Source organism: Microchirus variegatus (assembly GCF_963457635.1).
Source record: "Microchirus variegatus genome assembly, chromosome: 22".
NCBI classification, from domain to species: Eukaryota; Metazoa; Chordata; class Actinopteri; order Pleuronectiformes; family Soleidae; genus Microchirus; species Microchirus variegatus.
The window spans coordinates 2,925,890-3,059,084 of NC_139823.1; the positions used below are offsets into that span (position 1 = coordinate 2,925,890).

At 40.1% G+C, this 133,195-nt stretch overlaps 5 protein-coding genes across 5 annotated transcripts; 1 reads left to right on the top strand and 4 right to left on the bottom strand.

Moving 5' to 3' along the window:
• Positions 1–4,809: 4,809 nt before the first annotated feature.
• LOC310943422 (leucine-rich repeat-containing protein 58-like) lies at positions 4,810–16,333 on the bottom strand. Its single transcript, XM_083908984.1, has 4 exons — positions 15,753–16,333; positions 10,085–10,213; positions 9,675–9,952; positions 4,810–7,892 (listed from the first exon to the last, which is right to left on the bottom strand). Exons 1-4 carry the CDS (start codon positions 16,217–16,219, stop codon positions 7,699–7,701), a joined length of 1,068 nt encoding a protein of 355 aa, XP_083765110.1. The 5' UTR covers positions 16,220–16,333; the 3' UTR covers positions 4,810–7,698.
• Positions 16,334–17,813: 1,480 nt separating this feature from the next.
• On the bottom strand, positions 17,814–46,642 carry LOC310943411 (follistatin-related protein 1-like). Its single transcript, XM_083908971.1, has 11 exons — positions 46,485–46,642; positions 46,282–46,338; positions 28,140–28,241; positions 27,247–27,376; positions 26,488–26,520; positions 26,050–26,180; positions 24,464–24,582; positions 24,083–24,195; positions 22,681–22,791; positions 22,492–22,586; positions 17,814–19,318 (listed from the first exon to the last, which is right to left on the bottom strand). The coding sequence occupies exons 2-11, from the start codon at positions 46,336–46,338 to the stop codon at positions 19,277–19,279; spliced, it is 933 nt and encodes a 310-aa protein (XP_083765097.1). The 5' UTR covers positions 46,485–46,642; the 3' UTR covers positions 17,814–19,276.
• A 17,532-nt stretch (positions 46,643–64,174) lies between these two features.
• On the bottom strand, positions 64,175–70,833 carry LOC310942938 (nectin-4-like; the record flags this gene model as incomplete). The annotated part of the gene is made up of 6 exons (XM_083908409.1): positions 64,175–64,277; positions 64,351–64,450; positions 65,761–65,915; positions 66,431–66,524; positions 67,774–68,076; positions 70,674–70,833. 6 exons carry the CDS (start codon positions 70,831–70,833, stop codon positions 64,175–64,177), a joined length of 915 nt encoding a protein of 304 aa, XP_083764535.1.
• Positions 70,834–88,920: 18,087 nt separating this feature from the next.
• Positions 88,921–97,040, top strand: LOC310942864 (nectin-4-like). Its single transcript, XM_083908308.1, has 7 exons — positions 88,921–89,143; positions 90,927–91,271; positions 91,392–91,694; positions 93,660–93,753; positions 94,246–94,400; positions 95,397–95,496; positions 95,570–97,040. Exons 1-7 carry the CDS (start codon positions 89,011–89,013, stop codon positions 95,670–95,672), a joined length of 1,233 nt encoding a protein of 410 aa, XP_083764434.1. The 5' UTR covers positions 88,921–89,010; the 3' UTR covers positions 95,673–97,040.
• A 10,924-nt stretch (positions 97,041–107,964) lies between these two features.
• On the bottom strand, positions 107,965–109,231 carry LOC310942871 (gap junction alpha-8 protein-like; the record flags this gene model as incomplete). Its single annotated transcript, XM_083908317.1, has 1 exon — positions 107,965–109,231. Exon 1 carries the CDS (start codon positions 109,216–109,218, stop codon positions 107,965–107,967), a length of 1,254 nt encoding a protein of 417 aa, XP_083764443.1. The 5' UTR covers positions 109,219–109,231.
• Positions 109,232–133,195: the final 23,964 nt, after the last annotated feature.

Genomic DNA, 133,195 nt, shown 5'->3' on the forward strand with positions numbered 1-133,195 from the left:
AAACACTGGAGACTAAAATACTGATGGGTGATATGAACAAGAGGTAAAAGAAGGTAAAATAGAAAATTAAAACATAACCAATGACAGATCAAATGTAATGAAATAGATCAGTGAATCAGTAGTTAAAACAAGTCGGTAAATAAATGAGGTAAGAATGTTAAAGAGTAGAATATAATCATCTGTGTCACACCCTACAATTAAAATGAGAGTGTATAAGTTATTTGGCATGTCCTCATAGGAGAACCCTTTTTGGTTCCAGGTAGAACCTCTTTATAAAGGTTCCACCTGGAACCCTTTTGAAACATGGTTTCTATCCCATTGCATGTGTCCATAATTACCAAAAGTTTCAAATTCAATTTCTGCTATGAATAAAGGCAACCTGTACTAATTCTTATTCAACATAGATAAATGATGTGTATTTAAAAACTAACACTTTATAGGGTTAGGGGTTACAATTAAAAACAGACTTTTAAAACCATACTAGAATGCCAGAGGCAGTAACCACAGAGGATTTATGATCTGTCATCATAAAGATGATTAAACACAAAGGTCTGTGGCACCGAAAAGGAACAGAGATCAAATGACACAGTGTTAGCGCCCGACTGAAGCACTGCTTCACTGTTGCCAGCTCTGTTACACCCAAAGCGTGGCAATCACGCTCAGGTTTCTCTCAAGATCAGGTTCAAGACTTTGAGTCAGCAGCAGCAGCAGCAGCAGCAGGTGGACTGCAGCTGAGCTTAAATTACAAGGAGCACTAAATATTTGATCTGTGACTCAAAAAGCAGGAGTCAAAGAGGAGGAGCTGGCACAAACTAGACACATGTCGTTCTACTGAGGTTACCAGGGCTCTGATATACAAATACAGGTGTTTGGACAAGTGTGTTATGCACATAAAGGCATTTACACCTGTGACTCTGAATATCTGTCACACCCTGTCATTGGTATGTCACCTTCTGTGTCATTTACTCAGACTGTAAAACCTTCATAAGACTCTTGTTTACCATAAATTCACTTATTCACAGCTCTTAAAAATGGTGTGTGTGGAATTGCATGTGCAGGTTTGTACCACTAACAAACCCAGAGACAATTCCCACTCAGCTCATCCTGCAGTGTTGCCATGGACCTGGATTAAACCTCCTCAGCGGTCATGGTGTTTCTACTGAAAGCATCAGCGTCTCCACATACAAGCTGTCAAAAATGATTTTCCACTTTATGTGGTGAAAAGAAACATGGCAACTATCTATCTATCTATCTATCTATCTATCTATCTATCTATCTATCTATCTATCTATCTATCTATCTATCTATCTATCTATCTATCTATCTATCCAATGATAAGTATGAGTTTAATAAGAAATAAAATGTATATACAATTGAAAGCAATGCTTCAGGTGTTTTGAAGTGTGGTTGTATAAGATAGTGACACATTATCAAAACAGTTTTTGTTATGTCTCTGAAGCAGCCTGAGACCCAGACACTTGCTGTCATCGTCAACAAGCCACTGAACAAAGGGCTGAGGGCTCACCTGATAGGACCTATCTTACAATTTGACATAGTCTTTTTTCCACGTTTTTTAAACTGCTCACTCTCCCACACAGAACTCACTAAAGGAGGCAGCAGTACAACGACAACCGACGTGCAATGTACTGTATGTGTGACGTAAAATCCCTGACTTTCTCTATGGACTTTGGTGGACTTAAGGATTAGAGAGGTTTACAAAACCCCATTTTCCAGATGGAAAATTGCTGTCTAACAGAAAGACTTGTAGACTTTTATTCAATGGCTCAAATCTGCGTTTCCTTCTGTCCGTTCTGGAAGTCACATTTTCATTTTTAACATTAAGACCCCCTGAAAGCCTCAAATGCAAAATGTGAGGGTGATCTAACCATGTTACAATGTAATTGGAAAACATGTTGTTGTTTTTTCCTAAATATTTTTGTATTGACATATATATTTATATATATTACATATCATTTTATTTGTAATTTTGGATTTTAATGTTTAAATTACTTGCTTGTGCTGTGGAAAAGGCCCACACAAGCCCACAACTAACAGGAAAGATAGCCAATACTGCAGGGTGGCACCTGGGGTGGTGACACGGTATTGCGACACGGTATTGCGCAACAATTGGGAGATGGGACTCCCCGATTATTAATGGGTATTTTGCATGCTGAGCATAACATTGAGTCAAAGTTGACTTTAATATAGGACAAACTCAGCTGACATAGGGCTATAGGCAGGGTTCACCGTGGACAGTTCACCAGTCCATCACAGGATCACACATAGAGACAAACAACCATTCACTCACTCTCTCACCTACGGTCAATTTAGAGTGACCAATCCTACACTCTTTGAAATAAAAGTGCTAAGTAGAACCCTTTTTGGCTCCAGGATAGAATCTTTTTAGAAAGGTTTAACTTGGAAGCCTTTTGGAGGGTTCCACCAAGAACCCTTTTTAAAACCCTTTATTCAGGAAAGGGTTTTTCAGAAGCAAATGGTTCCAGGTAGAACCTCAGCCCCTGTAGAAGGACCCTTTTGGAACCCTTATTTCTAAGAGTGTAAGTAAGAAACCATAGCGATCAAATACAGTTTCACCGCCATCTCACCTCCATCAGAGCAACTCCAAGCAGGATTTCTTTATGATGTTACTGAGCAGTGCTGTGAGCTGGGTGTATGCAGAGTGTGTGTGGCTGTCGTGTGCAAAGGCTCAGCCTGAGCGTGAGTTTGAATCTCGTGTGTGAGGTCCGGCATAAATGTTAATTCATGCCGATTAACTTTGATTTGGACTGGTACATCTGTGAGCGTGATAAGAGGATTATAATATCAAAAAGCCCTTTGCTCTTTGATCCAATTATTTATTTGGTAACTGTGTGTATTTCTGTGAAGGCTCACACAATCAAATTCAGCAGCTAAAACAGGCCCAACGCCAGTAAAATGACTGTAACTCAGCCGACGTGATCAAGACGAGCTTTTCGAGCTTTAACAAAGCACGAGAATGAAGAAGAAAGGTGATATTTAACTTTAAACATTGGCACAGATGCCAAACAGGCTGCTCCAAGTCTTTCAGAAAGTGCTGATCTACAAGGATTTTCATACACAACCATTTCCAGGTTTTACAGAGAATGGCCCGGAAAAAAAGAGAGAAAATATCTAGTGAGTAGCACTTCTCTCTGCAAAAATGCTTTGCTGAAGCCAGAAGACGGAGGAGAATGGCCAAAGTGGTTTCAAATGATAAAAAAGGCAACAGTAACTGTATGAAGGAGACTGTATTTCAATGTAGAACATGTTAAAACTTTGAAACAGATGGACGACAGGAGCATGAAACCACACAGTGTGCTGCTCCTGACACTTTATTAAGTGTCCTGTGTACCTAATAAAGTGGCCAGTGAGTGTATATTCGACACAGATTTAAAATTCATACGCGTACAACAAATGGCAAAGATTATTTTCGTAATCGATTAATCTGTCGATTATTTTCTCGATTAATGTTGATCAGTGTTTGTCAAACCTGGAAATGACGATGTTCTCGAATGTCTTGTTTTGTCCGCAAACCAAAATGATTCAGTTTTTAATGATTTCTTTGTTATTTGGAGCAAAGAAACAAAGAAAATATTCACATTTAGAAGCTAAAACAATCAGAAATCTTGTTTTAATAATGAATAAAGCATCAAACTGATTAATCTATTATTAAAGGTGCCATATGTAAGAATGTGGCCAAAAACAGTTACTACATTCAAATTCAAAATACCGAGGTCTTTTAAGGTTTCGTTTTCTGACGTAACTGACAACCCGTGGTTGCTCGGCAGCTGAGACTCTACTGACTGCAATGATTGGTAGATGGTGGTAGGTGGCGCCACATGCCAAAACATGATTTCAAAACATAAACATGATTTGAAGTCTGCAAAATATTTTTGTTAATGCAAATATCTTGTCTGTACTGTTGTTGTTGGCGAGTTCAGTTTGTTATATGAACATTATTCCTGAGTCTCTGTGACATATTAGGAGGATTTTATGGCCAGTTGCTTTAGATTTATTACATAATGCACCTTTAAAAGTAGTAGACGATTGATAAATACGGATTAATAATCGATTGTTTCAGCTCTAAATGAAACCACACAGACTGTTGAAAATGACTAAAAGAGGGCTGTTATCTTCCATTTGTGAGGTAAAATCCTGTTATTTTTTTAAAAAAAAAGACCAAATTAAAATGATTTATCTTCAACTTAAACCTCATGAGGTTTCTAATGCAGTGACAACAGCCTGGACGGGGAGTGTGTGCATGCTCATGTGCACAGAAACCTTATGTGTAACATAATCTACATAATCTGTCCTCAGTGCGCCTGCTGTCACGGGGGCGTCTGCAAGAGTTAAAATAAGGGAGAAGGGACATCAGGACACGCTGCCACATAAACACAGGAACCCAGCTGTGACTTCATTAAAGGAACATTCAAAAATAAACACAAACGATGTGCGAAGTTCAAAGTCTCCTTCTTGCCAGACTGGCTTTGAGGAACGAGGAGGGGATGTGAATGAGAAAGCAGAAGAAAGAGTGAAAAGAGATAAAAGAAGATGAACAAAGTAGTATGTGTGGTTCTTGGCAGGTGACGTTTTGCGAATTAGTGGAGAGCGTGAATCAGAATGCACTCGCCCTGGCATCTCTCTTAGGCCTGGGTTGCAGAAAAGGTCTCTCAGCATTCGACGCTGGGAAAGAATTCACCTTCATATGCAAATGAAACACGGGAGGCTTTATCAAAACAACCCACATCATTAACTATCACAGCACACACACACCTTTTTAAGATGTTACAATTAAACTTTATTAATTCATGTTATATATACTGTACAGTCTACATACAAGTGCCAACTACTCTGCAGGACATTTAAATACATTAGAAAAGGGATTTGTATAAAACTTCATTTTGTTATAAAACATTACTTTTTTTCTCTCTTTAGTCTGTTATCCTGATAAGTAGAAAATCACTTAAAAAAGGACTTTATAAAGCAGAATATTAATGATGTCACATTTCCGGGTGCATATATATCACATTACTTCATGTCTCTGTGTAAGCTCTCATCATTAGTAAGGCACTTTGATCGCTCATGTATCAATACTACTGTAACACTGAGGAGCGTTCCTTTTGTCTGTCTCCTCCTCACTACGACGGAGGTTGTAAAATCTCCCCCCCAAAAAAAAACAACCCGATGGACACAGCAGTGATGTAACCACGCACAGAAACGCCATCGTCACCGTTTAGAAAACAACCAGACGAGTTTCTGCCTCCAAAAAAATACTTCTTGTGACCGACAGTAGGCTTCATTCACTCACATACAGAGCATGTGTTTATGTCCGGACGAAAACCTGCAGCCCTGAACACAAACATGAAGGCTGCCACTGTGTTTTGCTGAATAGCTATTGTTTCTGTGCGAACACGGGGAATAGTTTCCCTGGTCCACCCCACATCCATTTCCTGTGAGTAAGCCTGGACAAGCATTCTTCCACATGCACACATAACCCCTGATCTGGGTTAATTTATCAAAAAAAAAAAAAAGAATAAGCGGGAAAATAGAAAAAAAAATTCAAGGTTAGTGTCCTGATGAACCTTGGTGTTTTAATATTGTGCGGGACAGCTTAATAGCACCACACACACCTACATGTCTTTACCACATTGTGGGGACCACGTTCAGCACCGGGCATAATGTCCCCGCAAGGAAAAATGTCCCCACAAAAAAGGTGTTTTGCCAGGGGGTGGTCCACACAAGCATAGAAAGACAACAGCATACACACACAGACACACCTACATGTCTTTACCACATTGTGGGGACCACAATCAGGACTGGGCATAATTTCCGTACAAGGTAAAATTTCCCCATAAAATAAGTGTTTTGCCAGCGAGTGGTCCACACAAGCATAGAAAGACAAGAACACACACACACGCAGGCGCACACACACACGCAGGCGCACACACATATCTACATGTCTTTACCACATTGTGGGGACCACGTTCGGCACTGGGCATAATGTCCCCAGAAGGAAAAATGTCCCCACAAAAAAGGTGTTTTATCAGGGGGTGGTCCACACAAGCATAGAAAGACAAGAACACACACACGCAATCACACACAAATATCAACATGTCTTTACCACATTGTGGGGACCACATTCAGGACCAGGCATGATGTCCACACAAGGAAAAATGTCCCCACAAAAAAGGTGTTTTATCAGGGGGTGGTCCACACAAGCATAGAAAGAGCGCACGCGCACACACACACACACAACTACACACACACACACACGGTCAGCTGACAGTACTGTAGTGTAAGAAGTGTTATTGTTTCTGTTATAAATCCCAGTCTTTTTTTTTAGCAGCTTTGATGTCGAACTACAAATCAAAGCCTGCTGTGTGTTTTCAGTAGTTGGACAAAAAAAAAACACTGTTCATATCAAAACTTAAGATAAAAGATAAAACAGACTTAATATGTGCTTAAAAGTTACAACAATGTAGTATTTAAGATAAAGTGTGGGTTTTTTTGGGGTAAAGAACTGAATCCTCCTTTAGAATTCACAGTCCAGATAAGAATTAAACTGCTCTCCTATGCTCCAGCATAAGAGTCTATCTCTTATATTATGTGGAGTGATGCGAGTAAACAAATCAGAACTGTCTTTTTCCCCCTTGTTCACCAACTGGGAGTTTAGGAGTCTATATGCATTACTATGTCAGTACATTTAGAAAGAATTCAGGCCCCTTCCTTTCAGCCACATTTTATGTGTTATTTTGAAGCCTTTTCAAAGTTTCTGATTATCATAGTTGAGAGGTTTCTACTCCTTGTCTGGAGTCCATCTGTTTTAAATTGGACAGCTGATAATGCGTATCAGAGCGAAAAGAAAAAAACATGTCTTGAGGACTGTGTCAGAAAAAAAACACAGGAAATTCTGCTTCATTGAAAGTTAAGCGTAAAGCTGTGTCTTGAATTCTTAAAAGCAAGACAACTTTTTCATCCATAAAGCTGTTACAACTCTGTACCAGAGACTTTAGCAGTGAGAAAACATCCACGATGTTACACAAAAAACCCAACTTATTTAAAAATAGCCCAAGACAGCAAGATGACATGCAATACTAAAGAGCCACTAGAGGTCGTAGTTGAGCACACATGTCATACCAAAGCAAAAGTGAAGTGAATGCCAGTAAGCTATCAAGCCAAAAGACACACAACATAATACTGTATATGTATCAAGAAGTACTCTTAGAGTAGAACCCCATCAGGGCTCGTACAGCTCTTCATCATGGAAACATCAGCCCAGTTCTAACCCTTCTCCTCTCTCTCTTTGTTTGAAGCCTTCCTAGCTTTCTTTGGAAGTCAATTCTAAGAGTCGTTTACAGTTGGATGATTTGTCGTTAAAATGGGCTCCTCTCATTAACACAGCAAACAACACCATTTGAACGCAGAACATCTACATACAGGGTCTGAAGTTTCCTGCAGTACTCGAATGCAACGGCTTGATCGACTACCAGAACACACAGAGGAGTGTACTGTCACACTCAGGACATTAGTACTCTACTTGTTTATGTATGCAATATGTGTTTCCTGATACATTGTGAATGCACAATTTTACATACTGCACATTTAAGGGGGATGGAGAATACTTTGTGATGTCACTGTTATGAAATTGTCTACAATCGGGTATAAGAATGCAGTGTCATTCTATCCCAAAAGCACCCTCTGCAGGCGGTCGACAGGCACGCTGTTCTCTTCCTCCGAGTCGGCGTCACTCTGGGGGTTGGAGCTGCAGGGAGAGGTGCACTCTGGAGAGCACAGGTAGTGCATGAGAGGCAGCCGGTACTTCCCACAGAAGTCCACAAATTTGATTTGGCGGACACAAGAGTCAAAGTAGACGCCTGGAGAATATTGGGAGTGAATAAATCGACAGGTCAGTGACTTGTATTTGGTAGAAAACGGTAACAGAAAAGAGAAGTGGAGTCGTTAACATCCTGGAGGTCAACAAAGTGGTCACAAGATACAACAGAGCAGACACCAGGTCATTTACAGGAAAAAGAAAAAAGGTCAATTATGATATAGAACAGGGGTGTCAAACTCATTTTCACTGAGGGCCACATCAGCATAATAGTTGCCCTCAAAGGGCCAAATGTAACTGTAAGACAGAATAAATGTGACTAAATGTAAACACACCCTCAGAAAAAGACTTTGAAGCACAAGTGATTTCTTCAGCCACAATAAAGCTAGCTTTCACCACCGCATCGTTTTTGGTTATGGCTTTTGTGAACACATTCTGCTGCGATCGTAGTTTGCCTTTTAATTCGCTGAGAATGTGTTGTTTTTCTTGAAGGCTAACTTTGGCATACTTGGCTCCTTGTTTGGTGTCAAAATGCCGACGTAGATTGTACTCTTTGATGACCGACACCGCCTCATAACACAGAAGACATACTGTTTTTTCTCCTTGAAGCACAAACATGTATTCGCCTTCCCATCTTTGTTGAAACTGCCTTCCATCTGCATCAATCTGTCTCTTCCTGCATATTTTGGGATCATTTGTGGATATTTCATTCGTCGCATGATGCATATACAATGATACTCTCAGTGTCTCTGCAGGTTTCAACAAGTCAAATTTAAGACTTTTTTAGACTTTTTTAAGACCATAATGAATACAATTTAAGACCCATTTCAAATCCAAACTGGCAAAAAAGTACAAAAGACATGAAGGAAAATTGGAGCCACAAATCGTTGAACTTGCAATTCGGCTTAGCTGTGGGCTTTTATTAAGTTTTCTCCGCTGCTATGCTAAGCTGAAACACACCGCAGCGCGCACACAGCACACTAGCTAGTGGTGCTCGATAAATTCTCACTGGGGAACACAGGTGGCCTACTTTAGTTCCGTGTTGTAGTTATGTTATCGCATCCTCAAAAATAGAAACATTTCAAAGCGAGACTGAAGTTTATGCATAAAAGTAACGTTAATAGATTGTTAAGACCTTTCGAAATTGTATTTAAGACCTTTTATGAGATTTTAGGAGAATTTAAAACATTTAAAGGCCTTAAATTCAGACTTTATAAGACCCCGCAGATACCCTGTACACTGCAAACTAGTGGCAGGATGCCGTGACTTCACAGTAACACAATCGCCATGCATTGTGGGAAAATGATGTGGCGGGTCACATCTGGCCTTGAGTTTGACACATGTGATATAGAGTGTTTAAGCTGTTTCTACCTCTTCATGAGCAGAAACAATGTAACAGTATTTGTTTGTTTGCATCCTTCATCTGAAATCAAGCTCTGTCAAGCAAAACTATCAGACCTGGCTGAGGAAGCATTTGTGTATATATACATATAAATGTCTGCATTCTGTCCAACTGCTAAAACACTGGTTATTTTGAGCAGCAGGATTCACTTTTCATGGCTGCATCTGTGTGCTTTCTGTCAGACTCCAACCTCCAACTTTGTTTGTCTCAATTTACTAGCACAATGTTGATGTTGCCTCCATTATGTCTCGACATGAAACAAATCACATCCTATGTAAAGTGTAAAAATGTCACCAGTCGACAGTTGAATGTAACGGACATCTGTTTATATTTAAAAAGGTACTCATCTTGTATTTATTTCTGAACTCTTTTTGTTATTCATTCTATGTCCTGATCTACAAGAGGCTCATATAGTTGTCCTACCGGCACACTTGGGGTTGGGACACTTGCTGGCCAAGTCCAGGTATCGCAGCAAGTTTGAAGGCAGGTCACAGGGATAATAGGGAATATTACGACTCTTGACCGTACGCCCTGCCAGTTCTAGCAGAGAGGGGGGGGCATAAGTCATCTCCTTGACAAAGCGCACCACCAGAGGATTTCCTCGGAGGCTGAGCTCCTGCAGGTGCACCAGGCTAAGGATTTCCCTTGGCAGGTAAGTAAGCAGGTTGTTGTGGAGGCTTAAAGATCGCAGCGAGTGCAGCCTGGAAAGAGAGAGAGGTACTTTTCTTTCAAATACAATTTTTTCTGACAAAAGAGGGTTTATAAAAAGTATATATACACACACAGACACTACAGGCTATGCTGGTAGGACGATGGTGGAGAACGGCAGTTACCTGGTGAGCTCTGGTGGCACACCTTGGATGCGGTTGTCACACAGGACAAGATAGCTGAGGTAGGGCAGGTTAGCCACTTCAGGAGGGATGGCTGTGATGAGGTTTCCGCCCAGATACAGCAGCTCGAGACTGTCGAGGAAGAGAGGCAGAGAAGGGTTCTTTACATTCTGCAAGAATCAAATTCAGTGGTTGGTTTAAATCACTTTTCATATTCCAAGTTGGGTGTATTTTCGATGTGTTTTACTTGAAACACAATCACAAAAGGAGTGTTGTAACTATGTTATTTTCCCACTATACATATTATAGTGACAGATTTGTGACTTGTGGTTAAAGTCCTTGTAAACATTAGACACAAAAGTTCTGTGTAGTATACGCACATATAAATAATGATGTTACACATGCAATGGACTCTTTAGAGGTTACATTTCTATTTCTGCAGCTTCGTACTCTCAGTGTTGTGGCGAATGTGTTACTGTTTTAGTGAGTTAAAATATTCGAAAGCAATCACAGTACTTGAATGAATGCCATCCGAGGCCAACCAAGCAGTGTGACCTGGAGTTTACAGTTTTTCTCGATTGTTTACACACATTTTCTGAAAGCATGCCTCATGCTCTCTGAACTCTACACACAAATCCAAAAACACACACACAATGGGCAAAACCCCTCAATTCTCCTGCAAAATGAAACTTTTACATTCAAAACAATGTTATTTCTTCTCAAAATGGTATTTTGTTTTCAAATGACACACACAAACCATCATATGCATAGACATTTATAAGAACCAGTTGAACACTGATGTGCTCAATGGAGAACACTATGATGAATGGAAAACACTTCTTCTCCATTGATCATAATGACTTAGGTTACACTTACTACAGACACTACATACATAAGTGTGTCAAATATTTTATAATATTGTTTTTATAGGCCCTGTGATGGACGATGGAGGATGAAGCGGTAGATAATGGATGGATTGTTTTTATACTCAAAACACACAAATACACAATAATAAATATATTTTATTCCTATTTATTTCCCACAAAATCAATGTACACAGTGTACATCCCAACCAACACAAAGTTGCACATACAGTGGTCTACAAAACAGAAGAGCTCATCTGTTGACCTTTCATGCTCACGCACTGATTGCAAATTGTAAAACTGTGTGACGTGATGAGTCAGTTTGCATAGTAGGGAAATTAACTTTAGAATTTTGAATGACAGTGTGTTCCTTGTGAAAACAAGAGATTTTCTTCATGAAAATTGTGCCAAATGCAGAGAATTGTGTGTAGTGTTTTGAAAAAAGTGTGTATTACAACTGAAATTTGAGTGTAGAGCAGGAATTGTGCTTGTAGTTTAGCAGAGTTGGTTCAGGGGGGTAAAACTATTACACGCCACAAGAGGGAGCTAAAGATACATAGTTTGATGCCAAGGAGTGAATGGAGATGATCACACAGTGAACAGACACTACAAGAAAATGAGAATTAACCCAAACACCACCTCTATATCACTCCCACAGATAAAAGTGCACATTAAGTTATTTTTGCGATATAATAGATGATTTATGTTTGTGCAACTTAACCCTGGTGGGTTAATACAGGCGTTGAGCAAACAGGAGGGCGATAGCAAGTGAACCAGAATGACCCGGAAGAAAGTGATGGATGGTTGGTCAGCGAAAGCAAGCCGACAGGCCACCTGTCTGTGAGAAGTGATGACACAGCGACTGAAAGCCATTATACTGTCCTTGGTGGCTGAGAACCAAGTGAGATCTTCTGTGACATGAATAAAGACATTCAGAGTCTGCACGCCGTTATCACCCGACACAGTGACACAAATCAGCCACCAGAGATAACGGCGGTTTATGGAGCATATCGAGGACAATATAACAGTTTCCACAAGTAAGCAAAAACATAGCCACCGCCCCAAGGTTTTCACTGTGTTCAGACTTCTAAATAAGCCTTCAGACACGAACAAAGAGGAAAGTCCTTGAAAGTCCAAATGAAAATGATGTAATTAATCATCATGTCACACCTGTGACACCTTATAATGAGAAAGGGTGCATTTTAGGAGGAGAATGTTTACTAGGTCAAAGGTCGCCTGTATGTAACGAAAGCAAGATTCTTTTTTTAGGAAATACATCCAGGGATGTATCATGTATCATTATCATGGGGAACATACTCTTAAGACTGCTGTGGGTGTTTCCATAGTAGCTGCAGCTCTTAAGCTGTGTGCAAAAGGTAAATAAAATGTGAAATAAAAATACCAACATGTTTGCTTTCATAATAATTGAGGCTTCTCTGCAACAAAGCAGAAAAAACGCACCCTGCTTGAAAATGTGGAGGACAACGGTCCCAGACACAAAGCCAAAGATGAACAGCGATGGCTTAAACATCAACAGACGTTTGAGTGAGTTAAATAAATAATACTCTTTTATAAAAAGAAAATACAACCTTCTGCCCCATAAATGTTTTATAAAAAAGCAGCGTTTTCATCTTGACACTGTATGTTTAAGAGTTTTTTAAGCTGACCAAGTTGTCAGCCTGTAAACATTGCTGTGGAGAGGCAAAGATAAGAGTCCAGACCTGAGCCTACACTGGGCGAGATTGTTTGACTTGTTTACTGGACTGTTTCCCAGAATTCCAGAACCATTTGTGGCATTGCTGACCAAGAGTTGGGGGCTGTTACTAAATATATATACGGTTGTTATACAAGGTGCTGCGTAGCAAATATCTCAATTTCCAAGAACTCTGTGACAAATAAATACATGAAAAATGCAGTTATAGCTACTGTATTTCTTCTCGATCTCCTTTTTTCCCTTCAGCAGAACTGTTTAAAGCCTGGAAATATTATAAACAATAATTGAACACATGGCTCCTAACTGTGGTCAAAAGGTTCAGCTATCACTGTTTTCTTACATTACAGTCTGTTTTGCACATGTTTCTGGTCCAGTTTGTCTTTGCAACTCCTCAGGATAAGCCATTGAAAATTCTTCTTCATTATTACGGTAATCTGGACTGAAGGAGAAAACATGAAGAGCCATACAACGATGCCAGAAGTGACTTTTTTATTCAGAGTTGGCACAAAGGAGGGGGGACTATTCACAGAGTGGGCTGCTGAGTTTTTGTGTGCGAGGGTGTGAGAGCGAGCGAAGGAGAGAGAGCGCACAGGGCAAAGAGGGGCTGTGAGAATCTATGTTTAACTCTCAGTGAAAAATGAGTTTGTCTATTTAAAGTGGTACTTGGAAGTAGTTAGGTTGGGTGAATTTCCATCAGCCTGTTTTGATGCATCCTGTTTCAATTTGCACATAAAGACACCTGAATTGATACAAAAAAAAAGTGAAATATTGCATTTATGTTTTCATGCTCGAGTCAGGTGGTAGAGTTGGTTGAGTTCACCCAATAATAGAGGATGTTTTTAAATAATATGACTTTAACATCCCTCCCACCTCTGGATTTCACTGTACTGGAAAAATGGCAAAACATTAAATACTATGGCAGCCCATGTCGCTGGTTCAAATCCCAGGACGGTTTAAGGGCCAATCCCCCATCGGACCCCAAGTGCAGATAAGTGCTTCCCACTGCTCCTGCACCCAAGCTTGTGTTTGTTCACTACTGAAGTGTAAAAAAGAGGAGTTATACGCAAATGTCAAATTCACTACCACTAATTGGTGCGTGTGCAAAAAAAACCTCTTTATTCTAAATTCTAAATTCTAAAAAATACAGCAGGCAACAGGAGAAACGTGTGGACAGATGAAAAAACGACTCACCACCATACAGATATATCAACAGCTACTGATAATCTTTGTCTCTAAGGTGAACTTGAGTGTCGTAAAGGCGCCAACAAATAATATGTATCATTATTTAACTCCCAATATTTACCTTATAACAATTGACGTAATGATAGATAAATGTGCATTTTCTTTCACCGAATCTTTAACAATTCTGTTAAAATGTGCGATACATTTCTTGGGGCATCTTAGCTTATGATAAATGACTGCAGGGTGCAGGAGAATAGAGATAAAGCAGTCTACGTGCTGTGACCTGGCTGCATTGTGACCTGCTCTAGTTATACTATTCTCTACTGGCATCAGGCGGACATTACCCGACCTATGCACTAGAGAAATGGCAGGGCAAAGTCCGGTAATGTCCAGTTAAGCTAGTCTGACTACGTCCTCCGCGTCGTGCTCATGGTCTGTGGGAGTCAGTCACACTAGTGTGTTTATGTGTGAGAGCAAAATGAAGCAGGTTGGACGGTCGATCTTTGCCCCTCACGTTGATCACTGTGTCATGCTACTGTTGGAAATGATAAGATAGAGACCTAGTTATTTTTATTGCTTACCTATTTTCCATGTTTTCCTCTGCTGTTGCTATACCCACATAACTGAAATGAGACCTTGTGCTCTAGTAATGTACAGTATGTCATTTTAGCAGCACAGCTACCTTAATTTGCTGCAATTTTGTCCAATCACTTTGAATGCGTTTTTCTACAGCAATAAACTTGTCTCAAAAGTGTATTTTTTTTTTATGACACTATTACATTCCAGCCCTTGGGAAGTCCTGAGAGTTACGGGAACAGTTTAAGTACACAATGAATCACACTGTTTACTGGATAATATGACTGGAAATGAGCACGATAACCAGGGAGCAAACAACACCATTAAACTTCTTGCCAGCTTACAAAAGTGTGTCTGCTCTTCTGTGTGTGACTTGTGGACCTACAGTGCTTAAAATGTCAACAATGGAAAAGTGTGTCAAAGCAGATGCAGCATAGATACTGTGTGGTGTGTATGTGCTAGATTAAGGTCAACTGAAAATGAATAGCTACAGAATTAAGAAATAAGGGTCTTAATTATTGGCAGACCTGTTTATATATACAGTAGCTATCTGCATTTAATGAAGTATTATAGTTATGTTATTAAATTAAACATAGATTAAAAATACATGGAATCAACACTAAAAACTCTTCCATGTAAAGCCTGATTATTTGTGTTTTAGCAGAATTTGATCATAATATACCAAAAAAAAAAAAAAACACTCAGCGAAAATATAGACATTTCTGTATTTTGAAAGTAGATATTTTCATAGTAAAAATATGTAAATAGTATGGTAATAGCGTTTTATTTATGCATTAATCACCAATTGAATAATGGTGATTGTCAATTTCGGTTAATTGATAGTCATAGTTATCAAGTTATTACTTGAATATTATTTTGTAAGTAACGTTGTATTAATGTCCAATTACCACACTATTACCTTCTTATTACCAAAACTGGGAATTTAATGATCATACCATAAGCATGTTGCTAATGTACTGTAATAAGAAGTAGAGATGAAACGATTAATCGATGAATCGATTATTAATCGATTACTAAATTAATCGCCAACTATTTTGATAATCGATAATCAGTTTCAAGTTTTTTTTATTATTAAAACAAGATTTCTGATTGTTTTAGCTCCACATAAACAAAGAAATAATTAAAACTGAATCATTTTGGTTTGTGAACAAAACAAGACATTCGAGAACATCATAATTTCCAAGTTTTCTGACATTTTAATGATTCATCGATTAATAATAACATAATCGACAGATTAGTCGATTACGAAAATAATCGTTAGTTGCAGCTCTACTAAGAAGTGTCACCTTTAACCCAGGTGTGGGTTGTCACCTACCAGGTCAGGTTCTCTATCTCCGCTGGTATACTTTTCAGTCTGTTTCCGCCGAGCGAAAGCGACTGCAGCCGCAGCAGCTTGGTGCACTGCAGCGGGATCTCCTCGAACCTGTTCCCGCTGAAGTTCAGCACCTCCAGCTGCAGGGAGCCGAAGTGCTTGGGCAGGGAGAACTCGTCCAGGCGGTTGTTCTTGGCTATGAGGGTCTTGAGCCTGCTCAGCCGCGTGATGCCCTCGCAGATGGACGACAGCCCGTTGTTGCTGATGTCCAGCAGCTCCAGGTTGCAGAACACGCTGACCGACGAGGGCAGCGAAGCTAGGCGGTTGTAGTTCAAGTATAGCTGCCTGGTGTCTCTTTTCCTCTCGTCGCTGACACTGACAGCGCTCAAAGTGTTCAGACTGAGCCGGGAAAAGTCGAGGACGCCGCCGCCCGTCGCCGCTTCTGCCGCTGCTCCTTCGCGTGTCTCCATTTTGACAATTTAAGCGTGAAACTGAACTCTTATAACAAAGTCCTGGCAAAATGTTTGGGCAGTGTAGGCTCGGCGCCCCCGCCCGTTCACCGCGAGTTAGCTCCAGGAGTTGCTGTCGAGTATGAACGTAGAGAACAGAAATACTCGTTTGCGCCCGTCGGTCACATTTGACCGCATCTCTTCGTAGAAAACCAGTGGTTTTACGTGAAGATCAAAAACAAATGCAGCTGAATGTAACTACAGTGAAAGCAGCAGTAGCGAGTCTGCCACAACTAGTATCTGCCTACAACTTCCGGGATTGGCTGATTCATGAAATAAGCCCCGCCCACCCGAGTCATGATTGGTCAGCCACCCTGTCTGTCATATTACAAACCTTCCAGTTATTAATACATGTATCATAGAGGTTTATTGTGCTTTTATTTTGCTTCTCATAGTGTCGTCGTCGCGTCACTGAGAGTGGTCTTGCGGTGAGTTTGGTTTAGGTTTAAAAGTTAAAAGTCGAAAAGTGCATGATGATCCATCATGACAGCTGCCGCGTCCACATGTGATTATGCAACTCCCGCTGCAGTTACATTATGCAACGCCTCACAGATTTGGATGTGCACAGAATGAGAAAGCAGTGGACCCTCCTTCCCACTGGAGTCAGACCCCTGAACTGCACCAGAGTAAAAAAGAAGTCTATTTCACAGTATGTGTACTTTGCAGGCCTGGCAACATGGAATAAACCAAACCTGTGACCAGAGTGTGTGTTAGTGTAGGGGCACAGTAATTACATCCAAACATGACAGTAGTGAACACAAGAGAATCCTTTTATATACTCACCAGAAAGTCCCTGAATGCAACATACACCACCACAATCTCTTCACCTGCGTACAGAAGTATTTACATAGTGGAGAAACATGGGAAAAGTCAGTTTAACAATAGCTTCAGAAAGGGACTTTTACCATTAACTGGAGTACATGCTTAATGATAAAAGAACATAAACTTGGCAGAGCACCAAATATTGTTTTGAATTTATCAATCAATTAGTCAATCAAACTTCATTTGACACACAAACGCACACATACACACACAAACTCTCACTTGTAAAGCATAGTGAGTCCATTATGTACTCCCGAGCCCTTTAACATCACAACAAAATCCCTTACCTTAACCTATAACACTAACCTAAACCAATTCTAATCCTAACCCTAGAATAGAATAGATCTATATTGTCCACCCAGGTGGAGAATTGTCATCTCACCAGTTACAGACAACAAATCAACCCTGATTACACTAAAAATAAGACCTAAACGCAAAATAAAATAATTTTCAATAATAGTACATTTTAAAATGTGAGTAAAAAGTAGAGCACTTGAGGGTTGGTCATTCAAACACCTTTGGCCAAGGGGACACAGTAAAATCAACTATACTAAAAGTGTAATATAGTAAATCTATGGGTATTTTCAGACCTTGGATAATAGTTTTCTATACACTAAACACTAAAATCTCTCTGACAAATTATGTTTTCCAATAAATTTAAATAGATTAAAAAACAAACAAACAAAAAAAAGATAAAACACACTCACACAAGTAACAACACTCCTCTGGTGGTGTATGGACTTTATTGGCATACATACATATTACAGTCTTACAGTCTCTGCACTTCTAATGGAATACAGAGGTTTCGATTGAATCTAGTAATGCAACTTTCACGCAGCCATCTATCAGGGATAGAGACACAAAACAGTTTACTGCTAAACGTCGGCAAAAGCGCTCTCGTTCTCACACTGCCGCGTGGCATATTAGCCTTTGTGCAGGCAAAGGTAAGAGACCCATACTGTTTGCAGGTCTAAGGCACTGATTATTAATGTCAAACCTCCCAATTCAGACAAAAGGATTTGAACAAACAAAAACATTTAGCAAACTAAACTACTCTCAGCATCACACACAATCTCTCTCTCTCACACACTCACACACACACACACACACACACACACACATACACACAAGCACTTTATATGCACCCAGTAATGATGCGTCGAAGCTACTTTAGTTTAGAGTGAGGCTAGTCCTGCTGTTAGAGTGATTTTGAAAGCACAGGTATAGTGTTGTTGCTGGGTCCAGAGTAATGTGTTACCCGGAGATTTTTGTACATCATTCAAACACAGATATCATCATGACTTTGGTTTCAATTTTCGCCCATGCTATGTTCAGATCAGGTCTCACCTGGGCTGCAGATTTTCTGCCCCCACCCTGAACGTTGGACCAATAATGTCTCATAAACGTACGACACAGAGAGAAAAATAGCCTGACTGAAGAGCACCGGGGAGACTTGCTCGAGCATAACATGGGAACAAGATGAGTTCCAACTCCAATCAATAACATACTGTACATAGAAGCAAAGGTTTCTGCAGGAAAAAAAAAAAAAAGATTACTCTAGCACTAAGATACAAAACAAAGTTCAGGCTTGTGATAAACTAAAGCCCAGGAGAGACAGACGGAAGTGCATCGGTCACGTGGTGGCCTAATGTGTCAGTTCTAAATGGCAACAAAATCGTTAAAAAAAAGAAGCACTAGTAGCTTTACCCTCTCATCCCATCTTCTACACCCAACCTCCTGACCATAAAACCTCTGAGGACGCTGGGAAATGTGCTGCACCAGGTGTCAAGAAGCCCAGCAAACAGCTGGATTCTCCGAGGCTCCTGACCTCAACACCTCTCTCAAAACAGTGGCTTCCACATTCCAAACCAGTGACAACGTGACAGTTTTTGTTTTAGGATAACTGTAAAAAATATAAGAATTGTCGTTAAAAAATAGCCCTGCTGCTAGTGTGCGGGCACAGTAATACAATCGAACATGACAGTACGTGAAGACAAGGGGAATCCAAAATAATACTCCTCGATGGCCCCTGAATCTAAACAAACATCAGAAACACTTAAAAACATTTAAAAAATGTAAAATGAACAAAGCAGAGAAACATGAACAAGTCAGTTTATCAACAACAAATGGCCACAAGGTAAATCAAGTATAGAAGAAGGGTGAAGGTGTGCATCCTCTTCCTCATCGTGTCTTTATTTAGGCCTCCTTTGTGCTCGCCTTCATCTTCTCAACTGTTTCCTGTATTTAAAAAAAAAAAAAAAACAGATGTATTGTTTCATTTAACATTGTGAATAAATAACGATACACACATATGTTTGACTGCACATCATTATGAGGCTTTAACCCAAGGCTATTCAACTTAAGGCCTGGGGGCCAGAACCGACCCTTCAAGCAATTTGGACCAGCCCATGGCCCATTAACCCATAAATAATGAATGAATTATTAAAAAGCCAATAAGTAGCTTCGCCTATTTCTGTCACTTTGCGACACTTTGCAACAATTTGCGTCCCTTTTTGGCAAATACTAGTACAGCTGTAATTGTAGGCAGCCTATGTATGTACCAGAATATTTTGCACTCAGAGCCAACTGTAGCAGTTGTACCTGAATATTATTGGTTCTGTTACTTATATTTCTGCAAAAATAGCCTATTGTGGCCATTGCACCTTAATGTTGTTTATATTGTTACCTCTAATTTTGTAAGAGCCAATTGTGACTGTTATACCCAAATGTTGGCGGTACTGTAACTGTAACCTTTTTGCACTATACGCAAATTGTATTGTACCTGAATGTTGGTGGTTTTGTTACCTTTTTTGCACAAAACTAGCAGCCATTTCAACAAATAAGTGCTACATTTGTATCTATTTGTATCCATTTACTGTACATGCAACATGAAATAGTAGTACAGGGTTTGACCGGTCTACTGGCTGGACAGCCTTCAGAAAAGCTGGCCCACCGGAAATATTAGTTGAATAACCCTGTTTTAAGAATTTATAAAGCATTGAAGCCAGGTCCTCAAAGACCATAGCACAAACCTGGTCATGATAAATGTCTCTTATCAGTTGGCCGTCTACATGACCCTGCCGACTCAGCCGTGGCCTCCAGCCAGAGTCCTAAAGCTAACCTGTGAGCTTCATGATCTCATACTCGCCTATTAGCAAGCACACTTACTCTCTCCGACACATGTATACTGTGTAGATATTCTAAGACGGTGTTTCCCACCATTTAACTTAAAAACAAGTGATAATGTTATGATTGTATAAATTGAGGCCCCACACTTCCCATGTATAGTTACAAAAAAGAGGAAACAATACACATCTGAAATAATGTGCTAAGAAGCTAAGAATAACTAAGAGCAACACATTTCCTGTGGATATTTTAAGTTATCTGGTGGTATTTTTACACTCTACTTCAGGAGCATGTTCTTTTCTGTATGATGTAAAACTCCATGCAGCCTGGTGCTCTGAGAATTGTTCTTTTTTTTTACTTCACACATTTGTAAGTCATTCAGCTGGAAACCCTGAAGTTAATTTGTATTTCCCTTAAAAAATACAAAAAAATAAAATGATTACACCCTTAAAATCCAAATGGTTTCATGGCCTCCTGTACCTTTGTATCTAGGACAGTTGATTTTTTTTCTTCTTTCTAGGTTGTAGAATTCCAGGATGAAGCCTGCCTATGTCAGCTGGGATTGGCTCCAGCAGCCCTGCCACCCTCACATGGAGGATAAAGTGTTGGACAACATCTGTATGTATGGATGTTCTAGACTGTCTTCTAGAAGAGACAGTAGTGATTGTCCTGGTTGCACTGATGGACAATCACTATTGTTTGCCCAGGGAGACAACACCATATACTGTGCTGCAGTATATAGTGACAGTCGACAGCATCACACACATACATTATACAGTATTTTAAGACAGTTACAGACAGAAATTGATTCTGTAATATTAATGTCTTAGAGACTGTATATGAATTACAAATTACTACTAAATTATTCATCTTTTCTTTGTTCATTTCTAGAACACTGGCAGCATTTGTCCTTGATGTTCTAACTATGATACTGAGCTCCCCCTTTTTTGTGTATCATTGTCATTATATACAAGTTCTTCACTAATGTTGCATTGTAATGAAATCACAATTTCCATCAAAAATCAATGCCACGAGCAGCTGATTCTAGTAGAAGAGATTCTCATAAATGTGAGAACTGGCTCAGGTTACGGTGACTGCATTCTAAGTGTTTAGAATTAACACACACACATTTGTCGTAGCACCATATGGAAACAAAAAAAGCTTCACATAATTTGTTTAACACATAAAAATTACTATTTCCCAAGACACATAGACCAACTTCATCATGTAATAATGTTCAGCAGTTTACCTTACTTTTTTATATGTATATACTTTTTAAAGGTGCATTGTGTAATAAATCTAAAGCAACTGGCCATAAAATCCTCCTAATATGTCACAGAGACTCAGGAATAATGTTCATATAACAAACTGAACTCACCAACAACAACAGTACAGACAAAATATTTGCATTAAAAAAAATATTTTGCAGACTGCAAATCATGTTTATGTTTTGAAATCATGTTTTGGCATGTGGCGCCACCTACCGCCGTCTACCGATCATTGCAGTCAGTAGAGTCTCAGCTGCCGAGCAACCAAGGGTTGCCAGTTAGGTCAGAAAACGAAACCTAATAGACCTCTGTATTTTTAATTTGAATGTAGTAACTGTTTTTGGCCACATTCTTACATATGGCACCTTTAAATAATAGTTTTGATGCCTCCTTGCTGCCATGGAGCACATTTCCAGAAACCCAAACAGTGAAAGGTTCTTAATCTGTGAATATTCCTTTTAAGAATACTTAAAAATACTGGAAAGCAAACATGACGACACATCTAGTCTCTATTTGACAGTTTTTATCGACCTAATTTAGAGAAAACATTCCTACACAGTATTTCACAGCTTTTGATTTGTTGCTTTACAATTTCATGCCAAGAACCATAAAGCTGCAGATAGAACGACTCACATAAAAATCTACAAGTTCTTATTCCTCGGGGGGATTGTATTGTTGCCGACTGAGCAGTTTGATTTAAACGCAGCTCAAATGATCCTTAAAACAAACATGCAGACGTTGTAAGAGAAGAGGGCGGTGATGGAGCTTTGAAATATGGTACACATTAAATATTAACACACTCCTGATGGGCATGTGATGCGGTTAATACATTTTATCCATCTGTTTAAATTGTAGTGTGTTCTAGTTCGGGGCTGGGTAATAATAAGAAAGCATATTGTGATATGCTTTTCTACAAGAAATGCAGACAAATTGTCCCTCAGGAATAATAACGATATCATGTCTTTTGATAGAACTATGATTAATTATTAGATTTATTTCCAGATTGCAAAGACAGACCTGGTGCTTGTTGAGCTCAGCCACGCGAAGGTTCCACTCCTCCTCAGTCATCTCTGCTCCAGCATCTGTGGACTCATCCACAGCCGCGATTTTGTCTGGACAGATAATAAATAACATGTGTGTGACTTGATTAGAACATTAAAATAATTGGAAAACGGACTGAAAACAATCTCCAGTACTCAGACTGACCAGCACAGGTCATGGCAGTGCAGACCCAGTTGCCGCACGCACAGACACAGCGGTTACACTCCACTTGGGTCTCTGCTCCGTCCTCATACGTCTCGTCCTCCAAGGCACATTCTGCAGAAAAAAACAGACGAGAAATCATTTAGCCGAGATCACAAATAAGAAAAACGCCGTCGCAAAGTGAAAACAGACATTTAGGGCCAATTCCAATTCCTATCTTAACCCTCAAGCTCAACTGGCCCTCAAAACCAAGTGTTGAGGGTTATTTTGTCACTTAGAAATGGGACACCCCTTAAATGCAGATACGTCTTCAGAATGTAGGGGGCAGAATAACGCGAAAGCTGCGTCCAGTCTGTCAATTCCAAAAAAGAAGAAGAAGAACACATTTACGTCACAATTATTTATTACGATCCGTTTGTCAGTCAAGTTTTTAGGTTGTCAGTTAGTTATAAGATGATACTCATACAAATACCACAACCACAGACATATTCAGCTGACAGTTACCACACACCACGGCTTATTGAAAAGTAAACCATAGCAAACGATCGCTTGTCCGCACCGGCCGGCTATTGACAAAAGATCGTAAAATAAAAATAAATGTTACGCAACAATTACGTCAGTAATCCATAATATGCGCCTAAACTAAGATAATACAATGGTTTTCATCATTTTTATATCTCTATTAACAAAGAAAATACTTAATTTGTAGCATACTCGTTTCGCTGCTTTTGGCTCCATCTTTGTTATGGCAAAACACGCAATGCATTCTGGGTAGCCCTTGCTCCCAAGGGTGGTCTCGGAAAATCTCAATATTGAGGGCGATACAGCCCTTAAACTTGCCCCTCAACTTAGTTTTTCTGAGAATCGAGACAGCACTTGAACTAGCGGGAGCGCACATTTTTGAGATTGAGGGTGAGGCAGGAATTGGAATTCACCCTTATCCTCCAGTGGCTTCATGTAAAAGCCACATTACTCGCTTGCTGACACTTAGAAGACTTAATAATGAAAAGTCAGCAACAACTGCCAACTCTGACAAAAAGCGTGAGTCCAAGAAGCCATTTTAAATGCTTTAACATCATTCTATTTAAAGCTCCAGGTTTGATGTAGTCATGATTGCTCTGAGTCGGCTTGTTCTTAAATGCAGCACAGATCCAGAGCCTGTCTGTAAACAAAGTGACAATAAAATGACTGAACTGAACATGTAGTGAATATCAGTTTTCCTCTGACATTGGAGTGCCACAGAACCCAGTGAACCTTATCCCACTTTATCTCAGATACGTTAACATCTGATGTCAAACTCCTTAAGACAAGAGCGAGGCTCATTTCCACAATTCAACTGAGTGTCAGGACTGCTCTATATCTGCATTCATTTTTGCATTATTATGATATATCGCTTGAAGCTCACTCTTCTCTGGTGGATTGAAGCCAGGTTTCAGGCAGTTAAGGAACTCATCGAAGCTCAGCTTCCAGTCTGCGTTGTCATCAGAAAGCTCGATGAGGGCATCGACGCACAGGCTCCTGTAAAACACAAGCACATACACAAAAACGCAATAAACATCACCTTGTGCACACACAGAGACTAATACACTACAAAAATAATCAAGTTCTCTAAATAATAAATTGCTCGTTGTGTTTTGGTAAACGGAGCACAGCATTGGCTCCCACACTGGCCTAAATTGAGTTCAATGACTTACAGCACATACCTTAAAATAGCACCACAGGTCAAAGATAAGGTGATACGTGATAATGTAAACAACACACAATTCACAGCCACAAAGGCACTAACCTGAGCAGCTTGTTGCTCTCCTGGTCAGCGTAAGACTGCATCTCCACCACTGAGTCATTGTGCTGGATGAATTTGAGGAGCTCTGTCGAGTCCAGCTGAGAATCTCCATTGTCATAAGACTGCAGACACAAAAGAGGCACAAGAGTCACCTTCGTGGAGAGCAGTGACTCAGCTTACATGGGCCACACGGCTGGAGGTCAAATTGTCTCAAGGCGTACAGGACTGCGGCAAAAGTTTGGGAACCGCCGACGACGAGCATACAACATGCTGAAACTGAGCTTTCACTGATTCCTGATGCAATTATTAGATAAATAAGCAGATTTTTCCAGTGGTGACCTGAATAGCTCACTTTGTACAATATGGGACATTAAAAATAGAAATGAAGCAGAAATAGTCATCGGACGACAGAATAAATTAAATATAGTATTTTTTTTTCTGCACGTCCTTGACATGAATGTGTATTCAGTGTTGCTGCTGAACTGACAATAGAGCTGCTGTTTGCTTTATTAATCCAATATGCAATATATACCACGCAAGGGGGTCGCAAAAACTGTATTCTGTTCCCATGGAAACAGAATCTGCAAATATTCTATTACATATCACAGGGAAATTTATATTAATTTAAAACAGCAGATGTGACAATGATGTGATTTGGAGTTTAGTATGTTGTGTACAGTGGACAAGGTTAAATTATTATGCTCATATTACTCTTTACATATATATATATACATACATATATATATATATATATATATATATATATATATATATATATATATATATATATATATATATATATACATATATGTTTTGTGACATTTTCTGGCAGTAGTGTTGGTGGCATCACTAAAAATGTTTTGTAGAACATGTACACTAACGTTCAAAAGTTTGGGGTCACCTATACAATTTGTTTGTATTTTCCATCAAAAGTTGCACGTTTATTCATCAAAAGTGTTGCAAAATGAATAGAAAATATAGTGAAGACATGGACAAGATTAGAAATAATGATTTTTATTCTAAATAATAGCCTTCTAACGTGATTAGCAAACACAATGTACCATTAGAACATTGGAGAGATGGTTGCTGGAAATTGGCCTCTATACACCTATGTACATATTCCATTAAAAACCATACGTTTGCAGCTAGAATAGTTGTTTACCACATTAACAATGTATAGAGTGTATTTCTGATTCATTTAATGTTATATGTATATGTATATATACATTATATGTATATAATGTATATATAAAAAAGTGTTTTTCCTTCAAAAATAAGGACATTTCTAAGTGGCCCCAAACTTTTGAAGGGTAGTGTTAGTAGTAGTTTACTATCAGCATCAGTATCACTGCCTTGTAACATTTTCTGGTAGTAGTGTTGGTGCAATCTTCAGATCACTAAAGAGCCATGTAGCATTTTTTGTAGAAGACGTAGGAGTTGAAAGATTAAGATCAAGTATATCTTCAAAATGTGGAGGAAACTGAAGATGGTGTGGAAATAAATACTGGGCTGAGGGGGCAGATAGACAGCTGCATAATAATGTGCGCATGGTGTTGTGTTTCCGCCCACAGCAGAGACAAGAAGCCCACCTTGAAGTATCTGAGCAGGATGTCAGAGAAGTTGGATCCTTTGACAAACCAGCCGTCTGGGACAACCTCAGTCTGCAGCCACTGGATCACACGACTCCTCAGCTCATTGCGGTCGCCGGCGTAGCATACCACTGCAGGGTGGGGACAGCATATTCATACGTCAACACCGTCAATGAATAATCCAAATAATAAAATCTATCTTATCTGAACTCACTGTCCTTTTGTGAGTCAGTGTCAGTATGACAATGCATTATTGATTATTGAGCAGATACGAGAGCCAATTCTGAAAACCCAAGGCTGACAAATAACCATATGCAGGCATCTCCTAAATCCAGACATCACTTTCATTCAAAGATTTATAAAACAAAAAAACTAGGTTATCACTTCCAGTTCCCACCACAGCATTATTGTGTCTGTGTATGTGTCACACAAACTCACCTGGGCTGGCAGCTGCCTGCTCAGTCTTCTTTTCTAAAAGAAATAAGAAAAAATACAACATTTGAGGCAAACTGACTCCACAGTGTTGACTTAATCTGTCTGTAAATGTGAACAACATCTGCCTGCAGATTTAGCAGGTGACTTACTAAAGGCACCAGTGTGTGCAGTGCTGATTTTGGCCGCGTTTATATGTTTAGATAAGAAACACAAGAGACAGGCACACATATCGAACAGCGACTGCAAAAGTTCAGCTGAACAAAGCTAAACCTGGTTGTGACTGAGCACTCGTCCAAAGGTCTGCGAAGATGAGGCAGCACACAGATAACTATTGCTCTTGATTACACTCTTCTGCCATTGCTGTGATCAATGTTCAGGCCAGCGAGGACACATCTTCAACATCTTCGAGAGAGAGCAGTTGAGATAAGCTCGCATTAGATGCATCGATATGATAGGGTCAAGGCGAGGATAGCAAACGGAATTGCTGACTGTCTCAGTCAGGCTAAATTATATGGCTTAGTGTCAACTCGATCACCTTGCATATAGGTGATAACATGAAAAAAATTATGTTATCAGGACTTGTGTTAGATGAGCCAAATGCCATCCCATGTAAAGTGGAGCAAACCGAACCCCTTCAGAATTTGAGATTCTTAGTTTGAAAAATGGCTGCATTATGGTAGGAAATCATCTAAGGACATATTAATCTGCTGATGACACTTGTGTGATACGACTGGTGACGGTGGGTCAGTTGCTGTCGTTTACCCTGGCAGTGTCCATCGTGGGCCACCTGGATCTTCAAGCCGGTCAGACAAGCATCTCTGTGGAGCTCACAATGATTCCTGTAGGTCTTAGCATTGCTGCCACACACTGACCTCTTGTGGGGCTTACAGGCCTGAAAAGAGAGATACAACATTTGATTTCATGAGTCCTGCCTGTTTGTTCTTTACAGCAGGGGTCTCAAACTGGTGGCCCCCAAATCAATTGCATGCAGCCCACCAATTAATATCAACTTATGATGACTTTAGAGCTGAAACAATTAATCAATTAATTGATTGAATTCATCAACTTTTTTGATAATTAATCGGTTTTAAGGTTTTTTTCATGATTAAAACAAGATTTCTGATTGTTTTAGCTCCTTGAATGTGAATATTTTCTTTGTTTCTTTGCTCCATATAACAAATGAATCATTAAAACTGAATCATTTTGGTTTGTGGACAAAACAAGACATTAGAGAACATCGTCATTTCCAGGTTTGACAAACATCATTGGTTGCAGCTCTAAATGAGCTATTTCTGTATGTATTTAATTACTATGTTATGTTACCATGTTACCATGTTACCATGTTACTATGTTTACTATGTAATGTTAAATTATGTGAAACATCATCATAAATATTATTATTTTCATGTCTTTTTCTCAAAAAGTTGGCCTTTTTTTTAACTTCACCGGCCCCTTACTGACCAAACTAGACACTCAGTGGCCCCCAGGTCATTTGAGTTTGAGACCCCTGCTCTACAGTGATAACACACTTCGTGATCAAACTGGGTTGTAATTACTGCACATCACTAGATTTGATCAAAATAACCACACAGAAAACGAGGAATAAGTGATTCTTTGCTGCTGTGCTGCAAAGCCGTATAGACCATAATACTCACCTCTATGCACAGACAGCTGGGCTCTCCCTTCTCAGTGACAGCACATTCCCTGCCGGCCCCACAGAACACGTTGGCACACACTTTGCTCTTGCTCTGCAGCTCCTGGGGTAAAAAAAACAAAAACAAATCACAAACGGTGTTGCTGATTTTGAAATATAACTGGTTTCTACTGGTTTTGGACACAGGGTGGCACTGTTGCTCCCGTTTTAAAACCAGGGTGATCCTTACAGCTGAGCAATACATACCAATTATACTCTTTCATACAGAATTCCAATAGTATGACGTATCCAAATATTTTATTTTACAGTTTCACATTAAACCACATAGTGTGATCATATGTGGTCCTGTGAGACGAGTGGACACGCTTTACTGAAACTCGCTGATTGACCACACATTTTCATGAAATTCAATCCACAAATGTCACCTTCTTCAAGGTTTGATGACATTTCCCCACTAGGTGGCGCTACACAAAGACTTTCAACTAAAACCCCAAATATGTTGAATTTAATTAGCAATAACTTTGAGGTGACTCACTTGCATTTCCCAACATTTCAGCCTTTGTACAAAAACAGGCAGGCAGCATGTAAGCACTCTCCAAAAGCAATGTCAATGATTCATTCAGAAAATGTGTCTTTTTAAAGCAAGCAATTTGAACGATTGTGCTCTCTAAATGCCTCCTCGTCATGGATTCGTCTCTGCGTTTTATACCGAGTTCATGTTTCGACGTGCGCTCTGTTACGGAGGTCCCTGATGATGCATTTACAGTATGTTTGCCAGTCGTCGCCATGACAGCTAATGAAGTGACAGAGCGTACTCCACCTAGAAAAGAAGTGGAATAGTGGAGCCATTGTCTTTTTAAATCTAGATAATGGTGCACATTAGAAAACTGAATGACAACGGTAAATTCTATCTGTGTGTATGAGAGAGAGAGAGGGACAGAGAGCTGCTGGCAAAACAGAATAAGCTCTTTCTTTTTTTTTACATTAGAACCAAACCCTTTCATTCCCTAGGGTTATAAAATTCATCTATTCACTCTCATTTCTCCTTGTTCACAAATCCGAGGCCGTGTCTTGGTGTGGTCAAGGACCATTATCATTATCATCATCCTTTATTTAAGACATAGAAGGGCCATTTATCACTGTCGTCCCTGCAAAATTATATATATATATATATATATATATATATAACACATTATTATCGTTAAATTATACAGTGTATGAAACGGAGTTCGCCATAGAAAAACATCAGGCAAACATTCACTGTCAATACACGCGCAAACATTCACCCTCAAATATGTTTGAATTGAAAAAAAGGATCACCTTGTCCAGTTTTGCATGTTTTTATCTGTTATTCCACTTTTGATAACATGTATTTAAAAGAAAGCTTTTGGATTTCAGTGGTAATGCAGCAGTTTTCAAGGTAATCCTGAGAAGATGATCCGTGGGCAATTAGACCAGGCAGATATTCTAGTAAATTGGCATATAGTGCTTCTGTAAATGAATTGTATGCAGTGTTGTTCTCTTCTGTTTGCCAAAGACTGTCATCCATCTTTGTGGATGATCCCCAGTGCAGTGGACTTGCCAAAAAATTTGCTCACGGGAACTACAAAACCAGCCAATCACAAGATGCCAAGCGGAGCTCCAAGAGCAGCTTTTACGGCCCTTTTTTTTACCTCCTCCTTTTCTGTCAGTGTTTGTATATGTGTGACTTTATTTGTGTGTATATGTGTGTGTGTGTGTGTGGGTACAGGGTGCTTCCACATCTGGAGTCTGAGCTGTGTTTTCCTTTGTGTTCATTCCCAGGCCTTGCAAAATCTTTTTCTCCACCCTGTTTTTCCAGACTCCCCTCCTCTGCCCTATAAGCTGCCATTTCCTGTAAGACTGAAGCAGAAAGTTGAACCCCCTGATATGATGGCACGTGAGTTGGCTTCAGGGCCTCTGTGGCTGTTTGTGAGTCCAGGGTCTGGTATGTAGGTTAAAATGGAGGTGGATACTCACGGCCAAGCACTGAAAAGCTCACCGATGACTGAGAGGGTGGCAATCACGTGTTTAGCAGCTTTAATTCAGAACTGAGAGAGGGGATTTTTGGTCGCAGTAGTATGCATACATTAGATTAGACACTCCGAAGCTGAGGTCATGGAAAATCTTCAAAGCAATCCCTGTGGCCTTCAGCATATTGGACAATCCAGTTTGTTAGACACAGATGGGCCAGAGAGGAATGTTGAAACCTGTAACAAACCTCCAGTGAGAACATGAATAATGGATGGGCACCTTACATGAGTCTAGTATAAACGAAGGGCTCCACACAAGCAACAGAGGATCCGTGACATTTAGTTAATGAATACAGAGGCATGGGGCTTCTTTTTTTTCCCTTACAGCTGATTCAAGTGGATTGTTGCTATGGTGAGAACATGTGCAGGCTTCCTGTGTTAAGATCACAGACGTGTCAATCAAATGAGGCAAAACAGAACCAAGTGTCATTATGGCATCACAGGCAGAGGTTATGATTGACACAGCAATACAACACACAAGAGTACAGACAACAACAAACAAAGCAGCAGTAAGAAGCCAGAGAAGTGTCACAGAAAATCAAGAGGTGTCGCCCGTCCACCTTATGAGATCATAAATCATGACTGCATTTAGCCTGGAGCCTTTGTTCGAGAGTGAGCAGACATTCAACATGATAACGGTTTTGATCACAATTCAGGTGGTGTGATTTACTTACATGCAAAAAATCCCCATGTGAATATACAATCATTCTGGTTTCTGATGATTTGAATCAGTAACTAAAATCTGAATCTAATTCTTTCCACATTTGACTAATAGCAATTAAATATAGGTTTGCCATTAAACTCCTTGCTTTTAGTTTCATGACAAAACAAATTCCGCCCTAAGATCAGTTTGTTAAATAAGGAGCAAAGGCCAGCAGATGCTGAGCATAAAAGACTGGAAACGGGGACAAACAACAGTTTTCTGTAATGACTCAAAACCGGAGCCGATGACCCGAATACTGGCTCTTTTCCAAACTAACAAAATCCATCTATCAGCATATCTGAGGTTCAATACCATCATTAACCCAATCACCACGGGAAAAGCCATTAGGAAAAAAGGCACAATGTCAGCAAAATAACAACAACAACACAGTGTGTATGCGTGTTTGTGTGTATTGGGGCATACGTGTCCTTTTGGTCCTAATGAAACCTAATTTCTGAGGAACTGGTTAGGTTTAGGGCTAAGGTTTGCACTGTGGTTGTGGTTATGGTTAAGGCTTCAGTTAGGCTGTCCAAATGAATGCAAATGGATGCAAAGTCCTTAAAAGGATAGCTGTGCGAATCTGAATGTGTGTGTGTGTGTGTGTGTGTGTGTGTGTGTGTGTGTCCTACTTAAATTACATCAATTTTACACTGCAGACAAACGGATGCTGCTTCATTTTCTTCCTCTCCATTTAAAACCACTAACAGAAGGCCGAGTTCTAATAAATGACATAACAGATCATAACAGAGCCCTTCACACAATGCTACCTCATGCATAATACTGGCTGTATTATGGCTGCATATACACACACATTTCACATTATGCAGCTCAGTTTCCTTGAGGCACACTATTCTTTGATTCAAGTCTTTTGTCAGTGGGTTGAAACTATATAAATAAAGGTCTAAAAGAACAACATAAAAGATCCTCTTTGTGCATCCTTTCCATCTTACTGTTACTCCTCACAACAACACAACAAGTCCAACATTTTGCTATGATTCTCTCTCCCGCTTGTCATCTTACTCCCAGTGACAACGTGACGTGAGCGGTGAGAGGAAAGAATAAGAAGACAAGGCCTCGTAAAAAGTGAACAAGAACTGGTCAAGAAACAACAGGAGAGGTGAAGGCAAATTATCCACCGTCAGGTCTAATCTATACTAAGATTTGTTGCCAGATTGATTTGACAGTTTCTCGTCAATGACATCTTAGAACCTGGCCAATCCAATAAAAACCAGCCCAAACCACGAAGTTGCCAGACACCCGTGCAAACCCGTAAAATCATAACACATGCAATAGAAAACACATCCAGAGCTTCAGCACCAAATAACCACACATAAATGATAAATATGTATGTAAATAGGTTTTTGCAAACTGCAACCAACAAGAGCGCAGTAAATCAACCATAGGCTACATACATATCTAAGAAATAAGGGTTCCAAAAGGGTCCTTCTACAAGGGCTGAGGTTCTACCTGGAACCATTTGCTTCTGAAAAACCCTTTCCTCAATAAAGGGTTTTAAAAGAGTTCTTGGTGGAACCCTCCAAAAGGCTTCCAGGTGGAACCTTTATTAAAAAAAAAAGGTTCTACCTGGAGCCGAAAAGGGTTCTCCTATGAGGACAAGCCGAAGAAGCTTATATGGTTCTACTTAGCACTTTTATTTGGAGTGTAGCGCCAGTCCCGGATTAGTAATAATGCCAGCTGCACGTAAAAAAGGTGCATTTTAAGCCATGTAGGCCTAATAAATGTAATTATTTACATCATAAATTACCTGTATGACGACTACAAAAACTCCCACGCCCAATGTATTTTTTTTTACCGCCTGACGTAAACAAAAGTAGAGGAAAACTGCCCAATACAAGATAAAAGACATTATTTATATATTGGGGTTATTGGTATTGGTATAACCCTAACCCATACCAGACAACAAAAATTAAGTTCACAACTCTCTACTAGTGAGAGAGCTCCCCTCTGGGCCGCTGCAAACTAGCTGCGCCGCCAACTCAGGAAGGAACGAAGAAAAAAGGGGGTGGGGGTGCGGAGGGAAGGGGTGAGAAAAAAACGACTCTCACACCATGTCTATGAGGCATAGTGTGTAATCTGGCAACACTGACACTTAGCAATACAAAGATTTGTTTGAAGCTGAGATTGAAGACCAGAAAAATAGTAACACAAAACAACAGCAACATGACAAACCGTGGTATCGAGTTGGTTTCAAGTTTTACATTGTAGTATACTGATTTATGGTTATGATACTGATTTATCTCCAGTAGCTTACACATGTAACCTGTGTGCAGTTGTGTGATAGCGCTACGCTTTTTGTGTCTGGCAATTTGGCGTCAGTAGGATTTCTCTGTCTCAGTGTTTCTGGTGTTTCTTTTGTTTTGCCTGCACCCAGAGGCCCTGCTTATTACTTCAAAAACAAAAACAAGTGAATTTGCTGTCATCTGTGTCTCATACAGCTCAGAACATTTTCGCCTTACTTAATCCATCAGTCTCTCTCTGTGCGTGCCTGCAATAATGCGAAGAGGCTTTCTCAGCAGACGTGGAACAAGGTAAGTATGAACCGGCCCCAAGACACACACACACACACACACACACACATAAAGTAATGGAGATAATCCAGTTATAAGTGCATGTGTGTGTGTGTGTGTGTGTAAGTGCATCTTGGCGATGCTCCATTGATTCAACAGACCAATCAATGATCCTCGGCTGGTGTCACTTAATGGCCACACTGGATCCATTCCCACAATGCACTCTGCCCATCATTAGCATAGAAAACATTGATTAACAGATGGTATACCCCAGCAACGGATAAGTCCACAATAAAAAAAAGACAGCATAATGGAGGTTGCTCGAACAAAATAAAAGGCATTAAACACTGAATATAAGCTCTCCGTTAGTGACAACATGAATTTCTGAAGCAATCACCAACAGTTTCATCAACTTAATGAGCGTATCTGGCAACACAAGCTTGATTTACTGTTACAAGTTAGTGCTGGAGTTATTATTACAACAAGTTCTCTGCAGCAAATCTCTTTCATATTGAGCTTTTTTTCTTCAGACCGTGTTTCAGAGGTGTTGATTCAGCGTTATGCTCATTGTGGAGTCTGTGCTCTCCGGTGCTGCTGAATTGATCTGCATTACAAACAGGTGAAAGATTGACTGAGGCAGAGCTGCATCAACATCTCGACAACACGCTTTCAACGCTAAGGGAATAAGATAAGTTTGATAAAAGTGACATTTACAGGTTTCTGTGTTGGCTTTATAAGATGCATCTATCTGGTAAGAGCTACAACTCGGTGTACACGAATTGACAAAATGTCTTTTCTTTCCCCAGGGTACAGTGAGTCTGCTGGGTTTGTGTTTCCATGAATAAAATATTATGATATTTGACAACTTGAAATATAATATAGCCCAGGAGAGTGGAAGGAGACGGATGATATTTCAATTTGTTCTGGTACCATGTACACAAGTATATATGCTATATTTACTATATTATTACTAATTTTTTTTCTCAAACATGTTCCTGCTTTGACTATGAATCTTATTAAAAACATGACAATGTGAAGTTGATTATATTTTTATTTTACACGACTAAAGAAATAGTGCCAAATAATGGCTAAACAAAATGGGCAATGATGACAAAATTCCAAGATCTTGTTTTCTTGGCGCCAGGGAAATGATTTATTTCTTCAGAATTCATTTATCATCATTAATATCACGTCAAGGCATGCCTGCCTCCATTTATATTTTGTGACTATTTCTATTTATACATTGAAAAATTTAACCTTTCAACCTAGCAAAAAGCATGTTAGCGGAGCTATGTTGTGGGCTGTTTATTTCATGTTCAAGGGAAAATAATATTTGTTACACAGTTGAAGAATTATGTATTTGAAATAGCTTGAAATAGCACAAATTAATGTTGTGTGCTCCATAGGTTAAAGGTCTAAAATGACTGTTTTCAGTTTGTGATATCGGTATCGTGCCATCCCGAAAGCTTAGCGCCCATAGACTATGTCATCCAAAATGTGACAAAAACGTCATACTATACTATGTGGTCCAAAATTAGACAATTTTTTTTAAGTACATTTTTTGGTCCAAAATATGAAAAAAACGTCATACTATACTATGTCATCCAAAATGTGACAAAAACGTCATACTATACTATGTGGTCCAAAATTAGACAATTTTTTTTAAGTACATTTTTTGGTCCAAAATATGAAAAAAACGTCATACTATACTATGTCATCCAAATTGTGACAAAAACGTCATACTATACCATGTCGTCCAAAATTTGACAATTTATTGGGTTAAAATTAACACTTTTTTTTGGTGTGTATCTGCACCATTACTTCGTTTATGAAGCCCTAAAGTTTCGAATCAAACAGCTGAGCCACTGCTGAGAATGGCAGCAGGATATCTATTACAGTTAGAGCATTGTGCTCTTTAAAAGGCTGGTAAATACATCACCAGCACAGATGCATTGTTAAAACTATTGGTATCTTTCGATTATGATATTGATAACAATTGTGGCCACAAAATAGTGGCATCAAGCCATTCCTGAACAGAGCCCGGCTAATAGTTTCCCTCTGTTTCCAGACTTCATTCTCAGCTAAGCTCCTACCTGTAGTCTCATATTCAAACATAGCATAATTTTTCATGAACCATCACGTTAGTAAAAGCAACTCAACACTTGCAATGCTTGTCTCTAACCAACCATTAGCTACGTTACAACAGTCAAGGTAACTTCACCCTCACTGCTGTTTGTTTTAAAGACAGTGAGGTGAATAAAATGGAGCCACAATGAGAACTGGGAGACTGACGGGATGGGGGCTAACATTCCTGAGCTATGTGAGCCTCAGCTGGAGTTCAACAAAGTTCATCTTGAGCCAAACCTTCCATGGTTATCTAGGACAGAGTGGTGCCCCCCTCCCCACTGCCCCCAGCAAATTCCCTCTTTTCCCTGTTTTGTCTCTTAAATTCTAGATTATTCAACATTCGTCAGCATCATTAAACGTGGACTCTGCCAGGAGCAGGGCTGAAACTTTAGCGCACATCGCATCCTCCTCCTCCTCCTCCTTTTTCCCTCTAAACAGGCCTAACAAAGAAGAATGAGAACAGCCCTGGCTCCACACACACACACACTTAACTATGATCCAGTTTCCTCCTTAAAGGAATTAGTGCAAGCTTGTGACTAAATTCATCGCACGGGGGAGAAACATCACAGAACGTCAGCAGCTCCAGTTCCAGTCATTACAACTTAAGCATTTGCCCTAAATAATTCAAGCCCCTCAAACTCTCAGGCCTTTCTTTTTTTGTTCCCTTTCTCTATCTATTCAACTGTATCTTTACATTTGACTCAAATCAGTCTCATTTCATCTAGCATGTGGAGATCACACAAATAGTAAAGTACTTGACTGAGGAACACATTCTCAATCCACAAAAACAAAACAATCTACTCCACATATACTCCTTTGAGCAGAAACGCTTGGTTAATGTTTCATGGATCATTGAGTTGGTGGAGGAACTGGCAGGGATGTGTCCTTGGATTAATGAGGCCAAGCAAAGACTAATGTGAGCATGTTATAAAGGTATGAGAGCTTTGTCACAGCCCTCTAGGTGGTCTCAAACATTTTCGGGGGGGGGGGGGGGACACAGTCATGCACAGTTGAGTCCAGATACGGTTATAGCGCCGCTAAATTGTTCAACTGGACTATTGCATTTGTCCCCGGATACAAGCACTAGTGAGGAATCGATTGACTAAATTAAGTTTGTGTGTTTGTACTGGCCCTTATTTGGCTATGTTTTTTTTGTCATTGTTATATTATTCTTTTGTGCGCTGGTTCTCCTCCCGGTTTCCTCCCACAGTCCATTAGGCAAATTGGACACTCTACATTGACCGTGAGTGTGAGTGGATGGTTGTTTGTCTCTATATAAGTGTCCCTGTGATGGACTGGCGACCTTTCCAGGCCTGACATCGGCCTTTCAACCCTGACGAGTGAGTAAGTAAATTGGACTAAAAGAAAAGATAATGAAGATAGTAAAATAAATAAAGTTCAGCTGAAAACCAAATAATAAAATAAAGATTATGTCTCCTAGTCCAGTTCTGGTGTCGTTGTTCTAACGCCCTGTAAATGTACTGGATGTAATGCCACTTTACTCTAATGTCCCCGTTTTTCCTCTCCTCCGTTTCTTATTCAGTGTGAAAGGAATGCAACAACAGACGGCAATGATGTCACTCCAGTCTGCAACCTCTTACTTTACACCCACCGGCTTTACACCCATGTTCCACAGATGAAATGTAGCAACTACACCCTCAAAAAACAACAACAACAAGAAGATAAAGAAATGGACTGAAAGAGATGTAATGAAGGGGAGAAAGATGGAGATAGACAGACAGGAAAACATAGGGAGAAGTAAGGAGAGAGAAAGGAGACAAAGGAGAAAGAAAGGCAGGAAAAAAGTCCCGGTCTGAGCAGAGCCACATCTGCTCGCAGTTAAAACGTCACCAGGGAACATAAACTGCTATGAACACACAGCACCACCCCTGCCTCCCCCGGCCTTGTTCACGCTGTTGTCACAACGCTGGGACAAAAGTGTCCCCTGTCCACACCACCTGACCCACATCAATCTCACAATGAAAGATATAACCCACCCTCTCTATCCGATCATCTGTTCTGAATTCCTCTCTTAGCATTCCTTCCAGTTTAAACTATATTTTGTCACGTCGTTCAACTTTGTTTTCCCCTCCCTTCTTGACCTTTAGTGACCTTGACGATGCCCCAAAATGTTCCCTTTCCAAACTTTATCTTTCTACCACATATCTCCAACCATTGCTCTGTCTATGCTAAGAATTGTTTCATTGCCAGAGAGGGAAAAGTAGGGAGAAAAAGAGGGAGGGAGGGAGGGTCCATTCTGGGCTCAGGCCAGGAGAATGAGTCGATTCCCTGCCCTCTTCTCTTCTCCGTGTTAGAGGCCAGTGCTGGGGCTCAAAGCTGGAGCATGTTTGTACAAGGAGAAGACAGACCTATATACAGGGTGTGAGTCCAGCCATTCAAAAGCTTTTCAAAATGAGAGCATACAACTTTCCAAAATCCAAATTTTTCCCCATGAATTACTGTGCCGGTGAAACCATACAGTTTGAAGTATGTCAGTGTTCGGTAAGAGCTTTCACGATTACTGACTGTGACCAAATTTGCGTCTAAAGAATAAAAATGTGCTTTGTTTTGTTGGAACTTTAACTGTAAATTGAATATTTTTGGACTGCTGGTCAGCTAAAGTAGGTCACATGTTTCCTCTAGGGCTCGAGGGGAATTAGTATTATTATTGGATTTTAAGGAAGGAAAGTATAAAAATGTCACATTGATGTTCTGCTTCATTTATTTTATCATGCAAACTAAATGTAAAAACAACCTCAGTGACAAGAATGACTGCTAAATATTGTTTGTCAAAGCAGTTCCACAAGACACAGGTCCCAAAGTTAAAATACAGAGAAAACACTGTTTGCAGTGTGCTCTATTGAAGACTGGAATATTTAGCCTGCTCTGACGAGTCTGGGTTTCTGGGTCATGTCAATTGTCGAGTCTGACTTTTTTTTTTTTTCACAGCATGAATCCATGACCCAAACTGCCTTGTGTCAGCAGTGTGTTGCCACAGCCTATCTGAGTGCTGCTGCTGCCTCTGCTGGCCGTGTGCTTGTTGGTGTATTTTCCCCAATAGAGAGATTCTGCTACAGGTTGTTTAAAATGAAAAAGAATTAGTGTTCAATGACGATTCATTGTTTTAATTCTTGACACACCCACAGACTATTTCTCTCGTAACTGTATGAATGAGTAAAAAAGTCAGAAGACGGTGAAAACCATAAATCGATGTCTGCTAAAGCACAGGTTTAAAGTCAGTTAAGCAGCACATAAACCAACAAAAGCAGTATTTGGCATTTAAGCTGTGAAGATAAAAAAGTTTAGCAGTGTAGTGAAGTTGTTTTATGTCTGTATCTGTTCTGTTTGCTGGATATAACACAACACATGGAGATGGCACACGTTTGAAAAGAGTTAAATGCACATATAAATAACTTGACACAGTTGTTGTATATCTGCTCCTGGTCTCTTTCTTCTGTCTCTACCTCATCTCTTCTTCTTCTTTCTGTCCCCCGTTTTTCATTTCACCCCAACCGGTCGAGGCAGATGGCTGCACATCTTTAAGTCTGGTTCTGTTAGAGATTTCTTCTTCTGTTAGTAGGGAGGTTTTTTTTCTCTCCACCGATGCTTGTGTTTGCTCATTGTGTGAATTGCTGGGTTTCTCTGCTCTCCATGATGTTGTCTAGATGTACAGTGCCTTGAGATGATGTATGTTGTGATTTGGTGCTATACAATTGAATTGAATAAATGTTTACATGGTTGTCTTCAAGGTACTCTGCCTTGTAGCAGTAAGGGTTTTATAATAACATCCTACAGTGACCTCACAGCAAACTGCATTTATTGACCTGAAGGTGCATCCTTGAGTTGGACACAGGATTATTTCCACTGGACATGAATGAGTGGTATATAAAGTTTCTGTGTCAGTTATCAGAAGATAATTGGACCGATTTAACAAAAAAGTACATTTACCTTCCCTTGGAATTCAAACTATTTTCCTTTAAAGGGGACCTAGACTGGAAGTTCCAATTAACGCTGTTTTTTAGTGTGTATCTGCGTCATTAACTTGTTTACGAAGCCCTGAAGGTTCAAAACAAACAGTTCAGCCATTGCTGAGAACGCTGTGTTTTATTGTAATCTGAAGAGCGGTTCTCCTGAAGAGCAGATCGTCCTGCTCCAGGCACTAGTCCGGGTAAATCTGGTTGCGTACATTGAACCGCAGAAGAAGAATAACGTTCGTTGTGGAGGTGTTTCACGAGCGAGAGTGTCTTCTGACTCTGGGTCTGACTCCTGGTCAAAGTCATAAAAGGGACTGTGGCGGGGAGTCATGACGAAACTATTTTTAAACACTGTTAAAACAATGTTTTGATAATGAGTAGCAGTGCATCCACCGCTCCAGAGGGGGGAGCTGCGCTTCTGGGAGCGGGTGTGCTGAATATGTCACTTCCGGGTATTGGCCAATCACAAGACAGCTGGGAAGGCTCTACGCTGGCTGGCCAGTCACAACACAGTCTGTCTTCAGGGGGTGAGATTTATGTCTGAAATATCGCGGCTCAGCACATCGTCAGAAAAGACAGATTTTTATCGGCTCGTTTACAGCAACTAGGAGGTTTTTGACCATAAAAACAAGTTAATGTATGTAATAGACCTCCATAACTCACATATATGTCCAACAGGACCACTCTATGTGAGCTTTAACATCTCACTCTGGTGATGATGATTTATTGCCTCTTTCAGGGCGGAACGCAGGAAAGAGGCAAACAATGGGAGATTGTCATCCATTACAAGCAACATTCAATACTTATCTCGCTGTGTGCTTTTTGTGTTGTTGCGTGAACTGATATGAGCCCAGATGTTTCAAACACCCCACTTTTTATTTTAGTCTGCATGTTTGTTTTAATTACATATTAACTCACTCTTACTCACAGTCATTTGTAGAATACTTAAATACTTCTCTTTGAGGTAATTTGTGTGTGCACCACTTTAAAGTGCAGGGTGCTGGTAATGATGAGATACCAGTGCAGCTGGTTCACTAAATGAGGACTAATTTTAAACCGAGCCAGGAGTGAAGAAAATATACATGCGGGGATATGAGACATGGTACATCCCACCCACTCACCCCCTTCTGTCTCTCTACCCCCTTGCTGCACAGCTGAGTCTTACCTCAAACCCCAGTCTCTCCTGCTATAATTGCATGACTGTGGCTCCATTTTGCCTCTGCTTTACATCACTCTATCTCCACCACCCACTACAATCCATGCACAGGATCCATGACTGGATGTTGAGTTACAGTAATTAGAGCAGGCTGATCCAGACAGAGGACACAGTGTCCCCCTCATGCTCATGTTCCAGCCACCTGGGCTGGTATTTTTAGCCCACCTTGAACGAGAAATAACAGGAATCATCATGGCAACATGGCAGACTGGCTGCACGGCTGTGACTCAATCAGTGTCTGCAACAGAGGTCAACAATACCTCATCCCCATTGGTCAAAAAAATCACATGGGTTTCACTTCTACGATGGATTTTTATCGGCTTCAGCATCAGCGTGGAGCTGAAACTAACAATTATTTTTCGTAATCGATTAATCATTTGGTCCAGAAAATGTCAGAAAATGTTAAAAAATAAATGTTGATCAGTGTTTGTCAAACCAGGAAATGACGATATTCGCGAATGTCTCGTTTTGTCCACAAACCAAAATGATTCAGTTTTTAATGATTTCTTTGTTATGTGGAGCAAAGAAACAAAGAAATGATTCACATTTAAGAAGCTAAAACAATCATAAATCTTGTTTTAATAAAGAAAAAAGCTTCAAAACGATTAATAGATTATCAAAATAGTTGACGATTAATTTAGCATTCGATTAATAATCCGATGAACCTCACTTTTACAACTTGGGAACAATCAGATGGACTGACTGAGCTATTGAAAGAGGAACCAAAATACAAGGTTACAAAAAATAACTGGAATAACCAAAGCAACATTATCACTGAGGGTGTGTTGCTGTTTTCTTCTTCCTCTGATTCTTTTCATTTCCACAGCTTTTGTGAAGTCACAATACACACACGGGTGAAAAAACACACACACACACACACACACCACAGGGCACACTAATAACTTGCAGTGATGTCGTAGCCACTAATTTCAGTCTGAAAGAGGCTCAAGAGGCTAAATCTTCCCCATTAACTCTGGCACTATGTAAGCAAAGAGGAGAGCTTGTCTGGTTTGATATGGTGGACACTCCCTTGTGCATGCGTTTCCAGAGCCAGAGCCCCAGTTATTTATTTAACCACAGTGTCATTCCACTCCTGTCCCCACAGATGAAGTAGGATAATGCGATAAACACGGCACAAAAAGGCATAAACACTGTTCGCACCATGTCTAGGAGGCTGCAAACTTTCACATGTCCTCCTTTGCATATCAAGCACATCGTAGAAAGGCAACATTTCCGTTCGTTCACCAGATGCACATCTCACACTGAGACACTGGCTTTTCCTTGTGGTCTTGACCCCAGCAAACCCCTGCTTCACTACATCTCTGAGCTGCTTATCTTCAAGCGCTGCAATTTCTCGCCTCAGGAAGCACACGGGCATTCTCCTTCACAATAAATCAGGAGTTTGCGTTCCAGATTTTAATAGCCTACACTCATAACAGAAAATAAAAACAGCCTCATCGGATCTAGTCCTGCGAGGGCTTTGCTCCAACTTGTTGACCTCCTTTAGACAGCTCACTGGTATGCCAGTGGAGGCCCTGCCCACAGCCAGTGAACAGGCCATATATTATCAGGGTAATTACCTTTGGAGAATAGATGCCTTTCTAATACCTCCCCATTAACTTCATGGGTACACTCAGCAGACTCTGCTGTGTGCTTTGTCTTCACGATGCCATACCTCACAGATCATGGCCATGAATTCAATATGGACGCTACACAATGGTACAGCATTGTCCAGCCAATAAAGGTAGAGAAGCCAGTGTGAGGGCCTATAAATGATGTTGTGGCTGTTGAGACTATGGCTAATGGCCATCTGCGTGAAGCTGTAAAGATAGACTAGGTTGTCATAGTGGTGAGTGTTTGAAAAATCTATCCTCTAATTAGGCAACAGCAAATGGAGAAAAAGAAAGAAAGAAAGGAAGTCAGTTCCGTGTTAGTTTCCTCAGCCTGTAACTGTTGTGCAGGTCAACAGAGGAGTCAACACAAAGCCAGGTGTTGAGCAGCTGTGTCTGGTGAGGTTAGGAACATAAAACGCCACCTGCTGTGTTTCTTGTTTTAGTATCGTCATTGCGGAGTTAAGGCTCAATGTGAAGACTGACGCCACTCTCGTGTCTACGCAGTGACTATGACCGTGCTCGTTCTGCCAGTTTCCAGTGTTTATGGAAGCTAACTGGCTGCTGGTCGTAGTTTCAATGTCATCACACAATATTGACGGTGGTATCAATGTCATGATCCAATGCTAATTTAAGACATGCACTTGAGTTTGTACAATTCAAATGTCTTTCCCATCAACCCCCTGAAGCCAAATTTCCCCACAAATAAACCTGAAAAGATATATCGCGTGACTAGGATTGGGTATCGATAGCCGGTAATGTTTGTACTTGGTACTGATTTGCGAGTATTGCTTCACTTTTAATGATTCGGTACCAAATTTCAGTAATTGAGCGCGAGAACGTGAGAGCTACGCATTGCGAGACTACGAGAGCATGTCGGCAAAAATGGCGACCCGAAAACTGTCAAAAGTTAGACGCAGCACTCAATGTAATATTTGTGACGCGAAATTCAAGGCGTGCCGAGGAAAACACCTCAAACACGATGAACCACCTGGTCAAATGTATTTAAAAGCTGAAGAACGTACAGTTTTTGACTCGTGGAAGGTGACGACTGCTGCATCAACAGTCGCCAACGCACTGCTAGCATCGGTAGATTAATAAGGCACCGTTTGGTACCGGTTGCGAATTCCTGATTTCTTTGCTTAGTTTAAAAAAGTAAAAAAACAACGGTAAAAAATAAGAACAAGGGCTTCTATTGTGAGATTAAAACTGAGATAAAAGCTGAAAATATAAAGCCTTATCCACAAGGTTAAGGCTGTCCCTATATGATATTTTTCTTTGTCGTTTTAAAAAGGTTTCCCATAAGCACAGCATTCATTCATTCATTCATTGTGTGCAGCTTTATCCTCTACATGAGGGTTGTGGGAGCCAGTTGAGCCAATCCCAGCTGACATTGGGTGAAGTCCATCTCATATAAATATGCCATTGTTAAAAAAAAAATACACATAACCCCACCAAGAATGGCTCTGCAGTAAACACAGTGACTGCGAATTCAAGAATAGCAAGAGAGAGGTGGATGACATCATCATTTTCCCATAATCTGATAATATTCCTGTAGCCATGAACACGTCTGACACAGTTTATCTTCTGCTGCAAAATTCACACATGAACAGTAAAATCTGGAAAGAACCAAAGTGTTGAGACATTTGTCTGAAAACAGCTCAAGTCTAATCGACAAAGCGAATGAATTCCTGCGCTCAAGTGCAGAAATGTAATCTATGATATTCTTTAGGTTGTTTTCCCAGCAGATTATTTCTGTGTTGACTCAGAGGTTGGACTACTTAGCGATGCAGTGCGAAAACCCACAAGGTGAGTATTCTCTCAACCCCTGAGCACACTCACCACCCCTGAGTACACAGACAGACACACAAACTCCCTGACCGACCACCCAAACACGGCGTTTGTATGCAAGCAGCTGTCTGTTGTCAGAGTGCTCTGCACTGATGAACGCCACAGATTTAATGATCAGGGGGTCGCAAACCCTAAGAGCAGCAGAGCTGGTGAGGTCTCCACAAACAACACTCCCCCTTGTTTTCTTTTCACAGCTGTCTGTCACTCCAGTGTCACTCTGGTCTTCTTGTGACATGCTTTTGTGTTCGGTTAACCTCACAACTCCACAAACAACTACGACTACAGGGAGATTATCTCTGTGTGTGTATGTGTGGTCCAGCAAAATGCCAGTCCCACAGACCACAAAATGTACACTACACCTGTCAAAATGGATGTATCCCCATTGCCCACTGACTGATGATAGATGCGAACAGTAGATGTATTTACATTTAAGTTTTAGTTTTTTTTTAGCAATATTTCTATGATTTGGATTATGATTGCGGGCCCACGGTTGGTGCAGTGGTTAACGCTCTTGCCTTTGCAGCAAAAAGACCTGGGTTCCCTGGGTTCAAGTCACGGGTAGGAACAAGGTGTATTCTGTAAGGAATTTGCATGTTCTCCCCATGTGTGCGTGGGTTTTCTCCGGGTTCTCTGGCTTCCTCCCACAGTCCAAAAACTTGGGGATTCGGTGAATTGGTCACTCTAAATTAACCGTAGGTGTGAGAGTGAGTGAATGGCTGTGTGACTCTATATGTGGCTCTGTGATGGACTGGCGAACTGTCCAGCGTGTGCTCCGCCAATTGCCCTATGTCAGCTGAGATAGACACAGCACCCCCCGCTATGATAAAGCGGTAGATAATGGATGGATGGAGTATGATTACTACTTGCAGGTGTTTCCACTGAAAGGGCATATGAGCCGCAATTCTACAATTCTCACGAGTCACGACATCCCACTTTTATCGGAAGTAAGAAAGCCGCTACTGCTCTTGCTGTGATTGCTTTTAACAGAAGACAAAGGCGGGTGAACTACATAACCCGCCCAGTCGGGCTGAACAATTTTGAATAAGTATGTAATTGTGATTATTTTTGACAGGAAATTCAATTCGCTATATCAGAGGGAATGGTCATTTTTACATCATTATTCTCATTCTCATTCAAAAGGGTGATTCAAAAGGTTCAAAAAATGATTACTGTGTGATTTCTGTGCAGATCTGTGAGAAACAAAGTCTGTGGAATAAGGAGGCTGTATTGCGATTGCGATAACATTTAAATTTAATCACGGTGCACTTCACTGTTTCAGACTGGAAACTGCTGTTGTTTGTACTAACTGTGAGTAAAACAGAGAAATGCTACTAAAATACTGAGTACACCCAGACAAAGGTTGTCATCTCCACTCTCTCTATGGCTCTTTCATACTTCTACAAACCTACATACATACACATGGATAGTATATTTGACCTCTCAAATGGTAATGGTTATTGGCTTTTTAATAATACATTCATTATTTAAGGCTTAATGTGCAGCGGGCCAGTCCAAATTGATTGAAGGGTCCGGTTCTGGCCCCCGGGCCTTAACTTGAATATCCTTGGTTTAAAACAATAACTTGTGTTAATTCAGCGATTTTACATTTGAACATCAGCCATTACAGACTACACTAGTGGAATGAAAAGGCACGATTAATTGTGATTAATCGCAGCAAATGATGCTATTAGATAGTTGTATTTATTCAGTCGTTTTACATCACTGAGGTGTGCACGTGCCTGTGTGCAATTTCTTTTTAGGAATGATAATATAATGTACGTCCCTGGTGTGAAATAAAGCACTCCCCCAGTGGTAATTAAGCTTAATTGCGAGCTTTATTGTCGCCATAATGAAGCTCATAATTGGGTGGAGTGGCGAAAAATCATGGCGTAATTGCTTCTCCTTAAGAAGACGGATAGATGCCATAATAACAAGCTATAGCTCGGTACAGTAAGTGAAACTCCAGCTGTAAAAGACTCCAGACTGACTCCAGATGTGTTCCGGTTCACTCCTGACATTTGAAAAAAACATTTTAACTGATTTTAACTAGATTTAATTAAAAAAAGAAAGAAGGCAAACTTACCTCGGCGTTAGCGAGAGCCACGGAGAGCAGCAGGAGCACGGCGACACTTCGTAACATCTGGACAAAAGAGAACCGAGAGTTTAAGTGAGGTTTACTTTGAGAAACAAAGACACAACTGCTGCTGTTCAAAAGCTCCTACACACACACACACACACACACACACAGACACACACACACACTACACAAAAACAAACTTGTATCACCGTCTTAGTGAAGGGCAGCTCGCTGCACTGGTGAAGTTAGCTTGTAGCCGGTGAGGTTAGTTAGCTGCTCTGTGTGTTTGACGGTGAGGATTCGTGGGGAAAAAACGGTCCGTGATTTCAACAAGAAATTTGAGGAGAGCTGAGGAATTCGTGCTCGTCCGTCTGCATCTCCTCCTCCTCCTTCTCCTCCTCCTCCTCCTCCTCTTCACCACCGCGACCAATGAGAACGTCAGGGTTTCCTGAGAGGATGTTTACAGAGGAGGAGGAGGAGGAGGAGCCGGGGAAAGTGAGTGCAGCTCTCTCTCTCTCTCTCTCCCTCTCTCTCTGATTGTTCTTTTTTTTTGTTCAACCAGATTTTATCCAGATGTTTTTTTTGTTGTTGTTTTTTTTAAACGTCTGGATTAAAAAATAAAAAAATAAATACACACAAGCCCTTCACATCATATTCACCCACATGTGGATTTGGTTTCAAATAAATCAATAAATAAAGGAAAAGATTAATGATGGAGCACTGGTGAGTGAAACTAATGCTGATCACATTACTTCAGATGAGGAAGGGGTAAATCAGTCCAGAATATAGCCCTCTTGGATAAAAGAGGTTTTCATTGTATTGCGTTTCCAATCCAATTCAATCCAACTTTATTTATAAAGCACTTTAAAAACAACAACAGCTGAAACAAAGTGCTGTACATCAGAGATGAATACATAAAACAAATAAAACATACAAATGTGTGGCCTAGTAGACCTAAGAACAAACAATAAAACAATAAAATATGTATTATTGTTTATTATTTAAATTATAAAAACAACACAAATTAACAGGAAATACAATAAAACTATAAACACATTTTAATCCACCATATCAACACCACCTTAAGGAAATGTATAATGTCGAAAGTGTGTTAGTAACTTGTTTTGGATAAATGTATGAAACTTTACGAAAGTAGTTACATATCCCACATTTTGTGAGGTTGCTGAAGAAAGCAAGATGTTTTATTTTTGGCTAAAATATAGATTATTCCAGGGTAAAATACAGTGAGTGTGAATATACTGTGTACATATAAACAAAACCTCTTTGCACAAGAGGGGTATACACTGTAGTTAGCTCAGGCCTAGGGCTGTTTATTCCCCGGGTTAAACTCTGGCCTGGGTCAAACTATACCCAGGTTTATTCTGAACAGGGGTTAATTTTCTCCTGTTCCAAGGGGATTTCTAATCCTGTGCTGACCGTCTTTGAATGTGGTTTGTGTGACTGGGTCACTCAGGACAAATGTTGTGACAATCTGAACGGGGGTCACTGAGTCCCAAAAATAGAGAATTTTGTCCTGTACATGGTCCTTTCCAAAAGGATGATGTCATCAGTGGCTTTCTGATTGGTTCACACTTGACACGTTTTGACTATCAGCTGAGAATGAAGATCCACTGTACAGACGATCAAAGAGATCTTTATTCTGTTACAAGTCAAGTGTCAATTCCAAGCGCTGCGGTTCACTCGGGAGAACTTCAGCCAAATTCCCAAGAAGCTCTAACTCTCCCTGAGCAAGATGCCACTTTTTAAAGGCTACCTGCTCCTCCTCCTCCTATACATCACCTTATGCCCTTTTTTTTTGCCGTTTGACCTTCAGTCTCCCTTAGGGGGCACATCAGAAGAACAACTGCTTAACCTGTGCATACACTATGGTCAACGACGATGCAGAAGGCAATGCTTCAGGTCAAGCCTTCAGCTTCTGTAAATGTAATTATTGGGCATTGTGTATCTATCTATCACAATATTGTGTATTGTGTTACGTGTGGACAAAAACTTATAGTACATTGTAAACATATTTGCTGTGTTCATGTGTGTATCTAAGACACTTCACCCACTCACTCAGTCCACCACAGGGCCACATATAGAGACACATTCACACCTATGATCAATTTCGAGGGTCCAATTTGCCAAATCCCCAAATCTGCATGTTTTTTGACCGTGCATGGGTGGAAATATAATTATAAATCAATTCATCAAACTTTATTTAGAGAACAATTTTTATACAAAAAACACTAACGTAATAAAAAAACACTGCCTGTCCATCTAATTCCCTACACCAGGGGACTGCAACCTGCAGCTCCAGAGCCTCATGTGGCTCTTCAGCCCCTCTGTAGTGGCTCCTTCTCACTTTGAAGGAAAAAAGTTTTCATGTTTTTCCACACTTTTTTGTCAAGTTAAACGCATAAATAAAAGCGGTTTTGATTTTGGTTTTTGTCAAAGTCAAACTCAAAGTCATTTTTTGGTATCAACGTGCGACGAACTGTATAGTTCTTTAAATATAGTATGTGTAAAAACGACAACTTTACATGTGATTTTACCTTCATTTTAAGGATCAAATAGGTTTTTTGCGGCTCCAGAATAATTTTATTTGGGTGGAGAGGGGACAAAATGGCTCTTTTCATTCTAAAGGTGGCAGACCCCTGCCCTACACCCTTAATCCCTGTCATTGATAAAACATACATTCCTCCCTCTATTCATCTTCTATCCCTTTATCCTCCACATGAGGATCACAGGCCTTGCATCCAATACATCAGCCATGTGGCCCATGGTCATAATAATAAGAATAAAAAGGCTGGGCACAGAAGATCACAGGGAGCCTTCTGCTTCAGGAGGTGGCAGCCACCAGAACCAAGATTGGCTGCCCGGCAGGAAGCCACTGCCCATCATTTTAGACTTTTAAAGTAAAAAAAAAAAACCTAAAACAAGTCAAAAAGGAGACTGCTTTTAAAAATGTCCTCATGTTCTCTGGCAGACAGGTCCATAAGATGTCCCAATATTTGTGGACCTGTCTGTATACTGAATCGCTCAACGAGATGCAGATTGTTATTTATCTGACGACAATGTCTTCAGGTGCAAGTGTTGATTGTTGTTGCACCTGGCTGTAGACAAGTGATTTCCTATTTCAGCTGACTGTCACATTATTAATGTACAAGACAATTTAAGCTGAACAATGGCTCCCTCTCTGGCTGTGCCCTTCAGTCAGCCTTACATCCACAGAAGCCCCACAGAGAAGGACCTTTCCCTGCATGTGCTGAAAGATTAATGTTCAAATCTTCTTATTATGATTTCAGTATTTCATGATCACCGGTGTGCATGCTCCAGCGAGGAGTAATTAAAGAGCCATTAAGATGGAAGGTCTGTGGCATCAAACACCGCCGCACACAGAAGTTTTGTGGAGTAGGAAAGGGGAGGAATGGATTTTCTTGCTCATTGCAGGCCATCAATTACATATAATTGAATCTCTTTTGAGGACGCGTACCTGTGTAAATAGATGCGGTGATTATTCACCACCCCAGGGCCTCTCTGTCAAATGTGTGTCATGTTTGTGGATTGTGGTGTTACATATTTTATCAGCATAGACACTGAATAACATTGAAAAACATGATTATTTTTTTTTTGAAAGAGTGAGTTTTATGATACTCATGAATATTATTGTTTATGGATTTAGTTTTTCTTTTTTTTCTCCACTTTGTCTCACTTGACTTTGCCTGCCTTCCTTGCTTTACTGGCATGCAGGAAGCTCTGTGAAATTCCGTTTTTTTTTAGCTTTTTTTTAGCTTCCCTTTGGGCGTTACGAAACAGTTTTTCTGCTGCGAAGCAACACAGAGAGAAACTTCATTTAGTCATGTCGGTGGTATGGCTGACTTGAACTTTACATTCTCCAGGCTACTTCTCCTGTTACAAATAAACGGTGGACAATGTAGGCACCTGGTTTTGTCCAAAAAGAAGGATTAAAGCCCTATCTGCTCCACTGATTTCCTCATGTGAATATGTCAATGTTATGAGAGTGCAATACTAAGTCTTTGGTCTACTGTTTTCCATCCAGTCTCATCATTTACTCTACAATATCGAAGCATAACTAATGGGTTTTTGCTGTTTCTAGAGACTGTTCTCATCAACAGTGGCATTTTGCTTCAGCCTAACCACAAGTGTGTGAACCATAGCATTCAGGATGTGAACCATAGCTTAGTGTTTTACATCCTGAAATGCAGCTACATAGCATATTGTGTATGCTCTTAAGAAATAATGCAAAAATAAAGATTAAAATCAAATTACCAATTAGCGGCACCCTCTTTTGGCCTTTCGTACAAGTGAGTTCTCCTCCCGCAAATACTCATTAAAACAATATTACAAATAAGAAAAAACAAATAAAAGCAGCTCGAGTAAATAATAAAAGCAGACATCTTATCTTATAATGTCATCTGTTAGGAAGTGAACACATTTCACACCTTATCATCACGTGTGAAATAGCAATCATATGAGAGAGAATGAATACTTAATACTCGCTGCACCGTCCAACACACAGTGCTCACTCCCTCTCCGAGGCGCCAGCGTGAAATCTGCGTTCTTCTTTAAATTCATGCGCTGTACGTGTAGATACGAGCCATGCAGTATTCAGGGTGGAGAACAGAGGTTTTTTTTTAGCTTCCTCTGATGTCTCTCCTTGTTCTGCCAGAGGCTTTCATTCTGAGAGGCATCTCAAATATTCACACAACATACATCAGTGCCTGAGAGGGTCAGAGTAGCCACAGTCTCACACAATCACTCTCTCAGACGCTTACTCTCTCTACACACACGTGCACACAAACATATTTTTTAATTTGTGTTCGCTGTTTTTCTATCACGTGGGTCCACTGATCTCTCTCTGTACTCTTGTCTGTGTGTGATATATACCGTATGTGAAAGTGTGTGGTTAACAGCTAACAGTGTTGAGACTTCCTATAGTAGGAACATTTGTGTAGGGGAGTACGGTCTGCGCAGAGGACTCGCAAACAGCATCACCCTGCTTTCATAATTTCCCAGTTGTGCGTATTAGAGACAGTGCAGGGAAGGATAATGAGTGCAGTCAAAACAAGCTAATCAATGCGAATCATGGTTGTGCTAAGAGAGATGGCTTTGGAGAGGGTTCTGTGTCTTCGATGGAAACAAATGAGTCGATGTTAAAAGTATTTGAATTGTGTTAGTGGTTGAAAAAAACAACAACATTGTTTTATTTTCTCTTTGTCTCTCTCTCTGAGTCCCTGCTGTTACCTCATACATTAACCTTCTGACCTTTGGAAAAACCATTGCATTTGCACATACTGTGCCATAGAGGAAATTATGCTCAACAAGTCCTACACAGTAGAGGCGGGCACGCGCATTGCGTCAGACATTGTCAAATGTCAGTGACACGTACAGAATATGCAGTACACGCACACAAATGTATATACAGTGCGCTCCATAGAGCTCTGGCAAGAATGTTATTTAAAAAGATTTCAAGGCCTTTAATCACATTCTGCTCCGTCAGCCCTGCATTATGAAAGAGAGAGAAACAGGGAGCAAAAAGAGAAATATCAGCTCACATGTGGGTGACGCTCATTGGCTGAACTTAACCACTTCTTCCCTGACCCTCCTTTTGGAGTCCCTGCTCGAAAATGACATGCCCAAACTAAATAGAGTAACTCTCTGCAGTTACAAGCTCTATGTGGATTATCTTGGTATCAAACTACAGATAACACTTGTGAGATTACACCAGAGGTGTACGTTTCACTGTAGATGACACTGTAGTCAGAGTAAATGTACATGGAACACAGCATAAATGAAGGATTTTTTTCTCTCGCCTAAAAAAATATTGCATTTTAAAGCAAAGATCACCTTTAAAATATGCAGTAGGAGCTTAAAAACACATGGAGGTCATGTAAGAACATGTGGACATGAGCTGTGCAAAGTCTGATGCTGCTGAAATGAAGTAGAGTGAAATTACAGAGGTTTTAGTAAAAAAGATGTCTAGGCGTTCTCTCTTTTGGCACAGTTTGGCACAGTTTGGCACCATCTGTGCCATTTGAGATTTCTTAGGTCCCGGGGCAACCGTGAAGAAGAGGTTAAAGGTCGCTTTAAAATAAGATAAAATGACAATAATAATAACTTACTGTATTCTTTTCTCTTCTTAATCTGTTACCTTAGCGGACTTTCATACGAGTTTTCCAACTTGCTTAACCCTACAAAACTATCGCTCAAATTCAAAACACCATCACTTACGCCGGGTGATTTTTACCCGAGATAATAAATACACCCAATAAAAAGTACTTGTGATCAAAATATATCAAAAAATGTGTCAATACATGACAAATTTGAGTAGTGTTCTTCTATTTTAAACTGCGTCATGTCTAGGGGACGATATAAAAATGCTCCAAAATGACTGGAAAATTAGGAATTTGGGAACAAACCATTTCTAAAAAGAAAGATTAATGAAATAATGAAGATGAAATTTGGTTATCATGAAAATCACATAAATGTATTTGCACCCGGCAATGGTGTTTTCAAGGTTAAATAAAAATGTATGATACTAACACACTATGAAAAAACTTGAACTATCCTTTTAAGAGGAAGAGTTCAGTTGGCATGGCTGTTAAAACCGTTAAGCAAGTTCACACCATATTGCAGAGGTGTTCTTTTTCCTGTAGCACATTTCCTATGTGCAATTCATATGATTACTTCATATTTATTTCTTCCTGACTGACTGAAATGTGTATGTACATTACCAGTTTGTTGTCCGCACTGACCAAACATGACTTCTTCTTTTCTCAATCATTATTATTAATACTTCATTTTCTTCTGACACACAGTTCTGAGCTAAGCTGAAAAAGCAACTCACCACTTCCTCCTCTCTGCGCCTCCTCCACAAAACACAGATGAACGCACATCAGTCTCTGTGTTGTGGTCGTCATGTTTCATCGAAATCAAGCAGCTCTGTTCTCGATTCAGCTCCTAGCTGTGTGCTATGTCCTTGCAGGTATGGTAAAGATTTGTGTTTTTGATATTCTCGCATTGTTTCTCTGCAGATGTTGTCGCATATGTCATCGAAACACTGACCCATTGTTGTTTTTCAGAGTTGGATAATTATGAACAGGTACAGGTGGCCAGCGGAGACCCTGTCATCTTCAACTGCAACATATCAGGAGAGAAAGAACTAACACAAATTAACTGGACCAAAGACAAATTTCTTTCTGCTCATAAGATATCAGGAAATGAGACTATTACTATCTCAAATTTCACCTACCAAACAGTGACAATAGACCCTTGCTGTTTTTCAAACCTGACTATTTTGAGTGCTCAGCATGAAGACACAGGACTTTACAAATGTGTTGTAACCTACAAACGTGATATAACGACAGTTGCATGGAATTTAGCTGTGCCTGAGGAACATAAAGGTAAGTACAACACAAAGCAACGCTAGCTATTGCTGCACCAGCCGTACAGTTCATAAACTCAAACTGTCTGCTACCTGATTTTATTTTATACCTGACTGTCCCCCAGTTCCAGAGACTTTCATTTACGGACTTGCACCTGTGGTTGGATTGCTTCTGTGTGGCATCACTGCAGCTGTCTGCTTATACAGGCAAGTTTCAAATTATGTCACAAGAATTGTTGTCATTTCTACGCTGATGCAAAAACACTAAAGCCTTTATAATACCTATAAAGCTCCATGTTTGCATTTAACCTTTTAAGGTACGCACCAAGAGAAAAGCAAAGGAAAAATGATTTCTTTGCATTTTTTTTTAGTTTTATTTACTTATGATAACAATAACGACAGTCAATATATATAAATGTTGTTTTTTTGGGGTTTTTCAATTAGACCCTACAATATTACAGTTACAGGCCTCTACCAAACAGTTGAGACGTCTGTTCATAATAAACCTGGTTTGCATAATTCCTAAAGTTCAGAACAAGTGATATTAAGTGTTAGTGAGTTCAGCTTGATGCATTTTTCAATCAGATATAGTGACTTAAAGTGTGGTCGACCAAATGGTTGAGTAGTACCTTAAAGGGTTAATGGTTCATTCTATCCAAATCAGACAAATGATCACTGATGACTCACGTGCAGGTTTTGAAATTTCACTTAAAGAATTTCACTTCTACGAGAGGCTAATGTGACCTTTCATAGAGCTGCTTGTGGTATTGCTTTGGAAGTTCCTTCTTGACCTTTGAAACAGTTAACAACAGCCCCCCCCCCCCCCCCCCCAAGTCAAGTGTCGACGTGGAACAACTTTCACAGCCTGTGAACTATGTTTCCAGACAGCTCTGTACGTAGAGTGAAAACATGACAATCATAAAAGGCAAAAATATAACAGCACGAGTTAATGAACCGACTCACAGATGCCAATTAAATGAGATGAAATTGTTATATCAATGGCGCTTAAAGCATCCAACAGAGAGTCTGTATTTAAAAGAGGGAAAAGCCTCTTTCAAATACAAGGTCGCCCTGCAAAAGACATATAATAACATTTAACTGAATGAAAGGGATCAACTTGATAATAATAATACTTATTATAATAATATGAACAAGCTTTCCAGTGGTAATGTGGTGGTTTTTCAAGAGGAAGATCATCTTGTGACCTGGTGCAGGGAGAAGTTGATTTGCGGTCAAGAAGACATGAGAGACATCCTCAATCAGTGTTTCATTTATGAATTGAACACAGTGTTGTTCTCTGACTGTGAGCAAACCTTGTGCTGAGAATTGTCGAATCAGTTTGATGGGGAAAAAATATATGAATTGTTCCCAAAAACCCTGTCAATCCACTGATGATTTAAGTGTCACGACACGTAGATGCTTTTCTAACCTCCTGTTAGAGCTTTGATCACCAGAAGGTTTCGTCTCGTCCCTCCATGGCTCTTTTTTCACGGCACTGCAGAAAGTGGCACGAGCAGCCGTGTGTTTTGTCTTTTGGTCAAGATATTTTTGGAGGAGGATATCCACAGTGTGCAGCCAGGGTAAATGTGGTCATGTGAGGATCTTTTTGTTAGAGGTTTGGTGTTTGTGTCACTTCTTGACATGACAAACGGTCATGATAACTTGCAACGCCACTGCAACTTTGCTAGATGTAAATTCGATAAAAAAAAATAAAAAATTACAAGGCAATCAGAGATGGCAGAACTTCGCCCTATTGTTTTTGGCAAATGCAAGTGTGGAAGCACAAGCAAACACACAGAGCCACCACTAACAATACTTCTAAAGTGATCATTTAAATATATGCATTTTGTCTTTTTGTTGGTTATTTCACACACGCATAAATCAACAAAAGCAAAAAGATAATAACAGCAAATGAATATTGGACACAGCTTTCCTTTAGTAAATTTTGTGCAATTTTACCGAGTACAGCAGCCTCTTAATTCTTTTAATAACTCAGATACAGGTAATCTGTCCTCAAACATCTTGTACAATTAGAGAAATTATTGTCTTTTTGTTTAGGAAATTATGCTCCGGGCACTAGTCCAGTGTGCTGAATATGTCACTTCCGGGTACTGGCCAATCACAAGACTCTGTCTTCTGGGTGAGAGAGTTGAGTCTCAAATATTGTGGCTGGGAAACAGCGTCAGAAAAGAGGATTTCTATCGGCTCGTTTACAGCAACTAGGAGGTTTTTGGCCATAAAAACAAGTTAATGTATGTAAGTAGACCTCCATAACTGACATATATGTGCAACAGGACCACTCTATGTGAGCTTTAAATAATCAAACTATTGGCCCTTTTTTTTTATTTAATGAATGGGTGTCGTCATGGGTCACTGTTTGATCTCTACAGAAAAGTCAGGAGCCGGTCTCCATATGAGGAGCCAGTCCAGGTACAGTCTCCTCCTCAGTCAGACGCAGAGGTCAGATGAGCTTTCTACATCTTCATGTCGTCACATTCCTTTTCCTTTTCTTCTTTTTGTGAAATTGTTCAATTTTGCTTACACTGTTGTCCTCTGTAGGCGGCGCTGCACACACAAACAGATGAACGAATGAATAAAAATCACAGGAGTCAGTACATGGAGAGGCTGAACTCAATCTACGGACTCTGAGGAGCTGGCATGCCGTTTATGTTTATGTGAAACTATAAAATGGCCCATGGAGTTGAATTTCAATTTCAAAAGAAGTGAATGTTTTTGATGTTTTATTTAACTTTGTCCTTACTTTTAAGGAATTATATATTGTTGTATTGTGTGTTAATATTATTATTATTATGCTTTATTTGTGATAGATTTATTGATAACATGTTGAAAATTTTGAACAATGTTTCTTGTGCTGGCAGTCAAACAATTTAAACCAGGGGTCTCAAACTGGCGGCCTGGGGGCCACATGCGGCCCCCCCACTTAATATCATGTTATGATGAAAACATGGCCCACGACCTCCCTGTCTTTTAAACAGTGTGTAGCTGAGGCACAGCTGCCAGCGAGGTGATAGAATATAATATTATATATATATATATATATATATATATATATATATATATATTTAATATAATATATAATATATTATGTTTCCTAGCAATTTTTTTAACAGTAATAATAAGACATTTGGTCATAATTATCCCATTTTTAAATGTATCATAAACAACATTCAATTATATATATAAATACACTTGTTAGGGTCTGAGCCACAAAATGGAAGTGGCCGAAACGGCTCCTGGTACGAATTTTAATTACAGTTGTCCACACTATTATTGATGTAATTTAAAATAAATGTCTGTTTTTGATATTAATACATTCATTTTGCATCATAAATAGTATTATTAAGTATATGTGTGATATAATGATGCAAAATTCTGAACAGTTGTTGTTTTTTTCCCCCCACTTTTTGTTCTCTATGACGGCCCCTTCTTGACCGCAATAAATGCGCATTGGCCCCCAGGTCATTTGAGTTTGAGACCCCTGATTTAAACTGGAGACTGTTGGCTGTATGGCTTTAACTGGTGTTTTCTGCCCCCTAGGGTTCAGTAAAGGATGGCATGGAGTTATGTATTGTGTTTTTTCCACCATTACTGATTTGACACAGAATGTAGAAACAGAATATTTATGTGGTCATGCTTGTGTCACCAGTGAATACAGTAATGTATTAATATCATTAAATGAACAGGTTTGGTTGTATCAATAGAGTGTTGTGATGATAAAAGTAACACAACGTTTGAAATGGACTAAAATGTTGTGGTTCGCCCAACTCTTAAACCTTGTTGAGCAGTGATGTGTCACTCTGTGCTTTAAGTGTCACCAGCATCATGCGCACATGTCAAATGTCTGGTATGTGTATGTGCATTTTGTAAATTCGATTTTTGTCATTGTTCCTAATAATAAAAAAAACTGAATTTTCAAGGTTGAATTATCAATATTGTCATTAGACGTATAGAGCTTAACCTTAATAGCAAGCTTAACGGAACAGCAATTGGTGAAGGAGTGAAAAGGAGGTGGTAACCACTTCCTTTTCCTTCCTTCACCATCACACATAAGGACTTGACTGAGAAGTTCAGCCTTTGTGGTCATCATGTTTCTCCTAAACCAAGCAGCTCTGCTCTATGTTCAGCTCTTATGTTCGTGTCACGTCCTGGCAGGTATGATATGTAAAAACAGTTGTGATTTTGCTGCATGATTTTATTACATATTCCACCATCGACAATATCGACTAATTGCAACTGTCTATGTCCAATATTCTTCCAGATGCCCACAAGAATGTGCTGGTGTCCACGGGAGACTCCGTCATGTTCACTTGCAACATAACTGTTGAAGTCGTGCTCCAAATCAACTGGACCAAAGACAGGCTTCTCTTTGCTCACAGAACAGACGACAATCAGACCTTTTCCACCTTCGACTCTCACAGAGTGAGAATAGATCCTGGTTTTCCTTCTACGCTGAGTATTGATGGTGCTCAGCACAATGACACAGGACTCTATAGATGTGAGGTAACTGAGATGCTTGATGTAAGGACTGACGTGTGGAATTTAACTGTGTCTGAGAAACATGAAGGTAAGTGGAGCCTGGCACCAGGCATTGTACATTTCATAAACACAAACTGTCTGCTCTCTGAATCAATTCACATCTGATTTTTTTTCTCCCCCCAGAAAACTCATCTGTCCAATATCAGTATTATGTACTCCCATCTATAACTGTAGCTGTAACTGTAGCTGTGCTGCTCCTGTGTGGCATCACTGCCACTGTCAGATGCTACGGGTGAGTGGGATGTTTGGTACTGTGTGTGTGTGTGTGTGTGTGTGTGTGTGTGTGTGTGTGTGTGTGTGTGTGTGTGTGTGTGTGTGTGTGTGTGTGTGTGTCTTTCTATGCTTGTGTGGACCACCCTCTGGCAAAACACCTTTTTGTGTGGACATTTTTCCTTGTAGGGACATTACGCCTGTTCCCAGTAAGTGGTCCCCACAATGTGGTAAAGACGTGTGTGTGTGTGTGTGTGTGTGTGTGTGTGTGTGTGTGTGTGTGTGTGTGTGTGTGTGTGTTCGTGTGTGTGTATACTATTCTCTTTATATGCTTGTGTGGACCACCCCCTGGAAAAAAACCTGTGGGGACATTTTTTACTTGTGGGGACATCATGCATTATGCTGGTCCCGGAAAGTGGTCTCCATAATGTGTGTGTGTGTGTGTGTGTGTGTGTGTGTGTGTGTGTGTGTGTGTGTGTGTGTGTGTTTCAATGCTTGTGTGGACCACCCTCTGGCAAAACACCTTTTTTGTGGGGACATTTTTCCTTGTAGGGACATTATCCCCGGTCTTTTAAAAAAAGACTAAGAAAAATCCAAAATCTAAGAAAAATCCATCAAAATCTTGACTTTTTGAGTTTAATTTAATTTTTTACCATATTGTATTTTATTTTATTCTATTTTTACTCTTATCTTATGTTTTATTTCTTTTTACTTACTTATATAAGAGCGTAATTTTTACCTTATTGTATTTTATTTTTATCCTATTTCTACTCTTATCTTTACATTGTCTTTCTTTTTACTTATTATGCACTTTCACATTTCTGCACCTCTTGTCGCCTTAACAGCTGTTGTAAAAGTGCGTTTCCCCCCGGGGGAGGAATAAAGTCATTCAATTCAATTCAATTCGATAAAAGCAGCTAAAACATAAGCATGGTAGTAATCAAAAGTAAAGTTTGCATCCCATAATGATAAAACATTTAAAGCAGCATTTACTTTGATAGCATTATTTTATTTCAGTAAATGTTTAATTATCTCTTCCTCTACTGCTCTCATGTCATGTCATCTAAATGACAAAAATTTGAATCATCTTTCTTTTTCCTCAGAAGAAGCAAATGTTTGGCCACGAGCTCAAAAAAGAAAGTCCACTTTGACAGCAGGACCTACAGTTGTGCTCAGTTTCATGTTCAGTCAGGAGGAGAGGTCAGAATAACCTTCAACTATACCTCAGACATTTCACGTTTCTCACTAAACATTCTCCCACAGCCTCTGCCATTTCCTGTGTCTATTTTCATCGATGTTTTTTTTTCTTTTTTTTCTCCAGTCTCTACAGACGACAACACCTCAACACCAAAGCTGTGCAGAATATAATCGAAGCACAAGATCCAGTCAAAACTGGGGCCTCTACTTCACCGATGTTCAGGTTAAGGCTGAATAAATATATAAGAGATCATGAGCAGAAAGAACAAGAGAGATGAGCCTAGTGATGACGAGGATGATTCAAAATGAATCCAGCAAGGTTTTCTAAAACAGAAAAAAAAATTTTTTTCCATTATTCCTGAATAAGATGATATTGTTACAAAAGGAACAGGGAGTGAACTCGGGCTGAATGATTTTGAATAAATATCTAATTGCGATTATTTTTAACAGAAACTGCGATATACTTCATGATATCAGAGGGGATGGTCATTTTTACAGCTTTATGCTCATTTTCATTCCGATAATGTATTTAAAAATGATTACCTTGTGATATTTGTGCAGATTTGAGGAACAAAGATGTTCTCTTCAGTCTGTGGAATAGGACGTGTATAGATCAAGACAATAATTCATCTAAAATTATGTTTTGAGACACATTTTGGCTTTAAAGTTCAATTTCTGAAGTATAGAAATCAAGTGTAACTTGATTTCTATAACTCACCATAGTTTACTTTAAATTGAAGGTGTACAGAAGTCATAATTACGTGCCTTTTATTATGAATCACTTACAGATATTGACATTGAAGGTCAAATTGTTCTGCTTCTCATAACAATCTTTGACTTTATGTTGTGTAAGTCTGATATTTGATGAATAATGCTGATTTTGTTTTTCTCATTTCTGTGTTACACACACAAGTGGACACCAGTGTGATTGACAGCTTGAATCGCCTGGCTGCAGGTGATGTCTGTGAATATGCTGTAGTTCAGGCTCAAATCATGAATCTCAAGGGTTCAAAACAAGAGTTCAAGTTCTTATGGGTGATATCATGACTGCTTGTCCCTTGATTTTTCATGTTAAAATGTTGACAAAGGGGCCCATGTATGTAGTTGTGTTAATACGCCAGCAGATGGCGGCAAAACAGTGTTCCAAATGCTGAAAGTATAAAACAGAGGATGATTTATGAAATGCTTGTTGTTTTTAAAGACAAATGATTTTGGTGGATTTAACAAACTGAAATAAAACTATTCTGGAAACTACTTACATACTGTCTGCACCAGTCGGTTTTCTACAGAATTTCGTCTCTTCGTATTTTCGCTGAGACTGACCAGACTGGGGCAGATGACTGACAAGTCATCAAGGCAGCTCCATGCAGCACCTTTAAACATCCTAACTCTGGGACTCACGGGCAGACTGACAGAGAAAACTGTTACTACTTATGTTCTGCATTGTCTCAGTTGTCCTCAGATCTGAGTTGCATCCAATAAAGTCTTCTTCAACTTAACTCATCTCCGACTCTAGCAAACTCCATCGTTGGCAAAAGGAAAATAAAGCTATTTAAATATGATGAAATTCACAAACCAAATATAATACATAATAAAGGTGCATTTTAACTCTGTTACACATGCACCATAACAATTCTATAACTTATAGATTTCTTACAGTGCATGATCCTTGACTATTTTTAAGTAAGTAGTTTATATAAACTTGTATTTACTGGATATATTTATCCACATTCGTCCACTGGATAGAAGAATTTGATGAATTCATTTGATAAGTAAATTAATTCATTTCAAATTAATATAGCAAATTGGCTATACATTGAGTAGGTACTACTTTTGTAGTGGAAAACCTAAACCGTGTCCTGTTGTACCTTGCACAGGCGAGCTGGGACCATAATGGAAAAGAGCCATTAGAGAAATGTTTGAAGATACTGTGTGAGTCCTGGGAACATAGATAAGCTGTATTAGTCATAGATGGCCAATGAACTATGAACTAAAATTAACAATTACCTACCTATAAAAATGTTGTAATATATTTGAAGACAAGAATGGAAAAACGCATCGAGTTATACTTGAAGAGTAAGTAGTAATATACATAGATAAGCAGTATTAGTCATAGATTACCTACCTATAAAAAACACATCTCATATGTTTGACTCATGTAACAGCAATAAATGAGATTAATAAATAAATTAGCGCTGACATAATAATGGTAGTTAATCTTTACAGAATATGCGGGGTCAGAAGAATAATGCCTCCTATTCACAAATTCCACAGTTAGGCCAAACTCTCCTTCCCTGTCTGAAAACAAAGACACATTTTGTTTCCATATAACCTACAGCTTGTGAAAGCTGTTATTTTCAACCACACAACCACAAGCAAACTGATCCAAAGTCTGTGCTGCATTTCGCCTGCTCACACATTTTCTTTTTAACCCAGAAAATGTGCACACAACCTTGACAAACTATTTCCGTAATGTTTAACTGAAGAACTGTACTTAAGGCCATCAAGGAAGGGCTGTTTGAAGTGTAAACACAGACTAGCTTGAGTGAGCCTGAGGCATTTCAAATGTTTATTGTCAGTGCATAGATCAAACAAAAAACAACAACAAACTAACGCAAACCCCCCAAAACATAATAAAACATTTAACGCTGAAGTGTGACACCATTCTAAAAGAAAATGACATGAACAACTGCACACATAACATCGTAATCATTAGTGCTTTGAAATGTTTTAAAGACATGGAATGAACAACAAAAGTACTCCACCACAAACAGATCAGTCTAAAATCAAGTGTATTCGTCTACTCTAGTCTCTCTAATCACACCACACACCTGTTTATTTATTTTTTTATTTTTTAAGTTTAAGGTTCCCTTTTGAAAACAGGAAATATCACTTTGGCTTAATGGTACAACACCAGTTTATGTGTTTGACTGTCACCAAAGGTCGCCCCCTTAACTGGTCACTTAGGGCCTGATTTACTAAGATTCCAAATAGCGAGCGCTAAATTACTTGCGCGAGCAGAAAGACTGCGCCTGTTACTGGATTATGTTTTGCGGGTGAACTACTAAGATTGCGGCCGCAATTGACTACAGGCGCAGAAGTGGTTGAGACCGCCCTATTTAAATGAGGATTTTGCGCGAGTCAAGAGTTGTCCACATGGAGAAAGAGCAGACTCAACGGAAGCGCAGAATTAAATTTGAAGCCACTAAACAGAAAGTGACGTTCAGCGGTGAGCTGATAACTGAGATCGAGGGATATATAACGTCCTTGTTCCCCGGGTCCATAGGACCTTTTTATATTATTATTATTTTAATCCTGCGTCGGTATTTTGGACAGCTCCATCATTACCTGACTTATCAAACAAAGAAAACTTGCGTGTCCAATCCAGTTTGCACACGTTTTTGCACGCGCAAAGCTTTAGTAAATCAGGCCCTTAGTGTTTCCTGCAGTGTTATTCATTTTGCTTAATCGTCAATTATCTGAAATATTTCGGGGATTGCAAACATAAAAAGGGCCAACCAGCTAGAGATGGTGAACTTGGAGTATGTTTAACATCATTAATTCTCAAAAATATTGACGAGACAAAGATCTTCATTTGTACCCTAAGGTTGTACACTGTAACTTCAAAAAACAACAAGTAAAACATAAACAAAACAAAACAACCTTGTTTAGTATAGACCAGAAAAATAGCTGCACTAAAAGAAATGACCAGTAGTAGAAAATACTAACTATATACTGTTTGCAGCTGTAGAAGAGGTACGACTATATACACCAGGAAATGCAGAAGGTCAGCAGTTTTTAGCATCAGTGTTGTGTTGTAACTTCAGAGGACTACGCAATGAAATCCACTAATAAATAAATAAAACTTAATATTATAATTAATTAATATTTTCAGTCCTTTTCTGTTCTCAGTTAAGTACCACCAAAACTAGTTTCGACACATAGTCATTCTCCTGTAAACGTGTTTATTACTGTTCGTAATCATCCCTTAATTTATTAAATTGAAAATAATTATGTGTGTCAGAAGAAATCAACAATCAACAAAAAACATCCAGTTACGTTGAAAGAACATATTTAAAGGTATTTGAGGTCAGGAAATTTACTTTTTTTCTTATGCCAGCTTGCTTCTCCCAGGTTATGGTCATTTCTTGACAATGTCTATAATCATACTTCCAGTCATAACAAATAAATATTTATGAAAGCTTATTGCAGTAACTTCTGTGTGTGTGTAAACTTGCTGTGTGATCCTTCTCTGATATTAGTGAAACAACTTTGGTAACCAGGCTCCATTTATCACTCCAAAAAATTATATATATTATTTTTTTAAACTCCAATGGTCATAATGACTAATTCCACTGCATGAGGTATGACTCAAATACTGAGCAATGGCCAAGTCAGAAACACAGAAATTCAAGTAGAAAAGTAACAATTACCGAATAAGAAGATTTAGCTTGGGTGCTGGAAATAGAGCATCAAAATAAACTGCTTTCAATCTGTGCAATATCAAACAGATTCATTTTACCAAGCTCAGAAAGACCGTAAAGGTTCATCTGCTTCTCCTCCAGTTCCTGCAGGTCCACTGGAACCGTTTGGGTCATTCTGCTGCCTCTCACGTATAGCTGCAATTAACCTGGACAATACACAATCAATTAATAAACCAGAACCACAACTTCATACAAATACAGTACTGGTTTACTTAGTACCTCTGAAGTATCCCATGTTTATGAAGGCACCACACGACAGCTGCAGTGACAATCAGGAACAACGAAATAACAAATAAAGTCTTAAAGGCAACGCAGGCTTCTGTAGGGAGACACAACACAAGAAAGAAGAAATACTGTCAAACACTGTTCTTACAAAGAGGTTTCTTCTTAAAACCCACTACGCAATCCTCATCCTTATCTGCTACTAACTCATGTGGGGTCCCACAGGGCTCACTTTTAGGGCCCCTGCTTGTTTCACTTTATTTACTTTCTTTGGGTTCCATTCTTAGAAAACAGGGTATCTCCCTCCACCGTTATGCTGATGACAGATTAATGTACGCTTAAAGTGTAAGGATGCCTACCCGGCCAAATCACTTCTTGTATGTCTCGAGGAGATTAAAGCTCGGACGGCACTGAACTTTTAGAATTTTAATGAAAGGAAGACAAAAGTGAAATAGACAAAAAGGGACATTTCTTTAAGAGTGTTTTTGGTGGTTTTCAAACATACGTTTTATGGGTCACAGTCAAATTGACCTTTCCATTTGATCATTGTCATCAGTAGATAGCAGATCTGCACGGTCTGCTGATTGGCTATTAGTGACTGCCTGATTTTATTTTAAACAGGAAGTGCACTGCAGTAAGCATCAGCAGCAAGGCACCAGCCATGATGCCAAAAGTAAGCAAAATAGTACAGTCTAGAACGTAGACTGGAGTAGGAAACAACATTGTACCTTAAACAGCCTGTGATGCTGTGAAAATCAATCAAAACAGAGTGATTTTCAGTAGTTTGATTCTTTTAAGTATGAAGTTAAATTATCATAGCAGTTCAGTAGTAAACTAATTATTGAGGAAGTATTTTGGACAGGTTTGTGTCTGTTGTCAGTGTTTTTGAGCAGATTGTTTTGAAATCTTAAAGCTGAAAATTAATAGGTATTGCAATCTCAAACAACTCAAGAACAACAACAACAAAAAAGGCTGCAATTTAGGAAAAACCTCATGCAGCACATCTGTCGCAAGTTGTTTATTTTACTGTCAGAGAAGATCTAAAATGTAAAATTATGTTTATCATACATGCTGGAAGCAACATTATCATCCTAAATAAACAAATTGTAACTCATGCTGTAATGCTTCATCACATTTTAAATCTATCACACTAACAATTGAATTAAAGCGCAACCTATAAAATATTGTGAATCAAAAAACGATCTGGCAGAAAAATCTCGATTAGATATTTTCTGTAATTGTTTTGCCCCCATGGATAAATGTGGCTGTATCTGGTGACACTGACTGTGTTTAAAGAACGTGCAGCTAAAACCTTGGTAGAATGTTTCACTCTCTTGTCCTGGCAGGCACGTTTGAGCTGTTTCGATTAACTTCACATTCATGAGTCAAAACAGAACAGGAAATCACCTGAAGTCACATGCACCAACACATAAGCACGCCCACTTCCATGTAAGTTAGACGCTTCACACTGGTAGAGGCCATTCAGGTCAGAGTTCATGCTTGGAAACTGAAGCGTGGCACCGTGTACTTCGACACCAGATTGAGGCAACGGTTGACCAGATCTGAAGCAGACAAGACAAAACAAAGTGACGTACAGTTTTACAGCAGTGGTATGTTCCAAACTGTTTAGAAATACGCTGAGAGCTGAGTGAATTTACATTACATATTTTCTCAGTTTGTAGTTTGGATGTTCTCCCCGTGTGTGTGTGTGTGTGTGTGGGGGGGGGGGTTCTCCAGGTTTTCTGGTTTCTCCCACAGGCCAAAAATGTTCAGATTTGGGAATTGGGCAATTTTGACACTCTAAATTGACCGTGAGTGTGAGAGCAGATGGTTGTTTGTCTCTACATCTGTGATGGACTGGGGCCCCGGTGACCCTCATGTGGAGGATAAAGTGGTAGAAGATGAATGAGTGAGTGAGATCCTGCTGCCTACACAGACTGCCATCAAGATTATTTCTGTTTATTTACAATAAACCCAACACTTGTCAAACATTTACTCATGTAGTTCATTTGACATGTTTACAATGTTAGGTTTCCAAAAAAAACAAACTGAAATGATTTTATTATAACAACTCTACCTGGTCCAGGTAAATGTTGCACTTGGCTTGGCTTCAGTCATGCACTGAAATGAGTTTTTGGACTTTGTGCTGATGGTCACTTCTTTGGGTGAATCTGCAAAGAACAAAGAGAGAGAGAGAATCAGCCGTGTTGTTGTTGCTGTGCCTGAGAAAGTAATGATATTATCCCATGTTTACTGATACAAAATTATCTCGCTAACTGTGGGCTTTCCATCATTTCAAATCAACTACCTATTCATTTGTTGATTCGGTGTTTGGCCTTTTCAGTCCGAAAGTGTAATCCATCCCCCTGAGGTCTCACTTGAAAAAAATCTGTCCCCCTGTCCAATTTCACCCTGGCATCCCTGACCTACGTCATGACAGACACACCGGTGAACTGGTGAGAGCAATCATTTATTGCTGTTAGTGACAAACCGATCACCCATGTGCCAATACCAAGTGTGAACCAATTCCAGCATTCCATAAGCAATTAATAAAATATGCAATATCAACATTTATGGCTCCTCCAACAAAAGTGAGTAAAAGTTCCTTACGTGGGAAGAGTACTCCAATCACTGTAGGAACACATCCAGAAAATATGGGAAACCTGTGTGCAATTTTAAAAACACTTTTTTTCAAAAAAGAAGAAGAAAAAAACATTTAAGTGTTATATTGCACTTGCAAAATAGTCTGTTGCAAGAACACTTTCTGTGTCCACCATACACAGAGGTCCACTAGGGTCTGCATGACATAAATGTCATAATTTGCCCACAATTAAGACGATGGCAACTTGCATGAGGTTATGTCAGGAAGTCTGCGAGTACACACGCAACTCAGCACTCAAGTACAAGGAAGTACAAATGAGAAAATGTCCAACACACACACAGTACCTTGAACAATGAACTGACATGGACTAGCTATGCTAGTATAGATTTGTCCTTGGGCAAGACACTTAACCTCATGGTGCTCCTGATGAGCGATAGAAAAATCGTAGATGCATAGATGTGCTGTATGAAAGTGTGAGTGAATGGCAAAGCGAGAAAAGCATGATTCAAATACTTACCATTTACCATCTAAATGTGAGGTACACGGATCTTTCCATGACTAGGGGTGTGTGGGGCTTTTAAAATATTGAATCCTCATGGAATCAGTATTTCTTTGAGAGCATTTTGTTTTTGTTGTTTTTAAACATTTAAATAAAATAAAAATGTATTTATTTATTGAGAAATTATTTAAATGATGTACAGTACATGCAAAATAAAGACTAGAACTGTAATCAGCACTGGATGGCCCAAATGAAAGATAAAGAAAGATACACTTCATGAGTAACTGAGGTAGCAGAATAAATGTAAATGTATACTCACAGTAGATCTGTATGGTGAATGGTATTGTCTCCTCTTTCGACAAAGCCGGACTGGCGATGACACAGTGGACCACATGTTGATCGATTTCTCTGGTAGGTACACCTATCAGGGAGCTGACTGTGGTAGTCGTACCATTTTCATGTTGCTTGTAGCTGGTTGTTGCCCTCAGTTTTTGAGTGAGAGTACCAGTGAGCCACCTCACCTCTGCTTGTGGCCTGGCACCAGCGGCCAAGCAGGAAACGAGGGAAATTTCTTGATCACCCAGAACAGGAAGATCATCTTTTACGTCTGTGACTGGAGGCACTGGAGGATTAATGAACAAAATAGTAAATATCTGAGCAAGATGGTAGCAAATACTGTACCTCTTCCTCTCCCACTATCACACACAAAATGTTTGAATCAAATGTTAAGATTTGACCTTGCACTTTTAGAGGTATCACCGTCAGGGAATTTCCACTTGGAAAAAGAGTGGCGATGCATGTGTAGTTCCCTTCATCCTGCAATGTGACGTTTGACAGCTGGAGAGATCCATTGTACGCTTTTAATTTCCCAATGAATGTGAATCGATAATCATTGTGCCCATTGTACAGCTCTGCTCCATTTTTGGATGCGATGGTATAGAATTTGCTATCCTGAGGGTCTCCTAATGTAGCCTTCTTCCAGGAAATTTGGGTGATGGTCTCTGTGGTGCCAATTACTTCACAATATAAGATAACTGACCCTCCTTGCACTGCGATCCGGTTTCCTCCAATCATCTGGCCAGCTGAAAGTAAAAACAATGATTACAAATTGCAGTAGGGAATTTTTACAGCCAATAATTACTCGAACTGCAGCTCGACTGTGCAAGATGCATATGTCACGTTATGACACCTTATTGTGCTGAAAATAGAGGCAGAGTTCAAAGGGAAAGTGAGGAATTTGATTCCCGGCTCCTCTTGTCTACATATAGAAATCAACACTTGATCCACTTAATTTTGAATATATCCTGCCACTGAGGTAGGGCGAAGCGATATGGACCAAAAGTCATATCCCGATATATTTGGGCTGAATATCGATACACGATATATATCCTGATATTTTTCCCGCAAAGTGAGAGCTGTGAAATGAAATATACTGTCAAAATCAAATATAACAAGTTACAAGTAGTTTTATTTAAACCGGCTATTTCAGTTGGAAAGCTCCACAAAGCTCCGTACTATATTGAGGAACAAGGAACTATATCGATATATGCGATATGGTCTAATTCCTTTGGAAGCCCTTAACGGCCATGGATTTTTTTTTTATGCACTGTTATGTCGTGATAACGAGTTATTATTTCGTTATCTCGATATATAACAAAGATTGTTTTCTCGTAATAACAAATTAATTAAAAATGTGTTCGTCTTGATTTCAACCTACAAGAGCTGCGTTACAGGCTAAGCCTGGTGTGAGTGAAACAAGACGTGTGTGCCGTGTTGTCGTCATGTTGGGAAGCCGCAACGAGAGTCTGTTTTGCTGCATGGTGTTGCTTGGTTATGTTCCCCCGCTTCACGAAAGAGTCTCATTGTAACCAGAGAGGCTGTGCATCACCCTGCGGTACTGAAATAAAGGGCCGTGTTCAACGCAGACGGAGTCCCGTAGTTGTTGTGCTGTTGCCGAACATGCTAATCCAAGCTAAGGAGATAGCGGTGCCTTTACTACAGTTCGGGGATCTGCCGGCTTGGCGTTGGTTACAGCTGCCACAAACGGCTTCCTTAACCACTGGCTGTAGCTGTATCCTACCGGTAAGTTTCACTTTACATTAGTTTGTTTACTAGACTGGGTTTGTTTAGGGGCTACCGGTTAGCAGATGAGAGGCTGACAAACTTGGATCTATCTGGCTGCTTCAGCTAAGGTAACGTAAATGTAGGCCAACATTTAACTTGGCAATGAGATGCGAGATGAGATGAGTTTGTCAGCCTCTCATCCGCTTACCTAAACAAACCCAGTCAAGTAAACAAACCAACGTAAAGTTAAACTTACCGGTAGGATACAGCTACAGCCAGTGGTTAAGGAAGCCGTTAGTGGCAGCTCTTGTAGGTTGAAATCAAGACAAACACATTATTAATTAATTAGTTATCACGAGAAAGCAATCTTTGTTTTATCAAGATAACAAAAAAACGAGATAAGATAATAACTGTATAAAAAATGTAGCAACTGGTCATGTCTTGATTAGTTTATGTTGGTCCTTTGTGTCTCTTTATGTTTAGTTAAAGCCACTCATGTCCAGTCTTGTCATGCACTTGGTGCAGTTGGTGCGAAACACCATTGCACATCCTAGTTTCATAATCCGAGAACATGCACAACATTTGTGGATTTGTAAACCGTAAATTTGAAGTTGTAGATATTTTTTTTATACCTTGTTAACACAAAATAGGGGCTACGGGTTCACAAATCCTTGTTACAGGAACACAAACCCTATCCTGTGCATCACAACTTCCAACAGACATGCACTTGACACTTGTTGCAGTGCAGTTGGCGCAAAACACATTTGCACACCTGTGTTTCATAATCTGAGAACATGCACAACATTCGTGCATTTGTAAACCCAAGTGTGAACCATTGCATCAGAAGTTGTGAAATATTTTGTCATTAATAAAATTCTATAGATCGCTCGAAGTGCTCGAATCTGCTTCTACAAGTTTCAGCTGTTTTCCAGACAGACACTTTTTCACCATCTAGCGAGGTGAAAAAGTCTCTGTCTGGAAGCCTTTATTTTAGTCCCTACAATAGCCCCCATTTAGTGTTAAGAAGGTATAAAAAAAATATGTACAACTTCAAATTTACCGTTACACATTTGTGACTTTAGTGTGCGCATGCGAAATCTGTAGTTATACGTGCTCGTGACTGTTGCACTAAATATACCTTCATATTGGGATCACCTCCCAAAGCACAGTAGCCTCCGCAGTCCCAGGCCACAGTCAGAGCAGAGATGAGAACCTCAGCACTCCACTTCCAGGCTGCTAATGAATCGTGCATGTGCATGGCTGCTACTATTCCCACCATGGAGGGTGGGACTTTGAGGGAGGCGGAGTTGTTCATGTAAGGGGCCGGTCAACGGGGGAAAAAAGCGAAACTTTTTGGGGAAAAAGCAACTGTTCAGTAGGGTCGGGCAATATGAGCTTAAAATTATAGAAAAATATGCCATCATGATATTGCAACAACAGTATTTGTATTTGGATATAGACTACGCATGGATGCGATGTTTGGGAGAATGAAAATTTGGGAGCAAACATCATGACATTAGACTCCATGTTGATAAGTTATTAATTCAACTCATTGTGTTTCTATGTATCTTGAAGGGTCAGGCAGAAGGAGATGCTGAAGGAGAAATAGATCAACAGGCCAGGTCAAGTCAGAGAGAGCAAGGGGATCTAAAGATGGATCAAGAGGCAGAGCAGAGAGAGAGAAGAGAAGAAAAGCAAACAGACCAAGAAAGTGTCAATGATGAAGCAGCAGCAACAATTTCCCCAGTGGGACACAAACACGGGATTGTGTCTCCATTCATTGGCTGAAACTGGCTATAGCAGCTCGTGAAGCAGCGAGTGTGACGCATGACGTTTACTGCCTTCTTTTAAACTTTATTGAAAAAGTATCACAGATAGATGGAAAATAACAAACAGGAATGAACCATGAACTACTTACCCTAATATAGGAATAAACTATTTGAAGTGTAAACATGTAAGGAAATAGACCAAAGATACATGAGAGAAATAAGACATTTGAATGCAACCAAATAATCAGTTATGGCGGAGTATAAGGGCCATTTTTTTCACACACTTCGAAAATAAAGTCTATTCTACTATTCTTCTGTTGCTATCCTCAATTCACCACTTTATTCTCATAAATGTATGAGATTGTCGTAATTTTACGAGAAAAAAGTCATAATATTATAACATTGTTTTAGAAGAGGAGAGTTCAGCTGCCACTCCACTCTTTATTACCTGCTCACACACAACATAACACACTACTGTTACTTCCTGTGTATGGAAGCAAATGTGCCCCATTTTATCCAAATGAAAATGCATTAACAGAAATGCTTTGAGTCATAAATAAAATTAAAAATCAATATTACAAACTGCATTTTGATTTTCTTATTCAAGACTGCTCATTCTGGGACTTAATTAAAATGATAAACAAAATTTACATTACATTTAAGATTTGATTTTCAAAACATCATCCAGCAAAAAGGTAACAAAATCCAATTTGAAATGTCAAATTTGAAAATTAAAATGCATTAGAAGAAATGCTTATTCATTTTCAAAATGCAGCTGCATTTTTGACCCATAAATAAAATGAATAATCAATATTTCAAAATGCATATTCATTTTCAACTTCTAGACTGCTCGTTCTGTGCCTTAAGTAAAAGATAAAGCAAACCTTAAGTATATATGTGAGCACAGGGTGGCCTAGTCTGGCAGTACTGTAACGGTGAAGTTACACAGCTAAAATGTGAGGCTTATGCAAGCATGGTTTATCATAACTGAGTGATCATTAAGTATGCCAAGATATGATTTTAAACTCTATCCTTGTCCTTGTATTAACTCAACATTTTAAATATAGGTATATTTGTGAGCACAGCTAAATACTCTGGAAGTGATGTAACAGTAAGTTATCATTGTAATGATGAAGTTGGAAGATGTACAGCTAAAAAAAAAAAGCACTTTTTCGGGAATTTCACAAAAGTTCATGTTCAAGGAGGCACCCCTGAATCTGAATGGAATTCCTCAAAACTCGAGACGGGTATGGCTGCAGCCCGGAGCCTCCAGTTGCGAGCCCTCCCGTTGCTAGCCCTCCAGTCTCAGGCCTGGGCGTGTACAACCCAGAGTGTACAGCAAGCACACGCAGTCCAAAATATAATTTGCGAATTAGATCTCAGGGAGATTTACCGTTAGGTGGCGGTATTCCACTAACCTAAGCAATAGTGACAACCAAAAGAAAAGGAAGAAGAAGTTAATCTTTCGTGATGACAGGGAGGATGACGGAGTCACAGGTAAGTTTGTGAGCTTGTTTTCTGCAGTTCATTTCAAAACATGTTAACTCTTAAAGTAACGTTTTTTATTTCCATATAGTTTGCGGATTTGCGTTACTATTTGCGATCTACTCCGAAGATCCCCACCCTGGATTCTGCAGCCAGTTCTACCGGAAGCCAAAATGGCTGGCAGTATAAAAACACAAAATAAATAAAACAATTTAATCCAACTCTAATAGTATGTGATTTTTTTAATGATATTTTACGCACAAACGGTATTCTGTATTCTCTGTAAGAATGACTTCCCACGACTCTTATGTTACTTCCAATGATGTGGTTATCTGATAATGTTGAACAATACATTTTTATTTGCACTATTTACTATTCATTTTATGTTCTGTATATTTTTTCCATTCCATTTTTTCATCTGGTATTTTTATAAGTATTAGTATACGTATATACTAATAAGTATTAGCATGATTACTTTTACCCTTTGTTTAAAACACAATTATTAACAATACCGGACGCGAGCTTTTATTTTGAAATTATAAAATAAGCTGCAGCTCGTTGGCACGAGACGAGAGGCTCCAGATTGCAGCCACACTTTGGCCTTTACTGAGGCATATCCAGGCAGGTTAAAGTGTGGAGCATACATCTCATGTTGAACAATACATTTTATACAATTTACCAGTGTCATTTTATGTTTATGGCAACAGACGAGCGGTTCCCGACGCGAGCTTTTATTTTGAAAATTATTTTCCTTGGGGGCGTGGATTCTTAGCTCAAATCGGGAGGGCTCGCAACGGGAGGGCTCCGGTCTGCAGACATACACTCTTGCAAAACTCTGCAAAAGTCATTTTTATGTTCATTGGAACAAAATGCACTGCCAGCCAAATGGATATTTTGAAAGTAAAATTTCCCATTCAACTTTGATGCACCCTAATATATATGTGTATGTGTATATATATATATATATATATATATATATATATATATATATATATATATATATATATATATATATGCACACACACTTGCATGAGAATTGCTGCAAGTACTGTAATTATTACTGTAATAACGACAGTTGCTGCTGTTCATCTTATTATTATTATTTAAGTTTATTGAAAGGCAGCTAATGAGATGTTCATTCATCTTACCGTGACCGAATGTGTCCCGGAACAAGAAGACTAACGTCAGCGTTAGTATCCTGATGCACCCCATGGAAAACAAGAACGTCGGTGGAACGCCACAGTTACCCAACTGCAAACACGGGATATGTCCCCATTCATTCGCTTAAACTGGACACGTGGGAAAGGGTGAATGAAAGCTTTTCCCTTCGTTATACTCGCGCGCAGCTCCGCAGACGGTGTGCTTCCATACACGTATTTACGGACGCGTTTATGCTCAGCGCTTTCTCCGTTCTCCCCCACGGACGTATTGGTTCTCCCCCTCTTTTTTTCAAAAGGAGTGTCGCTCACGGATGTACATCATGGTGTCGCTCGGATGTCGTCAAATCGCGTCAGGCTTCTTCTTCTTCTTTTCTCCAAGTAGGTATATGGGTCTAACTTATTGGCGGTTGGCAACCAGCTTTTAGGTGCATTTACTGCCACCTATTGGACTGGAGTGTGGAACATGAGATGGTCAGAGGTAGAGTAATTCAAAAAATTAACAAACAAAATATAAAAAAATAAATAAAAAACGGTTATTCCCTATAGTCTATATCCTATACCGGTGTCCTTTAGATATTTCATTAAAACACTCATCCCCTTTTTTGATGTACTCCCTAATACATTCCTTAAAGTCACTTATAGCATTTGGATCACTTCCTGTCGTTCTTCCCTGTACTTACTACACTCCAGCAACACACGTTGGACTGTTTGTGGTTGTGTACATTGTGAACACAAACCTGTTGGATGTTTCTTTATTTTACCGAGTGTGTGATTGAGTCCCTATTGTGTGCCCTATTCTGAGACGAGTTAAGATAACCTCTTCCCTCAGGTTCCTGCCTCGTAGGCTGTCACGATTCGAACATATGGTCATGAATGGAACGAACCGGTCCGCCTCTTCTTATTTTTTTTTTTGATTGTAAGTGACAAAGATATGGGGTGAGGGGTCGGGGTTACAGATGAAAATAGGGTGATGTCATCAACATGAAGATACTTAACATCATAGAGTGCAGGAGAAGACAAAAATAAATACATTTCAGGTTAGACACACACACACACAGTCATTTCAAAAACATGGAATCTAAGAAAAATAATACTAGAGTCTTTATGGCTTTCTGACCAGAAGAGATGCTGAAGATCTTCTGGAGCCTGTTTACAGAAGGAGCAGAGTCCGTTGATGTCTTTTTTTATATCTTTTGATAAATAGATTAGAGGGATAGATACGATGGATGAGTTTGAGGGATAATTCTTTGATTTTATTTGTAATAAAATATTTGTAGGGGAGGGACCATATGTTTTTCCAGCTCAGGTTTGTGAATATATTACTCCAGTATGACACGACATTGGGAGTACTGACGTTTTCTTATTGAAATAATGCACGTACAGTACGGTTGTTGTTTTTTGTTTAGAGGCAGATTGGACCAACTTCTGTCTGTACAACAGAAGTCAACATTTCTCAATAACATAACCACACCGGAGGGTATTGCATCGAATAATAATGTGCCGTTGCTGACTAACTAGAATTATGTCTTGGGTGAACCAGTTCTCTAAGAAAAGTGATTTGTGTTTGTATAGTATGTCCCTATTATTCCAAATATAATATCTGTGTTTTAAAAAAAAAAAAAAAAGACCAGGAAATAAGTATCTGTTTATGAAAGTTGGCTAGTTTTGTGGGAAGTTTTTCAATATTGTAGGTGCAGAGTAACAAAAAGTGAAGGCCACCGATTTTGGAAAATATATAGTTGGGAATGAAGTTCCAGATTGATGTTGGGTTTCTGATAAATTGTCTGATCCAGTTGATTTTGAATGTGTTATTGAGAGTGGGAAAATGTAAACCTCCATTTTCATGAGAATTCATTAAAGTAGATTTTTTGATATATTGGATTTTGTTTTTCCACACAAAGTTATAAAGAATGTTGTCAATGGCTGAGGTGGTCTGTTTATTAACATCCAGAAATATAGCTGTATATGTGAGCCGGGATAAGCCCTCTGCTTTAGATAAAAGAATTCTGCCCTGAAGAGACAGATCTCTCTGGAGCCAAGAGTTAAACTTTTTCTGTGTTTTTTCTATGATGTGGGTAAAGTTCAGGGAGCTTTTACGGGTATGTTAGAGATAGATGTAATATCACAGTTTTTGAGTGGTAGCAGTTCACACTTACTTAGATTCAGGTGAAGTCCGGATGCTCTAGAAAAAAAATTAATTTGATTAGAAACAGAAATGCGTGAGGCATTTAAAAAAATGGAAGGACTAGGTTGTTCTATCATCTCGTTTTATATTACATTTTTATCCATTTATTCTCTTTGAAAATATAACTTGTTTCCTGTGAACTGGTGTCTGTGTGCTGTTTAGAGTTGGCCAATCTCCTCAGTAGAATTTATATATTTTAAAAGAAGTTTAACTTTTACTGCCTTCTTTTAAACTTTATTGAAAATGTATCACAGATACTGTACATCAAGATGCTGCACCTGTTCTACAATGTCTCTATGCCTGAGAGCAGATTTTGCTTGTTGAACGTCCTCAGATCCATTTCCTCCCAGTTGCCAGTCTGGGAGCAGCCACTCGGCTCATGTAATAAAAAAATATCTGAATTTTCAATATTCTCATTTGAATTAAATCATTGGATGTATAGAGTGTAACCTTAATAGCAAGCTTAACTAAACAGCAACTGGTGAAGGAGGGAAAAGGAGGTGTTAACCACTTCCTTTATCTTTCTTCACCAACACACATAAGGACTTACTGAGAAGTTCAGCCTTTGTGGTCTTCATGTTTCACTTAAACCAAGCAGCTCTGTTCTATGTCCACCATCGACAATTGTTACATTCAATGTCTAATATTCTTCCAGATGTCCACACAAATGTGCTGGTGTGTCCACAGGAGACAGATTTCTATTTGCTCACAGAACAGACGACATTTAGACTTTTTAGACCTTAGACTCTTTTTTTGTATTGCACAGTTGCACTTTTTTTTTGTCAGTTTCTTATTTCTCATTATTTATGTATCTGTGGTGCATTTCCTTACATGTTTACATTTCAAATAGTTTATTATATTAAGGGAAGTAGCTCATGGTTCACTCCTGTTTGTTAACATGTGGACTGAAACAATAACTTATATTTTCTATCCATCTGTGATACTATTCTCAATAAAGTTTAAAAAAAGAATCATTCTTATTACTTGCCTTTGGACATTTTGTTCTGAGCTAAGCTGAAAAAGCAACTCACCACTTCCTCCTCTCTGCGCCTCCTCCACAAAACACAGATGAACGCACATCAGTCTCTGTGTTGTGGTCGTCATGTTTCATCGTTATCAAGCAGCTCTGTTCTCCATTCAGCTCCTAGCTGTGTGCCATGTCCTTGCAGGTATGGTAAAGATTTGTGTTTTTGATATTCTCGCATTGTTTCTCTGCAGATGTTGTCGCATATGTCATCGAAACACTGACCCATTGTTGTTTTTCAGAGTTGGATAATTATGAACAGGTACAGGTGGCCAGCGGAGACCCTGTCATCTTCAACTGCAACATATCAGGAGAGAAAGAACTAACACAAATTAACTGGACCAAAGATACATTTATTTCTGCTCATAAGATATCAGGAAATGAGACTATTACTATCTCAAATTTCACCTACCAAACAGTGACAATAGACCCTTGCTGTTTTTCAAACCTGACTATTTTGAGTGCTCAGCATGAAGACACAGGACTTTACAAATGTGTTGTATCCTACAAACGTTATATAACGACAGTTGCATGGAATTTAGCTGTGCTTGAGGAACATAAAGGTAAGTACAGCACAAAGCAAAGCTAACTATTGCTGCACCAGCCGTACAGTTCATAAACTCAAACCGTTTGCTACCTGATTTTATTTTATACCTGACTGTTCCCCAGTTCCAAAGACTTTCATTTACGTACTTGCACCTGTGGTTGGATTGCTTCTGTGTGGCATCACTGCAGCTGTCATATGTGACAGGTGAGTGAGATTCTATTTGGTGCTGTGTGTGTAAATTATAAAAGTAAAGGCCCGTGTGTGCGCGCGATCATGTATTACTAATGTGTAAAACTGTTTACACGGTCACATTATGGAGACTTGTGTTCCTTGTGCGGACAAAAAGCAAGTCCCCATAATGTAAATGACTATATTTTAAGGTGAAGATAGGTTTTAAGATTAGGTTGACGTTAGGATTACGGTAAGGTTAGGGTTGGGGCCAGTAGTAATTATGGTTAAGGTTAGAGTAAGTCTCCAGGAAATGAATGTAAGTCAATGTAATGTCCCCTGAAGTCATGAAAACCTCACGTGTGTGCTTTAAAATCTGCTTTCACTGACATCTTTGATGAACTTTATTCAGTTACTGAACGTTTTTAACATTGTACAATAATTATATATCCAGTGACAAGATAAACCAGATAAAGTACTCGATCGGTAAAGTACTGCGTTTCCGTATTCAGATCATCATCAGAAAAATCCATCACAATCTCTATTTTTTGAGTTTTACTATAGATTAACACAGTCAAACACATGGCCAGCTGCTTGACAAAGGTAGTAATCAAAAGTAAAGCTTGCATCCCATAATGATAAAAACCTTTAAAGCAGCATTTAGATTGACAGTATTATTTTATTTCAGTAAATGTTTAATTACTTCTTCCTCGACTGCTCTCATGTCACGCAAATGCTTTTACATGAACTATTTTAACTTGCTTTAACGCATAAAACAATGTTGTGGACAAAAATATGAATCATAACTTGTCACATTTTTTCCTCAGAAGAAGCAAATGTTTGGCCACGAGCTCAAAAAAGAAAGTCCACTTTGACAGCAGGACCTACAGTTGTGCTCAGTTTCATGTTCAGTCAGGAGGAGAGGTCAGAATAACCTTCAACTATACCTCAGACATTTCACGTTTCACACTAAACATTCTCCCACAGCCTCTGTCATTTCCTGTGTCTATTTTCATCTATGGGTTTCTTTTTTTTCTCCAGTCTCTACAGACGACAACACCTCAACACCAAAGCTGTGCAGAATATAATCGAAGCACAAGATCCAGTCAAAACTGGGGCCTCTACTTCACTGATGTTCAGTTTAAGGCTGAATAAATATATAAGAGATCATGAGCAGAAAGAACAAGAGAGATGAGCCAAATGAGAACGATGATGATTCAAAATGAATAAATCTAGCAAGGAGAATTAAAGTTGTTTTTTTTTTTTTTTTTTGTTCCAAAACTTGTTTAAAAATGTTTCTGTGCGTCAAGAAACAATTATTCCTGAATAAGACGATATTGTTACAAAAGGAACAGGGAGTGAACTCGGGCTGAATGACTTTGAATAAATATCTAATTATTATTTTTGATGGGAACTGCTATTGTAATATGCTTCGCGATATCAGAGATGCCCTCTTTTTACAGCTTTACGGTTATTTTGATTCCAAAAACTGATTACTGTGTGATATTTGTGAGAAACAAAGATGTTCTCTTCAGTATGTGTAATAGTACGTGTGTAGATCAAGACGATAATTCATCTAAAATTAAGTTTTGACACATTTTGGCTTAAAAGTTCATTTTTTTTATTTCAATTTCCCTTCAAGAGTCAAAGCTTCAAGTGCAACTTGATTTCTACAATTCACCATGAGTAAGTCTGTTATTTGATGAAGAACGCTGATTTTGTTTTTCTCATTTCTGTGTTTTACACACAGACCAGGAAGAAAGAACATTTTAAATAGCGACACTGTTGATTCATAACATCAGTAAACATTTTCCTGAAGAGTGAATGGTTTCACTCACTAGTTTCAGGCGTTTCCTTCAATAGAACATGACACCATTTTGTAAATGTTTGAGGATAAAATATGATAAAGCACGACACACACAAGTGGACACCAGTGTGATTGACAGCTTGTATCGTGAATCTCAAAGGTTCAAAACAAGAGTTCAAGCTCTTATGGGTGATATCATGACTGGTTGTTCCTTGATTTTTCACCTGTTGTTTCGTGTTAACATGTTGACAAAGGGTCCATGTAGGCCCCAGCAGATGGCAGCAAAACAGTGTTACAAGTGCTGAAATTATAGCACAAAGGATGATTTGTGAAATGCTTTCAGGGTGTATTTTTTAAGACAAATGATTTTAATGGATATAATAAACTGAACTAAAACTATTCTGTAAACGATTATTAAAAAAATATATATGAATGAACAATATTTTTATTCCTTGAACACCTAACAAAGGTATATTTGTAGCAGTTACTCTTTATGACAGAGGATTAGGGCCACATCAAGTCCACCTGGTTCTTTCTGCAGAAAAGATATATTTTCTTGCATATTCTTTTTAAAGTTTTGATACTTAATGACAATGTGATGCTAATGTGGCAAAATATTATAAAGTTTCTCCTCGTTTGTGAAACCTATTCTAAAGTACAATTACACAAAATGGCCCTGATTTCAACAACTCTCCTCTTCTAAAACAACAGGTTAGAATATTATGACTTTAATCTCAAATGCATAACTATTCTCACATATTTACAAGATTAATCCCTCTCGTAAACTTCAGTAGTTTACCTCTGCTTCTCAAGACACCTTAACTCAAGAGTTGGAGTCTATCTTGTTACCATTAGCCAAGATTGTTGTAGAACTTTCTAGCAGTTATTCAGCGCATTCTGTACGGAATCAGAGTGGGATCGTCATCAAAGCAATCGCAATCAAAGCCTTAACATCCAAGGCACTTCTTATATATAACCAACCCCTTATTTGTGTGTTTTCATCTGTAACTGATCATCAGAACCTGTATGCTTTGCCGGTTTACAACCTATTAAGTAGTGTATTGAATTGTGTTTAGAATAAAACCTCTTAAAGACACTCGAGTTGTCCGCCATACTTGTTCTGGTCGCCCTTTCCAGAGGGTAGTTTATTGAGCTGTAAGAAGCAGCCGATAAAAATCTGGACAGTTGTAAACCGTGGTAGGGGGTTTGCTGTTAGTGTCTTGTTCTACACTAAAGGCAGTTGGTAGGGCCCGTTGGTATATATATATGGTGATTTCACTGTCACGATCTTCGTCTTTGTCCCATTGATGTTTCCATTTTTTCATCAGGTCTTCCTTGTCTTCTTTTAATGACGAAAGGAATCTCCATTTCTTTTTTCCATGTGGTTGGTAGTCTTTCCAGGTACTCACGGCGTTTCTGATTTCATCGAGTTTTTGATGATGGCCCCTATTAACTCCTCTAAGAGAGGGGAGAAGAGGGGAACTGGAATTGACCCCACTGAAGAAGAAGTGGAAATAAAGACACCAGGACTCCGGAAACCTCGTTGTGTCCTACTGAGCCAGATTGCCGGGCGGAACAACCCCTGGGATAGAGGCAGGTGGTACAGGGTTAGAATCATCCACCACGTGATGTTTCCAGATGGACCCCCACTAGCGGAGAAGTGGTTGGCTCATACACTGAGAGCCCCTACTCCAGCAAAGTGGGAGGCAACACTGACAGTGAAAGAACTCAAAGTTGAATTCCTAGACCTGTGCCTGGCCACTCAACAGGGAGTCCCATTCCCTGTAACAACGCTTAACTGGCTCGTTGTCAGCAAGGACGAGGCCTCAGGATTGCTGTGGTGCTACGGCAGAGTCCAGGGTTTCAGCCAGGGAGAGCCCGGCGTGCCCCCCGGAGTGCCCTTGGCCCCCAACAACGCCTCGATTAACCAGGAGGGCGTTGCCTCACCCTTTGAGTTAATGGCACTTAACCTCTTCGGGCCCTACGCTATCAGAGACACTGTTAGACGAAGAAAGAAGAAGATGAAAGTGTTGGGTGTAGTGTTCAGCTGTACGGCATCAAAAGCAATTCACGCTGACATCGTAGAAGACTCGTCAACAGAAGGGTCCTTGAAGACGTACCAGCACTTCGCAGCTCTCAGGGACCACCCAAGGAAGCTTTGGTTAGATCAAGGGAATTTTGTAGGCGTCAGGCCAGTGCTGAAGGAACCTTATAGGTTTCTAAATAATGTCGATAAGGACCAGATCCAGGCAAAGGCGGCAGCCACAGGGACCGATTGGACTTGGGTGTCCCACCCAGCAGACTCTCTACACCGGAACGAAGCAGCTGAAGCAGCAGTCCGCGCGCTCAAAAGAGCACTGAGTAACATTGGTGAGGAGGGCAACCTGACAACACCAGAGTTCCAAGCCCTTCCCTACATAGCAGCCAGTCTACCCAACAAGAGGCCTATCGGTGCCAGGGCCCAGGTACGAGATGAGTCGGTAGGAGTTATCACTCCCAGCGGGGACACTCAAGGATCTAAATATCCAACCTACCCCGTCTTAAGACTGAGAGCAGTTCAAATTGAAGTCAATGAGTTCTGGAAACGGTGGAGCCAACCGGAGGGCCCGAGCCTTTTCGCCCGGCGGAAGTGGCATACACTTACTAGAAATGGCAATTGGAGGCTTGGTGTGGTTGGCCGACCAGAACGCATTGAGAGGCCAATTCAGGCTAGAGCGAGTCGTAGAAGTATATCCCGAAGCAAAAGGCGTGGTACGAGACTCGAAAGTAAGAACTTGCCGAAGTGGTCCAGTCTCTGGCGGGCATTGCGAGAGAGGCCAGGGGGTAAAAAGTTGCCCCTTCGCCATCCTCCACAGGGATGTCAGGCCGCCGGTAGTCCTACTACCAGTGGAGGAGCAGGAGTAAACCATCGCTGCAGAATACCCGACCTACCCCTCCACCAATTGGTGGAGTGTTTCGGTTAAGGATCAAGACCCCCCCCCCCCCAGGATACCGTGAGGACACTTATTAATTCTGGACTGATTGACATGTAATCAATGTACTTTGTTTAGGGAACAAACCTTTAATTACGCACATCGTGTGAAATGTGTAATGCGTGTAGGTAGCGCGTTCCTGTTTAAGGACGTGACTTTATGTACTTTAGGTAAATGTTACATCTGCTTAAGTCTTAATTATTATCATTGATGGATTAATTGTAATCTGTAATCTCTAAAACTGTTTGGATTGTTGTTGTGGCTTACTTGGGTTCAAGAACCAGGAAGCCAAGTGGGAGGTGTAGAACTTTCTAGCAGTTATTCAGCGCATTCTGTACGGAATCAGAGTGGGATCGTCATCAAAGCAATCGCAATCAAAGCCTTAACATCCAAGGCACTTCTTATATATAACCAACCCCTTATTTGTGTGTTTTCATCTGTAACTGATCATCAGAACCTGTATGCTTTGCCGGTTTACAACCTATTAAGTAGTGTATTGAATTGTGTTTAGAATAAAACCTCTTACAGACACTCGAGTTGTCCGCCATACTTGTTCTGGTCGCCCTTTCCAGAGGGTAGTTTATTGAGCTGTAAGAAGCAGCCGATAAAAATCTGGACAATTGTGCTGTCATATACTATTTACAAACTACATTTAAGTTCACCACCTTCAATTCTGAACTAGCCTACGCTGTCCGGGGTCGACAGCAAGGGGTATATCCGCGAACTTGTCCAATCCTCAACTTTCCAATATACCCAAAGTATACGCACTCTCACCTGCCACTAACTGTTTAAATTAATTATTAATAAATTCAACAAAATAACTTAAATATTATGATATAATGCTGACTACACTTTATACATGTTCAAAGTATCCATATAAACTCGATATTGTACACAGAATACCTGAACACATAAATTTCTCTCTAGTTTTTAATAAAACTAGTTAACCTATTATACCTTGTTAAATATTATGAATATTAAAATGCTAACCACACCTGCCATATCTTCAAAGTGTCCAAATGTCATGAAAAAGAAGACATGTTTATTAAATTTCATGAAAAAGCATACAATATGTTCAAACTTTCCATTCAATGCATTAATAAAGAAATGGAGGCTTAACTATTTTTTATATGATAATTAATAAATGTATATTATAATATAATAAATACTATGAATAAGTGCTTAATAAACCCATGATATCCTCAATGTGTCCAAATGAGCTCAATAATAAAGAAAAATGCCTTAACTATTTTTTCTGTGTTCACTAATAAGTTAACCAGTTAACTTATTACGTAACTATTACTAATCATAGCCAAAGTAATAATGATTGTACTTGTAGATTGTTGTTACATTAATCATTGTACAAAATTTGAAGGCAATATCTCCATCAGTCTGGAAGATAAAGCTGAAAATGTGTTTTTAGCATAATAAATTAATTAATTTACTAATTAATAATAAAGCTACAAAGATAGGGATAATTCTCAGGTGGTATGTGATGCCCATGCAAAATTTGAAGCCAATACCTGCAATACTTTGGAAGATACAGGCGAAAATATGGTTTTTATATCATTAATTAATTAATAATAATGGTAGACAGCTCAAAATCAATAGGTATCATCTACAGGGGGTATGTGACCCATAAAAAAAATAAGAAAATTTAATCTCAAACGCCTTTCCAGGCATGTGAGCAGTTTGGCAAGGTCCAACATCTAAAAATAAATAAACAAATATAGAGTCAGCACACTTTCGTATTAAGTAAATATGGATTAAACAAATTAGGGACAAACAAGAGCACGACTGAAGCACTGACACGCCCTTTCTCAATACCCGAGTATGCCAGTACGTACTTGCACACTTGGGAAGTACACACTTGAGAAGTACGACTGGAGTACATACTTGCCAAGTACGGGACTACAGGATTAAGTACGATCTCAATTGGAACAGCAGTGTACTTCCTTGTTCTACCGTTTGAATGGCCGGTGGCGCCAAGCACTTAAGCCTCAGTACCACCACCTACAGTGTTGATGAATGATTCAAGATTCAAGATTCAAGAGATTCAAGATTTTTATTTGTCACATGTGGATGTACAAGTACACCCCAGTGAAATGACATTGCAAAACAAGCCCCTCTGTGCAACTGTGAAGCACTAATAAAATCAAATCAAATAAGATAAAGTAAAGTAGAGTAAAAATATAATAAAATAAAAATAAAAATAAAAATAAAAATAAAAATAAAAATAAAAATGAAAATACAATTTAAATTTAGAATAATTTCCAGATAAATATAAAAATATTTACAATACACAAGAATAAAAAATAAAAGCAGTAAGATGCAATAAAATACGGATCAAATGCACAATGTTCAATATGTTCAATATCCAATATAGCAGCAATGTGGATTTGTGTGTTGTGTGTGTGTGCTGTATTCATGTGGGTGGTTGAGAGTTCAGCATCCTGATGGCCTAAGGTAAAAAGCTCGACCTCAGCCTCTCTGTTTTGGCCATGCAGGAGCAGAGACGTTTGCCAGACGACAGCCACTGGAACATTCTGTTGAATGGGTGATGAGTGTCTTTCATAATCCTCCTGGCTCTGCTGGTGCAGCGCCTGGTGTAAATGTCCTGTAGAGTGGGCAGTGCTGCCCTGGTGGAGCGTTCAGCGCAGCGGATCACTCTGTGGAGAGCTGACCTGTCTCTGGCAGTGCAGCTGCCGTACCACGCAGTGATGCTGCCGGTGAGCACAGACTCCACTGCTGCAGTATAAAAGGTTCTCTGCAGCACTGGGGAGACCTTGAATTTCCTCAGCTGTCTGAGGTGGTACAGGCGCTGCCTTGCTCTCTTTACCAGGGTGGAGATGTGTGTGGACCAGGTTAGGTCCTCGGAGATGTGGACACCGAGGTACCTGTAGCTGCTGACTCTCTCCACCGGGGTCCCATAGATCCTGAGGGGGGTGTAATGGCTCCTCTGCTTCTCTCTCCTGAAATCCACAACTATCTCCTTGGTCTTAGAGAGGTTCAGGTCCAGGTTGTTTTTCTGGCACCATGTCGACAGTGCATCCACCTCCTCCAGATAGGCCGTCTCCCTATTGGTCGAGATCGGGCCAACCACCACCGTGTCATCTGCAAATTTCACGATGATCTTGGAGGGGTGAGTGGCTCTGCAGTCATGGGTGTAGAGAGAGTAGAGCAGAGGACTCAGGACACAGCCCTGGGGGGCTCCGATGCTGAGAGTGCGTGGGCTGGAGGTGCGGTTCCCTATCCTCACCACCTGTGGTCTGTCCGTCAGGAAGCTCTGGACCCAGGAGCAGAGTGAGGAGTTCAGCCCCAGGTTCTTGAGCTTTGACACCAGTCTGTGGGGAACTATGGTGTTGAATGCGGAGCTGTAGTCTATAAACAGCAGCCGCACATAGTTCCCCTTCCCACTGTCCAGGTGGGTGAGGGTGGAGTGGAGGACGTGTGTGATGGCATCATCAGTGCTCCTATTTGGGCGATAGGCGAACTGAAGAGGGTCAAGTGAGCTGGGCAGTGAAGCGCATATGAAGTCCTTTATCAGTCTTTCAAAGCACTTCATCACCACGGAGGTGAGTGCTACTGGGCGGTAATCGTTGTTGCAGGCAGGGCTGGGCTTCTTTGGAACAGGGATGATGGTGGACCTCTTGAAGCAGGCAGGGACCACTGAGTGAGTCAAGGACAGGTTGAAAATAGAGGTGAAGACAGGGGCTAGCTGCCCAGCACATGATTTCAGCACCCGGCCGGGGATGCCGTCAGGGCCGGCAGCCTTCCTGCTGTTCACACGCCTCAAAGCTCTCCTCACGTCATGCTCTGAGACGGACAGTGCGTGACAATCACCGGTGTTTAAGCTGGGCTCCTCCGCGTTAGCGCTAGTTGCTACGCTAGAGAGTTCAAAGCGAGCAAAAAAGGTGTTTAATTCCTCTGCTAGCGAAGTATCCACAGCCGCCGATGATTCTTTACGTCCTCTATAGTCCGTGATATTCCGAAGTCCCTGCCACATACGCCTGCTGTCCCGATCGCTCAGCGATGCCTCCACTTTATCTTTGTACCGCCGTTTAGCAGCCCTCACCTTCCTCCGGAGCTCGTAGGACGCCGCTCTGTAAGCGACCATGTCACCGGAGATTAGTCCGTCATTGTAGGACGTTGTTCGGGTCTTCAGAGCCTCGCGAATAGTTCCATCGACCCACGGTTTCTGGTTTGGGAAAACCTTCACAGTCACCACGGGGACAATATCATCTATAAGCTTAGCAATGAAGTCCGTCACCACTTCCGTAAACAGACTGACGTCATCGCCGGAGGACTCCCTGAACATGTCCCAGTCTACGTCACATAATGCGTCCTGTAGCGTGGCTTCTGATTGGGCAGACCATCGTCTGACCTGCCTCGTTGCCGGGGCAACCGCTCTTAGCTTCTGTTTATACTCCGGCATGAGGAAGATGGCGGCGTGGTCTGCCTTACCGAAAGCCGGCAGTGCTGTGGCTTTGTAGCTGTCCTTAAGAAGGGTATAGCAGTGGTCCAGCGTGTTACCTCCCCTGGTCGGGAATGTCACATGCTGGAAAAGGTTCGGCATGACTTTTGTGAGCTTGGCTTTGTTAAAGTCGCCTGTCACGATGAGGGCAGTGTCCGTGTGCTTGTTGTGGTGTTTGTTTATTGTGTCGTGAAGTGAAGCCAAAGCAGTGTCCGTATCCGCATGTGGTGGGATGTAAACAGCAACAATGGTGACCGACGTGAGTTCCCTGGGCAGGTAAAAGGGTCGGCAAAGAATCGCCAGATGTTCCAGATGTGGCGAGCAGGAACGTGAAAGGACTGAGATATTCCTCGAATCGCACCAGTTGTTATTTGTCATGACGCACACGCCTCCTCCCTTGCTTTTACCAGATTCCTTCGTTCTGTCCATGCGAAACACGGAGAAAGTGTCTGCAGGAACAATGGCGTGGTCTGGCACAGCGGGGGTCAGCCATGACTCCGTGAAACAAAGAACATTGCAGTCCCTTATGTCCCTTTGATAACGTACACGGGCCCTGATCTCGTCCAGCTTGTTGTCCAGGGACTAGACATTAGCCAGCAGGATACTGGGCAGCGGTGGACGGTGTGCACTCGCTCGCAGTCTGTTGCGGATTCCGGCCCTTTTCCCCCGATGTTTCTTCCTGCGTTTCCGCGGAGGTGAGGGTGAAGCTCCATTGTTTGGGGCCGCGTCCCGTAGGATCTCCTTCGGCCAGGTAGAGCAGGAGTGTTTAAAACCTAAAATCGTGAGTGGTGATGTTGCTGCAATACTAATGAGTAAAGTGCGGTTATCGTTGGCTATCGTTGCGGTAGATGATGTCGCAAGAGAAAAAATGAAAGTCGCATAAATAACAAAAAAAAAGCACAGTCTCAGGGGAGCAGTCGCGACGGCGTCTGGACTCAGCCACGCCATCTTGCATTTTTGAACATATAGAATACCACATGTTGGATTCTAAATGACTCATTTCAAATGATTTTAAAACTGCGTTCCGGGACACAGAAACATATTTATTTCAGGTTTATATTTGTATTGTACCCTGCTCTGTTCCGCCGGAATGCATTCTGGGATATATGGCTTTCCCAAGTACGCTCAAGTCACCACCCGGTGCATACTTGGTAAAATGGGTGGAGCGAGAACACTTCCGGGTATGAGAACCGTACTTGCTGCTCGCGTTCTTGAGAAATGGAACAGAACTTGGACTGAAGCCCAATGTATACTCCTGCGTCAAGTGCTCTGCGTAGCTACGCAGAGTCCTCTGCGTCGACGCAGAACCTGTCGAAGAGCCTCTGCGTCGTCTCCGGGTGCACGGAATATTTTTTAAGTGTCCGTCACTCCGTCAAGGGACAACGGAGACGGCAAGAGCTGCGATTGGTCCTCAGGACATGCCGAGCTAAGCTGCTCTGTGCCGGCTCACAGTGAACACCGGACGCTACAGAGGGCGGAGCTGATCCCCGCCGACTTCGTCGCTGCCAAACTATAAATACGTCATATCTTTACACACACAGCACATGTTTAGACTCTAAATGACCGATTTCTCGCCTCAAATTATCTTAAAACTGCGTTCCGGGACACAGAAAAGTGACAAACGGCCGCTGTTTCAACAACAACAGTCTTTCTCCCTCGGACGCCATTGCTCACTGTAGCCAAAAGCACAACAACCTTGCGCAGCGACCCCTACCGATCGGGCGGGAAATTGCAGCGCCTATCCGTCACCACGACGCAGAAGTATAAAGGCTCGAGTGGTCTACGTGGTGACGGGAGTACGCACAAGGCGGCATCGAAACGGCCTTTGTTGATAGTTTAAGCTAGTGTGGAAAATGGTCGTTGTCATACTTCTTTTTTCGAGACCAGGATTAAATGAATGAATGGAGACATATCCCGCGTTTGTGTCCCAGAGGGGCAACCGTGGCGTTCCACCGACGTTCTTGTTTTCCATGAGGTCCTCCAGGATACTAACGCTGACGTTAGTCTTCTTGTTCGTGGACAACTACGGTCACGGTAAGATGAATGAACATCTCATTAGCTGCCTTTCAACAATCTTAAATAATAATAATAATAATAAGAAGAAGAAGAACAGAAGCAACTGTCGTAATTAATAACATATAACAGTAATAATTACAATACTTGCGGCAAGTCTCATGCACATGTGTATACGAATAGAGACATTTTTTAATGAAAACGAGGTTTTAGCATGCTGTCTACGTCGTCATGATTCAAAATATGTCTTGCACATGTTACAAACGTGTTTCTATCAAATGTTATTGTTCACTGAAGTTTGGAACTGTGTCTTTCTTACTTTACTTAAGTCAAGCGTCAGACGGTTTAAATTTGAGTATCTGCAACTGCAGCGTTGGTCTGATATCGAGATTAGGCCTTTTGCTGCTGCTGATAGAACTCAAATGCTTAAAGGTGCATTATGTGATAAATCTAAAGCAACTGGCCATAAAATCCTCCTAATATGTCACAGAGACTCAGGAATAATGTTCATATAACAAACTGAACTCACCAACAACAACATTACAGCCAAAATATTTGCATTAAAAAAATATTTTGCAGACTGCAAATCATGTTTATGTTTTGGCATGTGGCGCCACCTACCACCGTCTACCAATCATTGCAGTCAGTAGGGTCTCAGCTGCCGAGCAACCACGGGTTGCCAGTTAAAAGACCTCGGTATTTTGAATATGAATATAGTAACCGTTTTTGTCCACATTCTTACATGTGACACCTTTAACTCCAAAGTAGGGTAAAAAAATAATAATAATAATAATTTATTCCACATACAAAAGCAAAAGTACAACAAAAACGCTCACATAGGGGATCATAAATCTATATAAAATAGAAATAGAAATGTAATTATTAATAATAATAATAATAATAATAATAACAATAATAAAAGGTACAACAACAAAACACGCTTCATACAAGGAGGATCGACATCTAAACATACAAGACATACAAAAACGAACTGACGCAAGACAAGGGGAAATAATACACGGGGTAGGGGTACACGGGTGAAACCAATGAGGAACAAAAATAACACAAAGGGAGGAAGTCAGTATCTGAAAAGAGGGAAAATATAATAACGATATTATAAAATAAAACAGTGCATGACTGGACATGAGTGACTTTAATTAAACATAAAGGGACACAAAGGACCGACATAAACTAATCAAGACGTGACAAAACATGAAACATTAACATATTTTACGAGACAAAACGTTGTGTGTCTGTATGGACTGGTATAAGCTGCAAATGATTGGTCCATATTGGAATCAATAAAGTGGATCAATAAAGTTCTGAATGTATCCTGGCAGCAGGAGTATAAATATGCACCCCTCAGTGGCAGGAAATATTAAAAATCTGGGGCAAGTGTTGATATCGATATGAAGACATGAGGAGCCAGGAATCAAATTCCTCACCTTCCATTTGAACTCTGCCTTTTTTTTTCTATGGTGGCCCTGAGGTGCAAAACACAAACGCAAATCAAAAAACACAAAGGCAAATCACAAAACAAACCCATATCAAAAAACACACATGCAAATCACAAACACAAAAGCAGAAAACACAAAAACATTAACTCTAAACGGAAACAAAAGCAGTTTGTTTTTGTGTTTTCTGCCATTGTGTTTGTGTTTTGCACCTCAGGGCCACTGTAATTTTCAGCACAATAAGGTGTCATAACGTGACATATGCATCTCACACAGTCGAACTGCAGTTCCATAATTAGTGGCTGTAAAAATTCCCTACTGCAAGTTGTAATCATTGTTTTTACTTTCAGCTGTACAGGTGATTGGAGGAAACCGGATCGCAGTGCAAGGAGTGTCAGTTAACTTATATTGTGAAGTAATTGGCACCACAGAGATCCTCAGCCAAATTTCCTGGAAGAAGGCTACATTAGGAGACCCTCAGGATAGCAACTTCTATACCATCTCATCCAAAAATGGAGCAGAGGTGGACAATGGGCACAATGATTATCGATTTAAATTCATTGGGAAATTAAAAGAGTACAATGGATCTCTCCAGCTATCAAACGTCACATTGCAGGATGAAGGGAACTACACATGCATCGCCACTCTTTTCCCGAGTGGAAATTTCCAGACGGAGATACTTCTAAAAGTGCAAGGTTAAATCTTAACATTTCATTCAAACATTTTGTGTGTGATAGTGGGAGAGGAAGAGGTACAGTATTTGCTACCATCTGGCTCAGATTTATTTTTGAATATTTTGTTCATTAATCCTCCAGTGCCTCCAGTCACAGACGTAAAAGATGATCTTCCTGTTCTGGGTGATCAAGAAATTTCCCTCGTTTCCTGCTTGGCCGCTGGTGCCAGGCCACAAGCAGAGGTGAGGTGGCTCACTGGTACTCTCACTCAAAAACTGAGGGCAACAACCAGCTACAAGCAACATGAAAATGGTACGACTACCACAGTCAGCTCCCTGATAGGTGTACCTACCAGAGAAATCGATCAACATGTGGTCCACTGTGTCATCGCCAGTCCGGCTTTGTCGAAAGAGGAGACAATACCATTCACCATACAGATCTACTGTGAGTATACATTTACATTTATTCTGCTACCTCAGTTACTCATGAAGTGTATCTTTCTTTATCTTTCATTTGGGCCATCCAGTGCTGATTAAGTGTCCTTCCCAAGGACACATCTAGACTAGCGTAGCCAGGAATTGAAACAACAACCTCCAAGTTGAAAGACGACTTGCTCTGCCACTGAGCTACTGTTAGATCAGATTGCAATTTAGAGGACTTCATTTCCGTAGCAAAATGGATTATCAATGCATCTTAACGTATGAGAATTGTTCTTTAAAACCGCAATGTAATTAATGTTTAAGAAAATAGTGATCTACTAAAATACTGTGATATGTACGTGATGTGAAACCTCACGCACCTCTGTCCACTAGGTGGCAGCAGGCATTCAGCCGTTTGGCTCCTCCTTCTTTGGGCCGGGTTATACTTCTCATGTTTCTCAGCCGCTTAACAATTCCACATGTGCACACATTCATCCATAGTCTACCACTTTATCCTCCACCAGAGGGTCGCGGGGGGGCGCTGTGCCTATCTCAGCTGACATAGGGCGATAGGCGGGATACACTCTGGACAGTTCGCCAGTCCATCACAGGGCCACATGTAGAGACAAACAACCATTCACTCACACTCTCACATCTACGGTCAATGTTTTTGGACTGTTTTTGGATTGTGGGAGGAAGCCGGGAGAATACAAATGCACAAATGGGGAGAACATGCAAACCCCTTCGTTTCCATTCATAATAAAATAATGATCCACGTCAGTTCATTGTTCAAGGTACTGTATGTGTGTTGGACATTTACTCATTTGTATTTCCTTGTACTTGAGTGCTGAGTTGCGTGTGTACTCGCAGACTTCCTGACATAACCTCATGCAAGTTTCCATCGTCTTAATTGTGGGCGAATGATGACATTTATGTCATGCAGACCCTAGTGGACCTCTGTGTATGGGTGGACACAGAAAGTGTTCTTGCAACAGACTATTTGCAAGTGCAATATAACACTTAAATGTTTGCAAGCTGTTTTTTTTCTTCTTCTTTTTTGAAAAAAAAGTGTTGTTTTTAAAATTGCACACAGGTTTCCCATATTTTCTGGATGTGTTCCTACAGTGATTGGAGTACTCTTCCCACGTAAGGAACTTTTCCTCACTTTTGTTGGAGGAGCCATAAATGTCGATATTGCATATTTTATTAATTGCTTATGGAATGCTGGAATTGGTTCACACTTGGTATCGGCACATGGGTGATGGGTTTGTCACTAACAGTTCACCGGTGTGTCTGTCATGACGTAGGGTGGGCACGGTGAAGCGCTATCTTTTGTTGACCGCATCAATGCGCAGTTATCTTTCCATGTGTTACTTCCCTCTTTGTTAACATGAGTATGAACATTCTAATGTATAATAAAAGAGTGGTAGAGAACATCGGCCGCTATATTTATGTTATACTCCATGTTAACAACTTTATTGTCTCTGCTTTCCAATGCGGTGAACACATCCAGTGACTGCTGTACAGTAACAGACTGTCTCCAGGCTTAATCCTCAAAGAATCGCAGATCCAGTTTTGCTTTGCACCTGTGTGCTTTGACCTTGAGTTCTTAAAAAAAAAAAAAATGACTCTCACGAGGCAGCTAATTCATCATAAACATGTTGACACTAAGTCAAGTTCCTCCTGAATGTTTACAAGCTATAACATGGATATACATTTGTAAATGGCACAGTACAAATGTTCTTTCATAGCAGCAGTTGAAGGTTTTTGTAAGATAAAACAAATTAAACACCTTCATTTTCAACCTTGAGCTGTTTTATTAAACCAAAATGACCCTGAAACATAATGACAACAAAAAGCCCACAGTAAGCGAGATAACTTAGTATCAGTAAACATGGGATTACGCTTCATTATTTTGATAATATGACTACTTTCTCAGCCACAGTAACAACAACATGGCTGATTCTCTCTCTCTCTTTGTTTTTTGCAGATTCACCCAAAGAAGTGACCATCAGCACAAAGTCCAAAAACTCATTTCAGTGCATGACTGAAGCCAAGCCAAGTGCAACATTTACCTGGACCAGGTAGAGTTGTTATAATAAAATCATTTCAGTTATTTTTTTGGGAAACCAAACCAGTAAACATGTCAAATGTAGTGTTTTTGCTGGTGTTAATAACATGACGAGTGTTGGGTTTATTGTAAATAAACAGAAATAATCTTGATGGCAGGCTATGTAGGCAGCAGGATCTCACTCTTATCTCACACTCACACTTATCCTCCACATGAGGGTCACCAGGGCCCCAGTCCATCACACATGTAGAGACAATCAACCACCAACTCCACACTCACAGTCAATTTAGAGTGTCAAATTTGCCTAATCCCCAAATCTGAACATTTTTGGGCTGTGGGAGGAAACCAGAAAACCCGGAGAAAACCCACACACACACACACACGGGGAGAACATGAAAACTTCATGCAGAAAGGAGGGTTTCACTCAAACACAATCAAATCTTGAATTGATGCATTACACTGCTGTAAAACTGTACATCACTTTGTTTTGTCTTGTCTGCTTCAGATCTGGTCAACCGTTGCCTCAATCTGGTGTCGAAGTACACGGTGCCACGCTTCAGTTTCCAAGCATGAACTCTGACCTGAATGGCCTCTACCAGTGTGAAGCGTCTAACTTACATGGAAGTGGGCGTGCTTATGTGTTGGTGCATGTGACTTCAGGTGATTTCCTGTTCTGTTTTGGACTCCGTCATGAATGTGAAGTTAATCGAAACAGCTCAAACGTGCCTGCCAGGACAAGAGATTTAAACAATCTACCAATACAGTCAGTGTCACCAGATACAGCCACATTTATCCATGAGGACAAAACAATTACGGAAAATATCTACCATTCCATATTCTAATGCAAGGATGATAATGTTGCTTCCAGCATGTATGATTAACATAAGTACATTTCATTGAGATTGCAATACCTTTTCATTTTTAGCTCTAAGATTTCATGCAAAACAATCTGCTCAAAAACATTGAGAACAGGCACAAAACTGTCCAAAATACTTCCTCCATATTTAGTTCACGACTGAACTGCTATGATAATTTAACTTCATACTTAAAAGCAGTGCAGCTACAGAAAGACAGGAGAGAGAAAGAGAGAAAACTGCCTGCTTCCTGTTTCCTGTTATTTAAAAAAATAAATAAAATCAGGAAGTCGACGGTCTGGCAGTCACTAATAGCCAATCAGCAAACCGTGCAGATCTGCTATCTACTGTTGATAATGATTAATTGGAAAGGTCAATTTGACTGTGACCCATAAAATGTATGTTTGAAAACCACCAAAAACACTCAGAAATGTCCCTTTTTGTCTATTTCACTTCCGTCTTCCTTTCATTAAAATTCTAAAAGTTCAGTGCCGTACGAGCTTTAATCTCCTCGAGACATGCGAGAAGTAATTTGGCCGGGCAGGCATCCTTACACTTTAAGCGTACATTAATCTGTCATCAGCATAACGGTAGAGGGAGATACCCTGTTTTCTAAGAATGGAACCCAAAGAAGGTAAATAAAGGGAAACAAGCAGGGGCCCTAAAAGTGAGCCCTGTGGGACCCCACATGAGTTAGTAGCAGATAAGGATGAGGATTGCGTAGTGGGTTTTAAGAAGAAACCTCTTTGTAAGAACAGTGTATGACAGTATTTCTTCTTTCTTGTGTTGTGTCTCCCTACAGAAGCCTGCGTTGCCTTTAAGACTTTATTTGTTATTTCGTTGTTCCTGATTGTCACTGCAGCTGTCGTGTGGTGCCTTCATAAACATGGGATACTTCAGAGGTACTAAGTAAACCAGTACTGTATTTGTATGAAGTTGTGGTTCTGGTTTATTAATTGATTGTGTATTGTCCAGGTTAATTGCAGCTATACGTGAGAGGCAGCAGAATGACCCAAACGGTTCCAGTGGACCTGCAGGAACTGGAGGAGAAGCAGATGAACCTTTACGGTCTTTCTGAGCTTGGTAAAATGAATCTGTTTGATATTGCACAGATTGAAAGCAGTTTATTTTGATGCTCTATTTCCAGCACCCAAGCTAAATCTTCTTATTCGGTAATTGTTACTTTTCTACTTGAATTTCTGTGTTTCTGATTTGGCCATTGCTCAGTATTTGAGTCATACCTCATGCAGTGGAATTAGTCATTATGACCATTGGAGTTTAAAAAAATAATATTTTTTTGGAGTGATAAATGGAGCCTGGTTACCAAAGTTGTTTCACTAATATCAGAGAAGGATCACACAGCAAGTTTACACACACACAGAAGTTACTGCAATAAGCTTTCATAAATATTTATTTGTTATGACTGGAAGTGTGATTATAGACATTGTCAAGAAATGACCATAACCTGGGAGAAGCAAGCTGGCATAAGAAAAAAAGTAAATTTCCTGACCTCAAATACCTTTAAATATGTTCTTTCAACGTAACTGGATGTTTTTTGTTGATTGTTGATTTCTTCTGACACACATAATTATTTTCAATTTAATAAATTAAGGGATGATTACGAACAGTAATAAACACGTTTACAGGAGAATGACTATGTGTCGAAACTAGTTTTGGTGGTACTTAACTGAGAACAGAAAAGGACTGAAAATATTAATTAATTATAATATTAAGTTTTATTTATTTATTAGTGGATTTCATTGCGCAGTCCTCTGAAGTTACAACACAACACTGATGCTAAAAACTGCTGACCTTCTGCATTTCCTGGTGTATATAGTCGTACCTCTTCTACAGCTGCAAACAGTATATAGTTAGTATTTTCTACTACTGGTCATTTCTTTTAGTGCAGCTATTTTTCTGGTCTATACTAAACAAGGTTGTTTTGTTTTGTTTATGTTTTACTTGTTGTTTTTTGAAGTTACAGTGTACAACCTTAGGGTACAAATGAAGATCTTTGTCTCGTCAATATTTTTGAGAATTAATGATGTTAAACATACTCCAAGTTCACCATCTCTAGCTGGTTGGCCCTTTTATGTTTGCAATCTCTGAAATATTTCAGATAATTGACGATTAAGCAAAATGAATAACACTGCAGGAAACACTAAGTGACCAGTTAAAGGGGCGACCTTTGGTGACAGTCAAACACATAAACTGGTGTTGTACCATGAAGCCAAAGTGATATTTCCTGTTTTCAAAAGGGAACCTAAAACTTAAAAAATAAAAAAATAAATAAACAGGTGTGTGGTGTGATTAGAGAGACTAGAGTAGACGAATACAGTTGATTTTAGACTGATCTGTTTGTGGTGGAGGATGTTATGTGTGCAGTTGTTCATGTCATTTTCTTTTAGAATGGTGTCACACTTCAGCGTTAAATGTTTTATTATGTTTTGGGGGGTTTGTGTTAGTTTGTTGTTGTTTTTTGTTTGATCTATGCACTGACAATAAACATTTGAAATGCCTCAGGCTCACTCAAGCTAGTCTGTGTTTACACTTCAAACAGCCCTTCCTTGATGGCCTTAAGTACAGTTCTTCAGTTAAACATTACGGAAACAGTTTGTCAAGGTTGTGTGCACATTTTCTGGGTTAAAAAGAAAATGTGTGAGCAGGCGAAACGCAGCACAGACTTTGGATCAGTTTGCTTGTGGTTGTGTGGTTGAAAATAACAGCTCTCACAAGCTGTAGGTTATATGGAAACAAAATGTGTCTTTGTTTTCAGACAGGGAAGGAGAGTTTGGCCTAACTGTGGAATTTGTGAATAGGAGGCATTATTCTTCTGACCCCGCATATTCTGTAAAGATTAACTACCATTATTATGTCAGCGCTAATTTATTTATTAATCTCATTTATTGCTGTTACATGAGTCAAACATATGAGATGTGTTTTTTATAGGTAGGTAATCTATGACTAATACAGCTTATCTATGTTCCCAGGACTCACTCAGTATCTTCAAACATTTCTCTAATGTTCCTTTTCCATTATGGTCCCAGCTCGCCTCACCACAGCATGGCACAGTCAAGTTTGTTTTTCCACTATAAAAATAGTACTCAATGTGGGCGTGAGTCATCACTGCACGGCTGCATGAAACTGCCGTGACTTTGTTTTACACGCGACACACACAGAATTTAAATCTATTTGTTCAGTACTTCCGCCATGACCGGAGCACAGACTCCGTCTGACTCTGCGTCACTGGACTGAAATACAGCGGCAGGGTTTGTGATGCTGCTTGTGTTCAGCAGTGCTGTCGCTAAATACACCCTCTGTTAAATAATGAGATTTTAGACATTTCCTTGGTAATTGTTGGAGATTAACACACATTTTTAGGATTGTTAAGTCTTTTTAACTGATCTACAGTTCGACATTGCGACGTCACGCATAGTATCGCCTCTGCTCACTTGGAACCTTGCCATACCAGGTACTAAAGAGTGCCTGGTACCAGGTACTATGTTAGTGGAAATGCAACTTAACTGTGCCGTACCCGAAGCAAAGTGGTGGAAACACGCCATAACTGTTACAAAAAAATGCACAGATGAACATGTTTAAGTTGAATGTACAGTGTGTGATTTAGCAACAGCTTCTGTTGAATTTGCATGTTGCAGTTTCTCGTCCATCACCTCACCTCTCCCCTCCAAGCATGAAAGGAAACCTATGGTAGCCTTTGTTTAGCATTTACTGTAAACTCAGAAGTAGTTTAGTTTGTCCAGTAAACTCATCATGGCAGTTTAACATGATGGCCTCAATGGAGAAGTCCATAAATATAAAGCACTCATCCCCTTAAGAATAGATCCAACTAATCCACATTGAGTCTTCTGCTTTTCTTCCTTTGGTTTCCGCCCACTCCATTTCCAGTTTCTCAAGTGAACTTAGAATCACTGACCTCTGGGCTTGTAGTGATAACTGCTTGGGTGACGAACGTTAATTTCTAGACGGTTCTCGTATATATGCTCCTCTGTTTCCTCCTGCCACTGGAAAAAAAAATAGAGGAAAAATCAAAACACTGTTCACAGCATACAGATACTGCAACTCAGAAATACTTGTAGAATAACTTTCATTCATATTATTCATCTATTTATTCAGCCTTCTTGATAATGTAAGATGATAGTTTTATGTTTACCATTCCTGTTGTGGGAGGCTGACGGCTTGTTCTGTAAAGAAGATCAGGATTGTGTTTTTATTCCAGCAGTGTAACACCATTAGCCATAAAGTAACAGTGCATATGTATGAGAGTATAGCCAGCAGCAGAGACACTTACTCTGATTGCTGATTGTAGATTCTTTGCACAAGAATATAAGATAATGTAAAGATCAGGAAACATGCGGCAGGAACAGCTGTTGCCACAGGGATTAATATCTTCTTCCAGTTTCCACTTTCATTGTGCTCTGGGAAAAACAAGCAAAAACCGGTTCCTTTGTGTAATAAGTTGCTAATTCAGCTCACAGTCAGGTGGTGCTGTCATGTCTGCAAATACTTTATCACTTGATGGCATCACGTCATGTTACTCTGCAAAAAATAGCTTTTTCCTTTGAATCATGTTTCATGTTTGAACTTAATGTTCTCTTGGGGTCTCAGCGATCGAAGACATATAAATTGCATTAGTATTTATATCTGCAGTGCAGTAATATCTGTTGTTGCATTAAGAGTAGTGGCTCTTAAACTTGGGATTGGGACCATAGACTGTATATAAAAATGTATGTAGCATTTGCTGCCTCCACCCCAGCCTCTACCTTTTGTAGATCACGCTTTTCCACTACATGGTCCCAGCACGACTCGCCTCGGCACGCCACGGTTATTTTTGCTTTTCCATTAGCGATAGTTCCTGTTACGAGGGTCCGAGCAAGCTGAGTCTATTCTATGTGTGGCGTCGTCAGACTGCCATCCGCTGATTGTTCAGAGTTCATTCACAGGAAGAGTCGTGAGCAAGATGTCCGACACAAGAATCAAACCAAGCCATGCCAAAATGTAGATAAATTAAAAAGACTTAAAAAGCCTGAAAACGTGGATTAATCTACAACATTTATTAAGGAAATGTCTAAAATATCATCATTTAGCAGAGGAGTTTGGTGCGTTTAGAGACGGCACCGCTGAAAGCCTCTGATCACAAGCTGCAAGTCGCATCAAAAACCCTGCTGCTGTATTTCAGTTCAGTGACAGTATGCGACAGAGTCATACAGGAAGACAAATCTTTTTAATTAAGTGATTCTAATGATTCAGGATATCGCAAACAATCACTTTACAAGCCACAAGTGTGTGTGTCGCACATAGCGGTTTACTTCTGCGCTGACCGCGCTGACGTTTAGGAGGTACTATAATGTCATGGAAAACCAACCTAACCATGTAGAACCGAGCAGAGCCGAGCCGATGCAGTAATATGAAGTGGAAAAGTGTCATATCGGCCTCAACATTTTAAATTGTCATTAACTGTCATGCTTTCGCTTGCTCCCTGTTTGGTTTTGTATGCTCCTTAGCCAATCCAGGGAGCATCTAAAGAGAGCAGCCATTAGCACCACAGGAAAGACTGTGTTAAATGTCCTGAGGAATGTGGATAAATGTGTCCTCAAACCATCTAAATCTGAATGTGTTGTTATGGCATCAGAGGATTCATTCAGGATGTATTGGGACTGTTCAGACCTGTACTTAGTGCACGGTGTTGGATCACCCAGGATGGATGTTGTTGCCAGGTTTGAACAGGGACTCTATTTCACTTGTGCTCTGGCTGAGGTATCAAGGTGTTTGAATTGTTGGTGCAGGAACGGTATTCAGTAAATGTTGGCTCTGTCATGTTCAGTAAACACATGCACATTCACTCTGTTCTGGATTTTCCACTTTGTTTGCTTTTGCTACGCACATTACCTCCTTTTGAGCTCTTGATTATCAGCTCCCACTTGCGTTCCCACACTCCGGTGATCAAGGTGATGTCACAGGTGTAGTTTCCCGTGTGAAATGTCTGCGCGCTGTCGATGACGAGTGTGTAAAGATGGTTCTCTGACAGAGATATATTTATCCCAAGGCTCTTAGCTGCTTTGCTGGTGTACAGAGGTTCTTCCACGTTGTAGCTGATGAGATTAACTCCATCTTTGTGCCATGTGAGCTGTCGGAGTGCGCTGTTTGACACATTACAGTCCAGGGTCACTCTGGTGCCCATCGCCTCTGTGATGGTCCTGCCATCTGAGAGAAAGTCAAAGATCAAATGACAGCTTTAATTTAATGTCACTGTCGACATCTTGCCACCAATATGCCACCATACAGTGTAAGGAAATATATATTTTGGTTATAGTTTGGTTAAAGGTGCATTATGTAATAAATCTAAAGCAACTGGCCATAAAATCCTCCTAATATGTCACAGAGACTCAGGAATAATGTTCATATAACAAACTGACCTCACCAACAACAGTACAGACAAAATATTTGCATTAAAAAAAATATTTTGCAGACTGCAAATCATGTTTATGTTTTGAAATCATGTTTTGGCATGTGGCGCCACCTACAGCCATCTACCAATCATTGCAGTCAGTAAAGTCTCAGCTGCCGAGCAACCACGGGTTGCCAATTACGTCAGAAAACGAAACCTAAAAGACCTCGGTATTTTGAATTTGAATGTAGTTACCGTTTTTGGTCACATTCTTACATATGGCACCTTTAAAGTTCACCCGAAAAACTAATTGTTCAAAACTTTAACCAATTTACAGTTCGTATTTCCCAACATGTTGAAGTATTCCTGTGGCTCACAAAATGTAATAGTAATGATAATGTAAATGACGTTTACCTGCGTGGGAAAAAATCCAGAACATGCAACATATCAGGGACAATGTCCTCTTGCTTCTGAAATGTCCATAAAGGTCTGGAAGATCTTCCATAGCACCTTGAAATAAAGACGATTTGTTGATTTAGATGAGGACTTTGCCCTCTGTATTCAATGAGAGGATATGAGTTGGATAGTAAATACACTATAACACAAAATATGGCAAAAGAACAGAATTAAATCAACTTTTTAAATAGATTTTTTTCAAAAGACAAGTTAAGCTTAAGCTTAGAATCATGAAAGGACCTCACATCCTCTCCTTGCTCGTAAATCTTAAGATAAATACAGCATCCGCTTACCGGAGGTGACTTTCTGTGCTCTCTCGCTGTCTTGTTCTAAGATCCGTATCTCTAAACCGCAGCTTCTTTTTTACTTAATGTAACTAATGCAGCATAAAGGTGAACATGGTATGCATGTTATAAAAATAACAATAATAATAATAATTCAAACTAATGTCTTTGACAGTGTAACTGCTGAACGCAGCTGTCAGTGTGACTGATTCATGCTCAACCTGGCCAGCAGATATGTTTGAACACAGGAAGTGAATTGTGACATGACAATCGTGGCATGCGACCGCGGGGTGTTTTGCTGCTTGTTGGTGTCTCGGATGTTGCAGAAAGTTTAACTGAATTTGTGTTGAGAGACCTTAGATCACATTACACCCCTTTTCACTTTCATGTCTAAAATGTGTTTGTGCTGTTGCATCTTGCTTCAACACTGTGTTGCACATTAAAAATGAAAATGGAAAGTGGCGGTTGGGTTATCTGTATCATGACGTAAGTCCATATCAGATGGAAGAAGCACTCAGTGAGCTGACATCCTGAGGGGCCACACACGGTTGGTGTAGTGTAGTGGTTGGCACTGTTTCCTTTGCAGAAAAAAGACCCGTTTCTGCATGGAGTGTGCATGTTCTCCTCATGTGTACGTGGGTTTTCTCCAGCTTCCTCCCACAGTTCAAAAAGGAGCTTAATTTGACACTATAAAATTGGTTGTTTGTCTCCATGTGGCCCTGTTATGGACTGGTGACGCCCTTGTCAGATGGGATTGGCAATCCAAATGTAAAGGCATGTTTCCACCACAGGAAAGGACTTTCCCAGGAACCATGTGTGATTCCACTCTATGAAATAGGAACTAAACAGAACTAGCAGGTGTTTTCTTTATCCCCCAAAAAGTACTTTGAAACGGTTCAGGAATGTCCTGGGTAGAGCTTCCAATATTGAACATACCTGGTTGTGTATCAGCAATTTATTTCAGCCAAGCAGTCTCCACGTAAGCTCATAAAACCTCCTCACATTATCACACATACAACAGTTCATGTGTTTTTGACTTCACTGATATATATATCTAAAGCTTGTCGCCTTCCATTTGTTGGGTGTTGCATTGTTTTCCTGTTAGTGACCGCGACTGTGGCAGTCTGGTGTTTAATATGTGGAGACACAGTTTCACAATGATCCAATCCAATCATGAGCTCTGGCCTCACCCTTCATCCCCAGAGCATCTCATACACTTTGGTCTTATTCTTTTTCAGTTATGCTGCTCATAGGCAGACGGACTGCCAAAAAGAACTTAGGGTGGAGGCGATAAACCAGACTCTACTCCCGTCTGCCTCAAGACGGACCAGACTCCCAGACCTTGTTTCCTCATCTAGACTGTAGAATGTAGCCACTGTTTAATTTTCTATGGAGGAATAATTGTGAACAACGGGTCGAACAAAAAATCCCAGACGACAGTAGAAGCACTGTTTTTAGTGTCACATTGCAACATGAACATACTAATCATGAGGCATCATCTGCATAAATCACATCTGCATATGCTTCAGTGGTGTCTTCTGACATTCCTTGTTTTCCACACACCCTGAAGCATTTCTTTCACTCGAGTCACTCATCCAATGCAAAACTGTAGTGTGTAACATTTAAATACAAACAAAATTTGTCATTGATAATCAATCCATGATCAGATGAGATCAAATCTTGTGGCGACATTGCTGTCACTGAACACAGTGCTAAGTACAGCCTTCATTCAGTCATTTTGCTGGTTGAGGGAAAATTGATGGTGCGAGTATATTGAAAAGCCACCAGGGGGCGACCGTGCTGCTTGCAAAAGAAGTCGGTTTGAATAGAACTCTGTGGCAAGATAACCCTCACAAAATGTACAGTATCACTCAACATGTTCCTAAGGAGTTAATGTCGTCAGTCACTACACTCTTAGAAATAAAGGTTCCAAAAGGGTTCTTCTACAAGGGCTGAGGTTCTACCTGGAACCATATGCCTCTGAAAAACCCTTTCCAGAAGAAAGGGTTTTTGGTAACACTAATGGTTCCAGTAAGAACCATTTTGATCCAGAGAACCCTTTAAAACCCATTTCCTGAATAAAGGGTTTTAAAAGGGTTCTTGGAGCCAAAAAGGGTTCTCCATGCCAAATAAACATATATGGTCCTACTTAGCACTTTTATTTCTAAGAGTGTAGTTTCAGGTCTTCATCATTAGCAAATGATGTCAGTTTTGTAAAGCATTTAAGGAAAATAGAAGAAAGCACAACACATTTGAGTGGACACCAGCGTGATTAACAGCCGGTATCGTCCACTAAGTGCCTGGTTACAGCTGGCAGCATTAAATGTCCACTTACAAAACCCCCAGCATGGCGCTGGAACAAATAGTAAATCTTCAAATTTAAAAATAGAAACTCAGATTCTTCTGGGTGACGCCACTGCCATTTGTCACTTGGTCAAGACAGATGGTGGCATCAGCAACATTGCACTAGTAAATCGGTGCAGCTGCGAAACAGGTTGGTTCGATATCCATTACTTCATAGTACCTCCTAAACATGGGCGGAGTCATCATAGCACCGCTGCGTAAGACTCCATTGTTTTATTTTAACACACACAGACTAGTGACTAGTGAGTCGAGGCGGTGCCTGAACACTCCTGAGTCAGTTCTGAAAGTATTGCTTGACCAAGCCCATGCAGCATACAAATAATATTACATTCTCTCTGTTTATGAAGAGCAAACGGAGGCAGGATAACAACAACAACAACAACAACAACAAATCACTAAAAGTTACGCACTGCAGCTTTAAAGAGAAAAATAAATAACATAATCAGAGCCAGAAACAGCGTTTCTCATGTGGAAGATTCAGAGTTCGTTCACCTCTGTCAGAGACTCATGTATCACTCATGCCCACAGAATGTCTAACAAGAATGGCTTGATGTGGTCTAATCTGGTCTCATGTGGTACCAGTGTATTGCTGGGTATGATATTACCGCAGTTACCAATATGAAGTCCAGGAATGTTATCTGTTATTGCGTTTGGTTGGGCAGTTCTTCCCCTCTCCTGAAACCTCTGTTCATCCAGATTTGAAATGTGGAACATGTGCAAAGAAAGAATTGATTTAGTGGACGAGTCGTAATGTGATGTCATGTGAAATCACGGGTGGTTATATTTCTAAGTATAGACATGATGATGTCGTAATACGTCGAAAATCTGACTCAAGCACTCGTTGCCCAAGCACAGTTTGTTTGTTTTTATCGTCCTGAAATGAAATGAGCTTCATCATGGTCACGGGATGTTGACATGTTACAGGGGTAAATCAAGGGAAAGGTTTCATGAGTTTAGGGAACTGCTGCCCCTTAGTGGTCAGAAATCCTCTCAGCAGCTCATCACTACATAATCAGTTTTTATGTAGAAACCCGACTATTCTTACGTATACATTATACATTTTATAACCAGACACATTTAGACAGCTATGTTTTGAATGTGCATAATAATACATAGTATTACTGCTGTCATTATTATTGTTTTTGTTGTTGTTGTTAATGAGAGTTCATGTCTTACATTCATAATCATATATTTACTTTATTTAAGGACTTGATGTATGAGATATATGTATATATTCTCACCATTTAGAGTGAAACGTCCCTCTTCTACTTTTTAACCCTTCTCATAAAGTAAGATACAAAAACATGAATTAATTATTACAGAATAAAATAAGACTCGCAAGCTGCCAACTGTAATGTTAGTTTATGTACACACTATGGTAAAATGAAGGATAAGTTTCTTCTGACTTATAAAGCAACATACAATTAAATAACATAATAATAATAATGATTTCCCACAAACAAGCTTAGCTACTGTTCTTGGCACCTTTATAAAAAAAAATAAAAATAAAAAACATTATGAGTTTATTTTTTACAAAGCAAGCCAGTTTTTCAGTGACACACACACACACACACACACACACAGCTTTGTTTACTGCAGTTTAACTTTGACCTGCGTGGGTGTGGGTGTGGATGTGTTTTGCAGAGAAACACTGACACAACACTTCTCGACCACGTGTGACTTTTTATTGCGTCGGTTTACATTTTTTAAAAAGAAGATACTGTCACACATCTATCAGAAAAGACGACTACGAGTTAGTATAAAGGATTTGTTTTTCTTTCCAAAGATGAATCTTGTCTTCTTACAAACATACAGGCAATGCAAAAAAAAAATCTTATACAAAAAAAAAATTAAATAAGAATAATAATAATAATAATAATAATAATAATAAATCATACTTCACCGGTCATATTGTTGTACACAAGGACCAACGTCAGGCTTTGATTGAAACACTGTAAAATCCTTTTATGTGTTCTAAAAAGCTGGTGATTGACTGAAGGCGTTTTTTCAGTGAGAGATAAAGAGGAGGCTGGGGGTCAAAAAGGGGTTAAAGCTGCCTTCTCTCTCTCAGAGTTTGTCTTTGAGCCATTTCATCATACCCCCAAAAGACATCATTTATTGTGTGGTAAAAATGTAAAAACTGCAAATGGGTTCAAGTTGTGCATGAACAACAGCGCCATCAACTGTGCGTTTTTACGTTCACACACACACACACACACACGCACACACGTGTGTGTTCTAAGGGGCCGCATATGGAAATTAAACTTACACTTGGAAAAGAAAAAAAAAAGCAAGCAAACCGTCAAGTTCACATAGGCAACTATAGTAAAAATAACCACAATCTTACAACTTATGAGAACTTACATTTACAAATAAAGCACAGGGAATCATAGAATAGCAGCTGTTTGAATAAACAAAGCTGGTGGATGTGAGAGGAAGACTTTTGATACTTTTGATAAAGGCATCCTTCAATACGTAATACAATTTTCTTTTTCTTTCTTTTTTTTAAAATTAAATACTCCCTAATTATTTCCAAAGAAATACATTTTTACTGTGCTCGATGTTTGATACCACAGCATGGCCATTTTTACGTCTTTATTTCGCTGGTGAGATTAAATCCCTTGTGTGTCCTCTACACGGTAAAATGACTAAAAACAGCTTTTATGCACTTTATGTACATAATTAGACAAATAATGGGGCATTATGTACATGTGGAGTTGCCCATAGTTGTTTGTTTCACTTTAAATTTGAAAGCATGTTACAAGAATGCTGTGCTGCTGTGCGGGAGAGCACAAACTACAGTCACGTTAAATAAAGTTTAAAAGTATTTTTTTTGTTTGTTTTCACAGCCAGGTCAAGGATGCTTGTTTTCATTTCAGAGTGCGGGTTTCTTTTATTGTCTCGCCCTCCATCAATACTTTGTGCTGATGGTGCAGGATCTTTATCTTCCGGACGCCTGTTTGTATAGCACGAAAAGAGAGGATTTGGCCTGAGGTTGCTGCTGCAGTTCATTCTCTGATAGAGCGAAATGAGCCCATGCTCTCTTCCATGAGCAGCTGACAACACAGTCGACAGGTCTACTTAAAAGGCTACAGGGAACGTAAGCGAGGCTAAAATGAAGAGACAGATTCACATTGAAAAAGACATTCAACATGTGGTCTTCCCCTCCCCCCCCCTCCCACTCCACTAACTCAGCTCTGGCTCTCTTCACTTGAAAGAATCCCGTGTACATGGATGCATAGATGAGGTGTTATGAGGCCTCGCACAGAGTCTTAACCTCTGAATGTACAAATTAAAAAGGTACACACTTCCCAACCTGAAAATGGACTCTCCTCAAAGAGCACTATACCTGTAAAATGTACCAGCACTGAATTGTGTGGTTTTGTCTATACAAGAGTCCTCTCACCCGTCTGATTGGGAATGAAAGTCAGTGCCTTAATACAGCCAAAGTACACACACATACAATATCACCCTCTTTTCCCCATCCATGCGAACGCCGTTTAAAAAATATTTGAACCTCCCTCGTTTAAAACTTTTTCAATAGAAAAATTTAACATGGATTTGTATCAAGTAAAAACATTTCCCACCTGCAAGTGTCTTTTTTACATTTTTACCACATTTGATCACTTTGATAGATATTGTCGTTGCCTGGTTTTAAGGTTTTAATCTTTCTTTATTGATATTCTTTTCTATCCACTTTAGTTCTTTGTTTTTGATCCGCTCGCTCAAGAGTGTGTGAATTAGGTTCATGTTCTCTTTCTCTCTCTTATGTTGAACATTTTGTGTGTGCAGGTGTATACTCTCTATCTTTTTCTTTTTCTCTTCCTTTCTCTCTCTCTCTCTCTCTCTCTCTCTCAGGCTCATACAGTGAGATCGTCTGACCTGGCCCTGCTGCTGGCTTTGCTCAGTCGACTCAGTGGTCTGGTGTCTTCTATCGTATCTGCAGCCTCCATCCCTGCCCCCACTGGAGTCACACCCTCCCTGTTCACAGCCTCTTCTACCTCCACATCCTCATCCACTCGCTCTGCCTCTGCTGCTTGAACCTCCTGTGCCTCCTCCTCCTCCTCCCGTAGTGCCATCCTACTTGTCTCAGTGGTTTGGGCGTAAGAGGGTAGAGTCTCATCATACACTTTGGAGATGTGCTCCATGGGCGGCACCTCCTCCGCCTTCTCCTCCAGCTCCTGGAAGAGGGGTGTCACTCTGCCAGCTTCCATGCCCACCTCAGTGAGAGGGTAGAGGTGAGTTACTGTGGGAGCTTTCTCCTCCTCCAGCAGCCTGCTGTAACCTTTTGCTCTCTGCAGCGAGGACACAGCCAGGGGGGGCAGGCTTTTCCCTTGTGGCGGCAGAGGGGCCGAGCCTTCGACTTGAGCTGGCGCCGGCTTACGGAAGACGAATCGAATCTTCTTCAGGCCGAGGTGGCTGATCTCCACAAAGTTGAGGAAGAGTGAGACGCAGGCCACGGCCAGCATGAAGATGATAAAGACAGTCTTCTCTGTGGGGCGTGACACAAAGCAGTCCACTGTGTTGGGGCAGGGCCAGCGGCTACATTTGTACAGTGGCAGGATGCGGAAGCCGTAGAGGAAATACTGGCCCACCACAAAGCCCACCTCAAACAGTGTCTTGAAGATGATGTGGCAGATGTAGGTCCTCAGCAGAGTGCCCTCCAGCCGGAACTTCTTGCTTCCTTTTGTGCTGGTCTCTTTAGTGGTACGGACACTTCCCTGATCGGGTGCCAGAGGGAGACGCTCCTCGCTCAGCTCCTGCTGCCGGCTAAGTTCTGCCTCCTCTCGCTCCTTGCGCTTCTCCTCCATGTGGACGTGATGCACAGCGTGGCCCACGTACACCAGAGAAGGTGTGGACACAAAGATGATCTGCAACACCCACAGGCGGATGTGGGAGATGGGGAAGGCCTCGTCGTAGCACACGTTCTCGCACCCGGGCTGCTGTGTGTTGCAGACATAGTCAGACTGCTCGTCGCCCCACACAAACTCCGCAGCTGTGCCCAGGATGAGGATACGGAAGATGAAGAGCACCGTGAGCCACACCCGGCCGATCACCGTCGAGTGCTCATTAACTTCCTCTAAAATATTACCCAGAAAGCTCCAGTCACCCATGATCGGTCCGTAGCACTGCAGAGTGAAGGGTGGGGTATGGAGGGTGCAGGTGGACAGGGGGGAGGGGAACAGAGAGTGATTAAAGTAAGAAATGTGGGAGAGGAAAACCTGAAAAAGTCAAAAAAATCGAACCTAAACGACAATTTCTAAATGCGTTTCAAAAAGAGTAACAACAATGACAAACTTTTTTGGAATCCAGGATTTTCAGTCTATTCTGTTTCTACTGCCATATTTAAATAAGAATCAAACAATGTAAAGATACTTAAAGCTGTTCTTCTCCTCACTGTCAACATTATGAAGCACGTCGAACATTAACGAAAGTTCAAACCAAAAAGTGTCTTTATCTCGATCAAAAAGACACCCGAACAACAACAACTCATAGATAAATAAACCACGAAAGGTGAAATCAATGAATAATATATAGTGCCATATTTTCTAAAGTATGATTTAGGTTGAATGTAATCAAATGGCCAACTTGCCACAGCTGCGGCTCCGGCGAAGTTGAGTCCTGTCCCGTTCTCTTGGCACTCAGCAGTGAAAAGTGAACTTTTCTCTGCCCTCTTTCTCACCTAAAGCCCTGTCCTTGTCGCCCCACTGAGCAGATGTGAATGAATCGGCTCTGATGGTTGGTTTTTAGTTTGCTGCAATATTTAAGCTTGGAGCCAGACGGCCTTTATTTGCCGGGCGACGTGTGGTGACGCAGTAGACAATAGAACCAGCGGAGACAAAGCAGGGATGTATGGGAGCAGGCCTCAGGCTCCCACACCAACATGGACACTGTGCGGTCGGGGCAGTGGGTCCACAGCACAGCAGTCCAGCTCCGTGCATGCAGTATCCTTACACCTACAGTATATGTGGTATGCAAAAGTGCAGTTACAGTAGATGAAACAACAGCAGCATGTGCGTCCGGCTATTCTGTGATGACCTGGCAATAGAGCAGAGGCAGGTCAGAGAAAACGCTTCGACTCCAGTAGGGATGAAGGACAGTTTATGTCATTGTGTATTCACTAACATAAAAAGATTACAAACTCATTAAAAGATGTAATAAGATGCTTAGATATCTATCGCATATAGTAATAACATAATATAATATAGTATAACCGAACAATTTACGACTTCAAAGTGTTGACAGTTATGGCAACAGAATAATCCACAGATATTTGCAATAAGGTAGTAAACTAAATACTGATTACATCTTTTAAAAGACATTTTCCTCCATGATTTTGAGACACAATTCATGCATTTTTAACTCAGTAAAACTTAATCCATCATCAGAATATTTAACTTCACAATGTGTTTTCCTCATAAATCGAAGATACCATGTCTTAATCTGTACCACTACAAATGAAAATGTTTGTGTTTGTATTTAAATGTTATTTAATATTACCCTTCAGTGGCGTAAACAAACATATTTAATGCCTGTTAGAATGTAATAACTACAAATGAAGAAAAGTCAAAGCATGAAAAACGGCGCCATCAACTGAGGGAGTTTTTCCTTTCACACACGCGTGTACCTCTGTATGTGTGTGTGTGTGTGTCTATAATCATATCTGTGTCACTTCACTGGAATGTGAAGAATGTGAACCAGTGAGGGGAGAGGACACCGAAATGTCTCTGTTATGGACGTCGGTCAAACTCGTCCCGGATCGGTAAAGAAAAAGAGCATTCGCTTACAAAGTTTGATCATTAAATAATTCAGTCAGTCTGTCTCTCCCTCCCTCACTCTCCCTGTCTGTCTCTCTCTGTCTGTCTCTCTCTGTCTAAATGTGCTGAGCGCTCATTATGAACTTAGGAGAAATGCATTAAATAACTTTGCAACAGTCTGGAATGACAGATGTGATCTGATATCATTTAAGCATCACTCACGACAGCAAATACATTAAATTAAGTTAAGATAAATAAGCCCTGCTGATCGTCTTATTACTAATCATACCTTAAAAATGTAAGTTACTTTCCCCCAAAATGTGTTTACTGTGTATAATTTTCTGTATGTTCAATGTATTCGGACTTCTGTAAAACGGATTCAAATCCAAACCAAGCGAGAAGAACACGGCCGCAGCAGTATTCAATGCATTCAGTGCTATTTATTGTTAATTTATAGTAACTTATTTCTGGTCAAATGTTAATGTTATGCAAGTTTTATTCCTAATCTAGTGGGTTGTAGCTATTCGTTAACTCACAAATAATGCACTTTGTTGAATGTAGTATTTGCTGTCTGCTTTTTGTAGGATCTTTAAACTTTCTAATGAGTATTTAGTGATGTTTTACTTACAAACTCATTGTGACTGTTTTTAAAATACAATAAAGTGAAATTTGGGAAGCATTAAACATTTTACATGTTGTTGTTTTATAACGATCATCACTTACTAAGGGTGACCCACCACACCCAAACACACACAGACACACACACACACCAAAGACATAAATCAGTATCAGTAATGTATCAGAAGAAGTCACCATCCCATTTAAGGGTGTATTTTCACTCTGCACATAATTATCATTACATCACTGCATGCATTGACAGTCCTTGTGAACTGGAGAGTCCACCTCTCTGTAATCCTAGAGCAGGGGTTCTCAAAGTGTTGATACCTGAGGGCCAATTTAGGAACACAACATTGGGCTGAGGGCCGCCAAAGGAAAATAAACAGAAAGAAATCCCATTTGTAATCATTTTTATGACCAGATTGCAGTTCTACAGTTTAGCGTTAAGTAATATAAGCATTAATATAAAGTAATTTAAGCATTAATATAATAACCCTTTGTAATTTATTGGGTAATTACCCAGTATTTTGGCCATTGTTCTTACCTTCTAATTACAGGTTAATACCAAGTAACACATTTCTGTTACCATATATTTACTGGGTAAATTGGGGGCTGTAGCTACCTGCTTATTACCAGCTTATAACCCAATAATACACTAAAATTCACCATATAGAAACCAGGTAAATACCCAGTATTTTTGTTTACACTTATTGGTCTGTATCCAGTAATGTCCAATAAACATTTAACAAGCTTAGTAGCTCCTGGATTAAAACTATAAACTGTAATTCACTGCGGGGCCGCCAGAAATGCTTCTGCGGGCCGTCATGGGCCCCCGGGCCGCACTTTGAGAACCAATGTCCTAGAGCAACAGCAAGACTGAGGCATTGTCTTGCCTTGTTTACTGTCCCCAAACACTTCACTCTCTCTCTGGATGACCTGTCTAGTGTGTCCAGCATCATCAGTGCAGTGTGTGTACGTTAGCTGGCTGAATAGCTACAACTACTCTCCACATTATATCCAGGAGCAGTGAGATCCTGTCAAAAAAAAAAAGAAGTCACCCAACAAAAAGCAAGAATGCTTCCTCTTGTCTGGGCCCTGGATGGGAGCATGTGCTCAGGCAGTTGTGTTGGAGAATGAAAGGCAACGTTCAGGGTTCTGTGGAGGCATCGGGGTGAACCACTGACCTGGGCGACCAGTGGTCTCCCTTTAAAGAGCTGTGTGTTGGTATAGTGGATGCTGGCATGCTAAGCCCTACGGTGGGGCTCGTGAATGGCACCAGGATTTCACACAAAGACATGATGTCATGATGCAGGGTGCGGACTCTATTGAGCATGTGCAGCGGGGCGTGAGGCCAGATTAGACCTTTGAAGCAGGGCACTAGCTGGCCGTTAATCAGAATGCTAACACGCTAACAAACATATCATACACCAATCTGCCTACGGCGCGGCGGTGCCACGCGCTTCCTGCTCGCAGGGCCCTTTGAAAGTCACTGAAATTACTTACTTTTGTCACAAACCTGAACAATGTGACTTAATTCAAGACGTGTGCTATATTTAATCCAACAATATGAGTTATGTAATTCTGACATGATGGCAGTGGGTGGGTTTTATTTGGCTTCATGGTCACTTGTCACACAATTAATCTCTTCTACCTACTCCCTGAGGATAAACAGTATGTTCCTTTGCAAAAAGGGTGGCAGTATGGCTTTGACTCAGCTGATGTTTTCTGGCCAGGTCTATTTTATCACGTTTGAAATTTCAAGCAGATCGGTCAATATATAGCAAAGTTACAGGTCACTTCCTGTTTCATGGTGAAATGGCAGATAAATTCAAAATGGCTGACTCCCTTCCCATTGGGCTCTGGTTCATGTTCATAGACATGTTCAGGGTTGGTTTCTCTTGTCATGTACACTCAACAAAAATATAACCGCACAAAGAGAAACTCCAAAAATAACAGTACAACTATATCAATAAAGTGGATTTAATATGCGAGCATTAGGATCAATTTCAAAACAAAAGTCCTGGAGTAATGGCAGGAAGAACACAATGGGTGATCCAAGTTCAACAAACTTCAATAACGTGTGTCCACCATTAGCCTCACGCAGAGCGGTACATCGGCGACGCATGGACATCACCAGGTTGTCGATCGTGGAATGATGCACATTCAGTTGTGTTGCCACAGCTGTAACCCAGCACTCAGCATGAGCCAATGGCACGCTCCCCCTCATGATTTGTGACATCTGTGGCATATTGACAAATGACAAAAGTCCACATTTTGGTGTGCCCTTTTATTGAGCAGACCATAAGGAGTGTCTGTGTACTGGTCACACATATCGACCACCACTCTGCCATGCTCCATGACTCTGGTGAGTTGAAATACTCGATCTGAGATAGTAGTCAGTAGGAGTGGCCAAGTGACACTGGACTACTGGGTTTGAGCAAAACAAATCATTCCATAAACAAATGCATCAAGAATCTGAGCAAATGTCATGACATTCTATTTTTGTTCACCATTTCAAGTTTGTGCGTTTATATTTTGGTTGAGTATATACAGTTTCAAGCATACATATGTTCGAAATTTTCCAAAATTCTGATGGTTGAAGGCAAACATTTCGAATTAGCAGGAAGTCGCTATACGCAACATCAAAGTTCAGCGGCAAGGTCCGCACAAAAGAAGGCTGAACTACCTTCCGGTACAAATTGAATAATAAATAATTAAAATTTTAGTTTTAACATAGAAGAGCAATTAGCAGCTGTTGCTACAGTAACTCATGAAATATTTCATTGCATATATGATATGATTGATTGATTTATTGGGTTAGCCAAGAGGATTTTTTTTTTTTTATTTGCAGTCACCCTGGACAGATAAGAACTGAATATGAAACTGAAATTACAAACCCATAAAACATTACTCACATACGCAGAACAGTGATAAAATAGACAGAAATCGATGTTTTAACATCATTCTACACACTGTGTTACATTACCAGGTACCAGCGACAGGTGACAGTAAAGCATGTTCACTACAGTTAGGTCTGTCATCACTAAAAACTAATTTGCACCTGAGTCCCTATCAGTCATTGCTTTGAACATAAATAAATACTTATTGTGTCATTCCAGTGCTGCTCTGACAGAAAATGCACACTGACGACTAGTGTTGACAAAGGACAAAGTCAGACATGTGTGTTAAAAGTTCAAGTTTAATGTCTCCATCTTCCTGCAGTACACATTGACAGCATGTTGTGGTATGAATGAAAACCGAGAGTCGAACAGTATAGGTGTTAAATCACTTTACATCATGTCACACTATCAGACTGATACTTTACTACTCCTTCCTACTTCCTACATTATTTCACATGAAAATACACCTGTACTGATGCAAGAGCTCATGGGTGTGTTCAAAGAAAGATTAAAGGTGCAGTGTGTACAATTTTGCAACATCTATTGGTGAAGTTTTTGGTGAAAAACTTTCACCTCATCCCTTATTTCAAAGTGTGTTGAAGAACCTATGAAGCCTTCAGTTAGCACCCAAACTCAAAAGATGAGTTTTGAAGCATTTTGAAATTGACAATACTGTTACGTCCTCACAAATCTGTGCCTGTTACTTGTTTTTAAATCACGTGAACATCACAAGAATCGTCTGTGTTATACAAAGTTTGAAACAGCAGAGAAAGGAGGCATTCACAATGGGTTTAAAGCGATGGTATCAGTGATGCCCTTCACTGATAGAACATGACCTGGAGGCAGTGCTGAGTCCTATGACACCGCACAACACCAAGGCCTCAATGGCACAAGGCTTAGGCTCAAAGACAGTGATGCACTTGTTTCAACACACTTGTTTGTTTAGTGCAAAAGATTGGTCCATACAAATGTGTGCCCTTAGGTGTGAGTTTCATCTTTTTGCTTTGTCTTTTAGTGACCTACTTTTGTTTTAGGTTTTTTTCCATTAGTCATCTGTTTGGAGCCACTGTTTCACTTTTAAAGGGGGCTATTATTCGCCAAGATACCAGCCACTTTGACAGACACTCGTGCAGAGCTCACTTATACATTTATGAGTGTTCTCCGCCAGCAATTTCTCATTTTCTGTGAAGATCAGTCCTTTATTAGTTTATTTTGTGTGAGGTATTGACACATTATTAACAATGACTTTGCCATGCTGCCCTGTCTCACTGATAACATGGCTGCTGCCAGCAGAGACAGAAAGGTGAATACATTTCAGGTACTTAACAAAAATGCTCAGCATATAAAACCTGCTGAAGTCTATTTTATGAATATGATCATCGATTTTCCTTTCACTTACAAATTCCACTAAACCTATTTTTGCCTCTTTTTTTTGGCCCCAAATTGTTGCAGATTTTGTACACCAGACTCCTCTGTTAAATATTGAGAGTTGAGGCATTTCCATGATAAATGTTGGAGATTAGCTATTTGTAAACTCTTTTTTAATTGATCTACAGTTCGATAGTCTTCGGTTTGATTCTTGGGTCGGACGTTGGCTCATGACTCACACGTAGTGTTGCCTCAGCTCGATTGGAACGTCACCAGAGCAAATACCAGGTACTTGGTATTATTGATAATGGAAAAGCAAAAAAAGAAAGTGCCATGCCGAGGCGAGTCATGCCGGGACCATGTAGTGGAAAAGAATGCATATATACATGTATATGTATGTATATATTATTGTCATGTAAAAAAGTTTGCATATCATCATTGATATGAATATTGTTCTAGGTCAGACACCCTGTTTTCAGAGTATTCATTCCTCTTTTCCAGCTCTGCATTTTGAAATTTTATGAGATCCTGAAAACATTGTGACACGCTGCTAATTTTTTATAAGGTCATCGCATTAGCATTCAATGGAGTCATTGATGCTTGTATGTCCTCAGTGTCTTTCAGCGTGACTCGCAGCTCGGCTCGGTTATTTGGCTTTTCCATTACGAGAGTATCTGGTACCTGGTACTTTTTTTTAGTACCTGTTCTGATGTCGTCAGACTGCCGGCCACTGATTGGTCAGCATGTCATCAGAGGAAGAGGCATGAACAAGAAGTCCGACACAAGAATCAAAGCCAACATTACTGAACTGTAGATCAGTTAAAAAGTAGTGCTGGACACGTTAAAGCACGTTAATGGTGTTAACAGCGGTTAATGGCGTCAAAGTTAACGCATGACGCATTAAGCCCAATTATACTCCTGCTTAAAGTGCTCTGCGTAGGTTACGCAGCAAGAGCCACGATTGGTCCTCAGGACAGGCCGAGATAACACTGCTCTGTGCCGGCTCACAAACTGACTGTGAGCCAAACTGCCAAACTATAAATACGTCATATCTTAACACACACAGCACATGTTTAGACTCTAAATGGCCAATTTCTCACCTCAAATTATCTTAAAACTGCATTCCGTGACACAGAAAAGTGAGAAACGGCCGCTGTTTCAACAACAACAGTCTTTCTCTCTCGGACGTATCCGTCACCATGTATGAAGGCTCGAGTCGTCTCCGTGGTTACGCAGTCGGATAACGCATACGCAGTCGGAGAAGTATAATGTGGCCTTTAAGCGTAACTTTAAAAGCAGAGGCACACATACGCAGTACACAGGGTATTTGTAGCGTTTAATAAAAGACCGCTTCGGTTCGACTGTAGGTTCCACTAAAGGAGCTAACTGGTAAACGCTACTGGACTACGGTGTCGCGGCTCGAAAAACTGAGTTACTTTAGAGATTCATGTTAACAATCGCGTCTTTTTCCAGTCAGTCGTCATGGAAACGCGTCATGTGTTAAAGTTAGTGCCGGTAACACTGTTAACGTGCCCAGCACTATTAAATACGGTGGTCGACAGGGGCAAACACACTGCAAACCCCAAAACACCAGCAAATAAGAAAACACACTCTTTCACTACAAAACTATCACCTCTTTTATACATTCGGGAAAAACAAAAGCCGCGTTTACTTAAAAGACACATTTTCATCACCATCCATCACTTACAGGTATTTCAGTTTGGCCCAACACTGCGAGTCAAAAGGTTGGTCGAAGACCTGCACGACAGCGCCCCCACAGACCCGGAGAACTTCCGTTTTGTTATTTGTTGGTGTTTTCTTATTTGCTGGCGTTTTGTTACTTGCTGGCGTTTCGGGGTTTGCAGTGCGTTTGCCCCTGTCGGCCACTGTAATTAAAATTAAAATGAACAATCCTGAAAAAGTGGGTTAATCTCAAACATTTAACATGGAAATGTCTAAAATCTCAACATTGTCTGGTGTATTTAACAACAGCACTGCTGAAAGCCTGCAATCTTTTTAATGAAATGATTCTGATGATTCAGTACATCGGAAATAACTGCTTTACAAGTCACTACTAACTAGTTAGTGTGTGTGTGTGTGTGTGTGTGTGTGTGTGTGTGTGTGTGTGTGTGTGTGTGTGTGTGTGTGTGTGTGTGTGTGTGTGTGTGTGTGTGTGTGTGAACATAGTCACGGTAGTTTCATGCAGTCGTGCTGTGATGACCCCGACCACGTTGAGGATGCAAGTAACAAAACGCCATCAAATCACAAAACGCCAGCAAGTAACAAAACGGAAGTGCTCCGGGTCTGTGGGGGCGCTGTCGTGCAGGTCTTTGACCGACCTGTTGACTCGCAGTGTTGGGCCAAAACTTTTTTTTAAATAAACTTTATTTTAACTTTTCCAGTACACATATACAAAATACCTCAAAGGGAATATAACGTTGCATCTCGTCGATCTATTAATCAAAACTAAAATAAAATAAATAAAATCTACAAGGCTTTGTTGAGAATAAATACAACAGTGAAAACAAATCAATCACAACAAGGCAATAAAGGCAAGGTTACAATCGAGGTATCATTTCTAAATGACGAGATGCAATTTTATATTCCTTTTGAGGTATTTTGTATATGTGTATATGTGTACTGGAAAAGTTTAAATAAAGTTTATTAAAAAAAAAGTTTTGGCCCAACACCGCGAGTCAACAGGTTGGTCGAAGACCTGCACGGCAGCGCCCCCACAGACCCAGAGAACTTCAGTTTTGTTACTTGCCGGTGTTTTGTTACTTGCTGGCGTTTTGTTATTTGCTGGCGTTTTCTTACTTGCTGACGTTTTCTTATTTGCTGGTGTTTTGGTGTTTGCAGTGTGTTTGCCCCTGTCGGCCACCGTACTATCGTAATGGAAAGCCAACCAAACCATGTGGAGGCGATGCGAGGCCATGTGGCACTATGTAGTGGAAACTCTCCAAGAGTTCAGGCTGGTTCATGGAAACAGCAGCACGCTCAGTGAAGTCTGTGTTGATAGTGTGTCAACACCTCTGAAAACATAAAACTATCCCTTTACATGAGTAGACACAGGACAACGCACACACACACATGCTGTTTTTAATCCACAACAGAACACATGTTATACACACACAGGTTTTGAATCGTGTGTCAAATCTGGTCCGAGGCCATATCATTGTGTTTTTTCGATGGCCGAGCTTTTGCCGATCAGCTGGCCCAGGGCTTGACCATTGTGTTTGTGAGGTCAGATTTGTTGAATTTGGACTCGGCTGCTGTCCTTCATGTGCTCAACTGCACACACAGACGACGGTCTCACGGGGGGGCAGGGTCATTTACTCATAACCGTGCCTGTTAAACTCTTTACTGCAGGAACTGGCCCGAGAATACACTCACATACATAGAAATTCAAAAGCCAAGAAAAAAAAAATGCGTCACGCGGAAGAAAGAGCAGCGCTTCAAATTTATCGTTTGTTCCTCAATAAATATTTTTCACCGGCTATTGTGAGACAGTTTGTTACAGAGTTAAACAGATGGGTGCTTTGATACGGTTGCAGCAGTGTGTTTAAATGGTGAGAAGGTTGAACTGTTTAGACTCACTACCTGCTTCAGGTTTTCCTGTTACAACACCACACCACCTTCCTGAGTCTGTTCCGGGGGTCATTATTGCCTTGTTTGTGGGATGAAATTCTCTGTAAAAAACACAGGTACAGCTCTTTAAGATCTAATAAAGTCAGTTTTACCTTTGATATAAAAGTCAAGACTGAATTCTGAGGGGGAGAGAATGTATTTACTATCATACAATGTGTTGCTTTGTGCTGTGGCTAAAACTATGAGAGCATAAAAACTCAGCCACATGTGTTGATCTTGATCTGGCCACTGAGTGGAAAACACAGAGGAACTATGATCCCAAAGAGAAGCCTTTTGAAATGACTTGGGAATTGATGACTTTCACACCGAACGGTTCAAATTAAGTTAAGATCTTTAGTTTTGGTGTTTCATAATGATCCAAAACGTGTGGTCATCACCCCAGTGGTCACAGGATACACCACAGAGCTCAGGGAATTATCAACAGATTTTTGAGCTTTTTGGACGGATGTTCAAACTGATTTTGTATTGAAGCCTCTTCTTGCTTTAAAGACAAATATAAATACAACCACAGACACACAATCACGTGTCTCACACATAATAACAATAACCACAATGTTCCACTATCGAACAAAAGTTTGGGGTTAGAAATGTCCTTATTTTTTAAGGAAAATCACTTTTTTTTTTTTTTCAATTAATATAACATTAATGGAGCATTATGTAATAAATCTAAATCAACTGGCCATAAAATCCTCCTAATATGTCACAGAGACTCAGGAATAATGTTCATATAACAAACTGAACTCACCAACAACAACAACATTACAGACAAAATATTTGCATTAAAAAAACTGCAAATCATGTTTATGTATTGAAATCATGTTTTGGCATGTGGCGCCACCTATCGCCATCTACCAATCATTGCAGTCAGTAGAGTCTCAGCTGCCGAACAACCACGGGTTGCCAGTTACGCCTGAGCTACAATGGCGGAGAAAACAAAACCTAAAAGACCTTGGTATTTTGTATTTGTGTGTAGTAACCGTTTTTGGCCACATTTTTACATATGGCGCCTTTAAATTAATCAGAAATACACTCTTTTCATTGTTAATGTGGTAAACAAGCTGCAAACGTCTGGTTTTTAATGGAATATGTACATAGGTGTATAGAGGCCCATTTCCAGTGTTCTAATGGTACATTGAGTTTGCTAATCACGTTAGAAGTCTATTGGATGATTAGAAACCCCTTGAAAACCCTTGTGCAATGATGTTAGCACAGCTGAAAACAGTTTTTCTGGTTCTTTGACGAAAGCAAATTTTGAGGGCAAAATTATTATTTTGAATAAAAATCATTATTTCTAATATTGTCAATGTCTTGACTATATTTTCTATTCATTTTGCAACTCTTTTGATGAATAAAAGTGTGACTTTTAATGTAAAACACATAGAAATTGTATAGGTGACCCCAAACTTTTGAACGGTAGTCTATAGTTGACATTATTTGTAGTTTCCCACAACTACTTCTCTTTCTGTATGGAGTCTTCAAGGATGTGTCACATCAGATTCCTCTGGACCATAATGTCGTCTGGGTCTGGAGAGAGAGAGAGAGAGAGAGAGAGAGAGAGAGAGAGAGAGAGAGAGAGAGAGAGAGAGAGAGAGAGAGAGAGAGAGAGAGAGAGAGAGTGAGAGAGAGGTGGGGTGAGAGACGAGGCATGAATTGTTCTCAGTCGTAAGAAAGGAAGTGGAAGGGCAACTTCCTCTGTGTGTAACACTGGCCACCATGGGAGGGAGAGGAGAACTGATGTGCACACAATGGACAAGAGGAGGGTGGAGAGGGCAGACGGGAGGTGTTAATGGAGAGAGGATGTAAGCGCTGTGTATGACTGGATGTGAGAGAGAGAGAGAGAGAGAGAGTGAAGTTTTGGTTAAATTTTCCAGAACTGAGATGACGTGGATTCATTTCCCCACTCTCGCCCTTCAGCCACTTGTGTGCTGTATGTGTTGTGTGGTTTTTGTCTCGTTTGGTGAACCCACGTTCTCACAGTCTGACACAGTCTTTCTCACAGCATGCGTCGCCTTCTCATCCCCCCCCCCTCCCCTCCCTTAGTCTGGGGACACACTCCATGATTTTACCCATGATTCACAGTTGGGCAGTGTCTGCTATAGTTGGAGACAGTGGACATGGCTCGTTGGCACAGAAATCTCAGTCGCAATTGTAATGGTAAAATTCAATTTGTCTCTCAGAGCTACATTTGCCCATCACCCATACCTGTACCCAGTACAGAATACCAGGTCCTTTGAGTGTATTGTATATTGTGTATTGTGTCTAGCTTGCACCTTCCTGCAGCACCCGCATGGAGCCAGCTCCCCGATACCTACAGTAGACAAAGCGGTGTGAAAGCACCGTCTGAAAAGGTAGAGACTTTGTCTATTGGAGGAATGCCAAAGGGAAGTTGCTCAGGTATAAATGTGGACTGCACACTTTGCTCGGGGTCTTTCTCCAGCTAGGATCACTCCTGTGAAGATTGATCTTTTCCTTGCAACGAAAATAAAACCTTGTCGGCCGGCAAAAGTTCTCGATTTCATTCTGCACCAGCAGCAGCAGAGAAATTTCCACAACACAGTCAATCAAACATGTTTAAAAAGTAAAAGAATGAAGTTAAAGGATTTGATAATCCATATTCGGTGTCACAGATTCGTTCATCCTTTTCAGCGTCTACAAGTCAAGGCTTTCTCTTAATATCTTAAAGCATTGGTTCTCAAAGTGCGGCCCGCAATGAAATACAGTTGATAGTTTTAATCCAGCAGCTACTAAGCTTGTGAAATGTTTATTGGACATTACTGGATACAGACCAATATGTGTAAACTGTAGAACTGCAATCTTAAAATCATTACAAATCGGATTTGTTTCTGTTTTTTTTTTCCTTTTTTCTTTCCCCTTCTTTCCCTTTCCCCTCAGTCCAATGTGGGTTCCTAAATTGACCCTCAGGTATCAAAACTTTGAGAACCCCTGCCTTAAAGACTAAGACTAAGTGAAGGTGAATTCCGATTCCTTGCTTAACCCTCAATCTCAAAAATGTGCGCTCCCTCTAGTGCAAGTGCTGTCCCGATTCTCAGAAAAATTAAGTTGAGGGGCAAGTTTAAGGGCTGTATCGCCCTCAATATTAAGATTTTCCAAGACCACCCTTGGGAGCAAGGGCTACCCAGAATGCATTGCGTGTAACAAAGATGGAGCCAAAAGCAGCGAAACGAGTACGCTACAAATGAAGTATTTTCTTTGGTAATAGAGATATAAAAATGATGAAAACCATTGTATTATCTTAGTTTAGGCCCATATTATGGATTACTGACGTCATTGTTGCGTAACATTTATTTTACGATATTTTGTCAATAGTCGGCCGGTGCGGACAAGCGATCGTTTTCTATCGTTTACTTTTCAATAAGTCGTGGTGTGTGGTAACTGTCAGCTGAATATGTCCGTGGTTGTGGTATTTGTACGAGTATCATCTTATAACTAACTGACAACCTAATAACTTGACTGACAAACGGATCGTAATAAATAATCGTGACATAAATGTGTTCTTCTTCTTCTTCTTTTTTGGAGTTGACAGACTGGACGCAGCTTTCGCGTTATTCTGCCCCCTACAGTCTGAAGACGTATCTGCATTTAAGGGGTGTCCCATTTCTAAGTGACAAAATAACCCTCAACACTTGATTTTGAATATGTGAATATCTAAGCAACGATGGCAGCTGATTTCTCAGAGCAACAGCAACAGCGAACCATTTGTCGTCCATGTTCTCCGTCGGTGTCAGACTGTGAAACATCGAGTTGGCTTCAGTCGGTTTGACAGATCACGTCGTCTGTGATCCCTCGCCAGGCGCAGTCGTTAAATGTGTGATCCCAAGTCTTTCAGTCGTCATCAAAAAAAAATCTGCTGAAACCAGTCTGGCAAATGGGTAAAGACTGTGAAAACTGTGTCGTGTGTTCCCAGATTTAGAGATTAGATGCTCCAGTGTGTGACTTTGAATTATGAAGTACAATTACCTGATTGTATGAATAGTTGTTTTCCATTCCCTCAGAATGAGTCTTTTATATTTATATCAGGAGCACAGGTCAGCTCTGCAGAGGCCACCACTTTGGACCATAGCACACAATGGACAAACTAAGCGTTATTTGGGTTTTGATGTTAACTGAAGTCGACATAGGGTCTCCAGCACAATTGGAAGGGGGTGAGCGATATTCAGCTGCAACACACAACTTCACACACTATACCTTTAAAATAATTGGAGAGAGATTTTGATTTTGGCAGTGAGTCCCTACCCATGTAATGATTGACCTCACCTATGGGAAAGGGATTAAGTGAAATTAAGTTCTTTGACTACAAAGGCCTCAGATAAAGAAAGAGATGATCTGGTTTTTACTCAGATTGTAAAAGCAGATGCAACTAAAGGTGTTTATTATTACTGGAAATGACTTTTCTTCCTCTCAATTCACAACTAACTTGATGAGTGCATGATGTTGACTTTACATAGGAGCTTGACAAACAGCCAAAAAAACCAAAATACTACTCATTTAAAGCAGAGATTCAGACAGAAGTTCTTACATTTCTGAAATGTGTGAGCGTGTGTGTGAAAGAACAGGGTTTTTTGATGTTCACTCTTGAAATAATGAAAGTTTGTAGTTTTCCTGCAAAATCCAAAGAAATTAGAAAATAAAAAGCAATAGGCTTATCTTATTTACTACATGTTTTTGCAGGTTCTGGTCCATTAAAATGAATTCATATGCTGCTTAAAAATTTTTTTTTTAACTTTTTTTTAATCATGCATTGGGTTAGTTAACCTTTACCTGTTGATTAAATGGCTTTAACTGTTAACTGAATGATCCACCCACTGTGCCTTCACATTCACTACAACAAAGAACAGGTACTTAGGAATATGGTAAATCCAAATCATCTTCATTTGTCACACACTTCAATACCACATGAAAACTATAGCTCCAATCAAATCTGCTCAGGCAGTTGTGTTTGTGTTAAATAGTGGGTTTCATTTCTTAATTTTTAAATATGTTTCCAGGATTATTTTTTTTTTACAGCTGGAGGTCAACAGGAAGGAGAGCAGGGAGTCAAACTTGCAGTCGAACCATCGTATTGCCTCTGTATTTGGACGTTATTTTGATGTAACTGTCAGTGGCTTTGCATCAGAAATATGTGACGGGAAATTAACAGCCAGACCCAAAATGGGTAAAGAGAGACTTTAGATTATATTTTCTATAGGAACATAGGAAATGGGTCAGATTTTGCTGGTGATACTGTGCTCTTACAATATTGACAATGTGGGAAAGTGAGCAGGTTTGTGCTCTCCGAGTGCTTTCTCTTGTTATCTGTGTGTTTATCACGACTGTTAACAACATCCTCATATTGTCACATGCTCCATTGTTGACCAGAGCGGCTTTAACGTTTAGCTTTCCACAGTTTATGATGTACAAATAGACTCTGGCACTGCATGAGAATCAGCCGAGTGTTGTTAACGTCTTAAACATCTGAGGATGCAATACAAAAGGAGGATGAATGAAGATGTTGATTTTTGATTAAAAAAAAAAAAAAAGAGCTTGAAGGGTAATTAAGGTGCTGAAGAAAAATGGCGTCAGGTTGTTTACGTATTGCTCGGGGCAGGAAGCGCTGCCTGATAAGCAGGAGCGAGATTTTTCCGACGTGGTTTCAGACGTGGTTACCACCATCTGTGTCTCTATCAGGGGAATACGTGGCCCAGGCACAGGATGATTTCATGGCTGTAGGTTCCCGTGGTTCGTCGGCTGCCCAACACAATGTTATCTGCAGATATGACTGCTGGCACACACACGGTCAACCAGCCACCTCCAAACACCCGCAAGAGTTTCTCACACATTTTTTGAGTGGGTCAAAGCAATGATTTATGTGTCAACGTCGTTTCCTCAAATAAATGCAACAGTTTCACAGAGTCACATTAACAATGACCAGGAAGAACAGGAAATCATAAAACAGTGCCGTGCATGAGACAGAATGCACCTCTCAGAATTAGAAAAAACACTTGTGTTTGAATAAATGTGTCAAATCAGCTGTAAAACGTTGACTATTTAGGCATTTGATCTAAAGAGGAAGAGGCTGAAGACCGACTGCCTCTGTTTCCTCGGTCTGAGCTCTGTGATTGCATGTTGCACGTCTACTGGACCTGACGAACAATAACCAGGGGCGCAGCTTGTGAACAGGCAAGGCAGGCAACTGCTTGGGGCCCCGAGCTGATAGGGGGCCCCCGACACTAGGAGCTTGAGGGCTGTTTTTACTGAAATGCACAGTGACCAGGCGCATCCCCATTCCCCTTAAAAAACGATTTGCAATGACATCTCAGTAGGAAAACTCCCTAAAGGGGCCCCACCTCACGTTAACCTGTGTGAAGTTATCGCTCTGCAAGTTGGAAAATGTTTTTTTTTTTTTTTACAGTGTAATGCATATCTTTTTTCTCAGTTTATATAGTTTTTTAAAAAGCTAATTAAAGTATTTTTTTGTTCTTTACATTTATATTTTCACATACTTTTTAATTACAAGGATTTCCATGTTATTTCATTAATTTCGAAAAGAAAAAAAATATTTTGAACTCATACATTTTTCATTGGTGTCAGATTATTTATAACATAATGGTGATGAACACTGGTTGGAAGGAAGGGCCCCCTGGGAATTTTTGCTTAGGGCCCCTACAGACACTAGAATCGCCTCTGACAATAACGTCCTTTCATTCACTGTTTGTTTTCATGGATGTATGGTGCACATATATAACCACGCATGCAGCCTTCGCGTCTGTTCAGTCATCACACACACACAAAAATACACTGTTCACACACAAAACACTCACAGACAGACACACAGCACCCGTCTGTCCTCAAGTCTGAAGTCAGGGTTTGGTGATCGTCTTGGGTGAAGGGTCCTACAGATATCGCGCTTCCTGTGTTTGTTTGGCTGCTCCTTATTTGCAATAACTGGGATGCCGTAAGTCCATGGTGGTGACGGAGAGCAGGAGAGAACAAAAAACGGCATTAAGAGTCCAAGTTTCCTCTGACTCTGTCCACATCTTGATAACCTTGTTCTGAGCGGGGCGGAGGAGGAACCGACAACGTCTACTGCACGAGTTTTGTTTGCTTTCATTTTTGCTCGACCATCGGTTTCACAAAGAAACGCACAAAATAATCTTATGAAAACGGTTTTAGGACAAAAACACTGATACAGAGACTAATGGCTCTTTGTGTTAGCAGACATTTTGTCTTGCATATATAAATATTTTTGGGATTTTTTTTTTATCAAAAAAATTGTCATTTATGAGTCGCTGTAAGGTTTTAATATAGACAGATAACATTGTGTTTTTGAACTTTAATAATCCTCTCCCTCACATATGCAGGATCTTTTTTTGTCCCTGTGAAATACTCTATGTTTTGGGGGCATTTTGGATCATTTCCAGAACAATTTTATTTTTAAATGATGAGAAATTTTTTCTACCAGGGTGCTGCCAGTGTTCTCCAAATCAAAGACAAGACTTTGCCGAATGAATTTACTGCCGACTGTACGACCCTAACAGTTTAACTTATGTTGCATGACAGACCAATATTCAATGACTCATAAAAATATTTCCTAGATTTTCTAGAAGTTGTAACACTTATGTAATATGTAATCCTCCACCAATTTTATAGGAATACCCGTTTGGGTAAAACTTTATTATAAGAACACACTATTAGCATTAGTGAAGCATGAATATATATTTAATTCATCATTTATAACACATGAATACTCATTTGTATGTAGTTTTCTATGTATAGCTTAATAAATGCATGTCTCTTAGTTGTTGCCAGGAGACTTTAGTGAGTAACGTTTTTATAGGTAGGTCTGTTTAGTTTACGTCACTGAACCAAATTACTGACTTTATGACTCTTCTGTGCTTGTGCTACTGTGACGGTGTGTGTGTGTGTGTGGCTTTCCACGGATAAACACTGCAATTGTTTTATTAGAAACTTTAACAAGAAATAAAATAGCTGTGCTGTATCTCTCCACAGCTGTGGTCCTCTGTCTCACTGCTTTTTAATACAATTTGCATTGTATCTACGATGACTTTATTGGTGTGAGTGACATGAAAACAAGCCACAAGCGACCAAAAATATCACAACAGGAGCAGCTCCTACGTCAGGGAAACACAACTTTAAAATGAGCGAGGAAACAGTAAAACAAAGACACTAAAATTATAAATATCATATTTAGTAACTCGTGTTAATTCCCTATTGTGGTAAATGAAGTTTATTTACTATAATGCTCTTTCAAGTTCAAGACAGAATGGTTCATGCACATGTTCCATCTTTTTCTCTATTTTGAAAAACCACACAAAACACCAGTTTGTGTTATTTGTGTACAGTTTATTTATGTAACTTCTGGGAGAAAAAGGCAGCTTTTATTTATGCAAGTTATTGTTTTGTACAGTAAGTTTTTATTTGTTTTGAATGAATAAATGTTAACTTTTGTCTTAAGTTTGCCTTTGTGTGATCACATGATCACTTTATCTTATACACATTTTATTGTTTTGATGCCCTAATTTGCCTTAACACACTATGCATTGTATCAGTTTTTGAATCGAGAATTGATTTTGAATCGAATCGTGACCCTAAGAATCGGAATCGAATCGAATCGTGAGCCACCCAAATATTCACGTCCCTACGAGTCATGTGGTGAAAAGTCTTGCAGTTTTTGTTTTGTTTTTGTTGCGAAATCTGTATTAGAGAAAATCATCACATGTCAGTTTTTGTGTAGGAATCAAAAACCCTGTCATCATCATAACCTCTGTCGTGGGTCAGCATTTCAAGTCAGCATCAGAAAGTGACAGGAGACAGAAATACACTGACCGTCTGCCATGTCGGCTTCTCATAATCCCTCACCTGTTGCAGCTAATCGTACACTGAGTACATTTTATGCTCTCTTAAGTAATAATAACCTCCAGCTCCCGACAGTGACGATGATCATGAGATGAGACGAGAGAGGACTGATGAGGTTGTATGTTCCAAGTTAACAACGTTTCAATTTCAAAACCATTTACTGTATATTCATTAATTCACCGTCTACCATGTTACACGAGGGTCACGGGTCACTGGAGCCGATCCCAGCTGTCACAGGACAAAAGGAGGGTTACACCCTGTACTGTGCATCACAGGGTCAACATACAGAGAGACGAACAACTGTTCACTCTCACGTCGAAGTGAAACAATTAATCGATAATCGATCAGTTTGAAGCTTTTTTCATTATTAAATCTGATTGTTTTTGTAAATCTGATTGCTTAAATGTGAATACTTTCTTCGTTTCTTTGCTCCACATAACAAAGAAATCATTAAAACTGAATCATTTTGGTTTGTGGACAAAACAAGATATTCGAGAACGTCGTTTTTTATGACATTTTACGGACCAAATGATAGATCGACTTATCGAGAAAATAATCGACAGATTAATCCATTATGAAAATAGTCGTTAGTTTTTAGTAGTTCAATTAACCTTTGCATGATTTTGGACTGTGGGAAGAAACCAGAGTGTCCAGAGAAAACACTCACACGCACGCACACACACACACACACACACACACTGAACATATTGCACTTTTATAGTTCTTATTTTTCAACAAAATTACAAAAATAAATTACAAATTTATACTACAAGTGCTGCCTGTGTAGCCAAAGCCTGACAATGTTCATGGTCTCTGTGAGAATTTAAATTAAATTAGATAAATAAACAGATATTTTTAAAAATATATAGTAGGCACAATGTACATGCATAGACTAGAACATTTCACTCCCAGCGTGCAGAACAACAACCCACACTGTGTCAAATGCAGCGAAAATCAGGTGAGTTTTAAATGTAATGGAATCATGATTGTCCATCACATCCATGAAACCACAGAACAGCTGATTTGAGAGACTGCAAAGGTACACACACCTGCAGAAAAACAGAGAGGTAGGAGATCATGAAACATTTGTACACAAAAATCTATTGTGTAACACTCTGGGAGCCACTGAAGGGAGGCCAGAATGAAGGAAATGTGCTCACGCCTGTGCGTGCTTGTTAAAACGCAAGCAGCAGCATTCAGGACGAGCTGAAGGCGAGAGGGAGCCAACATGAAGGAATTTGTCACAAAGTGTGGCATAAAACGTCATTTCAAGAAGAATGTGTTGTACAAAAGTGAGGGCGAGTATCAAAGCAAAATGGAAAATGTCAGAATAACACAGAAAAAGAGAGGGAGAGGGATTTTGACTGATACCTGAGAGGAGTGAGTCACAGTAATCTAGACCAGAGACAATAAATGCATGGATGACTTTTTCAAAATTTGAGTAGGGAAGCAGAAGTTCATAAAGTCTTTAGATATAACTTATTAAATTAATCATTCAACAGTGGCTCCCTACAGTGAACTGAGTGAATGAATTGTTTGAAAAGACACCCGCTAAATGGTTCAAAGTCAAAGGTGCAGAATAATCCATATGCAGCTACAGGATCTTTGTCCTGACGACCACGTCACCAGTCGCTGTGAAGTGCGGTAAATGAGGCCGATTGACAGGAAGTCTGTGACAAAACAACATGCCAGTGCAATGACATGTGCAAAGGCAGTGCAGTGACTCAGGTCAGCTTTATTTCAACAACACAGTTCAACATCATGTGCATGAAGTTTAACAAAATGTCAGACTGTGTGTGTGGATGACTGTGAAGAGTTGGAGAGGTTGAGATGACCGGTCAGGCGCGTGTGTCCATCAAGCCTGGCTTCCCTCAGACGTGGGTGAGGCAGAGCTAAAATGGCTTTGTATCATGGGCAGACAGGGGTCAGGCTGATGGCTGGAGTGGATTGGGGAGGGGTTAGGGTTACACTAATGCATCCTGGCACTGTGGACTGTTTTCCATCAAACACATAGACTACATTCAAACACAGTTGCACGCACATCAACACACGTGCAGTTGTTGCTGTCTGATGACCTTCATGTACGGCACACGTTCAGACCTAAATGAAGATGTGGATCAAGGATTTCTTTGTGTGAAAGTCTTTCTACTTCTACTACAGTGGAAAAGAGCAAGGACCTCATTCCCTGGTTTCCTAATGAACATGTCTGTGACATGGTTTGGTCAAAATACCTTAAGGATGAAGCACCACAGCAGTTCAATCACCCTGCCAAAACAGCCCTGTTCAGAACGCTCGGTTTTGAGTGCCTGTCTCTTTAAATGAGCGTCACTGAAGCTCCGGCAGCTAACAGCAGTTAGCATTTGGAAAAGTCGTCACTCTCACCAGCACATAACCGTGATATTTAACATGTATCCACTTGACACGCAAATCCTCCGAGGCTGGAAGTTTGTGTAGAACTCTGTGCTGCACTGTGGAGCCAAAAATAGAACACTTCACAGATTTCCGCTCTTCCAGATGCTATTGCCCTCGCCTGCACTCTCGCGTTTTTTAGGGACAAAGCGGAGCTCCGCGAGACAACAATTCCTGGAATGTGTCGTTGTGACGTAGCGTAATGAGTGCGGAAGTCAAAATTGCATGTTTTATCTCCTGTACTTAGACTGAGGAGGACCACAAAAACATGAGTGAGTCATCATTTTATCACACTTTTCATAGAGCCTCCAGAGTCCCAAATAAAAGTATTAAAATGATTAAAAAGTTGATTTTGCATAATGTCCCCTTTAAGGAACGTCAGAAACCAGCAACCAAAAAACATTTGAGGTACAGCACTTACAGAGACCATATGGACACTGTTCACGCAAAGACGCTTTGTTTGTTGTTTTCTTCACGAAAAGTCAAGAAACAAATGGATGAGCACAAGATGAATAAACAGAAACGGATGTCATGTTTTAAAGGGATGAGAGAGATGAAGATTCAGGGTCATTGCTCCCAGTCACAGGTCTCTCAGGGTTTGTCATGAGATCTTTATTACGTGGCTCGTCTCTGCTATTTATGAATACGAAACTGTGTTTCCATCAAAGACCCAGTTGTTGGAGAGAAGAGTTCAGCAATTTAGCGTTCCCTCGTTAACGGAAGGACGTGGAAATGAATGACCCAGTGAACAAGAGCAGACATGATTTCACACAACACGACAAAATGTTAATGGCTCATTAAAGGAATCATTTGACAATGTTCTTATTTGTTTGGTTTTTTTTGCTGAGAGATAACGGTATTGATACCAATACTACAGCCACTAGCCTGTTAGCTTAGCACAAAGACAGAGAGGACCTGTCTCAAATGAGCAACACTTCTTAGATTAGGGGCCAATTCCGATTCCTATCTTAACCCTAAATCTTAACCCTCAAGCTCAACCCTTAATCTTAACTGGCCCTCAAAACCAAGTGTTAAGGGTTATTTTGTCACTTAGAAATGGGACACCCCTTAAATGCAGATACGTCTTCAGACTGTAGGGGGCAGAATAACGCGAAAGCTGCGTCCAGTCTGTCAACTCCAAAAAAGAAGAAGAAGAACACATTTATGTCACGATTTTTTATTACGATCCGTTTGTCAGTCAAGTTATTAGGTTGTCAGTTAGTTATAAGATGATACTCATACAAATACCACAACCACAGACATATTCAGCTGACAGTTACCACACACCACGACTTATTGAAAAGTAAAAGATAGCAAACGATCGATTGTCCGCACCGGCCAGCTATTGACAAAAGATCGTAAAATAAAAATAAATGCTATGCAAAACAATGACGTCAGTAATCCATAATATGGGCCTAAACTAAGATAATACAATGGTTTTCATCATTTTTATATCTCTATTAACAAAGAAAATACTTCATTTGTAGCGTACTCGTTTTGCTGCTTTCCGCGCCATCTTTGTTATGTGAAAACACGCAATGCATTCTGGGTAACCCTTGCTCCCAAGAGTGGTCTCGGAAAATCTCAATATTGAGGGCGATACAGCCCTTAAACTTGACCCTCAACTTAATTTTTCTGAGAATTGGGACAGCACTTGGACTAGAGGGAGCGCACATTTTTGAGATTGAGGGTTAAGATTGAGGGTTAAGCAAGGAATTGGAATTCACCCCTGATATAGAATAGTTTCACAGGTGACAATGTCTTGTTGGTCTTAAATATCACCTGGTTATAGCACCATTTACAAACATGTTATCACTTTTATGCAAAGATACGCGAGTGGCGCTGACAGAAACACGATGTCAGCCGAGTCAAAGAAAGGACAAAAGGTCACAGTGTTTGTGAAAGTCTATGTGTCTGTGTGTGCCCTCTGCTCATGCTGCATTGTTCAGCCAGATGAACGCCTTTGAATGAACATTGGCCCTTTAGCAAGGAGGAATCGCACAAATAACCCCATCATATTATTATTATAATAATAGCATGTGTCTGCAGGCCGGCTTGCAGAACTGAGTGATAATCCTGGAGGCTGAAACTCACACAGCAGGAACGGAAACGAGGAGGCAGGGTAGAGGAGAAGGATGAGCTCTCTCTTTTAGTTTTGTTTGGTACTCTTTGCTTGCGTCTTAGACTTCAGCGAGAGCGAAGAGGAGTAGAAGTGGAACCAGTGAGAAGAAATTCTGAACAAAGGAGGTATTTATTAATTATCTTATTATTATTTTATCGTTACGTTATTATTATCTCACGTTCTCTTCTGTCTTTACTGGACTTTGTTTTTAGCTTGTGGAAGCCTAAATTTGGGCCTAAAGAAATGTTCCATTCAGTCACCAATTTTGCTTCACAACCTGAGAAAACAGTGTTTTTTAACTTTTTAAAAGGTTAAATGAAGATAGAGAATCAGTCTATGAATTAAATATTCGGTAAAAATCTCTTTTAAATTTGCAGGAACTTCACTGGCACTG

Excerpts from the sequence above, each read along its gene's own strand:
- LOC310943422 (XM_083908984.1), bottom strand. The coding sequence starts at position 16,219 with ATGGAGACACGCGAAGGAGCAGCGGCAGAAGCGGCGACGGGCGGCGGC. Across the intron at positions 10,214-15,752 it reads GAGATAGAGAACCTGACCTG|TCTCGAGCTGCTGTATCTGG; the intron begins GTAGGTGACAAC and ends CTTCCTCGACAG. Across the intron at positions 9,953-10,084 it reads GTGCCACCAGAGCTCACCAG|GCTGCACTCGCTGCGATCTT; the intron begins GTAACTGCCGTT and ends CTCTCTTTCCAG.
- LOC310943411 (XM_083908971.1), bottom strand. The coding sequence starts at position 46,338 with ATGTTACGAAGTGTCGCCGTGCTCCTGCTGCTCTCCGTGGCTCTCGCT. Across the intron at positions 26,521-27,246 it reads CCACGATGGACACTGCCAGG|AAAAGAAGACTGAGCAGGCA; the intron begins GTAAACGACAGC and ends TATTTCTTTTAG. Across the intron at positions 24,196-24,463 it reads GAGAGCAACAAGCTGCTCAG|GAGCCTGTGCGTCGATGCCC; the intron begins GTTAGTGCCTTT and ends TGTGTTTTACAG.
- LOC310942864 (XM_083908308.1), top strand. The coding sequence starts at position 89,011 with ATGGAGACATATCCCGCGTTTGTGTCCCAGAGGGGCAACCGTGGCGTT. Across the intron at positions 89,144-90,926 it reads CGTGGACAACTACGGTCACG|CTGTACAGGTGATTGGAGGA; the intron begins GTAAGATGAATG and ends TTTTACTTTCAG. Across the intron at positions 91,695-93,659 it reads ATTCACCATACAGATCTACT|ATTCACCCAAAGAAGTGACC; the intron begins GTGAGTATACAT and ends TGTTTTTTGCAG.